Source organism: Cucumis sativus, chromosome 7, assembly GCF_000004075.3.
Source record: "Cucumis sativus cultivar 9930 chromosome 7, Cucumber_9930_V3, whole genome shotgun sequence".
Lineage (NCBI taxonomy): Eukaryota > Viridiplantae > Streptophyta > Magnoliopsida > Cucurbitales > Cucurbitaceae > Cucumis > Cucumis sativus.
The window spans coordinates 16,361,484-16,505,662 of record NC_026661.2 but is presented as its reverse complement, the minus strand read 5'-3'; the positions used below and the strand labels follow the sequence as shown (position 1 = coordinate 16,505,662).

Here is a 144,179-nt window from a genome sequence, read left to right as displayed (position 1 = left end):
TTTATATTTCATCCAATATTTACGAAATTAAGAATATTTATTTTAAATGTTACCAAACATGCCATAATTCCATTGGTGGCTTTTATCGATATATGCGAAAATGTTATCCGACAAAATACTTTCTTTATCAGTGGTTTTATTGGTTGTCGTTATTTTATGATATCGTTCCTTTTCAACGTTGGGTTGTTTTGCAAGCTAGGGTTGATGTTTTTTTTGTTGCTTATGTGCATATTTAAAAGACATTTAGTCCCCCGGCTATGGTTTGCTATTGAATTTGTTTTCATAATAACTTTGTATTACATCATTGTAATTGTTCCATTTGTGTGTTCAAACTAACAAGAGCATTACATCTTGTGGAGATATTTACTTCTATCTACTTACTATTCACTCATTGTGATTCTTCTAAGAAGAGATTCTCTAGGCTTAGAGGGGAGCCTAAGTTGTTCAGGCAAAGGGGACTTTGCATTTAGAGGGAAAGATATAATTCAAGTGAGAAAGAGTCTCACACCTTAAGGGCTCAAGGTTTCTAGAGACATAGCAGAGTCTTTGTCTCAGAGAGAGCCTAAGACAATCTTCACTGGTTTGACAACTTAAAAGGAGTCTAAGTTTCTATGAGAGGGAGTATCACTCTTAGGGTGATTGATTGTGTGATAGAGTTATTTAGAAGTCATGGTAAATGTGTTAACATTACAGATAAGTACTACGTTATAATTGTTTATCATTGATATTTTAGGGAAGTTATCTTTCCTAGGACACACTGTCCCCATACGTAGATGACTTAAACTCAATTAAGTTACCAAGCTTGTGCGTTCACTTTCTTTTCATTTGGAATGTTGTACCTTTGTAGGTAACACAATTATCATGTATCAACCAACTCTGTTCTTATTTTCAATAATCATTGTTCTACGACATCTATCACTTTTTTTTTTTAGTAAAACTTCAAATCACATCTATTGATGATACTTATCTTGATCGTTGTAATGCCTAGGTCTAGGATTTGGAATCTGGATTCAACAACTAACAACCCTAGCATTCTCCCACGTGCTCTGTGACCGGACAACATCATCTTTGCTTGTCTTAAAGATTTATTAAAGTGAAAGTCGTCTCCACAAACCAACATGTACGAATCCTTTCAGCATGTTTTGTCTTCACTCACATACATTTCAGAAAAATTTCCAAGAGGTCACTCAATATAAAATTGATCCAAGCTAAGCACGCTTAAAATTTGAAGTTTCTATGATCGAGCCACCAAAAATAAACATACACACTTTATTGGTATAGTAAGTGACTTTCAATTCTTTTAAGCTTTTCTTAATCGCACTTCCATATCCTTAAGACTTTTTCTTACTTAGATGTGATCGCGATTCATTCACATCCGTTTCTAAACTCAAATATCATAATTGTTTTAAGATATATAATCTATCATAGTTTCCACCAGTTCTCTTAATGAATTTTAAGATGCTTCAATGAAAACATTGGACATTTTGCCTACTTAGCCTACCTTGGAACATGAAATGATTTAATTAGTATTAATTAGTCTCAACACACTTAATACTAATAATAATGGAATGTTGAAAACATGTTTATATGGTGAATGTTAATTAAGTCACAATACATCACATCCCATACATAATTCTAATAATAGAAAACAAATTGAAGCTGTATATATAACTTCAAGTTTACATAATTACAAACTCTTATTACAAATTTCTAAAACTAAATAAATATTAAACTCAAATTTTAAAAATTAAAGGTATAATTTTGTCATGGTTAATATTCATTTATACTTAGTATACTTGACATCAAGCTAATAAAATATGATTAAGCATTTCACCTTTTAAAGTCTTGTAAATGTGAAGTTTAGATTTGAAAAATTTGCACTATATTAATATTTTATTAACATCATCATAATGTCAATATCCAATTTTATATGTCATCCATCAACATTAATCAATATTGTCATTATATACCATAAAATATCATCAAAGTATAAGAAAAAATCTCCAAAAAGCATCACTAACATTGTTTGTGGATTTCTTTAAGTACTAGATCTCATGAATCAATATATCTACTATCTACCATCAAAGTATGTTCATGTTAGAGTTTTGTAGTAATATTTATTTGATATATCTTAAATTCTTTGTATAGATGTAAGACTACATTTTATCTACTTTTAACTATTGGACTACGATCTAATTGACAAAATATTAAATGGTTATGTAGATTAGATTAAAAGAAATGTGATTGAACTAATAAGAAAGAAAAAGAAGAAAAAAAACCAATAATTGTGATGTTAATTAGCTTTGTTTGGTACCATAAGTTTTATGATTATCCTAAGAAGATAAGCAATGTGGTGATGGCCACAGAGCATTTTCAAAGATGCTTATCTGGCATTTTGTTCACATTTTCCACGCGCTTAAATGACGCGTGTCGCATTAATGTTTCTCTCCCTTTAATGACACGTGCCAGTTGCTATCACAGGTGGATTCCAGCTCATTTTTCCCTCTTCCACGCCCCCAAACTCCTTTTCTTTTCTTTCATCTTTTTCTAAATTATTTTCTCACCAAAAATATCCATTTTCCCTACTTTTAAATGTTGTATAAATTTTAAAACTCTATTAATAATTGTATTAATTTAAATTTCAAAATTTTATTTCTCTACAAATTGAAATTATAAAATCAAGATTATTTTTGTTTATTAATTTAGAATTTAAATTGATATAAACATTAATCTTTCTAATTTATTAGCTCATGATTTAACTTAATATAAACAATACCATAGTATAAATTGATATTTGTTTGGTTATTTATCGATTGATTATTAATCAAATTAATATTTAAACATTTTTACACTTTTTTAATTTAAATTCTAAACAAAATAGAATAGTAATTGAATTCTTAAACCAATTCTAGAAACAAAAACAAATTTTTAAAACGTTTGTTTCTTGATCTTTTGATTATTTTCAATTTCTTTTATATATTCTTTTATAAGGATAACAAAAAATTAGATGTGAAAATAGAGTAGTTGAAAATCAACCTTCAAATTTATGAAAATGGGCAGAAATTTCAACTTTTCTTCTCTTCGTGGGCTTATTGTTATTGTTATTATTATTATTTCTAAACTTATTTCAATTCAAGAATACCTTATCATTATTATATAAGTATTCTTTTATTATTATTTTCATGTATATATATATAAACACACACACACCAAAGTGTAAAAAGAAAGTAATATGATTATTTCAAGCAAAAGATTGCATCTTCCATTAATAATTATTGACTTTTTCCATGGGCTAAGACACACATGAATTTGGTCATCTCATTTTATAAAACTATATTATCCATGTGTAAAATTTTATTTCCCAATTGTACAAGAAAGATTAGAAATTAAATAAACTTTAGCAAAAAATCAATAAGTTAACCAACCCTTTATAGTTATAAAATATATAGATTTACAAACATGAAAAAAATTCATTATCTATATCAAATTATTATCTTGAATTACAGTATTTTTTTATAATTGAAGTTTTAATATTTCAATTTCGTAGAATAAATATTATTTTTAATTTTTAAATAAGTATATAAAAAAATTACACCTAGAACAACAACCTACTTTAAAATTGTTCCAATAAAAAAATATTTTAGAATACCTAGTGTTTTCTTATAAGGAGAAAATCAAAATTAAAAAAATAGCATGGTGCATGTGAGATATGATGACTTTTATTTTAGTTTCATTATTTATAATTTTGAGAGTGGGTGTGCTTAGTCTAAATGCATTAATTTTCTTTTTTCTTTTTATATAGAATATACATACATACATATAGTATGTATGTATATATATGTTAAGGAATTTATTAAACGGCATAATTAATATATTTCTTATAATTATGTTGGCACATGTATAATTTCATATAAATAAGTATATTCGGTGATTTCTTAAATATGAAAAGTATGGGTTGTTTCTATTTTCAATTTCTTTATTTTAAAAGTATTTTTTAAATATAAGAAAATTTTAATTTTCTAATATTAAAAGAAAACCAAAAATACATTTTTTCATGTCAAGTAATATATTAAAATGTAATGCAAATTCCTTTCCCCTTTTTAACTTTAATTTCAACAATTTTAACCGTTTAATAAGTTTTTTACTCTATACTTAAAAAGGTCTCTCCTAAAATTGAATTTGAGAGTTGGAATTGAAACACACGAGGATTGTTTGTAAAATTAATATAATGTTGCTTAAGGGTTAAAATTGATACTTTTCTATTTTTTAAAGCAATAATATTTTTTAATCTTTTTTGGAGGAATCTTGTTGATTAAAATAAAATAACTAATGATAATTGACATGATATAGTACAAAAGAGTTGGCCAACTTGTTAAAATATAAATATTTTTTTTAAAAAAATTTGGTTGCACAACAAAGGATATAAAGAATGAATTAACATTTTCATTTTCATAATATTAAAAAATCGGAAATGATTAAATATAATTTTTTAAAAAAAAATCCATGTAGGTCTAAATGGAGAATTTCATAAAATTGAGACTCGACTATATAATAATTAAAAAAAAATATATAATTTTATAAAAAAGAGAAAAAGAAAAAGAAGAAGAAAGAATATTAAAAGGTAGACATATCATGTTAGTTAGATCACAAAAAAATGGTGTACATTTTGGAGTTGTATAGAATATATAATTCATAATTGAAGAATTCTTGTATTTATATGGGCCCTACCTTTCTCTCTCCTCATCTCCAATAATTGATTTCCATCTCCTCCTTCTTCTTCTCCTCCTCCTCCTCCTCCTTCGTCTTCATCCTCTTCTTCTTCTTCTTCTCTACACTCTCTACTCTCTCATATCTCCATTGCTAATTCTAAAACCCTAATTCTTCCATTTCTCCATTTCCCTTTCTTTTCAACTCATCACACCTATGTTTCCCCCTTTCTCCATCCTCTTCCTCTGGTTCTCTTTCCTATATTTCACTTCTTCAATGGCGGATCCTCATTCTCTTAACTCCTACTACTCACGCTCCAACTCATTTTACGATGTTCTATTGTCTCATGGTCTCCCTAAGGGCTTACTTCCTAAGGGTATCACCGATTACCAAATCGATGCCGATACTGGAAGATTTGTCGTGTTTTTGGATCGGGAATGTAATGCCATGTTCGAGAATCAACTGCATTACGAGACTAATGTTTCTGGGACTTTGAGTTATGGTAAGATCGGTGCCTTATCTGGGATTTCAGCGCAGGATCTCTTCTTGTGGTTTCCTGTTAAAGGGATTCGTGTTGACGTTCCTAGCTCTGGCGTTATTTATTTCGATGTTGGTGTTGTTTTCAAGCAATTCTCTCAATCTCTCTTCGAAACCCCACCTGTTTGTGTCCCTAATTCCAAGGTTTTGATCTGAATTTCCTTTTTTTTTTTCTTCTCCCTTCGTTTGATTTGATTGGGAGGAATATATGAATTATATATGTGATTCTATCTTTTTTTATATCTGCAGAGTCAACACAGGAAGATTGGTAATGGGAATCAATTTGTGAAAATGGCTTGAAATGGCCATTGAAACAATAGGTGGGGAAAAAAAGAAAAAAAAGAAAAAAAAAAAAAAAAGGCTCAAAGGGGGAGGAATCTCTATTGGGTGGTAATGAATCTTCATTGTATATGTCATCAAAGCATATATTATTTAGCATCTGCTATATGGTTCTTTACTCTATGTGTGCTTGAAATTTCTTATCATCATCAATGGGAGCAGAGTCCGAATCTGGGAATTTGTTGAGCAACTTCTGGGTTTGTGTGAGGAAAAGAAATATGAAGGGGAAGAAGTAGAAGAAGAAGAAGAGTTTGGTTTCATTCAGAGATTTTTTTTTTTGTTAGTGATGGAGAAGATTTGCAGAAAGGTAGGTGGAGTTTTCAGGTGAAAAATCTACACATTTCTATTCAATAATCTTCAGAAATTTTTGGTGTATTGTGAATATCATCATTATCATTATTACTATAATTATTATTGTTGTTATTATTATTACAGTAGCCATAATTATTTTGTTCTTTTTTGTCTTGAACCCAAATTCTCTGCAATAAACATGTCAACAATAGTGTTCTCTTTGTTTTATATCTATGTCTTATTTTACTTCAAAGTTCTATAAGTTCATACCAGAGTTGCAATGGGGACAGAACAGTGGAAATTGTCAATCTTGTCAGCATTAGCAATTTTCTGTGATGTATATAAGAAGTCTGAAACTTGATTACAACAGTAGTTTTTCTGCTTGTTCTTTGAACTTTTACTTTATTCATTTTTGCATGAAAAGTGATATTCAATGGCTTGACCATGAAAATGGGGTTTTACCTTAGTGTTTCTTTGAATGCTGTTGAATTCTGTTGAGCCTTTTTCTTTGGTGATATTGATTTACACACTGAATCAATTAGAGTTGTTGAAACTTGACATACAATCTTGTTGGGAAGATGAGATATACTAGGAGCATTTACCATTGCTTTTTGAAAAGTTGTTTTGTGTTCTGATTAGGAGATTTTACCATCTGATAGGACACAAGAGGAAGTTTTAAGATAGAGGCTTTACTGCTAGCCAATTGACCAACAATTTGTTCATCAAATTGGAGGTGTGTTATTTAGACTTTAGTATCACTTTTGAAGTAGCAAGTGATTTTAGCAAACTTAGAGTACTTCATATAGACTTTTCAAACACTTCCAAAAAGTGTTTATAGTGATATAACTTTTAACTGGTGCTTCTTTTAAATTGAATGCTGTTTGATTTGGATTAGATTGTCAATTAAAGGTGTGTTTCTAGTCAGCTCAGGGTCTCTTCTTTGTTCTTACATGTTTCTTAGGATACAGTTAAATGCTCTAATATGTGGAAGTCTTACTTTACCTTTACAGTAAAGAATCTGAAGATGTGAAATTTACAAGCACTTTTTTTTTCCAGAATTCTTGGTCCAAATAATCTTTTGGTCTTCATGACATTACTTTTTTCCCCTAATATAGTTTGAAAGGTATGAATAACTTTTTAACCTCTAAAACTTAAGAAAAGGGGAAGTGAAAAAAGTTCTTTATTTTTTTTTTGTTAGTTTGTGAATGAAGAAGGAAAAATGTAAGGTTTTTGGTTTTAATTGATTTTATGTTACGTGTTTAATAAGTAATTACCATGTAAGTGATCGATCAACTTTTAGTCTCTTTTAGAGTCAAAAACTAGAAGTTTAGTTTCGAAATTTGTTAGATTGATCTCTACCCATCGAATCACCACTGTTGCTAAGTATCAATATGTTTGAAAAATAAATCCAATAGATATCAGTGGTTAAGTTTATGAGTTGAACAATGATGTAATCTGTTGTTGATTGTATTATTTAATACATTCATTAGTTGATTTCAGATTAGATCAAAAGCTTTTTTAAAGCAAAGAGATTAAGGGGGGAGTTTGAAAGCTGATGTATGAAAACTTTTAATCTACAACTAAACCTTACTGAACAACAGAAAGCTTAACATGTGGCATCTATAGAAGGAGACTTTTGAAGGATAATAGCTAAATAAAAGTGTATTATATTCATGCCCAAAACCATAGAAGATATTTTCTTTTATTATTATTATTATGTTTCTATTTTGGATTGTGAAGTCTTTATCAAGATTTGTGTGTTGTTCATCTCTAGATGGACAGAAACCTTGACTGTTCAACAACTCCACCAAATTTGCAGTGATGAAATCTCTCTTTATTATTACTATTATTATTACTTTTTAAAATATCAATTTATACTTGGAATTTTAGGAGTACCCTTAGCTCTTTTTAAAGTGTATTAGTTTATATCCTTTTTTTATGATTTGTTTGGAAAAACTTTGTATAAAATTTGTGATCACATCAATTAAACACCCAATAGATTAGACATTTAGTTACAATTTTGTTTTGAGAAATGTTAATGATTTTCAAAGATAATCATAATGTAAGGTTTAATTGATTGTCTTACCAACTTGTCTAGAACTATAAATTTTACATTGAACTTACTATGGTTGGTTTAACAAGTGTTCAAACTGACCTTGATTGTCAATGAGTACTAGTTGGTTGGTTTGGGTTAGTTTTACCTTTTGCAAACTTTTCTTCTTAAATTGTCCAAACCGACGTCAACCGAACTCTTCTTCTATCAATCAACTTTTGTTTGTTGATTCGGTTCTTCAATCTACTATGTTCATCCCTAGATTAACATAATATTGGTTGAACGAAATATGAAGGAGGGTATAAATTGGTACACTTGTAAAAGTTTAGAGTTTTAAGTTGATCCAAGTTGAAGTTGGATGGTATAGATTAATATTTGGACATTATTTTTGGTTTTTTTTTTATTGTGATGTAATGATGTTTAGAGTTGTAATATATGTTAAAAGATGTAGGTCAGGAAATAGGGGAAGTGGATAATTGAGTCATATTATTAAGTGAAAACAGTAATGTGTATGAGTTTTATGGAAGAGACAAATATTAGACAAAATGATGATGTTTGATGCAAATAATGCATAAAGTGGGGATGTAAATATGGATATATCCAGTTGGTGTATCTGATGGCAAAAACCAAACCCTACTTTTTATTTATTTATTTATTTTGAGGGCTTATAAATTTATTAGCATTGATTTGGTTGAATTAATAATGGTTGTGATTAATTGGAACTTTGCTGTCATGGGTAGACAAATAATGATATTGCAATTTCATCTTATGAAATAGTATTTATTTATTTATTTTTCTTTCATTTATTTAAAATTAATTATGGATTATAATTAAGTAGACTATAGTACTAAGATTTGAGAAAGTCAAAAGTTTGATGAACTAACTTCATTAATTCTTCTTTTTCCTTTTTGGAGTAAGTTAATTATTTAAATTAAATAGGAATAATTTATGGTGGAATTTATGTTAGGATATATTAATTAGTTCATTCCAACTAGATTAATCCATGATCCTATTTGTTTGCATAAAGAATTATGAAATCTGAAGAAATGTAATCAAACTAAGATACTACAAAAATGTCAAATTGACACACACATAATATACACAAATTTGTTGAGTTAGATATATGCTTTTAACAAAAATGAAAAAAAAAAAAAAACTTTAGAATGTATTCTTATTATGTACTCTACATAGTTTTAGTTTTACTCTTCAATTAATTTTTTTTTTTTTTTTTTGAAGTGTGAAGTGTCGTTTTTTTATTTATTAAATAAGAGGGAATTTGATAAAAGGAACACATTATTATTTAAGTAAATTGACGTGGTAACCAATATTAAAAATTAATTAGGTAATAATTTATTTTTTTAGATGAAATAAATGATAATAGCATCTTAATAATCAGTTGTACAATTTTTAATACTATTAAATTTATTTTGAATTAAAAAATGACGTATTTTGAAACAAAATTTAAGAACATATCGATCAATTATGTTTCGATTGAACATTTGGAACACATTATATTCATTGGGTGTATGGAAAGAACAATAAAATTATTGTAAAAGGTAAGAAATGCTATACAAAGATGATACTAACCTAAAAAGTCTACACAAAGCAATGATTTGAGTCAATTGAGATGGAATAATATTTGCTAACAAAAACTAATTAAATATTATGAATATGATTGATGGACTAGTTTAACAACTAAGTCATTTATAATTTTAATTCAATGTTATTAATGCTACATTAAATTCAAATATCATAATTGAACTTGTTTGTTACATGGCCAATGTAGTACAAAGTACAACAACAGGTAGAAGACCATCATGCAAATTTATTGCGAGATATTGATATTAAACTCACCTTGGTTATAAGAATTGATTTATGTATGTGTGTGTGTATATATATATAGGAGTATTGATATAGAAATTTTTTATTATATTTAACCAAAACAATTACTTTTTAATTAAATTTTAGACCTAAGCAATCTTAAAAGCTTTTAAAACAAAAATAAATATTTTGGAAGCTTGAAAACTAGGTTAAATTTTACCTAACAATGTATTATTTTCCCTCTCATCTTCCTAGTCTAATAGCACTACATTTATTCTTTTTCTATTTTGGTTTGTTGTTTTTGCTTCAATGTTCAACTACCATTTTACTTCTTAACTATTAGTAATCATTAAAAAAAGTATAAATTACAAATTTAATTCATCAACTTTAACATTTATGTTAAATTTTAAAAGTTTATAGATCTAGTAAATTAAATATGAATTTAAAATTTAGATATGAAAAGGATTTAAATGCTTGGTGTACGATTGTGTGTCTAGTAACCTTGGATAATTTTTTAATATTAACTTTCATGTATTAGAGTTGTAATTTTTAAAGTTTAAGAATCAAATATGATTTGTTTAGAGACTAAATTTATGAATTCAAGTACCGAAAGTTTCAACAAAAATTGTAAAATGATTTTGGTATAATTGAAGTCTACTCTAACGTTGAAGGCCATATGTGAATTCTAAAATAAAATTTAAAAGGAAAAGTAAAATTTAGGACAAAATGTACTTTTGATCATTGAGCTTGACGAAAAATTTTAAGTGTTAAGTATTATGAGAAGTTGAGTGTTTGTTATGCTTTGTTAGGTGGGAATAAGAAAGAAAATTTGGCTAAGTGTTAAGCTTATACTTGACGGCCAAAAGGGAAAGAAGAGAGCTTGATAGTTGAAAATTTGTGTAAGTGTGAGAGGTTATTTCGCAAGGCTTAGGCGGTTGGTGAAGGCCTATGTGAGAAGAAGTTATGGCAAAAATAACCTCTAAGAGGCAAGGAGACAAGGTTGAGCATGGAAGTTGCTTGCCTTTGGGCAATAAGGCTAGACGAGATACCCTCCAAAGAGGTTATCTAGGCATTGAAGGCTAATAGGCGGCAAGCTTTTGTTGTGTGTGGTCTTGAATGTGAGCTTGACGAGGAGACTTTGGCTACGCGAGAAACGACTTGGATGTGAGGAAGCTTTGAACACGCAAGATGATACTTGCATGAGTGAAGACTTTGGGTGAGAAGAGGTTTGCGAACAAGGGTTTAGAGGTTTTGTTTGACAAGAAGGCATGTTTTTAGCAAGGAGAAGTGAATATTAGACGACTAAAAGTGCTTCTAGGCGTTTTGAATAGACGGTGAAGTGGTTTTCAGGTGTCCTAAGCATGCAAGGTAGGATTCCATGCAAGTAGGAGGTGGCAAATTCCACTTTCCAAACAACTCTATAAATAGGTTCACTTCAAAACAAAATTTCTATCAATTATCTCGTGAAAATTGAGTGATTTAAGTTAGAGAAGCTTCATTTGTGAGTCTATTTTTGCGTGTGAGGCTTTCGGACAAAAATGTTGAAGGAAAGGTTGAGTTTGACGTTGATGAGCACTTGAAGGTCAAATTTTGAAGGATTTTGAACAAGGTTAAGTTTATGGAGGCTACATAATGCAATTCTTCGATTTTGAATATGATATTTAACTCATTTTTAAGCAAGTTTGAAGAATGAAGTTTTCATTTTGAATCCTAGTTTAAAAGTTATGAACATTTAAAGTTCATAGTAGTTTTCTTGAAAGGTGCCTTGAAAGTTCATTGTGTTCTATCCATCGATCAACTAGTTGATTGCTTAACCAAGCCTCTAACACACATTCTCAGTTTCACTCTACGAACCAAACTCGGGTCATCAATCCACCTGCATGTTTATAAAGAACATAGAGTTTATAGCTAACATAGAGTTTTCTTTCTTCCTTTTTTTTTTCTTTTGGTTGTGAATTGGAGTGTTTTGGTTTGAGAAAGAAAAGAGACTGTGCTGCCAAACTCTTAATCTCAAACTTACAACTTTCAAATTCCAAGTAAGCTTTTAAGTTTTGGATTTCAAACAACCACTTTAAATTACAAGAACTTTTATATTTTTCAAAAACATAATTTAAAATATTTCTTATTTTTAAATTTCATCATTTTGTTTCACACACGTTATTTTCTTATTGATGCATTCATACATTCTCACATTAACACGTGCCAAACATGCACTCATCACACATGTGTGTATCTATAAAAGTGTATAAAAGTAATTAAAACATGAAAGTTCGATTTATAGAAGCAGTTGAAAAATGAAAATTGAACGTATCTTGCAAAAGTCATCTCCAAATTACCACAACAATTTGAATTGAGATATGAAAAATATATTACGTGTAACTAAAAGCTTTTAGGTTCTAAACATGTAATCATCCAACTTAGAGAATTATGAGTTAACCTTTACATTACTATATATAACTTTTTTTAATTCTCATTATATATATAACTTTATATAAGTAACCAAAATTTAAATGTATTTAAAAGTTCTATTTATAAAAAAAAATAAAAATGGATAATTTTTTAGAAATAACCAAATTCAAAAGACTATACATGTCAATTTTTTAAGATTGTGATAACTTAAATTTCAAACTTTAATAATGATATTAATTAAGACTTTAAACTTCATAATTACATTCATAAAACATCAAACTATGAAATCATATCAATATCAATTTAAACTTGAAACTTGCATACATTCATCATCACTATAAACGTTGAAGTTTTAATAATTGTATTGAAAAGTTGAATAAAATCTAGAAGATTCAGTCTAATTTGATATTATTTTAATATGATAAAACAAACAAAGAAAAATCCAAAATTAATTTCTAGAATTTTTGGGAAACGTGGCAGAGATAGATTTGGGTGTCATCTCAAGTGGACACCTTAAGAACTCAATTAATCACAGCCGTCCATTTTCTTGATGGATCATCCTACCATTTCCACGTCATTCACTACGCAAACATATATATATATATATATATATATATATATATATATGTTTTTTTTTTTAATTTTAGAAGAAAATATTTGTCTTCTTGGAAAATTATATACATATACATATTTTAAGATGTAAATATAAATACACTTGGATACATCTCTCCTATCTTTGTCAATAAACAAAAATATCTAATTGCATTCAAAACGTTCTTTTAACAATAAAAACATTATACTTTCAAAATCATGATGGTAGTACAATATAACAAAATATTTAAAATCTGTGCCAAAATTTTGTAAATATTTTTAGCAATTTTATCATTTATAATTTTTCTTTTTTTACTTTTGAACATAATTCAAGTAATCAAAACATATATGGATACAATTTGATATTTAGATGCGAGAGAGTATAAAATCATCCCGGGTTAGTATAAAGGAAGCTTCATTAAGCACAAACTCGACTACGATTGACCAAGGTTAAGGAGTTGAGTAAACTAGGTACTTTGTTAATGAGTTGTCGAACCTAGGGGTGTTCACGGTTTGGTTTGAAGCTAAAACCGCACAAAATCGAAAAATACAAAAAAAAAATCTCATTTGAAACTACACCGAACTGCTTATATGTGTCAAACCAAATAAAAACAGAACCGCTTATGCATAATTATTATAATCAATTTTTTTTGTGAACATTATGCATAAATAAAAGTCATACAAAGTTACAAACATAGATTGAATTAATTTGTATAGTAATTAAGTATAAGAAATAAAAGTTTCAAACAATGAAGTTAAGTCAAAATAATTCCTATAAAGTTACATTTATACCCTATCCTAGGCTATATCTATACATTTAATAATAGATATATTTAATATCTTTTTTAAAATAAAACAATTTGGTTCAATTGTAGAATTGGTTTAATGTCATAAATCGAACCGAACCGCATAAGAATCGGTTTCAATTTATACATTTGATGTTGCATTTTGATTTGTTAATTGATTCGATTTTCAAGTATTTTTTTAACCTTCCTAATCGAATCGTAGATTGATCATGTTTAGATTATCTAACAATCTTAAAATCAACTAGTCTATTTGGCTTAAGATACATTTAGAGAACCTTTAAATATATATATATAGAAAACATATATTCATAACATTCCAAATACTTTAATTTACTTCAAAAAATTTATGATGGACTATGTACAAGCCAATAGGGTAGATTAATGTCCACTATATTTTAGTATAGCAACATATATTCTAAACGAGTCATTTATTCAAATCTAAACTATTATCTTTGGTACACTCTTAAACTAAAAAAATGATAACAATAAATTAAAGGTTATAATTGTTCTAATATTACTCCTAAAGATGTTTATTTAATTCGCGGGAGTCGAGACTCCACAGGACCCGTCCTGAACGAGGTGGAAAATTCTTGAATATAAAGAGAATGAGGAAGCAAATGAGAATTTTTTTTCCATTGACAACACGGGGTCGGGGTTGGGGAATACACTCCCCTACTCTTGGCCCTGCCCAATCCCCTTTTCATACTCAAACAAAAATATAATTAAATAAAAAATGTAATTAAATATAAATATAAATATTTATTTGTTTACTTGTTTAATAAGGGGTAAAAGACTTAAAAAAACCTATTTTGATATTCTCTTTCACTATTCTATTTCTTTTTTAAAATTCCATTTCTACATTGTGAAATTTTTAAAATTAAGTATACGTATATGTTGTGGTTTGACTTGTTATTTGTAAACTTTTCTTTAAAAAAATAGGCTGTGGTGTCTTAAGAAATAAGATGTAATTGAAGGCTTCTATAGAATACTTATGGATTGATTTTATATGAATTTTTTAATTTTATGAATGAATTTATAAATGTATGTTTGAAGAGTTAATTTTTATTTTTATAAACCATCAAATATATTGATTATTTTAAATAAAAAATTGGTAATATTCTATCGAAAATAAAACAACATTGAAAATGTATATACATTTCGAGTAATTGTGGATTGAAAATCGATAATAAACTTAAAAAAAAAGAATATTTACATGCGAGAAACCTGATCATGAAAACCTCACTCCGTTTTTTGATGAGAAATTGGTGGGAATGAGTAATGAGTAATGAGATAAGGAGCGGATGCTCCCTTGGACATCTCTAATTAATTACGCCCATCCTTAATTGAAAACTTCTTATATCACACAATCCTACATGTATTTGTGGTTGGTTACATCGTATAGGTTAGCATGATCAATCAAACATTTGAATCTAATCACGAAAATGCTCCTAAATTCTAAATTCTAAATACTAATAGGTTTTAATACACTGGAGGACTAAATTGGTATTTTCGAAATATAGGGGAGTGAATTGAAAATAAAGAGAGGGAGTAATTTGCAATTTGCTAAAGTTAAAGGAAACGAAAAGAGAAGGACAAAAGAAAATTGAAAAATACTGAGAGCAGTGTGGGAAACACTTTCATCCCAACACTTGGACGGATTTTTCTCTCTCTTTCTCTTCAACTATTCCCTTTTTCTTCCCCTCCTCGTTATCATCTCACGCACCCACGCTCAATCATTCACTTTCCGGCCAAGATACTCCGGCCACTTCATCCTCTGCACTCCCTTCTCCCTTCCCATGTCCGCCATATCTCTTTGCTCTTCTCCGCTTCCCTTTCTTTCGCACTTGCCCATCAAACCTAGTAGAAAGCCAAAATTATACTCATCAGATTATTGCCACTGCCTTTCCGTTTCTTGTAGTCTCACCAGATTGTGGCCTTCTTCTCACTGTTCGACGTCCAAGAATTGGAAGCCGCTATGTAATGGAGCTTTGTCCACGTTTGCTTGCTCCACTTCGCCCTTCATTGGCAGAGTCGGGTCGCGGATTCGGCTGGGTAATTTCTCGCTGTTGTCCTTTGGATTGAACTCCAATGCAGCGGCCGCAGCGGAGGGTGCCGGTGGCGATTCGTCCCAGCTTTTATCAGCCTTGCTTCCTTTTGTGGTCGCGGCTACAGGAATTTCAGCTTTGTCTTGGCCTTCTACTTTTAATTGGTAAATGGATGTTATTGATTTTCAATGTTAGATAGATACTTAACTCATCCTATTGTGATTTAATGTTTTTAATTCATTTTTAATATATTCTTTCTCTCTCCATTGTTCTTCCTTGAAAGTCAGCCTTCCATTCTTGTCTCTTCTAAAATGGTTTTTTTTATTGCTTTAAATTCATACAAAGTACTCTCAAATTCACCTTTACTTTTCCTTTCATATATACCCCTTGTACTTTCAAAATTACAACACTGTCCCTAGACTTTTATCAACATTACAAAGAAAAATGGGACATAAAATAGTATGGCGATGATCTAGGATGTAAATTTAAATTATTCATCTCTACATTCTTTTAAGTTTTAAATTTGAAAAGAATGCTACTAATTTTTAAACCTATAATTTATCTTTTCTATTATTTTAATTTTATTCATACAAAAATTACTCATAATCTATATATATATATATATGCATGCATGTATGGTGTTGTGTGTATAATCTGCCAGTGTCAGTCAAGTATTTAATATAAAAAAATTGTTTTTTTTTTTTTTTTCATTTTTCAACTTTCTGGATATAACTTTTTTTCTTTCCTAATTTCACTTTAAATTTTGAATGTCATTTTTGGTCTAATATTTCTTTACTTCATGAGTTCAGTTGTGGAACTTTCAATTTGCAGAGTTCACAAAGGACCAATATGAAGACTCATAGCTTTTCAGTTCCACCTTTTATTTTCTATGTTGCTATCTTATTTAGATTATTAAATCCTTTCTATAAAACTAACGGTTACATTGATATGTTGCTGTTTGAGGTACTGCATGTAGTTCATGCAATTACATAAAACCAAATTTGAATTTATCAGGTGTATTTTATGAAGTCTTTGATATTGGATTTTGCAGGGTTCCTAAGGATCTCTATGCCCCAGCTCTTGGTGGGATAATGTTATCTATTGGAATTAAGCTTTCTATTAATGATTTTGCTCTAGCAATGAAGAGGTTAAGCATCTAAATTGTCAATCATATCAACTGCATTTGAAAATCTGAGTCTGTTCTTGAGAATTGTTTTATTTTGTTTGTTATTTGCAGGCCTGTACCGCTTTCTGTTGGGTTTGTTGCTCAGTATGTTTTGAAACCAGCTCTTGGTGTATTGATAGCAAGAGCATTTGGGATATCTCCAATGTTCTATGCAGGATTTCTTCTTACAGCTTGTGTTGGAGGGGCTCAGCTGTCAAGTTATGCCAGTTTCTTGAGTAAAGGAGATATTGCCTTAAGTATTCTCCTTACCAGCTTCACCACCATCTCTTCCGTGCTTCTAACACCTCTATTGACTGGCATTCTGATCGGTTCGGTTGTTCCAGTTGACGCCGTTGCCATGTCAAAGTCAATACTGCAGGTAATGCTACTTCAATGAATGATTGTATAATAGATGTGATCCATGGATATCAAACAAGAAAGTTAAGCACGATTGTAGTACATACTTCTCCTTCCGTTAATTTTGTTTAGTAAGGAATCAAGCTTTCATAGATAAAAACTTTAGTTGATATCTGAAATGATGAACGCAAAAAATTAGTGGAGAAAGATCTTGTTATATTGGGTCTCATTATTTAGGCATCTGGTTGTATGAGGGAGCTGTTTTAGTCGTCATAGAAAGAAACACTTCTTCGCAAATGAGTTATTAAACATAAACTTCTTTTATGGAGGTTTCTTCTGTGTGTTCTTTTCCTTCTCTAATTCTTCAGTTAAGTTTTGTACTGTTATATCGCATACTTTCCTCTTGCTGAGCTATAACTAAATTTTATCTCCTCTTGCTACGATCAAGAAATGGTGTATTTTAAGATTTCAAGGGCATTCTGAATTTTACTGACAGAATCATAAATGTTCGGTTATTAATGTTCTGGCGTTGTTATAGGTTGTTCTTCTTCCGGTCGCTCTTGGACTCGTTCTTAATTCTTATGCAAAGCCAATCGTAGCCATTCTTCAGCCTGTGATGCCATTTGTTGCAATGGTCTGTACTTCATTGTGTATTGGCAGCCCCCTTGCTATAAACAAAAGCCAAATTTTATCGATCGATGGAGCCCGGTTGGTTCTTCCAGTTTTGGTATTTCATACAATGGCATTCACTTTGGGATACTGGGCATCAAAAATCCCAATCGTAAGGTAAAAGTTACGTCTCTTTACTTAATATCCCATCTATTTTGATCAGCTTTGAGGCTCAGTTTCTAAAAAATGATCTTGTGTTAGAATTCACACCCTAAATCACTAATCTAACCTAAAAGTTTAAGTTGGCGAATAATGGTAAATTGAATTATTTCAACACTTTAACCATTCTTCTTGCATTCACGTTCTCTCCCTGAAAATATCATTATCTCGCTATTGATAAAATGGTTTCAAAAGTCTAGCAGGGCAGTTAGGAACCATTGGCTCTTTAGCTTTGATCAATTGCCCTCAATCTTTTTAGAGAACTGTTAAGGCATGTGACTATACAAAGCTTTTCAACTCTTCATTCACATGGAAACTATCTGCTGCCATAATATTGCTTCCCTTTCTGTTCAAGTGGGTCATAGATAATACTTCTTTCTATAGTACATGAATAGTCTTGTTTGGGAGATGTTTATACAAATTGTTTTAAAGCGTAAATATCAAAAGTAGAAGCGTTTATTTGAGAAAACTTTGAAGAATAACTCTGTAGTTTGGAATAAAATTGAGTGAAAATCTGTTTGCTAGAACCTTTGGAAATCGTTTGTTCTTGTTTTTTATTCTTGTTTATTTCCATTGATCTGTTTTTTAGAACAACTGAAGGCATTTTTAATCCCAAAACCATATACCAAAATTCTTATAACTATTTTTATTATTAAGTGCGGTATAACCTTTACAGGCCATCCAAAACCATATACCAAAATTCTTATAACTATTTTTCAAAGCAACAAAATTACATAAAAGTCGTAGAAGTATCTGATGGTGGCTTAAGAATTACATAAAAAAAACTTCTATCGCATTTGCCTAAACAAAGTTTTCGGTTCCTATAGAGAGAATGTTTTGATAACGTTTTTTAATTCCTAGCTTAGGATGAATTTGCATTGATTTCCCACTTGAGGTGGTAGGAAGTCGGAACTCCTAGCTCCTGATTTCGAGTAGAAAGCTTAATAAATGAAAAACATTGATGTGGTTCGACATCAGATGTGCAGTTATCCTTGTAAATGAATGAGGTTGGCTCAAAACTAAGTTTAATGGAAACTAGATTACATCGAACATTTAAATTCAAACAAATACAATTGGGTTTCAAAATATGATGAGCATTGCTTGATACAATGTTGTGGATTTGACAGGCAAGAAGAAGAAGCTAGCCGAACAATTTCACTATGCACAGGGATGCAAAGCTCCACTCTAGCAGGGCTTCTTGCTACTCAGTTCCTCGGGAGCACTCACGCCGTTCCACCCGCGTGTTCCGTCGTTGTCATGGCCATCATGGGTCTTTGTCTAGCTTCTTTCTGGGGAAGTGGCTCTAAAATCAGAGACTTGCCATCTCTTTTGGTACAAAAAACAAGTTCGATTGCCAGTGCTTGAATCTGGTTGAATTAGCAAAGCAACTCTCCCATCTCTTAAAAGTAGTTGAAAAGTCTCAAATTACAACAACAAAAAGTCCATTCGAAGACAAAAAAGAAAAACAAAAGAAAAAGAGTGTTTCAACCAACATATGTGATTCTGAGGAACCACATGGAGAAGATGGCAAGAAAAAATAGATATAGTTTGTGTAAGTTCATATGATACAGGAAATCTCTCATGGGTCCTATCACGAGAATGAGGCAGAATAATATATGAAATATCATTATAGTTTTTCAAATAAAAGCAATAAAAGAAATGATATTTCTCATTATTTCTGTATATTAAAGATGTATTATTTATCTGTACAGAAAATTTAGTAAATACACACTTCTTAATCAATATTGAAGGGAAAAAAAATCATTTATAATGTCTAGTTGGAGAGTGGGAAAATGTGTGAAGTTTTTCTGTTGGTTGAGAGTTTTTGGAGGTTTTGTCCCAACAAATTGGTATCTAAAATCTCTCAATTTGAAGGTAAGAAGTTGTGGAAATGTATTTATAATTGAAATCATAATTTCCTAAGTTCTCCTATTCGAAAACGAATTTTAGTTTTTAGCTTTTGAAAATTGTTGGTGTTTTCTCTCGATTTTGCTATAATATTTTTCATCTATTTAAAGTAAAGTGGGGAATGAACTGCCTAGGGTTCCGAGAGATTATTAGTATATTATTTATTAATTTAATTTTAATTTTATTGTTTGCAACTTTAGCTATTATTATTAATTTTGCAAATATATCAGTTTTTAATCTCTAAAATATGTGGAAGATGTTTTTTATTTTAAATCTTTTATTATTCCCAAACTACCCCACTCTCTATGTTGATCGTCTTCCTTTAATGCTTTCTCTTCTTCTTCTTTGTAAACCTCCGTATCATATTTGTATTCATAATCAAAAGTTAATCTAATAATGAAAAATGAAACTTTTTTTTTTTTACTTTTACACGACACACTTCTCACATTTTAAAATACTTTTCATCTTACATTTATTGTTATTCTCAAACTACTGTTCAATAACTTATTTCTTCTCCCCTTTTTAATGCCCTAATCATCTCATATTTCTTCTTCCACTTTTTAAGGTCCTAATTATATTTGTTCTCACTTTGTATCAATTTTGTATATCAATGTTGCGATATACTTATATTATATATATTAGTTGGTTGATATACTTACTACGTGATTTTTTTTTTCAAACTTTATTCAATTCATTGTAGTATTATTAAGTATACAAATGATATAATTTAGCGTATCAAACATATAATATGTATCAAAGTGTATTGGTGAAGTATTTTAAGTGTATCAGCAGAACCTCAAGCATAACGTTTTACACTCCAAATTCACCTTTGCAGGGCTTTTCAACACCTTGGATCAATTCATTGACTCATTTTTTGGGACCAAAATTCTCTCTTTTTCCTCTGTTTTCTCATATGGGGTTGGAGATTTGCATTGCATAATCATATTTTTAGAAATTTTTGGCACATTGGATACCTTTTTCAGAAACAAAAAACCCTATGTTTTTCTTCTGTTTTCTCATATGGGGTTGTAGTTTTACACTCAGAATTTGAAATTTCTAACTCTGTCAAGTTTTGGGATTAGGATTGCTGTTGTTTGGGCGTCCTCAGAGTCGGAAAGTTGAAGGTGTGGCTGGGTGAGAACCTTCATTGAAATAAGATTTGCTTAAGAAAGAGGAAGAAAAAGAAGAGGAAGTAATGGACGAATTTCAACAACATTCACGGTATTTGTTCTCTTTTCCTTCAAATTACATAAAATTGATATAATATTTGATTTTCTATCACTGATTTCCAGAAGCATCTTGCTAATTATTTTTCTCTTTTCTGTTTCCTTATATTATTTTGGGTTAACCTTAGTGTCAAGAGTATGAATTTTCATCCACAACAACAAACTATACTACTTGGTATGTCCCAATTTGCTTTAAAAGCAATATTAACACCTTTTTGTTTTTATGTTGACTGTACTAGGCTTGTAGATCTTGGATAATTATATAAGAGTGCATATCTCATATTCCTTTCACCGTATTTTTTAATTCAGTTGGAACAAATGTGGGCGATGTCATGATCTGGGAGGTTGGTGGTCATGAAAGGATTGCTATTAGAAATTTTAAAGTCTGGGATCTTTCAGCATGTCCAGTGCCTTTACAGATTTGGCTTCTGTTGCGTTGCATTGGGCTCCCATTAAACATTTCTTGTTAGATTTATAGCTGAAAATGCACATTTAAGTTACTGAACTCTTTGGTTTGCTTCTAGGCATTGTTGGCCAGTGATTATACTGCATCAATTAATCGTGTAATGTGGAGTCCTGATGGAACTCTTTTTTGTGAGTTCAATCTTTGTTTTTTTTTTCTTTTGTTCTTTCCCCCTTTAGTTCTTTATACTAATTATAGACTCTTGAGAAACTGTTGTTTTGTTATAGAAATGTATTTAAAAAAAATTGGTAATTGACTAGTTTAGATTACTTTTCAACATCTAGGTGTTGCATATTCAAAGCATATCATGCACATATATTTCTATCAGGCTGGTGATGAATTAAGAAACCACTTAGAGATTTGTGTTGGGGGGAAATCTTGATCATTTTTTACTTTGAACTTTCAGTATCCAATTGGAACTTCTCAATCCTGATCCTGTTTGCATAATTTTGGTGTTTGACGTTCTTTTCTCGTTTAACTTCTAAATACAGGTTAAGACTCATGTTGGCATGCAAACAATCAGCTATGCTTCGTTACCTGTGGAAAGATAGGGTTATTAAAGTTTGTAACGTTTGTTTCTCAGGGACTTTCAGATGACAAGCACAGGGTGGAAAAAAAGAATCCTCATTCAAATGACGAAGACGTCTCTCCCTTCTTCTTTCTTTTTTTTTTTTTTTTACTTTAATAATCTCTTTTTTATTTTCTCCTATACACTCTATATACGAGGATTAGATCCCAAATATTTCAAACTAGATTTGCTACTGCAATTTGCCTAATTTTGTTGGTTTTTCTTTTTTAATTTTCTTTTTATCTTTTTTGAAGAATAGGTAGACCTTTGGCTACTAACATAGATCTGTTGCACCATATCAAATGTTTTTTTTATGGGTATTGAGCAAAATACTTTTCCCCCACCCCGATATCACAATTTTAGGACTGTGAACTTATTATGACTCCAGTTTTACCTTCTTCAACAATTTAGATTGGATTTAGATTCAGCTGAAAGTTTGAAACCATGCGCTTGTTTTAGTGGTAGAGTTTTACGAGAATCTAGTTTTTGGACCCAACCCTGAAGGAATTAAAGACATGTTTTAGTATCCACAACATTAGAATCTTTGCTTGGACAATGTCATATTTCTTATCCATATGTTCTGTTGTATAACGTAGGATCTTATATTGAAAATAGAAGACAAATGAGTTTTATTTATATGATCATTATCGTGAAAGTCTGTATATACACTTCATATTATTTATGAATAATATCCTATTTCTTGTGTGCCAACATCTTTTAATGTTCAATATTGTCACCTCTCCCATCGTATTACCATTTTCCTTAGACAAATGTATTCTGTGTTTAGATTATGTATTGTTGACACAATTCCTTCTCTATCTTTCTCCATATGTTCCATTCATACCATTGCATGATTATTTAGTGTTTATATGATCCAACATTCAGAAGTTTGATTCAAGGATTTGTTGATTCTTTTCTTTTTTTATCCAAATTTTCCTTTTTTTTCCAATAATAGAATGAGCTTCTCTAAATTTTTCCAGGATGTATTGCAGTTTCTTCAGCTATAAAATCTGTTTATTATTGGGTTTTCTGTTTCCTACACTTATTCATTACTCCCTTACACTGCAGGCCATATCGTTATTTGATGTCGACCAGCAACATGGGGCTTCGTTTTATGTCATAACCACAGAATCTGTTGACGAAGTTCTCGTCCCTGTCCCCAATAACTACATTTGCCAGTATCAAAACTGTTAAAGGAGCTTTCTCTCGTAGTTGTTGTGTTGTTTGTTAATTCAACTTGACTGATTTTAACAGCAAGAAGAGGCATTTGGAAAGAGTTTACTCCACCAATTCAAATGGCAAATTTAGCAATAAGCAGTTTATTAGTGTTGATTCGGAGCTTTATGAGTATATTCTCTCCAACGTTCAAGAGCATGAGGTACATTCTTTCTTGCTTTCTTTATTTGTCCATTTGGATTATCTTCTGGAAAGGCATTGTGAGTTACTAGGCTGTTATTACTTGGATAAAGATAAAACAATAAAAGCTTGAGTTGATAGAATATATGTGATTAACACACTCTTCCACATTTGTTGGTTAGAAATTTAGTGTGAGAATTAAAACTACAATCAATATTAATTGAGATGAAACAACATTACATGATTCAATCATAGGATATTCTAGGCTAATATCATGTTAAATCACCACGAAACTCAAACTGTGAGTTGATAGTTAAGTTAGGTTTAATCTTTTTAGCATACAAGCCCACTCATCTATATCTTAGGTACATTTTTATCTGTCTGATTGTAATCGAACTCGTTCATTTAGATCCTGGGACAACTTCGTGAAGAGACTGCCTCAATGCGTGCTAGCAAAATGCAGGTGACCGTTTCCAACTCCATCAATATACTATTCCTATGTTTTATGTTTAAATGTTTTTTGTGAGCTTTCTGCAGTTCTTGTCAAGCTTCTTTTCCTTGCCCATACCCAGTCTGTTTTCCTTTCTTTTGATGCAATAACTTCCTCACAAAAAAAAGCAGAAAAGTGAACACGTGAAATGCCACTCATCTCATTTCAAAATAATACCTATATGATTATTGTCATAATTGACAGTTTTCTGAAAGTTCTTGCACATATCAAAGGTAGTTTGTTTAAAAAGATGCTATAAATTTTTTTTTTTATGATAAGGTATTTTGCTGGAATTTTTTTGTGAGAACATAGTTCGTTTTAGAAAACTTGATGTTCTTCATAGTTCTAGAATTTAGTCTATTAATCATTAATGAACTTCTGATAAAATATATAATATACTTTCAGCACCTTAATCTTATCAATTGATATTCTATCATCAGTTCAAGGAAAATCTTGTTGTCCTTCATCTATAAAGTGACCAAACCGAACTGCTGACATAAATTCATTCTTTATTGTTGCCTTTCTCCATCTTCTTATATATTCGTACTTTTCTTTTACCCAAAAAGGTGAAATAGTTTGATTTTATCCCCTATTTTAATATATTATATTAACTATAATTTGATATAAGCTATGCCAATTGCGAACCTGCTTATTGGAATGATCCAAAAAAATTTCCTTTTTATTTTATAAGGGCTCTTTCTTCCTTTTAATTCATAAAACATATGATATGACCTTTTATTTTCTTTTATATTCTTTCAGTTAGGTACCTTTGCAAAAGTCGTCATTCGAGTTGGATGAAGTGCGCATGGAGCTTGCTGATTTTTTGGGTGGCCATATTTGATTTATGATGATTATATTTTGGGTTAGATAGACAAGTTTTGTTGATACTGAATATAGGTGTGATATTTTGTTGATATACTTGATAAAGATAGGTCAATTAGTTTAGTTGATATTTTATTGATACACCTATAGTTAGGCTACACATAGATGGAAAATTTAGGTTGTTGTTAGAAAGGTTAGAGTTAGTATGTATATGGTTCATTAATATATATGTTAAAATAAATATTTTATTGATACACCTATAGTTAGGCTACACATTAATATATATGTAACCATGCTTTAAATAAATAGAAACAATCTCAACTAAATGATTGGTGACAAATGTCACGTTTGAGATTGTGGCCCCTATTTTAAATCGTAAGCATAACCATACATTGTTAAGTTTCGTCCATTAGGTTTTTATTAGCATATTAATCTTTAGTTTTTCAAATTCGACATTTTAATTCCTATTTCTTCATTTATTTTAGTAGCATTTTGGTATTGATGTCAACATTTTAAAGAAAATGTTAATGTGATATATCGATGTTTTAAAAATATATCTACTTATTTGAAGTTAGAGGAGAGGAAAGAAAAAGAAAGAAAAAGAGGAGTGAGAATTATAATTTGTAGATTACATTGTCACGTGTTTAATTTAGAAAATAAATAATTTTAAAAAGTTTAAAGTGTTCGAAAACCTATTCAAAATAAATTTTTAAGTGTATCTTAAACAATTTTTAGAAAAATAAATTTAAACATTTTTTCTTTTAAGTAAATTCAAACAAACTCTTTCAACTCGTAGAAAAGTTATGCAAACTAAGTACTTCATTTTGGTAGAAAAATACTTAATTGCATTAGAACTTTTTAAAATATAAAAGATAAATTAAAATATTTATTTGCATACAATATTTTAAAAAGTTTTCATTTAAAATAATTTTTGTTTGTATTATCTATAATACTCTTCTTACATCATTTTAAGATATTTTAAAAGTTTTTTTTGTGCAAATGCACAAAATAAGTGCAATCATGAGATCTACTACTTAATTCACAATTTACAATTTAGATAAACAAAATATGTCATATATATCAACAAACTAACTACTAAAAATGGTTTCTCTCAAACCTTAAAGATAAATCAAATCAAACATAATATTTTTCCGCTTAAATTTCATTCCATGTTGGCATGAAATGTATTCCCCAACTAATTTGACCCTAGCTTAAAATCCTCTCATTATAAGAGTGATATTAAAATCCTCACCATCCCATTGCAATGTAATATACAAATAAGCAAGAATAAAAAGGAGTAAAGAAAAGAAAGAGTAAAGATATAAGTACAATAAAATGCAAACTAATAGATATATACTATATGACGGAAAATCCCAAAAATTAGGAGAAAAGAAAAAGAATCAAATTCATAATACAAATATTTGTTGAAAAGAACTGAACTATTCACAGATCGCAGCTGCTTCTGCAGAAAGCAAAAAAAAAAAAAAAAAAAAATTCCTTTTTTTAAAAAAGCACTTTTGAGTTTGTTCTTCCTCTTCTTCTTCCTATAATAATGCACCATTTAGCCAATACGCATTCTTTTGAAATTCACAAATTCCAATTGAAAATTAAACAACTAAAAAAATGTAATCATCATTGGAATTTCTGTATGATGTTTTAATTTTGGATTTACATGTTACCATTTTCATCTGCTGATGACTCGGAGGCTGAGTCATCGGTCGTTGAGTTCGAAATGGCCTCTGATTGGCTGCTGTTTTCGCTGTCTGAACTAACCGAAGCTTTGTCATCCCCACCTTGTTTCAAGAACCAATACATTATGCTTGCAGTTAAGGTCAGGATCATCTTTTGGTTCACCTAATTGAACACAAACAACAACATAAACCTGTTAATATCTTTTATCATACAACCAAATATGTTTATGTTAATATAAGCCATCTTAATATTCTTTTAATTCCTTACTGTTTTCAACTCAATTTTAATTTTGTCTTTTGGGCAAAAATTTAGATGTGAAATGTGTGGCATGAAAATTTTAATTACCAGATCATTGATTTCTATTTGAAATTCTAGAAGATTCCTATTCTAAAATACTTTCCAAACACTTATCAATTCATTCTTTTAACAATTTAACCTACAATTTATCCTAATTATAGTCAACATATTCTTATAACTTTTGATTTGCTGTTATTGAATTTCATCCTATCAATTCATTCTTTAACAATTTATAAATGCAAATATTGTTAGAAGATGGAGTTAAAAGTTCAGGAAATAACCTCAGTGATGTCTTCAGGAAGCAAAAATATGGAACAACCAAGCTTCCTTGCAATGCTAATGATGTAGGTTGCATTCATCTTTTTCTCCTCCTCTATGTTGGTCATCATTAAAGAAAAAGACAATAGAATTAGAAAATTTGTAGACACGTGGGGATGTCTTTTTCTTGGTCCCTTAATGTATTAAACAATGTTTCGACTTTAAAAGACATTTACAAAACCTTTTCAAATTTTCTTCTATAAATTTGAAAAGTGTATGATCGAATCTTTTCTTGATAAAGAAAGTTTATATGACCTGTTTTGTTTATCATCATTTAATGTATATTTCTTTTCCTTTGAACCTAAACTTCTTTTTAACAGATTAGTTGTTTTGAAATTTACATTTTTGGTTTTTTTAAGTACAACAAAAAAATTAACCAAAATATTTTTAAATGTAGCAAAATTTTACTTTACTATAAGAAACTACCATCTATGTGACAATAGACCACCACAACTTATTGTTGATAGGCTGTCATATTTTGCTATATTGTAAATATTTTCAGCAGTTCTATCGACAATTTTCCAAACATATACAAACCTAATCATAACTTAAAAACTTGACATACAGTTTCAAACACCTAAAATTTTGAAGATCTAAGAAATAGAAACAGATAAAAAGATTACTTAGAGAAAAAAAATAGATAGATTATAGTCTACGAACTGACATTTGAGTACGTTTAATATCAAAGGCGAAATGATTTGCTATGCAAAAATGCCTAGTAAAAAAGAAAACCATACCGGTGATTCCTTTGGTAACAAGACTCCAATTGACAACTCTAGGCTGCACTGAACTGAGAAGCTCCAGGAAAAATGTTCCATTCGACAAACTCTTGTCCTGTAGATTGGATATTATGATAATATTAAGTTATTAGCAAGTCCCATAAATAACAACATTAAATATTAATCAACACGTAAGTCCTTGTTTTTTTGTTATATATTACTTATTTCAATATAGTTAGATGTTGTTCGATCAAACACAATTAAGATATGCTGTTATCAAGGAGATTCAAACCTCTAACCTCTTAGTTGAAGATATATGTCTTAACTAGTTGAGTTATGCTCAAGTTAAAAGAATATTTTTATGCTAAGTTTCTATTCAATAATTCATCAAATGAACGTCAAAATGAGCTTAGTTTAGTGGTTATTGACATAAACACGCTGGAGGTTCAAATCTCCTTACCCCATTTGGTGTAATAAAAAAGTTATTATAAAAAGAGCGGCTGAAAACACAAAAATAAATGGTTGAAAGTTTAAGGAATTGTAATATAGTAATAAGGAAATGTTCTAAAAAGTATATGTGGGAGTGTGTGAATAAGGGAAGCAGAAAGGCCGACCAAAATTTTTTTTTGTTCATATTTCAAAACTCAATGATCGTGTAAACTTATAAAGCAACAGTTAGAACTTTCAAAGTTCTAACACCAGCCTGACTACCTGAGATAATTCAAATATCCCAATCTTACGTCAGTTTTGGAAAAAACAAAGTATAAAAAATCAATACCTTGAAACTATCCATGCGACACTGGCTCCCAGAACTTCTGACTTTACCATTTGCCCATTGCAAAATATCAGCATCAATGATTTCCTTTCCAAATGAGTGGAATCTTAAGTTCTTTAGAAGTTGAAGGATGTTGTATCTCATCAGTTGCCACAAGTAAGCTGACAAGAAATCCATAAAACTTCATCTGAGCAATATACCAAGGGGAATACTTCCAAATATAACATTTACTATGCAACTAAAATTCTGGAACTATTTTCGTGATATGGTGAGAATCATGTATAATAATTAAGTTTGCTTAACGGATGACAAACTTGGCTGGCTTACCCAGTATCAATTTTTTATTCCCTTGCACAATATCATTTCCAGCAATATTGACCAAAGAGAACTTCAATTGCTTCCCTATTTTGACAACTTGGTTGCAGTTTTCTACTTTTCTAAATGGCATTTTAATCGGAGGCTTATTTGCAATCTTCCAATTAACAATTCCTGGGGACACCTTGTCTAGCGTCTCAAGAAGAATCCACCTGAAAAGTGAAGGGAAAATTATATTTCTTTCATTGTTAATATAATCTATTAGTTTGCAAACATAGACATTAGAATGATCCTATTTGATAACCTACATTTCACTGGAAAAAGTTGCAAATTTTATTAAAGTGAAATTTCTTCATAGTTAAAAAGAACCAATGGTTTTTAGTGATTTACTCTGATCTGGTACAATTACTTAAAAGAACGATCGAATAAATAAATTGTATCCAATTAGCCTATTTTAGGTCCACAAAATAATGTAGGAAGAGATGAATAATTTTTACCCATTTCTAAGATCTTCAAAGACATTATTGATATAAGTTGAAAGCCCCATGCTATTTATCCATAAACGGAACGCTCTCTCTTCCCTAGAAATTTGGGCGTCATCTGGCATTGTCTCTAGAAAAGATATCTGCTTTGTCTGAGTAGACAGCCCATTCCTACAAAGTATGGTAAATGTCATAAACAACTTGATAATTGGCAGGAACAAAAAGGTATATGACAGAAAAAAGAAAAAAAAATGACCAAAGAACAAAAAGACAAACAAACATAGAAGTCAGCAGTTCACAGGACAGTTAACGGAACCAAATAATTAAAGATCCTCTGAAATCCAAGTCACAGGTCATTTTATATAATTTGGTTACTCATCCTCCACTTGTCCCAAAGGCTTTCAATCCACAAATTTGTATGTACCAACAAACTGCGTGCACATTTAATTGTAAATCCATGATAAACAGTAACAATACATTACATGTGCCTTTTATTGGTATATATGCATGTCAGAACGTAATTTTATATTCATGTCATGAAATATGTCTACATTGAAGAACAAGCACAGCACAAACTTTCTTAGGCTTGCATAGCTTTAGTATCATACAAAATAGAATATAGACATTACGAGCTTTCACTAGAGAAAAAAATCCATAGAACTGAATTGAACAAAATAAGAACCAAATGCAGCTCTGCCCAAGGAGAAGATTATTTTCTCACCTATGCTGAAAGATATGAGCGACGAAAGCAAGATTCAAATTTGGTGAACCTTCCACAATATCTCTAGCTGTGAGATATCTTTTACAACCCATCTTATCTGCATGTTCAAGAACCAACTTTGCTCGTTCTAAAGCATCTTTCACTGTCAATATTGATGGATTACTGTGCTCAGGCGCAAGGACTTTTAAAAGGTAAGCATATGCTTCTGCATCCTGTAGAACAGATATCTCAATTGTTCAAAAATGAAAAGAAATCCATAGAAGGAAAATAACAATATACACTTTCGAGAACAAAACTTGTATGCAGTACACTATCAAACAATAAATTTCCACGTCAACTGCTTCACCTTCGATCAGGAAAAAGTAGGAGGTTCAGCATGAATAAGAAATAATAGCAGATGTGGAATGAATTCTTGGATACACTTCAGTTCTTAAATGTGAACATAATCGATTGCATTTGTCAAACACTAGCAGATATAGAATGAATTCACAGTTTCATGTTGTCGTATGGATCTTTGAATATCCTAACAGAGTACAGAAATATAAAATGCGAACTTCTTTATCAGCATCAAGTACAAGTTATCAAACATAGCTACAGATTTAAAATGTCCTACAAGTTGATATGGATCTTTTGTCAAAACCTTCCTATTGAGATTGGAAAGATAACTGTACGAGTTATGCACAAGATATACAAATTAGCAATGTCAACTCAGACATTTCAAGTGTAGATCTAACCAAGTTAGACCGGTATTATAGGAAAGGAAAACATACGAACAAGCGCTGAAATGAAATATTTCCAAATAAAAAACTTCATCATCATTTATACCTTTATGTCAGAAGAGAAGTTTGTAACTGTCTTATTGTATCCTCCTTTCTTGAGTTGAAAATTCATCCACCTCAGTAAGATCTTTTCTGGAGGTAGGCTCATCAACTCCTCCACATCCTGGCAGTTAGAGAATTACATAAAGTCTTCCAAATTATTTGCTGCTAAGAGTTTGTAAAAGTAAAACTTTCTGTAAAAAGTATATCATATAATTCAAAGGCCATCATTACCTTACTATCACCAACCAACTCCACCAACTGAGGGGTCTTTTTGAGGTTGAGGTCTGCCAATAATTGTATCTGGTACAATAACCATTAGGACAGATGAATTAATCTAAATATAAACCTTTTGGAACGTGTTTAACATAGAAAGGTAACGATAATTATTTTATAGTGAAAGTCAGTGTAATGGTTAAATTCTTTATATACTTCTATACATATATAAAACGTAATGTTAAAATCTCATCACAGTATTTTACCTTAATAATCTGAGATATAAGTCCGAGTACAAGATGCCGCTGCAAATAAAAACAGATGATTTAGAACTCAGTCTGATCAGTAAAGTTGTAAAGATTACTTAGTATACTATTTCACAATAACTTGGTCTCTAGGGCTCTTCTGTTCATTCTTCAACATTTTGATTCTTTCAGAATATGATGAATAAGTTGGATAATTAATTATTTAGTTTTAAATCATGTAACTCGATGTTGCAGCACCATTTTGGGAAGTGGAACTTCAGCAAAGAAGACTGACAATGACTTCTTTTTAGTGTCTAATATTGCAAAGGAAAAGTTACGGGAAATAAAGCACTGATAAGGCTCGGGAGCGGGGAATAAACTAGTCCCGGTAGAAGTCGAATGAAAGAGAAAAACAGGAGAAAAAGGGTGGCGACCTATGGGAGGTAAGCATTCAGGTAACTGCTACATCTAAAACTAGCAGGGAAAATCCTTAACTAAATAAGCAAACAGAAAGAAAATTCTAAACCTTTAAACTATAAATTAATCAGAAAAGGGAAACTAAAAATCAGAAAATTGAAAAGAATTTTCCCCATAATTACATCTGCTTCCCATTTGTTCCTAAATATTAATAACATTCACTTGCTTGCCATGCCTTAGGCTTAATGGTATTTTTTCTTTTCTTTTAGTTAAAAAGTTTAAGCACACTCAAAGTTGAATGGCATTGAAAACTTGGTAGATGCAAGAAACTAATATTTCAAATGGAAGGTATAAGAAATAACTTCTTGACTCTGTTCATTCTGATAGCGAAGAGGAATATGCATACCCTTCCTTCAATAAAATCCTGTGTTCCAATGTTTACGACAGTGCATCCAATCGCCTTTGCAGAGTTGAGGCAAAGCGTATGGTTTTCATTTCTTTCCCAAGGATTTAGCACAGCCTTTGTATTGATTGCACGATCATCAATAGTTCCAGGAACCGCCACATTGATAAGTTTACTGTATCCACCAATAACAGAATTCATCATTGTAATCGAAACCGGTCAAATTAAGAACAAAGGTAATTAAAAATAAGGATAATAATGATTTGATGATTACCAGAGAAGAACGCCATCCTTTGCAATCTCAAATAGATTGTTGGTGGAAGGGTCTATAGGGAGGTATCTCTTAAGAAATTTATCTTGTGAAAGGTAATTATTGATATGTGCGACATAAGATGCCTTCTCGGATTCACTAATTGTATGAAGCAAAGTAGTGGTGGCGGCCTTAAGAAATGCCGATGAATTTTTCGCACCAGTACTTCCGGTTCTAGCACTTGCATGAGCTTGCAATTTCAAATAAATCTGTAAGTAATACATTAGAATTTCCGTTAAAATGGAGATAGATTGGAGATGAACATCATCTAACAGTCACTGTATCTCTCAAAGCTGAAGAAAGAAAAGTAATAAAATAAAAAAGATAACAAAAACACGAACGTACTTTAAGGAAGAATTCATAATCAACTTCATCATCCTGATTCTGATATAAATCTTGTAAAAAAGAAGCTCTCTCTTGTTCCGTTAGATTCTCTCCGACAACTTTAAGTCTGGACATCTTAGAAGGCAAGTCTCCAAGGTTAAGCCTACCGTTCTCTCTCTTCATACTCATATACTGCCAAAAGCCAATCAGATCGAAACCAAAAACACTAAGTAACCAACGGTTCAAAGAGCAAAAACATATACAAAGAAAAAAATCAAGAATAATGCGCGCGCGAGAGAGAGAGAGAGAAGTTGAAAAAAGATTGAAGCAAAAGAAGAAAGAGATGAGGTACATACATGAGACTTGAGACTCCGGAGCTCGACTTGAGTGAACTGATTCTGGAGCCATGGATCTGAGACGAGAATGCCTACATAACCAGACATGGCTCCCGCGGTTGATGATGGTGATGATTTGTATGGCTTTAGGTTCAGAAATGAGGGGAAGGAAAGAGAGGAGAAGGATGAGGAGGAAGAAGAGAAGAAGAAGAAGAAGAAGAAGAAGAAGAAGAAGAAGGAATGGTGAATGGTGAATGGCGATGGTAGGCCAAAGCTTGGAAGCTGTCAGAATTTCAAAGTTTGTTGAGAGAGAGGGAGGAGAGAGAGAGAATTCAAATAATGACTTCACTATCCCCATTTTATTTATTTATTTAAATTTAAAAAATTTCACTTTTATGTTTTTCTCTCTCTATTTGAAAAAGAAGGAAAGAAAGAAGCAACAGAGAAGTGAGCGTTGTACTCAACATGGGGCCTCCTCTTGTCGTTTTGATCATTTTTATTTTCCTTCTTATTATCTTTACTAAAATACCCCCTCTAAACGCCTTTAACCGTCCAATTTCGACCTTCTTCATTCTTCACCTTTTTTTTTATTAATATATACCACATCTCAAATATATCGAAATAAATCAACATATTTTTAAACTATAATAAAATATCATAGTCCATCTGTTACCGTAATAGACATAGACTGTTATATCATATATTATGTGATCTATCTTGGGTAGATTATAATAATTTTCTTAGATGTGTATAGGTTACAAATATAGTAATCAGACTCAAAGTATTAGAAAACATAGCAAAGTTTACATAAGCTCTCGAGGTCTATTTGTGATAAGTTAATGTAAGTTTATTATATACTCTCAAATATTGTCTCTAAACCGTTGACAGTAAAAGAAATAATTCATTTACATATTCTCATTTCTCAATATATGCACCCTCAAAATGATGACTTCGATCGTAATTTCTTTTAATTGAATCAAATACTAGTTTGAACTTTATGAGCTATGATAACATATTAAATAAATGGGATTTTACCTCAAAACCAATTAACAACTAGAAGAGTTTAATCTATCTATCTTATCAAAAGTGTAAAGAGTAAGAATAACACATTTATCTCATTCAATTATTCTTTATGGTTGTGACTAATTGTATACCGATTACCATACAAAAGTTGATGGATCAATCTCCATCTTTATACTTATTGAATGTTGTACACATACATCATTAAATACATTTGTAAAAAATATCAAGTTTTAACAAACGTTTTTCTATAATGTCATTTTCTATAAAAATATCTTAACAATTTTGTCATATACGAATACGATGAAATTATATATGAAAATATCTTTTTAACATTCTTTCAAATAAATATCTAGAAAGATTTATAATACTTTGTTAAGTTTGAAATGTAGTTTGATGAAGCGGAAATTTAATAATAATTATTATATATAATTTAACGAGATAATTTTATAAAAAATAATCAAGTGTATAATATTTTCTAAAAAGTATAAATATAGTGGTTAATAGATTTTTAAAACTTTGACAGATTTTTTTATATTTATATATTTTTTTAAAAAGTATTGTTATATAGATTAATAATTTGAATGTAAATTGCTGTTTGTATTTAATTTAATAAATTTAGATTTTTTTAAAAAGAAATGTAATTTTTTTTCTTTTTTTATATATTGGGTGGTTTGAAATTTCTAACATTAGTTTTGTTTTCATTTCGTGGTAAAACTTTCTTTTTCCTGTTTTTAAAAGATCAAAATATTAGTTTGGTTAATTAAATGAAGTTTCATTGTTTGATTTTTTTTTTAGTTTTTTTTTATTATTTTTTTTCATTATTTTGAGTTGGTTTTTAGTTGTTAAAATTGGAAATGTTTGGATTAAATTTCTCTTAGATTACAATTTAACTAAAATAATAATATATTTTATCTCTTGACCATATTTGAAAGCAACTTATACTCTTTTTAGAGAACAACACATCAATTCCCTTTTGTAAACCATATCACAATTTTCATCCAATCATTTCCTTCATTTCTTTCATCATTAAGTGAATTTCGCGTATCTTTACCGTGTAAAGTTGAAAGATCAAGTTGTTCATCTTTTAAATGAGAATAAATATCTTATCTATCGAGAACTGTACTGAGATTACTCACTGAACTATATAGTTATTAGAATTTGTGACATGTTAAATCATTCCTCTAACTAATGATAGAAATAATATAAAATTATCACAATCCACACTTAATTTAAAAAAATCATTTCATTTTTAAGGATTTTAAACACATATTGTGCTCTAATCATTCGTAGTTCGAAACTCAAGTTCAAAATGAATGATATCCCTTAAATCAATATTTGAAAGGACATACCGAGAGGAATATTTATTGGTGAATATATTTTAATGGAAAAAACTTGAGTTGTAACCTAGGTTTTACACCCCATTTATTATTCAAGTGATTGGAAGAATTAATACCAGCTCTAAGAAAAGTTATGCTCAATCTATCAAACACTTGAGTTTGAATGGTAGGTTCATATAGCTATTGCTTGAATATGAATCAAATTATATAAAAAGCAACATATAGTACAATAAACACAAAAGATGCATATAAGCAAAAAGATTTGAATACTTAAAGGACTTGCTCAATATCAAAATAAAAGTTCATTAGAGGTTATTGTTAGAGAAGGTTGAGAGATTATTATTATTATCATTATTGGCTACAATAGAGAACATTTAGCTTTAGCCAACTACAAATAGAGACAAAACAAGAAAAGCTTAAAGGGAAAAAATAGTTAAACAAGGTTAACTTCACAAACAAAAAATTAGAATCTTAGATGACTTAAAATATAAGTTATAATTAAGGAAATAACATGAAGTTTTAGGGCATATTTGATGTAGACCCTTTCAAAACAATAATGTATTAATTACACTTATTTTAATTTTATAAGAATGAATTGAGTTTAGGATATGAAGAATATTTTTGTACTGATTTTATATATTTTTTCCCAAATTTATGATATATATACCTTCCAAAAATAATATAATTTTTTATTAACTTAAATCGACACGTTCTTAAAAATTTAATATTTAAATATATTTTTACGTATGATAACTAGTTTAGAAGACTCTCTAACATGTTTAAAATATAGAGCTAAAATATAAAAAACTTAAGGTCAATCAAAGCATTAGGGCTCAAGAACCAACAATATATCGTTTTGTCCTTGAGGCACAACGTTGTGGTACGGATCACAATATGCTTAGCGTTGTAAGGTAGAGACTCTAACCCTATTGTGTCACCGTAGCACAACATTGAGCAAATTTATGGTGTGCGAAACTTTTTCCTCAAGATGTTGTGACTAATCTCTTGCCATTTTCTATATATGTAGGATTTCTTTTCTCAGCTCTAGGGTTTAAGCTTTGAAGTGTCGTGTCTTTTTCTTTATTTTTTAGTTTTTCTTTGTATTTCAACTCTTTTAGTTTAATTTATTTGTTGTATTTTTCGGATGAGTGTGGGGGGTTAGTTTTCTTATTTAAGAGTAGAAAATTTGATATACATTCATGAGAACTATTGTTGAATGAAACATATTCTAATTTCTTACATATTTGAACTTTGATTTCGTTTAAGCTTGTTTTTCTAAATGGATTAACACTGTAGTCATCAATGTGCGTCTTATCGCGATAGATTTAAGCATGAACGTAATATCCGTGCATGTTCTATCTCACTTTAAATTGCTAAAGTAGCAAAAATTGAATTCTTATGTTTGTATATGCTATTTTACTATATCGTACATCCATGCCTTATTTAATTAAAAAAAATCAATTTGACAAACTTATACTGTCTAATATCTAAGGTTATTGAACCTCACAGTAAAACTAGAAAAGTGGTTCTTGATAGCTTGAATAAACAATATAATTTATTTCACCACATAGTTAAAACAAATTATATTTCATAGTTTCATTTTACAACTCCAATTAAATTTTCTTAAAAAAGCCTATTTAAAAGAAAGAGATCACAATTAAATTAAATAATGTATAAATTTCTGAAAAATCCTGTCATAATCAATTATTATGGAAATAGTTCAAAAATGTTATTAACATTATTAATTGTCTCTCAGACAAGAATTATTATTGTGAAAGGGTGGCATAAACACTATGAATGTTCAAGAAGTCTTTTATAAAGAAATTAATAATTGAAGAATGTATTTAAATTATATTATTAACAACAAAAAAAAAAGTAAATAATTTTGGATTACAATTAGAGGGGAGAAAAAAAAGGCACACTGGTCTATTTTCTTAATGAAACTCTATCACTCCTAATCATAGTGCAAAGTACAATTTATACTAAAAATCTAGAGGGGTCTTCCAAAGCAAAGAGAGTAATTATTGAAACCCCTTTGCCAAAACATGATTTCCCATACAATTTATAAATACCCTATTTCTTAATTAAAATTTTGAGCTAGCAAATATTTGTTATTATTTTATTGAAAACTTACATTATCACGTTTCTTAGATAGCAATAATGTGGAAGTCTTGTTTATAAACTCATACATTCATTTATTGGTTTAGATCCTAAGGGCACCCGAATTTTGGAAGAGGTGAAGAGATAGGCAAAAGTAGGTTTGTCGATATCTCCACATTCGCGTGCCGTCAAGTGGTGAGGAATAATAATATAATATATTTTTGCTAAAACTATCTTTAGTTTTCAAAACCGTTTCTTGTATTATAAACATTTTTGTAAATTAAACTTTCAAAATCTGAAACCGTTTCAAATTAAATGGTAATTATCAATTAATGATTTTTCTTTTTGTCATTAATCATTTGACTGTTGGAGTCTCTCTCCCCGCTTACTATATATGAGTCTCATTCTTCTCTTTTTAAGTACACAACAAAACGATCAACGTTTTTTTTTCTCTTAAGTTCTCTCGTCCTTAATTAATATTTCCAGCATTAGAGTGTCTATTTGAGTGTTGAGATTTCAATTAGTTTGATCAGTGCAAAACTAATTGAAAAACATGTCTGTTTTATCATAGGGACGACGGGACAACACAAATTTGTTTGCACAAAAAGATCAAAGTCGTGAAATGTCTTAAAGAAATCGAGATATGTGACTCAACCCTTTTCTTCTAACTTTTTATGTTTTGCAATACGCGTTTTGACTAGGCGACATGCGAGGTGATCAGTAGGCGTTTTTACTGGTAGGCGATATGATCACTTGGCAACTTAACCATAATGTGAGCTTACTGAAGAAGGCGTTCTGACCAGGCGAGATACCAACACATTACTAGATACAAAGCAAGGAAACACGTGTTCTATCTAGGCGTTAAGGCCTCTCAACGCATCACTCCTTCTAGGTGATTTGCAACAACAATATTTTATATATTTATAAGGTTGTTTACAAATAAAACAAAAATAATTGAAATATTTATAAATATAATAAAATAACATAACAACGGACTATAATAAACTACTATTTGTGTTTATATAGATACATACGGTCGTTGATCATATTTGTAAATATTTTAAATTTAAAATAATTTTGGTTATGATTAGATGGTATTTTTGTCATTCCCTTCTCATTTGACTTGTATGCCACAAAATTACAGTAAGTTATTGCAAAAAATAAAAAAGGGAAGAAAGGGTGAAATAGTCTATTTCAAAAAATGTATGCATATGTTTATGTTTATTTGTTTGATAAATAATAAAATTTGACAATTGGTTCTATTTATTAAATGATTAATTAAATTATAACGTACAATAGCTTTCCAATTACGCTTCTAAAACTTAAAAGCTCATTTATGCTTTCAATGAAACTTTAATTTTGTTTCAAAAGAAGCCATTCTCTATCTATTTTATTTTTAATGAAGTAATGGAGACTTGTAAGTGTAATGATATTTGTGGCACAAGTGATTAGTTTTAATTATTTTGTTAAATTTTAGGTATGTTTCAATCAATTTTTTAGTACAACCATGAGTATTTAAACCTAAGATTGAGTTATGTTTACTTTGTTAATTGAAAAACACATCATTTTTTTTTCTTTTCGTTATTTAGGAAATTTTTTACTAGAGATTTCTAGCCAATTACCAAGAAAATAAAAATTGAAAGTCAAAAGATCAATTTCTCAAGAAAATTGAAGGACTCAACCCCAAATTAATATTGATATAATGAATTTTGTATTGCAATATCTAGATTGAACATTTTCGAACAATTTTTACTGTTTGATTTTGTTAGATCTTTTGATGGCTCAGTTAGTTCTACACTCTTCTGATTTAAAGAAATCTTTATTAGCTATCAAAATACACCTAAACGTAAATTAGACCAAAATGAAGAGTTATTATTATTGTTTATATTATATAATGAAATTACAGAAATAATTCTGACGTGGAACGTTCAAAGTTAAACAAGTGGAGCAAGAAAAGATATCTGGAAAGTGATTGGTTGGAGTTCGAGAAGTTTGGAAGAAAGAAAAACAAAGAACCGACACGTGTCCGTGGCAAAAAAGAAAATTCAAAATTCAAAATTCAAAATTCAAAATTCGAAGTTTGATGGGAAGAGAAAAGGGAAAGGGTAGTTTCGTCAGTTACGAAGGCGGCAAAGTTTGTATTGTTCCCACCGAAAGGGAGGAATTTGAGTTGATCATAAATTTGTTTACAAGAATTTTCTTTTTCATGCATAAAATAATGAAATTATGTTCAAATTAAACATCCCTAGAGGCCAATTCCAAGTTTAATCTATATACAATTTCACTGTCAATATACATTTGAAAAGAATGATGTGGATATCATCGTTCTAATAATAGAGGCTTAACTCAGTGGAGGACTGGAGGACGGATATAGTTTAGGGTTAAAATAAGAGGGAAGCGTTAGAAGGAAAAAGAAGTGGGCAAGTGACACAAGACCTACTACTACTAATTATTTTGATATCATGTGCAATTGTGCTGTTGTAAGGCCACTGTTCTTTAAAAGTAATCTCACGTGCCCACACCTACTTTTCCCCCTCCTAATTTCTTCTCTTTTTAGTAAAGCTTTACTTTGAGAGAGAGAAAAAAAAAAAAAAAGTATGAGAGAGAGAATGAATTCGATGGGATATATATCGAACCTCCCCCATAGCTACTTGATTTGTTTAAGAAGATCTTAAGTTGACAATATGGTCTTTGTTTCCAAGTAAATCATAGATTTTAAATCTTTATAAGATATGACCACATCTAATGTTTTTGTTTCCATTCATGGTATTTGGCTAAACTTTTTAAACTCTCCTTAACCATATAGAATCGATTTCATTTTCTAACTTATATTTGGATTAAACTTGCAATTTAATTTAAAATAAGGGCATCACGTTTAAAAATACAAAGGGACCGAGATCACAAATTTTGGAATTGATCAAGTTAGTAGTCGTCTACTTGGAATGCGGGCATATGAATGTTTAAGAAAACAATTCAAAACTTGATTTAGTTTCGGTTCATTGAAATCTCTACTATCAATTCTTTAGGTTTATTAGTTTTGTGAGTATGTATTAGGGTTGAAATTGTACGCCCAATCTCAATTTCTTCCGTCTATTTCGAAAAGAATTAAGTTCTAAACCGCTTTTAACATACAACTTGTTACTTTTAAATGCAATCTTTGTTTTAAATGATAAAACTTCTAAAAATGTTTATTAATATAATAAAATATTACAATCTATTTATGATAAACCTAGATAGAATATTATTTATGTTCATAAAGATATTATATACATATATTAGTCTATCTTAATCTATAGCTCATCAATGATAGACGGTAATATTTTTTACTATATTTTGTAAAGATTTTAATTTATTTTGCTATATTTAAAAACAATTCCTAATAAATCCTATTAAAAAAGTCGAGGAAAAGAGAGAATGGGATGTAGAGTTAGTTTTTAAACTAAAATTAAAACTTCTAAATTCAATTACTTTCGTTTTTAGTGTTATGCTAAAGCTCAGGTGTAGTTTATAAATATTTTAGTTTATTTTGTTTTTGAAAAAACAAACTAACTTTCTATTAAAAACGGAACAAACAATTTTGATATTAAATTATGTAAGTAAAGAGATTTCTTTTAGCTTTTAAATAAATTATGAATTTTAGTCCATTCAAATGTAACTTATTAAATAGAATACTAATCAAACTCATTAAAAAGTTATAATTCAATCTTCCATCCCATAATTACAATTAAAAGAATTTACCTTTTTTAGGTTGTAATTTATTTAAAATATATAAAATTGAACAAAAGATGTAAGAGTGAAAATCTTCCTATCTTAGTTCTCAAATTTATATTTAACATATGTTGAAAGATAAAATTTAGTTCCTATGATCTATACTTAAAATATATTAAATTTAATATCTACAAAATTATAATATAGTTAAATTTGTAATTTCACCAATTTGAAATTAGAGTACATCTTCTATCAATTTTCAAAGTGAAATTAGAAAAACTAATTCAATTTATGTATAACGCTGTAGAGATCAAAACTTTGTAATCCAAATCCTTCCAAAAACAAAAAAGAAAGAAAAAACATCCTCATTTTATTTGAACAAGTCCTCATATAGATTTGTCATATTCCGAATAAAATATGATTTTGTGTTTGTTCAAATCAATGAAAATTTTCAAATTAAAACCACCAATATTGAATTTAATTAAATTGATTTATAGTTGGAGAAATTGACTCTTTCATAGGAGACAAATGTTGTATAATAGTAAAGCAAGTTGAAGTTGTAAAAGTAGAAGTAAAAATTAAACTAAACAGAATTGTTGCCTAATTAATTTCAAAAGATTTCAAGAATTTTTAAGGATTTTTATCAAGTGATAGCAGCTTGGAGAAAATTTATTTCTAACATTAGTTTTTATGTGAAGGATATAGATTTCTTAAATTTGTTTGTCGATTTTAGTATTTTAGAAATTGAGTCAAATCAATTACATTGTTTTAAATTTCACTTTAAAACAAGTTTAAATGTTTGTTTATTATATTATAATGTGATTAGTGAATTGAAATCTGTTACCTTCTACGAATCATTTTACAATATAATAAAAATGTCGATTCAACTTTTATGTTTTCGTTGAGCTTATGGAAATGTAAAGACATTGACAAAAATGACAAAAATTGAATGGTCTGCTTCAAAATAGCAATAGTTTAAAATGATGTTATAGGAAGGAATACCCTCTAGTTTATATGTATATTAATTGCATATTTTCTAGCAAAAATGTGTTCATATCTTATATTTCTTTTTCAAAATTCAATTAATCTATCTCTAAATATTTATTTTTTTAAAAGATCAGTTAATTCATTTTTTTTCAATTACTTATCTATTTATTGAGATTTTTTTCAAAAAAAAAAAGCTATTTAACATGTAAACTCTCACTAAGTTGCACTTAAAGACAGTTTAAATTATTAAAAATATTACAAATATTTACAAATATAACAAATTTTGATGGGTGAGACAACAAACTACAAATAGAAAAGTTGAGCAAACAAGCCAATACTAAAAATAAAAATGTGTAAATATATATATATATAGAGAGAGAGGGATTTGGGAAATGGGCCCTTATATTTGTTTTTATACAATGTACTAAAGGCAAACACAAAAGAAGAAAAATAGGTAGTGATTAAGAAGAGAAAAGGGCTTCTTCTTTGCATAAAACAGAAACCATCTTTGCTTTGCTGTGTTTGCTTCAACTTTCTCTTAGCATAGAAGATGATTACAAAGGCCCCCACTTTTGTGTTTATTAAAGCAAAATTTATTACATTTAGACTTATTAAGTGGGGCCTTTGTTCACATGCTACTTCACTGGCAGCTTGATATTTCCATCATGTTGGCTGATTTGGGAGATTCAAAAGCTTGATTTGGGCTATATTTGCTCCTGATTCCTGTTATGATTATGGCATCAATGGAAATTTGATTCAACATACAAAGTTTTACATAACAAAGAAGCGTGCTGGTTTCCCTTGACCCCCTCCCTTGACTCGCCTCAAGGAAAAACATACGAAGTTCTTCAGATCTCTCCTTGTACTTTTCAATATGATATTGTGTTATTTGTAATGGGAAGTGTGTGCAACAGAGGATCGTAGTATTTTCCTAAGTGATCATGTGGTTTGATTTCTAATTCAGGTATATGTTTACTTGTAAAGAAGAACATCCCCCACCAAATAAGTCTTTTACAAGGGGACCCTCCGTGAGGAAGAGCAGGATGGGACTACATTAAAAGCCAATCTATCAGTCAATTGAGGGAAAAGAATGTGAGAGCGAGAGATGGATATCCGTTTTAGATTGTACTAGGAGATGCAGTCAATCCGATTCTCTTGCACGCAAACAACTTCGAGGACCTTGGACTTCAAACTGCAATTTGTTTAAACAGTAAAAAGAAAGCGTACCAGAAAGGAATGGAGATTACTGCCTAAAGCTATAAGATTCAGATTCAGATTTGACTTCCTTGACTGGGGTTTCAAAATGGTCTTAATCATTAGTTTTTGTTTGGGATTGTAACTATATGAACATCAAAATCCATTATGTAAAGTTGTCTGAATTAGGAGTATTCAAAGGTGGAGTCGTGCAACATTTTTGTTTTAGATATTCATGAGCATTCAAGCTAGTTTGTGCACACCTCTGCAATACTTAGACAAATATCCCACCCAACAACATTTAATTGTCAATAAAACTCAAAAAAGATAGAAAGCTACCATAACTAGATATCCTATTCTCTAAAGGCCCTTTACTATTTTTATATTGGGCCTTACTAACTACCAGGGTAGCCCAGGATGGCTTGAACCTTTTTTTTCTTTTTGGTATGAGTTTAACGGTACTTCTCGAAAACTGGCTTGAACTAGTTTTATAGAATACTCTTAAATATATTTCATATTTGTAATCTTAAACGTTTTATATACATTTGTAATCTAAGACAAAGGCGGAGAACCATGACGTCACTGATGTACTGATAAAACTCTGATCTTTTCTGGATGCACATATTAACATCTGAAGGATAATAAAGCCTTACCTTGATGATAGCGCACAGACTAGAATGCTATTTCCTCAAGAATGTGAAGTGTCTTCTGATGTACCTGTACTTGGGATTAAAAAAATGGGGGGGTCAAAAGACACACACTAACAATTGGCAAAGGAAGTAATAGATTAAAAAGGAGAAACCAAAGGGGTTTTAGGTGAGGCTTGAGGAATGTAAATCATCCGCACAATAATATCATTTGTTGGCTGTCTTCCAAGAGCCAAACAAAAATTAAATGGTCAAGCTTAGGTACTATCCACTACGTGAAAAGATGTTCTAAATGGAACCAGAGTTAAACAACCAGGTGAAACTTCGAAGAAGCTAGAACATGGTTTCTTATTTTAGCAAAAAAGTGAAACAAAATTTTGATTTTGGAGTTCATGCCTGTAAGTATGGGTACAAAACTAGAATTCAGGAAGAGAGAGATCGCATACCCATTCTAAATGTTGTGCAGTGACACCTGATTCGCTTCCAGCATATATTCCACCTAAGACCTAACGAGTGCAAAAACATGTTTTGATGCTCAAGGTCTTATTGATGAAATTAGTAATATGATAATAATCATGCCATGGTTAACACTAACAAAGCAAGAAAAACTAATGAGCAACAAGCATTGGATGGATATTCCAATTTCATGGTACAAAATTAGAAATGTGGTCAAGTAAACATATATTGGATCCATTAACATGCATCAAATTCTCATTGGAAAGACTTGCTATAAAAGTTCCTAGGCATCTTAAAAATAGATGATAATGCAAGCCCGGACTATAAGGGGTAATAATTATAGATCTCAAAGTAAACCACAGTAGATAAGACGGTTTAGCAGTCTAATAAACTAGCAATCCATTAATAGACTACACAATTGGTTAAACTTGGCGACTTCCACAATTGATAAAGAGAAGCATAAAAACATACTTCCCTCCTATAATACCACGTAATGAACTCTGAAAATCCAAATGATTTTTTAGTATTTAGTATATGATACAATATTTTGTCCCTCTTCTATTCAAGGCCAAATTTAAGGAATCATTAAAATAAATTAGAGCAAATGTGAAGTTTGCATTGGCTTTTTAAAACTTAAGTTTTAATCTCATTTAGTTAGTTGTAATTAGTCATTTTTTTTAATAAGAACCAACATGATCATCAACTGGTCAAAGCATATACTCACGACAAGAGATTAAAGGTTTGAATGACCTATTCCACATGTTATTAAACTAAAAAAATAAATATTTTAGAAAAATTAAGAGAATTTACTTAGTTAATGTTCTTATGACACTAAATACACCAAGAACAAACAAATTTTAGTATTTAAGTGTTGTGATTGTAAAGTTTAGAGAATGAGCACAACTCTTTTATTTTTCATCCTAATCGAAGTTTATGAGGAAAATAAGTCTTGACCTTATCAGAACCATACCATGTATATATTATTTCTGTTTTAAGTTTCAAGGGTCCTCTTTTATCAACTGGACCAGATTTTATCATGAAGTGGCTGAGATCTTAGTAAAGATTTCAGGCAAACAACCCAGAACATACCTACCCCATAAACTATTTAGATCAGGTCACATAACAATCAACCAGAATCCATTAAACAACTACAAACAGGCAAGAATCTTACCTTAGATACGGTTTCTAGAAACATGCCTGGACGAACTGGAAGTGGCTTACGCCCTGATACACTTTCCTAGTAACCAAGGCAAAGAAAGCATAAAGCAAGTCAGACAATCCCACAACACATGCAAACATTATGTTCAAGCATCCAAGGAGTGGATTTAAAACCCACCCTTCCTCCAATTCCCTTCGAAGCCCTTCGTCCACCTGCAGTATCTTCCTCATTATCACCTGAGTTATCGGCCCCTTCGTCTTTACCTAACATTACATTTCGTATCATCTCCTGGACAACATTTCCTGGTTTCAAAGCAACCAGTTTGGTCAAGAAGTTCACCTGCACCAAAAAGATTATATGAGTGCACTAAGTGGCATTAGGAATGAGTTTGACAAATACTGAACAAGTTGTTGCCTGTTACTAGATATAATATTAAATTTTCCTTCACACACAAGCTTAAGACTTTGAATCAGTTGATGATTTAAGATAGTATCAAAGCAAGTTGCTTCAAGATGTCCTTGGTTCAGACCCTTGCATTGATGTTTCCTCCCCATTTTAAAGGAAAAATACAGATATGGAAAATATTAATTAAGAATAAACCGACTAAACCCTAATTTCCTTTAACACCCTCCCTCAAACTCAAGGTGATAGGATTGCAAACAACTTGGTTTTGCAAAGTAAACTTCCAAATCAAATCAGCACACCTGGGATAGAACCAAAAATCCACTAAGAATGAAAACAAGAACTTCTAGGCTAGAAACATAAACCCACGAAGAACGAAACCAAGAACTTCTGAGAGATAAACATAGGTCCTTGTATAGAGATCTATAACAAAAACTACGAAGAACGAAAAAAGAACTTCTAGACCGAAAATAGAGATCCTCATAAAGAGATCTATAACAAAACCCACAGATGCTGAGTTGAACATGGAACGAAGACTAAACTCAAACTAACTTGACTAAAGTGAACCAGCTTGATATAACCAAGTTGAAAAAGAACCAAAGCGAGGAACCAGTCCTAAACCGAATAGGAGAAAAATCATGCCTTCACGAACTTATTTGCCCAACCTTCACAGAATGGTTTTAGGTGGTGGATCTGAAACTGGCTTGAGGAACATTGAATAGAATGGTTTGGGCAGTTGGACCAGTGGTTTCGGGTGGCGCAGGTTTGGTCGAATAGGGGCAGTGACTAGCAACTGGAAATCCACAGAGCAAGATAGAAAGAACAGAAGTAGCAGAGGTGATCAGATCTGAGGATAAAGGCGCGACGACAATGTGACAGACTTGGGAGTGTTTGCGTGGCAGTAAGGTGAGATTCAATTGAGACCCACGAACTTGGAACGGTACCAACAAGCTAAGATTGACAGAGAAGTTAAGGGCTGCGACAAATATGAGATCGATAGAGTTGCATGTACCGAATCTGAGGTCAATGGGACTATGCACGTAGATCTGTGGTCGTTGGGGCTGATTGTGGGAGACGACAGATCTACAGTTAGGTCTGTCTCCGTCAATGGCTGGTCAAATCTACGAAAGCAGAGGTCTAACAAGGCTCAGCCAGTGGTGACTAATTTCAACAAAGATAAAACCCTAGAGTTCTGATACCATGATAATTTTACTTAATATACTTGGAGGGCTTGTACAATTATACTTACCATAGCCATGTACATATTCCCAGGCCCATGGCCATAAATTACTTTTGGGGTGTTCGATCACTACCATCAAGTCAGTTTCTTACTAGTTAGAAGAGACAGAAAACTACCAGTTAGGTCAAGAACATACAAGAAGAGTGAAAAGATTGGGGGTAATTACTCACTAACCAAAATTAAGTTTTTCCTTAATAAACCCAAGCATGTAGACAGTTGTAGTTGTAGTTGTACTCTAGAAATGGTAGTGAATATGTAGCCATAATCAGGTAATCAAATTCAACAAATTATCGAGTAACGGTCCTAAATGATCTGGGTCATATATACATCAGCCGTATACAACTAACCACCACAAGGATGTTGATGGATTTTATAGTACATGTAGAGTCTTGCCAAAAAGGTAATAAGAAAACCTTTAATGTGATTAAAAGAATGACTTTGTAGAACTTGACATTGTCCCACCAATTGGGGCTCACTATATTAGAATATTTGTATTGATTTATTCTTTTTATCAATGTTAGTTGCAGGGTGTTTTTGTAATCTCCTATGAGGTTGGAAACCTGTTTATCCTCCCTCCTGATTCTTGTGACTTCCTCTTCTCAAAATAACAATAGAAATAGCAATACCAACCAAAACATAACAGAATCAAACTACGCTGATAGAATAAGGATACATGGAACCATCAGATCAAATGATGTGATGTGAAGTTTCATGAAAGCAAGCAAATTGCATACCTCTGATTCAGGAAGAGTATTCAGACCACGATCATTTCTTTCATCCAGAATTCCACCTCCCATCATATTCCGAGCCTCTTCTCTAATCAAAACAAGCCTTGCTAGCAGTTTTCGATCAGGAACTATTGGCCGAGTTTCCATCGTCTTTAAATAAATGTGAACAAGAATAGTTTCATCAGAAAACTATTATTCAATATTTATGATCCATAAATTACTACTTCTAATCAGTAATAGTGTAGTTCAATAATCAAGAAGTGGTAAAGACCGAAAAACAAGTAGGCAAGGTATGTAACACAAAGTGAGAAGGGCTAGAGAGAATAAACAGACTATATCCATTCACTAAAGTTACACACTAAGAAGCATAGACACGAAATCGGACATGGATAAATATTTCATACATTCAAAAGATTGTTTTCAACAATTAACTCTACCCCAATGGAGGTGTTTATTGTGACTATTCTCTATGGGGACGTTTGAGGTCATGTATGGAGTTGTGAACTTCAAGGAATTATGAAGTTTGGAAAGTTATGAATTTCTGGAACCCATGGTGTAAGGAGTTAATGAAATATAAAATTGATATTCTTTTAGTAGTGGAACCCACAAACTGTTTGGGCCAAACACCCCCTACAATACTACATTCCCTTTTGTATTCTACTTCATAAATCAATGAAATGGTTTTTGTTTCCTATAATACTAATACTACTACTAATAATAATAATTACCTCTATTAAATCATCAGCTTGGTTAGCTATGTCGTTAAGATTTGCGCTTGGAATATGAACCTTGGTGCCATTCTTACTTTTAAAGACACCACCCCCAGCAGCAACTCTACGAAGTAGTTCATGTCTGCTATCTTTCAATGGAGTTCTACAAAGTAATCCAACTACTTGAACCTATAATCAGAGAGCACTCAGTTTAGCTCATAATGTTGGTCAAGACAACATATCAATGAAGCACGAAGTGAACATAACACCATTTTTCTTTCCATTGGCGTTCATACATGTGGTGGGCATTTTTTTGTGAGATGAGATAGAACTGTCTCCTTCACCACCTCCAGTATTGCCTTGCGCTGAATAGAATAAAATGCATTTACATCAATGGATGAAAAATAAATTAATAAATAAAACTTATTCAGAGAGTTAAAAGAACTTAATTATTAATTTTAATGATATGAAATAAATTATTTAATTTTCATAAATATCTGTTGATATTGATCTTTAGCCGGTATATCCGTAGAATTGAAACCTCAATATCGATATCAGCATCGATATTTTAATCCTTGTTGTAATTAGGTAATTTAAACCAAGCTCAATTAGTTATCATTTCACTACCTGCATTTTTGTTCCTTATTTTCATTTTAACAGAAAATTCTAAGTTCAGATATACCAGAAAAGAAACAATAATAAAAGTAAAGCTTCATATCAAAGCTAAATGTATAGAATTTAAGATGGAGATGGACCTTATCATCTTGGTCCTTTTCAGCAATCTGGATCATGTAGTCTAAGGCCATCATAAAGCCCGACTCCATCTCATCAACCCTTTTACCTATGACACCTTGTGCAGCCAACTGCAAAGCTATCTCTTCAGATGTTTCGTCAATGTTCGTATCTTCCAACTGAGACAACAAAAACAAACCGAGACAGTGAATAGAATGTTAGTTGTTAGAAGTACAAATATTTTAATAGTTTGAATATAATAATGCACATTTATATCTCAAAGAAATTTTAATTGATGATATTTTCCTTTTTTTATTGAATTTTTCTCTAGGTTACTTCATGTTCAAATGACATCACCTTCTCACCATGAAATTGGCAATCATGGCAAGAACACCTTTGAATGTGCATGCTACGTGTCTGCTACAAGGCAGTGTAAGCAAAAGACAAGCCCAAGTTCTTCAAAACACTATTATGCATATGAATCATAAAAAAAAAGAAAGAACAGAAGATGCAAGGCCATTCACAACATCAAAGACACCTGACATGTCACTTGTTCAACTGAATACAAATCTATTTTCTAATCCAACATTATAACATTGCAGTATTTTAAGAGATCTTCAAAACTTAACCATTACCAAACCTCACTCTCTGTTTTAGTTAACAAATTCAAACTGAGTCAATACACGTCCTCCCCTATTGAGTAATGTTGTGGGAGAATTTCATTTAGTAGGTACGGCCCAAGACTCAAGACCCAATAATGAAAGAATCAAGGCCCATGAGGATGACCCATATATGGGTCACCAAATAGGTGGCCGACCAATGAATGGATAGGCCAAGGCCTAAGGTGTTCAACCTATACATAGTCAGCAAAGGCCTTGAGTGGCCAACCAGTAGATGGATAGGCCAAGCCTAGGTGGCTGACATACATGGGAAGGCCAGGACATTGAGTGGCCAAACCATGTAGGAGTCAGCCAAGGTCCAATCTGGGTGACCCACGTATGAGTTGGCCAAAGTTGTTTAACAAAGCTAGAAGTCAAGGTTGCCTTCCTAAGTTGATCCTCCAAGTAGTTAGGTGGAGATCCTGAACAACTAGTCCAAAATGGGCTTAGCTAATTCAGGATGGTCCAAGGTGAGGATGGTTGGAGCTTACGCATTAATCTCTTTCAAAATATGAAGAGGGTGCCATTAGGAACAGTGCAAGTAAGTAATAATCACAAAAGTGTGTTGAGGCCATATTAGTAGGGTGCTTCGTAATATGAGGGGGCAATCAATTTAGTGAAAGACAAGGAATCTCAAAAGATAATGGAATAGTTCCTTAAAAGCTTAGTTAAGTCCCAGGTTTGTAGAGGCCATAATTATGTGATGTGACCACTTCAATCATGGCGCAACCTGTAACAACTCTAGAGTTTCTGAAATGTTTTCGTTATGAGAGAATGAGTTTATACTTCGGTTATGAAAGAGGGTTTTATATAAGCAGAGTATGAACCGTGAAAGGTATGTTGGACTCTACCTACCTGTTTAAGCCATTTTAGAAATCCAACTATAACTTGAGTTGATGTAAACTCTTCTGTTATATTTCACTGTTAAGCTACAAGTATTGTTATGCTTTAATTCATTGTTAGGCTTTAATACATTGTTAGTTAACTACCTAGTTAGTTACTATGTAACCAGCTATTTTCCCTATAAATAAAGTACCTCCTCTCACTTTGAGAGGCAGAACATAACATTCAAATTAAAGACTCTTTGGTTTCACACCATGGGTGTAGGAGCATATGTGACTTCACACCATGCGAGATTTAGTGTTCTTTGTCAGCAGGTCAGTGATACTATTTTTCTCCAAAAAATACAAATTCACCCTTGAACCATTTTTAAAGGAATACTCAGTACATCAAAGGAACTCTCTCACAGGACACCAAAACCAAGTTTCACACGTTTTCCTCTCCATTTAGTCTATTGTCACATGTTGATTGAAATTGGGCCAGAAGCCCAGTCGTCCGTAATGGGAATTTGGTATCATGGAGCTCCAAAAAAAAAAAAAGTCCTCCTTCTCTTCTGGAAAGTATCAAGACCGAATATCAAGCCCTAACTGTTGGGTGAGCTGAAGTTGTTTGGCTGCATCCTCTATTTTTAGAGCTACACATTTCTCTCAATCAAACTGCTGTAGAATGGTGTGAAAACTTGGGAGCCGCCTCCCTTTACCTGAACTTCTCAGTTCCACTCAAAATTCAAGCATATCCAAATTGATGTACAGTTTACTAAAAGAATACATCACCCATCATTAGCTGAGTTCCAAATCTAGCTGACCATTCTTGATATCCCATCCAGCCAACTTGATAATACATTTTGATTAATCTGTTACTCATCACCTGGACACTACTTAAACAGTTAACACATGTAATTTGTATACTGGCTAAGCAATCCTCTCCTCTCATATTAACCCATCAGTAAGGTGGGTTTCAGCTCTACACTACCATACAACCTTTCGGTTCCTAGTTCGAAAGCCTATTGTTTGTTCAATTAAAACCATAAAGAGAATATGTGAACAAAGGAAATTAGAAAAAACTTACGAGGACAATCATCTCTTCGAGAACAGAGGTGACTTGGTCGCCTCCTTTGAGAAGAGCTTCATACTCGGAAGTGTCCATTTTCGGCTTCACTTCTTTAATGGGTCGTCTTCTATCTTGCATATCAAACTCCTCGTCTGGATAACCTCCACCAACTTCGTAACTGGTACAGGATGCTAATAGTTGCTTCCTGTTGGGTCGCTTCAAATGCAGAAAGTGGGTAGGATTGTTAATGAAATACAGCGTAGTTGGTTTTGGATTTGTGGGTAATTGGTATGAGCACGAACAAGACGGGAACAGACGGAGGCTGCTGTTCATCTTCTTGAATTGGTTGCTCAATTGAGAATCTGGGTGGGGGGGTTTTTCTTTGGGATTTTTGGGTTTAAGCCAAGGTTTATCCGGTTTTAGTTGGCTCAAGTTATAGCTTTTTTTAAGAGTGGATTTTAAATTGTTTTTAGGGTCTTTACTATTTGAATTCAATAGATAATCTTTGAAGTTAGTTACTTTGCCATCTCTTCATGTAGTTACTCATGGCATGAGGTCTAATGTTTTTGTTGTTCTTTGATGTGCCTTCTCCTCTAACACCTATTTATTGAGTTGTGTTCTTTTTTTACTTTTCATAATAAGTGTGTTTGAGTGTTGTTTTTGTGTTTACTTTTATGGTTTTCACTTTGAGTTTGTATTCGTTATATGTAAAAATTTATATTGTGAATATTTCGAAGTTGTCAACTTCAAATGAGACACCAATTTTACTTGATGATTTTTTCAACTACTCCTACAAATACGTTCTTTTTAGTAACTATTATATTCTATAATTAACTATAATATTGATATTTCAAATCTCTCATTGTTCATCTTCTTTGTTTACTAAAATAGTAATAATTCATACAAAAATATGTATTAAAAGATTGATATTATGGAAAGTATAAAAGTCTTCATTTACTAAAATTTCAATAGTAATATTAACATATCGATATTGAATTGGACGTGACATAAACCAAGAATAGTTTAAATGTAAGTAGAGTGTAATAATGAACCTATTTGGCCAAAATCAAAACCTGGATGTAAAAGTTGACCTACACGAAATTTCTTGTGAATTAGAACACAAAACCCCAATATAAAAAGTTGACCATATTTTTCTTTGGAAATGGCACTGTTTGAGAATTAAAGCTTGGATTGCGATTAATATCCATTTTGATATTCCATTTCCAACGATTATTGAAGGATTGGAAAGCAACAAAACTTTTCTATGTTTGTTTGATCCAATCCAGCATCATTATCATCCTTTGCACATTATTGTCTCTCCCTCTCGTACATAACTAAGAGGAAGTCTACCCAGTCTTTGAAATTTTCCCTCTTTCCTCTTCCACCTCCACCCCTCTTCAGAAATTCGTTTAAATTCATCTGGGTTTTGCTCAGCATCGCTATTTGGGACGCCATGAATATCTTCTCGAAGAAACCCACAGCCAAAGGTCGTCCCCAATTGCTGTCATTTGTTTTTGCTTCATCGATTTCCTTCTTGTGTTTTATTCTTGAAATTCAACGGGGTTTTGTTTGTTTCCTTTATGTGATTGGGTTTCTTTTGATTTCAGAAGCTCTTCGGGAGAGTAAAAGGGAAATGACACGCTCTACGAGAGGTATCTTATTGATGTTTCTTAATTAGGAAGTATGGTGATTGTCCTTTTGTCTCGAGTAATCAAATATGTTAATGCTTCTCATATTACAATGTGTTTGTATGGTCATGATGATGCTTCTTTCGGACTGAATGGAGCAAAGAAGCATGGAATTTATGATTGTATGTGGAATTTGTGTGAAACCAATTATCCCCAACCCCTTCCCTCAAAGAGAAAATGGGAAGAAAATTTGGGCTTGAACTTGGTGTCTACTCTACATGCTACGATAATGTCGTGGCTTTGAGTTGGAATAAGATGGTACTAGTGTTTTGGGGTTACTATTCGCATTGGTTTTCAGAATAGAATGATATTGTTGGTTTATGTTTCTTGACACCTTTTTGGATTAAGAATGTCTTTTTCTTAAATAATTCATAGCTTTTGAACTTAGAGCTGAATTATATAGTTGTACAACCTTTAGAACAGGTATTGTTCCACTAAGTTCATCATAACTCTTTTTTCTTTTTACTGTTATTTTTAAAAGCAGGTCATCCTAACGCTTGAACTTATTTGTTTTGGCTGTATCCATATGTTATTAAGCCAGAAAGGGTGATTCTTGATAGTTTCAGGTTGCAATTAGGAAATTTGATATTGCAAGAATCACATTCAGATTATATAAAAAAAAACATTCGAACTATAAAGTGAGATAGTTAAAAAGGGACAATATCCTTGAGTTAGAGATGTTTTCTTGTTATTAAGCCAAGAACGGTGACTCCTTTGGATTGTAGTCCTCTGTTGGACTCTTTTTTAAGCTTGTTTTTTTCTTGTATACCTTTGTATGTTTTTTCATCTTTTTAAGAGAAGTGCAATTTCTTATATAATTTGGAAATGACACAACACCGACACGGCGACATTGCCAATTTTTGTAAATGTAGGACACAGACATGTTAATGTCACGCCATTTTTTTTATATTTAATATATATAATATATATTATATTAGAAGATCAAACCTAGTATCTGCATGTAGAACTAACGAGAAAGAACAATATTGGGATAGATTTTTGGGCGTTCCACTACTTCCTTCTGATTTGGTTGTCTTCTAAAAGAGCAAGTTCCAGCTTCTATTCTCCTTCTATGAATTGATATTCCTCTGCTAGTAACAAAGTTGTTTAACCTTGAAAAAAAGATAAAATGTATTATGTATCCCAAAAAACAAAACAGAGAGTAAAGGACGGTAGTTCTTCATCTAAAATTATTGCTCGTACCTTTTTGAGCCATAAACATCCAGAAACAGAAAGATCTTGCAAGAGGAAGAAATATGAACTATTTCTATGCTACCCTTTTCTGTTTAATTCTTTTTACTAATTTTCTAAAATGTCAAATTTTAGATGTTTTTATTTTATATTCATGCTATAATAATTATCTTTTCTTCTATTGAGATATCACTTAGTGGTCTCATCTTTTTGCCTCTTTTCCTTACCTCTCTTTTCTCAGGTATAGAGAAGGAAATTGGGGCACTGCAATTAGAAGTACGTGAAGAGCTTCTAAAGATTATTTCTATCTAAATTATCTGTGTTTTAACTCTGATTTGATTTGTTATCTTATCAGGAAAAGAAGCTTGTCGCAGAGATAAAAAGAACTGCCAAAACAGGAAATGAGGTATGTTTCATATTTTGGACCAGATTGTATCAATCCTTAGCCTTTGCAACGCTTGATTTTTTTTGAAAATTTCTACTTCTGGATCCAGAGCATTAATTATTTTTATCATCATCTGTTCAATTCTTCAGGCCGCAACAAAGATTCTTGCTCGGCAGTTAGTTAGGCTCAGACAACAAATAGCAAACTTACAAGGAAGTCGAGCTCAAATGAGAGGCATTGCAACTCATACACAGGTGAAGCCAAGTGCCTAGTTCCTTTCTTCTTACTTGGTTGAGCATTTTTGCAATCAGATGTGTGGTTCTCTCTAGTGTTCATACATAATATATTATTAATAGCACCTAACCACATTTTACAGGCAATGCATGCTCAGACTTCCGTTGCTGCTGGCATGAAGAGTGCCAGTAAAGCAATGTCAGCTATGAACAAGGTAAGTAAATATGGATATTGATCAACTCTTACATATCCTTGAATTGCTATGATTAACAGGCAGAATAGTAGCCATGTTTTCGAAGCATATAACCTTGAGGCTAGAGGCAATAAGAAGGTGTTGTTTGGGTGGAGCAAGTCTAACATCAATAAGTACATAAAAATAAATTATATATAGCAGTAATTTGAAAAATAAAATATGGTTGTATGATGTCGAAATCAAATGGTTTCACAAATTATTTTCTTGGATGACTTGTACTCGAAAAATTTAGCAGGGCTGTCTATTATGTCTAATCTAAATTCCGCTGGAATACCAAATATATATATATAAAGTTGAAGTGCCTTTACTATGGCATCATCATATACCTAGAAGAGGATGTCTGACGGTGAGGCTAACTTAGAGAAACTTACCCCCGAAGGGTCTCTTCTGTTGGTTTTAACTTTTTTGTACTCTCAATCATGTGTCTGCTCTACTTTTTGAGAAAAACAATCTGTAATAGTATTTATCTACCTATTGACCTTAAAGTTCTATTTTATTTTAAGGATCTTTTTTATATAAATTTTACAATGATCATCTGTAGCAAATGAATCCCGTGAAGCAAGCAAAGGTTATTAGAGAATTTCAGAAGCAGTCTGCACAGATGGATATGACTGTAAGATCCTGCTCTTGTTAACTATATTTTTCCTTATAAACATACAGAAAGCAAAGCTCTTGAATTTGCTAGCTTTGTTTGTTTGTACTTTCTAGCATAATAACCTACTGCATCTTTTCCTCCCTGTTATACCTTTTTTTTCCTCTTCTTTTATTTCTTTCGTTGTTGGCTGAAATGAGCATAGCTGATGATATTTGGTGCTTCAGAATTCCAAGGATATTAGTAAAAGAAAGATAAAATACTAGCATGTATGACAATCTCACTTTCTGACTTCTGTGAAGGGGATAAATTTTGACTCGCAGTCATAGTTCACAAGAAACAATCTCATAGTCCTCAAAACCCATGTTATCAATGTTTTGGATTGTTGTGACTAGCCGGCTCTCTTTTTTCCTACTATTATCCCACATTTTATCATTACTAATTTTCTATGCATTAGAAAATTTAGAGAGCTAATTGTTGATGAATTGATGTTAATGGAGATGTCAAACTCTTAAGTTCATAGAAGTGTCAATAAAAATATTGATCAAATGTAGAAATAGACTGAGAGGATAGAATAAATTATAAAATCTACAAACACTTATTGAATTATTTTAATTAATAAATAAAAAATGAACACTTTTTTAGTTAGTTGTAAATTGACTCTTGGTTTTTGTATTCATGTGGTTGACTATTTTGCTGATGTTGAAAATAAAGAAAGATTTTGTCAATTCAGAATTGATATGAAAACATATAAAATTTATAGAAATATCAACTAAAATGCAATAGAAATTTTACTTTGTAACCGTAATATTTTATAAAAGTAAATTGTATTAATTGTATTGCTGTTTCATGTTTCATTATTTCTGGATCTTTATGGTCTCACATTGGTGGCAGACGGAGATGATTTCAGATGCTATAGATGATGCCCTGGACGATGATGAGGCAGAAGAAGAAACCGAAGATCTAACAAATCAAGTAAGTTTCTCTAGCTGCCATCATATTTATCCTCCAACTGTGGTGGAGCTCGAGATGTAAGAAGTTTGCTTAAATTTGTTTGTTGTAAAGTAATGCTGAAGTGCATAATTTTGAAACCTTGGCCTTTACCCACTGCTTTGTGATTGTCTGAATTGAGTTTGAAGTCATAAGCCTGAGTTTAAGAGGTCAAAATGTTTACTATTAATAACATTTCTCCATGAAATTAATGTGGTACTAGCTGTGCTAAATATTAGGACTCTTAACTTCATCTGGATATCAGACTTGGTATGACTTATGATTTGCACAGTTAACACCTGAATGCGTAAGTGGCCTTAATGAGGTTTGGTCCTTTATAAGGTTCCATATTTCTCTTTGGGCTTCAGTTTTGAAGGCTTTCTGTAATTATTCTCAAGTCAATATTTTACTTAGTTGGAGACTCCTTTTCTAGTGGGTTTTTACCTTTGAGATTGGTTTTTTCTTAATGCTCTTGTATTCTTTCATATTTTTCCCTCAATGAAACCAGTTGTATTTTCAAAATAGAAAACCAAACCCAACATTGGTTCTTGTACGACCTTACTTGAACAAATTCTCTTCTATAGATTGTATTACTATGTCCTTTGAGTTCCAAATATAACCCTTCTTCCCCCTTCTTAAACAGGTACTCGATGAAATTGGCGTTGATGTTGCCTCACAGGTATGTTAAAATTAGTTTTACATCTTTTTGAAGTCTTCTAGTCAGCTAGATTTTGCATATATTAAAACTGATTGGATCATATATGTATTTGCTTCAGCTATCAACAGCTCCAAAAGGAAGAATTGCATCAAAGAATACTGAGGGTGTCGGTAGGTATGTAGCATTTCCCATCAATATTCATCTTCTTACTTAAATCAAAAGAAAATTTATTGGTTACCTTGAAATAGTACAAGATTTAGATCCTCATTTAAGCTACTTATGAGATTTTCACACTATTAAAATAAAATGTCACATCCCATGCCTGCTTTGTTGCATCTACAAGCTAGTTGCTATGTTGGACTTCTTTTTTTCTTAACATTTGAAACAAAGATATCTAGCAGGCTTTAGGCAAATAACTTTTAAAAGACTGGACCCAATTGGATTAATTTTGAAAGGCAATGATTTTAATTGTGAGTTAACATAATTATTTCAATGGAAAAGATGGTATTGTTTCTTTGATGGCTGCCATTATTATGTCTGTTTACTCATAATTTCCTTTTTTTTCTCCCTCAAATAATGAACTATTTTTTGTTAACGTTTTGCAGTTCAGGTATCGACGAGCTCGAAAAGCGATTGGCTGCTCTTCGAAATCCTTGAGTATCATGATAAATTCTCTTGATTTTCAATTGAGATATACTTGATTTCAATCAAGGTCATCTACTGTATATGAAGCTCACTCTTACTCTTACTCTCACTCTCTCATCTTCACAATTGAGCATGAATGTTTCTTGCCTTAATCTTGAGATAATGAAATTAACCATCATGCTTGAAGCCTTCTAATAATTCAAATCATAATTCAAATCGAAGGTAAAGGGAGATTGCAAATTGGGTTTAGGATTATGTCAAATAACCTTGTATGAAATACCTCGTGTACTCGATCTCTCTCTCTCTCTCTCTCTCTCTCTCTCTCTCTTCTGCACAGTGAAGCACTAATGTTTATCACTTTCTTCTTGATATTATTATTCAAATTGAATCCTTAAACTTATTGAAATCATTATTCAAATTGATGGAAAGGGAAGACTATACCCTTTTTAATGGAATGCAGTTAAACTATATATTTAGTTTTTACGCTTTTGGTGTTGGATTATCTAACTTTCTACTTAAGAGAGTGTCTTAACTGACTTGCATATATTACTCAAATTTTAAAAGGTTTGTTCAAATTGTTGCTTAATTGACACAATATGACAGAATTTTGCTGACAATTGCTTTTTGTTGATAATATTATAACAAAAACTTGATAGAAATACAAATCCTAATCGTACCCAAAACTAAAGCTTGTTTAAATTTAAGGATTAAATTTCTAATTTAGGGCAACTGTCCCATTGGAACAAGTCCATGAAGAAGCAGTATAAAGACTTGTATCTTTCCATCTAAGCTTTAGTGTCCCACCTTCCCCTTGAACAAGGCTAAACCCTTGGTTATTAGAATGCATATTCAACATCAACCAAGCTTGAGCCATGGAGTTTGCACTCATTGGAACTTCAATTAAACACTTTCTTAGTTCACTTCTCCATTCCCTAAACTTCTCCTCTCCACTTCTTGAAGACCCTCCAATTGCCAATATGTTATTGATCTCCCTGTACAAAATGCTGTGCTCCACTTGATTTCTATTACTATCATCACTTCTTAGACAAGCTCCAAGAGAGTCAAAAATGGCAGAGTAGTAATGTAGAGAGCTAACAAAACGATCTAGAAATGCTCCTCCATAGCACATATCTTGTTCCACAAATGCAAAAACTTTAGGTCCCACTTGTTGAATTAGCCCAATGGTTTTCCAGTCAGCTCCGATAGCATCGTAAAGACAATGTCGAACCCAGTTCACGACTACTGTCTCATTGCGTCGGAGTTTCAACATCGATACATCGATCTTTCCTACCTTTCCTGCAATGGGGTTGTACTCAAAAGATAATCCAAGGTGTCGAGCAACGTTGGAGAGTTGCTTCCCTGTGTCAAGTAGGAGCTCCATGGTGGTGCCCACGGCAGTGATCCTCACGTGACGAGAGCAACCATTATCCATCCTCATGGAAAGCGCTTGTAGAAGTGGAGGCCATTGCAAGCCTTGCATGATGTCAAGGTCAATGATATGAACTATGTCACATTGCGAAAGAGATTCAAGTATGGTTTGGTTTGAGGCCAAGTGAGCAAACTTGATGAATGGTGAAACGTTGTAGAAAAGTTGGAAGGAATTGTTTATGCTTTTATAGTTAAGTAAAGGAGAGCAAATCCCCAATATAGAGTTTATGACTCTACTAGCCATGGCAGCTGCAAAGTATGTGACCACACGCTCCGCACTCGACTGACCGTAAGGCGACGCCATCTGAGTGAGCTCGAGAAGCATCCGGTGTGCCTCCACAAGATTGTCAACAGAAATCGCAACTCCGCATTCAAAGAGGAGGCTGATCAAAGTTAATCCATGATCATCAACATCTTTACTTCTTCCATTTCCTACATAAACTTCATCGCCACTCACCGTGTCATCGGTGCTAGATTCTTGTAAGTCACTGACATGGTCGACCGAGTACGCATAGTCGTTGCATTGCAAGTTGAAGGGTTGGTTATGGAGGATGGGAGTGGTGGAGGTTGAAGAAGTAGGGAGCTCATAGTCCCAAGGTTCATGAGAATGAGGTGGTTGAAGAAGACAACCGTTAACGACCTCTGGGCGGCCGAGCTTCATCGAAGAAGAGAAAGACAAAGAGGGAGGAAAGAAGGACTGAGAAGAAGAAAATATATGGTGGGAAGTTGATGAGGGAAGAGCATGGGAGGTGTTTTAATGGGGGACATAAGAGCTTGGTTTTCTGTTTTTTAATATTGTGATCTGAAGTATTAAGAAAATGGCCGGCAGAAACCAAGCCATTGAGAAAAGTTCAAAGTGCTAAAAGCCAAAATCTATGACAAATACATACATATATATATATTTATATACTTGGTGTGGAGATTTAATTTAAATACCACAATTATTTCATTTTATGCTTTTAAGATACAATATTACTCTTACTCCTTTCTCATCTTTCATCATTCTGTCAAAACTACTCCTGAATTGTGAAAATATTTAAAGTAGATTAGAAATTGGAACAGTATATAGTACTTGTGTAGAACAGAAAACAATGATTTCACACCGTCATTTCGTATTCTAACGGATTTCTATTTCAAAGATAGTTTTGAAACATTTATGGAAGACTAGAGTTAGTAATATTGTAACTTTTGAAAGCATATTAAATAAAGTCGAAAGGATTGATGTTAACCTTAATAGATTGAAGAATATTATCATCTAATATGTAACGCATCAAAACGTTGTAATTAGGTTTATTTAAAATTATAGAAAGAACTGTTCTAACATTGGTTGAATAGAGAGAAAAAACAATGAATATTAAATCAAATGAAAAATTTAACAATGGTGGTTTGAAAGATTAATCTACTTACATATAACTTAATTGATTAAAATATATATTCATTAACCAAGCTCTTAAACCTTTTAAGTTTCATCCTCACAATCATAAGAATAATAATAATGACTATAGATTCTTTTTTGTTTTGTTTTATAGTTCATGATTTTGAGCCAAGAACACTGGTAGAGAAACCAGAAATTGAATCATTAACCTTTAAGATATTAGTTATTATTTAATTGTAAATTTTGATTAACTTACCAACAATGATTATAGTATTAAAGAATTTGATTAATAGTTTAAGCATATTTTAGTTCCTAAATTTTAGCTTAGTTCTTTCATTTGGCAAGGATTTAGTCCTATATTAAAGATGCATTAAATCACTAATTAAGTCTCGAGTTTTAAAAAAATAATAATGATGAAATAGGACGTGTAATTTATAAATGGATAAGGAATGGAAAAAATAAGTGAGATGATAAATAATATCTTTCAGCTATGACTAACATGATTAACACAAGCTTTAGTAACCCAGTTCGACAAGTTTGGCCTAGATCTAGGGAACTTCTTTGCTCCTTCAAGATCACCAGTAGATCTTCAATAATTTATCATCACAAAGAAGGTAATTGATGTACCTTGGAACTCTTTCTCACAAAAGAATGCTTTCGAATTGATTGTCTAATAAGTGTCTACCGAACGTGGCCACGAGCTTCAATATTTAAAGACTTTATCAAATCTTCAAGATCTTTAAATCTCTTATCCCATATACATTGAAACCACTAATGAAGATACTAAGAATTCTTCATAAAATAAAGAAGGTAATCGGTTTACCTTCCTACAAATTCTTCACAAAAAATATAAACTTCTGAATAACATTTATGAAGAGTAGATTTTACGTTCAGAGAACTTCTACCTTTTAAAGAGTCAAGAAAGAAGAACGATAAAATATTCTTAAATATGAGGAATATCTTAGAAAATATTTAAGGAGAATTTTTAACATATTTATAAATAATGAATCCTAACTATAAAAAAAAAATATATATCTTTTCTTTAAATAAAAATAAAATTAATTTTAAGTTTGTAAAAAGAAATCTCACACAGTTCAACAAAAAAATAAAATAAAATAAAAGATCCACATTCAATAAGTTTCATATTTTATTATTTTAATTACAATAACCAAATAGAAATTTGAAAAATAAAATAAAAACAATAACATCAATAAACAAAACTCTTCTTAGAAACACTTTGAGATGAGATAATGAATATCTAAATAGTGATGGCCGGTAAAGTAATTTGACCAAATTTCTTTTTAAAGTATTCAACAAACAACAATTATATGATCGTTCCATAATAATAAAAAAAAACTTATAAATATCACAATTTAACAATGGATCAAAATAAACTATTACACGTGTCTATCACGATACATATAAACATAAATATTGGTTTATCATAATTCATCATAGATAGATTATGATATTTTATTTTACTTTGTAAATATTTTTGTTGGGTTTGCTATATTTTGTAAATTTTATCAAAAGTTGAATTATTATTCAATGAATTCAATTGTAAAAGTTATTGCTCAAATTTGTTAGAAGAGTTAATATATTATTAAATTAATTAAAACATTCGTCAAACATCTACGGAGATTGTGTATATCAATTTAAATCTTAAACTAATAATTATATCAATTTAAACATTGAAACTTTTATATAAGTGTATCAATTTGAATGTACATATATAATTGATAGTTTATGGTTTAAATTGACACAAACCTAAAATTGAAGGTTTAAATTGATACAGAAATATTAGTTTAAGGTTTAAATTAGAAAATTTATTTTAAAAGACAAAATTTCTAAAAATATTTACATGTATAACAAAATATCATAATCAATTTGTGATAGACTATTTTATGTGTCTTTATGCATGATAGATAAACTACGATATATTTTGTTACATTTTATAAATGTTTTGATTCATTTTGCTATATTTAAAAATGAAGACTCCTTGAATTTATACAACTTCTAAAGTTTAAGAATATAAATTGATATTTGTTGTAAAACAAGAATTAATTTAATGGCAGGGTATGTTTTCTTCTTCTTCTTTTCTTTTCATTGAGTCAACATTTTCTTTTTTTATCCATTTCTTTTAATTTCTGAGGAACTAATTAAAAAATTTGAAGGCACTAAAGTTAAGATCAAGAGTTTTAAAATATGATGAAACAAATTAAGAATTATACTATTATTATAGTTAAAAGGAGAAAGGATGTTTAATATATTTAGCTAACAAAAGCTATACCTATATCCACAAGTAGAAAAATTATTTTATATATGAACTGCCATTAATATTTAATCATATGATATGAAAATAGATGTATAGTTTTTTTTTTTATATATAGTAAGTCTTATTATTTTAAATTTTGGTGATGTGGCTTGAAATCATCACTAATAATAAGAATTGGAACTTTATATTAAAGTCATCAAGAAATTAAAATTAAAACTATAATGAATAAATAAGAGAAGGATTGATTAAGCAAAATGATACCTACTCCAGACTAAGGGATATCATGCCAAATGGCTTTACATGACATTGTTTCCTAATTATTTAACCCACCTAAGTATGTTTTATTATTGTAGACTAAAAAATAACTTTGAGAAAACTTCAGCTTAGAGTCCTATCAATTTTTTTGTTTCTCAAACTTTGATCAATTGGAGTGAGTGAATAACTATGAAGCATAGATACTTAAAACATGCAAGGAATTAGTTTCAAATACGTATCCATGGTAGATGTACAAAATAGAGTATCCAACTTTAAAAAAAAAAAAATTAAATACGCAAAGGATACACCAATAAATTTTTTATTTATATATTTATTGAGGATAAATTTTAAATTTCATAAAAATATTATAAGTACTAACAAACCAAATGAAAATAAATATATAAAAAAGTTAATAAGATTGTGACACAAAATTGATAAGATTTTAAAGAAAAACAAGAATGGAGTTCAGGTTTTGTTAAAATTTGTGGATCTTGACGTTTATAATGGTTGATTTGTGAATCAAAAACTTAAAATTTTGTGGAAAACTTGTTATTGTTGATGAAATTAGTTTACAATCTAAATTCGAGGTTCAATTTGATGAATCAAAATACTCATCACAAAAATTAATACAACTTTGACTAATTTAAAGGTAAAATGTTCTTTTTATACTAAAAATAAACACATAAACCAAAATATGTTTGTAATAGAAATTGTTCCAAGATCTATATCTAAAGATATTTTATTTGCTATAGCAACACCATCATGTTTCCACTTAATCTAACATGTAGAGGGTTAAAAGAGCACCAAAAATCGAAAACTACTCTTAAAACACATCCCAACTTGAAGCTTTTGTTAACTACTAAACAAATATATGTTTTGGGTAAACTTCAAACTCAATACACTAAAAAGGAAGCATGGGAGTTCGCCTCCATGATGAGAATATTTACAAAAACTGATGAGATGAAGCATATTCTAAGTTACAAGAAACATTTCTTTTCGAGTATTTTCTACTTCTAAGGTATCATTTCCAAGCATCAGTTCTTATACATGGGATTGAAGAAGCTCTACAACAGTGTAGTGTACATTTGTTGCCATTCTACAGATTTCAACCAATCAAACTATGTTTCTATGATTCCCGATATTTAGTAAGGTCAAATGTCAATGTTCTCGAGCAGCTGTCAAAAACAAGTGCATTATTTGTTAATACATTTTGGCAATCCTACCAGGAAACAAAATATTTAGGCTAGACAACAAATGCAACAGATGATGGACAAAATTTTGCATATTTGATCATTCATATACATATATGCATGGAATGTGCTTTTATAAGCTTACCTTCTTTCGCAATCCCGGTAAACCCCTACTAAAGCTTCGGCTTTGTCATAAAAACTATCCTTTAGTGATATAACAATACTTTGAAAACCGCTGCTTCCATCCAAGTCCTGACTCATTCTAGCACCTTCACATGACTTCGAACGAATAAAACCAGCGACCTTTGCCACATTCAAGTTGTCTAAAGCAGCATCAACTTCATCCAATATGAAAAAGGGCGAAGGCCTAAAACTGAAATACAATGAACAATGTGAACAGCCATCAGTTGACAGTAATTTGTGGCTCTTAGATAAGTTCATTCACTTTCGCTGGAAATATAAAAAGTGGCAAAAGGAATAATGTATATAACAGAAGGAAATTGACAGGAATGATGTAGTTTAATGAATACTAACCACCACCTTATCCTATTGGCTCAACCCGAGAACATTGGGTAGGGAGTTTAGTAAATAATGCATAGTCAATTAGAGTAATAAACTAACAAGTCATAAGCAATCAAATCGTCCACAAAGAAGACTCATGTATGTAAGACAAAGCATCCATATCAGCATACCTATGAATGGAAAAAAGTAATGCTAATGCCGCGACAGTCTTTTCTCCACCAGACAACTGTTCCATGTCACGAAACCGCTTTGTTGGTGGCATGGCAGTATACTTTATACCATGTAAAAATGGTTCATCCTCATTTTCCAAGTTCAAATAAGATGTTCCACCCAAGGGATGTGTGCTACTTTTTGTCAATTGCTTATAAATCCTGTCGATATTTCCAGAAATGTGGTTGAATGCATCCATAAACAACTCATACCTGCAGTTGTCAAGACAAATTTAGCAATAATACAAACTGCAAACTAATGCAGCAATTGAAGCATCAGAAAAGTTAAAAGAATCAAGATTTCTCCAAGACTTATAACCCGTCATTTGGGTAGGACCATATAGTCAACTAAATAACCAGCATTCTATTGGGGTACAAAATCCAAGTATAATAACAAAATTCAGAATAAATAAATTGGAAAGATATAAAAATAATAATAAAGCAAAGACGCCCTTATAGACTGTGCTGCAACACACAGCTTCTTGGTGGAGTACGAATTACACCAAACACTTTTGTAATTATAGCCTTTCAATGATTTTCAACAATTGGAAGGCTATCATTTCTTAGCAACTTAGCTTCTTCTGGAAAGGGCCCTCTTGTCCCTTGCCCTTAGGTTGTTCTGTTTTGTTATATGAATATACTTGTTTCTTATCAGAAAAAAAAAGAAGCAAAGATGCCCTTATGTACAGAACAAAATAATATGACCAAAAATAATCCAGATGTGTTCTTGAACTGGACTGGTTTGAAAGATGACACAACACAATTTTTTATTTAAGTTGGGTGAATAAAATCACATCAACCCAACCCTAATAATGGATTAGTTTGAGTAATAAGAGTGATAGTGTTGAACATCCCTAAGTCAACAACTTTACATAAATGCAGACAGCATTTTGCAGTTATAGACAGACACCTTCGGGAAAAACTAAAAGTTCATTAAAGAAATGGATCATTCTATAAGTCGGTAGAGTCAAAAATATACTTCACGATATTAACTAAACAAAAAAGATCCAATTAATAAAGATCACCTTTTTTGCTTAATAGAATTGAATTTGTCAGCCACCTCTTTCTCCTGTTTCCTAGCGGCTTCAAACTCCTCAGATATTACTCTCTCCTTTTCTTTCAAAGCTTCATATTGATCTAGTGCTTTCAAATTTGGTGCAGTTCTATCAATGTCTGATACCAGAGCATCTATCTCACGTTTAAACTTTGTCTCAAGTTTATCTCTATCAGATGATTTCTTCTCCAGTTCATAGGATTTAATCAGTTGGCCAAAATCAAAAACTGGGCCAGGAGTCAAGGATTCAATCTCCATGGGGTCTGAGATAGTGGGAAGGGCTATGTTCTCTAATTCACATTTTTCCACTATTTCCTGCTTTTGTGTGATCAGTTGTTCAATATTTGACTCCTGGAAGGAAAATATGGTGGATACCCATCATGATTTATTCAAATTATATACTCATATAAAGAATCGAGAGCAAAAAGCACAAAAGATTTGAATAAAAGAGCAACGACACATTTATTTATTTATTACTATTATTACAATTATTATTATTTAAAATATTTCAGCAATTTTCACGAGAAAAATTTGTTAATTTATGATGTTTTCAAAGGAAAAAAAATGTGTGATGAAAACGCAAAACATCACGTGGTTGAAGAAACTATCAATCTTGACCTAATATAAATAACGCATTACCTTATATCAAAATATAAAAAGAACATGTAGTTTCAGAACATATAAAAAGGGACATTCACAAAAGTTGTGGGTTAATGTTGTTAAAGTCATTCTTTCACAAATATGGTTTGAAAGGAATCGGTGCATTTTTCAAGACGAGTCACCTCATTAGTTAGATCGTTTTGAGACTGCTCGAGTCAAAGCTTCCTCATGGTTCTCTCTTTCCAAGCTTTTTGTTGACCATTCAATTTAAGACAAAAATTTAAATTGGAATGCTTTTATTTCTTATTCTTCTTCTACTAGTTAGCAATTAGTCACTTGCAAAGTGTTTCAGTTGTCCTTGTTTTCATATCTAATATTTTGTAGGTTCTTTTGTTTTGTCTCCTACTTGGTATTGTGTGCATTAGTTTCATTTCATTACTTCAACGAAGAGGCTTATTTCCGTTTCAATGTGTGTATGTATATATAAAGAAAGGGAGTCAGCTCTGTTTATGCACTTGAGTTAAGCATCTAAAACTAACATAATATTTTTCTTAATAGTTTCATATCTTACAGAAAAGGAGTTTGTCCTTTTTTGCTTTGTTTTTTAGCACGAAAAGAAGTTAGAGCACTTATACGTGTAAATAGCACACTTAATACCTTTAAACGTATTCCAACATGTTTAACCACAGATTGACCCAAAAACTTAAGCCAATGGATGAAGGTAAATTTAACATTATATCATCTAACACAACAATGCACCTGCAAAGTTGTGTCAGTAATTATTTGTAATTTTAATTTCAGTTCTCAGTTTTTAATTGGTTACAAGTTAGAAATTTGTTGTTGAACTACTTCACATTTGGTTTTCTTAGTTGGTTAATCTCTTGTATGCCAAGCAAGGACTTAAGTATTAAGACCTTTGGTCATTAGAATCCTCAGACCATTTTTCAGTTAAGTCCCTTTCAAAGCACCTTTCTCCCTCTTCACCTTTGGAAAAAGTTTACTTTAAAGCACTTCAGAAAACCAGCAGTCCAAGGAGAATAAATGTCCTGGTTTGGATTATGGCGGTGGGTTCTTTAAACTGTTCCGAGACTATGGAAAGGAAGCTTCCCAATACGTGTTTGCTGCCTTCAGTGTGCCCCTTTTGCTTGGAAAACAATGAGCTATTAATTCACCTATTCATTTTCTGTCCCTTCTCATCAAATTGTTGGTTTAGCATATTTTCTATGCTCAAATCAGTTTGGGTCTTTGATGGTTCGTTTAGCGCCAATGTGCGCCAATTACTGAGGGGGCCTTATTTATCAAAAAAAAGCCTTTTCTAATTTGGGTTAATTTGATAAAAGCGATTCTAGCTGAGATTTGGTTTGAACGTAACCAACGCATCTTCCATGATAAAAAAAGGAATTGGGCCGACATCGTAGAGATTTCTAAAAGAAATACAGCAACTTGGTGTTCTTCAACAAAGATTACTCCATTCAAGACATATGCCTCAATTGGACCGCCTTCATCGGATGAGTTACAAAGTAGTTTCCCTCGATTGCCAGTTCAAAAATAGTGCTTTTGTAGTTTGGACGGGTTTTATATGTATTTGTGCCGTTTTTTTTTTCCTTTCAGCCTTGCTTTAGTCTACCATACGTAGCTTTTGTAGTTATTTTGGTGGTTACTTTGGTCTTTTCATGACCTTAGTATTGTTCTTGTATTTTGGTCTTTTCTTTGTATTTTGGATATGATGAGAGTGCTATGGGGTGTCAACCTAGTTGAGATGTCCGGGTGCACCTACCGATCCTTTCTCTCTTTCTCTCCCTCATTTCTTGGCTTCCCTATCATTCTCACTGTATAGCTCTCTTGTACATTGAGTTTATTAATAATAAAGAAGCTTGTCTCCTTTTCAAAAAAAATATTAAGACCTTTTGTTGAGTGTTATCATGCCAATTTGACACATTGGCTATTGTTCTTAACAAGGATTTGATACAAGTTTAATAGGTGATAAAATGATTACGAGTTTGATATGCATCAGGCACATAGATCTTACATGTGTCGGTGTTAATACTTCATAACACAACACATCAAAATCTAGTTAAAAGAAAACAAAACCTTAGAATTAATCTGACGATTCAGTTTTGATATGCTAGTTGTAGCAGCAGATGTTTTCTTCTTCCATTCCTGCATGTCCTTCTCACACTCTTCCAACCTGGATTTCCATTCTGCAAAGTACAAAGAGAATGAATTGTTTAACTAAGTAACAACGAAAACAATAAATTATGTTCATATAGGCAATCGTTTCTTCGGACGAACTTCAACAGAACCTTCTGCACTGGAATATTTGGCAAGAAAGGAATAGAAGTATGTTCCAAGAAAAGGAATGCTCATGTAGTAAGTCTTTTTATGTAGTTTTTTTGGTTGTTTCTGGTGTAAATGCTCCCCCCTTATCCAAAGGTGTCTTCTTTTCTTTTCCTTTTTTTTTTTTTTTTTGTAAATCTCTTCTGTTGTGGTCTCTCGTGTCTTACCATCAATAATTTTTTTTCTTATCCAAAAAACTGACAATATTTTCACATAAGAGCACTACACCCAAAAATCAAAATTCCCTTGTCTCCTTAGAAGTCAAGGACATGGATGTACAACCTATAGAACAAATCTTGTTCAAGTAAGGTTGTAGTTACCCTAAATTCACTCTAAATTAGAGTTAAGAGTTGTTAACTAGAGGAACAATACAATACAATAGAGCATGTTAATGAAGTTCACCCTGCTAATGCAACATGAGGGAAAATTCCATCCGAGGTAGACATGAAATGCTCTAATTTAAAAATTGAAACAATTGTTGCTTAAAATGACAAACGTGCCTTTACCAAATTTACAACTGTCAAAATCTGAATGTTTCACAAAACAACTGTCAAAATCTCTTATCGTTTGCATCTGCTACCATATATTTTCTTCTTTTTGATCAAAGCCACACTTTCCTTGAGAATGAATCACAAAAGTGTTGCAGTATAAATTTATAATACACCATATTGTCACAATAATATGAGCATTGAACTTCTTAACAAACTAGAATGATATTCAAGTTTCTTACCAAAATTACCAAATCTTCAACTATAAATGAAAGACTAAATTGTAAAAACCATCACGATTACTTGGCATGATCAGTATTCTGATGGAAACCAGTAGACTTATTGAATAGTGAATATTATTGATATTAGATTCAATGAAGAATCTAGGTTACAATCTCTAATCCAATCGCAAGAAGTAAGAACTCTCTTCTGCTAACCTATCTCTCAAGGTAGAACAGAAACTTTTCTTTCAACAAACTCTAACTAACTTCCCCGCCCTCTCCTTTCCACTACTAATACTTCCTAATCACTCTCCTTTCACGTGCATCCTCTCCCTCATTCGCACGTGTCAAACCTTTTTTCTTCTCCTACGGTGTATGATAGGGGGGTCTATCATATTCCTGCAACTTTCATGTCAAACTTGAAAGATCAGATTTCAAGGATCTAAGCCTTAATGAAAGTTTCAGTGCCCACATAGACAGCTAGTGCATGTCACTGCACATATGTTTTTTTCAAAAAAAAAATTCTCTTTACATTATGAAACAGAATAAACTCTCTAAAACCACTATTCTCTATTACTCTTATAGAAGAAAAAGAGGAATTCAACTGTAGAGCCATACAAAAAGAAAAGAGAACAAATAAAAATTAGAACTCCTACAATATATGCAAGAACTGTTCTACTCCAGAGTTTAAACAGAGAAAATTTGATACGGTATGCCCATGCTGCGAATATAATCAAAATTTTCAAAAAGTAGGTTTTGTTTGCAGTGGGCTTCATTATTTTATTTTTTATTTAATTTTTTGTAAAACAATGAATGAAAGAAAATTTTAAAATTGACGATCATAATGAAAGATTATTGCCCAACAAGCCCTTACCAGCCAGTTCCTCCTTCAAGCGATCAATATCATTACTGGCATTTTCTGCAGTTGATTTGACATCAGCCTCTTTGTTTTGAATCTTTCTTAAATCATTCTCCAACGAACTCAAAGAAGACTCTAATTCTTTAATTTGTGATTCCATGTCTCGATTCTGTTCATACTCCAACCTGAGTTACATATCACAAACAGAATATCAGTGACTTGTTTCTTTTTAATAAAAGAGAGAACTTTTCATAGAAATAATTGGAAGTTAACGAACTATTCCATTATATATAATAGGAGAACTGACGTTCAGTTGAAAGTTTAGCCCAGTTGACCCATATACTGCTTGATCAAATATACACAAAATAACTTAACTCGATTTAAGAAATTCTCTTGCAAAAACTACATTTACAAAAAGTGCAACACCCTATCTTTCTAAGGAGAGAACATAAACCATGTGATATTGAAGTGCAACACACTATTTTACTTAACAGTCAAAGCTTCTCCGTGAAAGACCCGGTTGGAGTTAGCAAAACTTTAGCCTCCTCGCTGTGCTCCCTCTCCAAGGATTTTGAGATTTACTTAGTGCAAGATAAAACCTATTTGGTCGTCTTTTCTTCAAATGGATGTTTAGTCTTTTTATTTGTATTTCTTTGTACTCATTTTGGGTTGTTAGATTTTGCTTTTGCTTTTTGACATTTCATATTTGTTTTTTTTTTTTTTGTTTCTTTTAGCTTGTCTGGATATGAAGAGGGTGCCTGGGGAGTCAACCTAGTTGAGATGTCCAAGTGCACCTCCCGATCCTTGGTTTATATGCTCATTCTATAATCCCTTTGTACTATGAGCTTTTGTCTCATTATTAATTTATTGATAAAGTGGTTATTTCCTTTTCGAACAAAAAATCATTTGTTGGGTTTCTACTGTATTTGAAGCTACTAAGATTTATTTTGCAGGAACTCGTCCCATTGTCTTAAACCTCGGTGGTTTTAGGGGATTTTAAATTTTTCTTGGTGTGTGTAGGTTCACAACCTTGGGAGTTCAACAATAGATTTGCTTAATTTAATATTATCACCTAAGCTGCATGCCTTTTGGATGTTACTAGAATGTTGCAAGCCTTGTGGTATTCTTTTTCAGGCAATTTGTTTGGAAAACGTTGCTCCATTCCCCTGCTTCTAAGCATTGGTATTTGGATTTTTCTGGCAAATTCTCTCACAAGCTTCAATGGATGGATCTTTTGGGTTTAGCTCTACTTAGCAGTCTTCATCGAAGCTTAATCTACTCAAGGCATTTTCTTGTATTTGAACATTTTTATTTTCTCCATTTAAATTTTGTATTGTCTCTATTATCTTATTACCCTTCTATGCTTTATGGGATCATGTATTTATTTTTTCAGAGCTTTAGTTTGAAAGAAATCAGAGATTTTTTCATGACAAGCCCTCGAATTGGACAGACTGCTTTGCTTCTGCTCATTTACTAGCATCTTCTTGGAGTTCCCAATCAAAGTCCTTTGCTAGTTACATTTTTTTTAAAGGAAAATAAATCTCTTTTAATTAAAAAAAAGAGATAAAACTCACAGTACAAGAGCACTATACAATGAGCGAAAGAAAAATTAGGATCAGCAGACGCACCCGGACATCTCAACTAGGTTGACACTCCCTTAGCTTCCTCGTCATATCCAAATGGAACTAAGAAAAGACTTGTCGATTAAGGGTACAATACTGCCTTTACAACATATGATAGTGATACATGTAGCGCGCCCAAATACAAAAGTACCGTCCTTTAGATAGTAAAACTAAGACCAAGAAAAAGAAACCATTTGTGATAAAGTACACTATGACTCCAAATCCGGAAAAAGAGCAGAAAAACGTAAAATCTGCTGCTTCTATTCTTGAGGGAGGATGAACGTATACCAATTCAAATTAAACTCCTGAATTGAGTAGTCTTCAAAACCCTCTAATGGTGTGCACCATAGGGAAGCGTTCAAACGAGCAAACTCAAAACTGTCTATCCAATTGGATGATTTATTGTGGAAAACTTGCTGGTTCCTTTCAAACTATAGTTCAGACCATAAAGGTTTTACCGAGTTGTTCCAAATCAAAGAAGGTCTTGTCTTAAGGGCTGGACTAACCAAAATCTGACAAACGTTACTCCTGCATTCAAAGCCAAAAGCCCAAATCGTGTTCTGAAGATATTTTAGAGGATTTCATTTGTACAGAGATGTGGATTTCATTTGAGATATCCAGGAGCACCTACTTATCCCAAAATTCTATGTTGATGTACTTTTGCTCTTTTTGTTTAATTGTACTTTGAGCATTAGTCTCTCTCCATTAATAAAGAAAACCTCGTTAATACTACGGTGCAATGCAGTCAAGGCTTTATTGGTAGAAATTTGGTTTAAAACGAATCAACGTGTTTTCCACAATACAACTTCAGTATGGTCCTATTGTTTTGAGTATGCCCCTTTAAATGCTTCATCATGGTGCTCCATAGTCAAAGGATTCCAGGATTATTCCAAACTAGCAAGCCTTCATTGTTTAGTCATTTTGAGTCCAGCAAAGGAGAGTTAGGAAAGGGCCCTGTTTTTGCCCATTTTAGATTTGTTTGTTAGTCTTTTGTTCATGAAAGGATGCTGATGTAAAGGTCTAATGTTTTCAACCGCTTTATTAGCTCTATGTCATTTCATTATCTTTATTTTTGTTTTTGGATATGATGAAGACGCTAAGGGGGTGTCAACCTAGTCGAGATATTCGGGTGCGTCTACTGATTCTCAGTTCTTTATTGTTCATTGCATAACCCTCTTGTACTTTGAGCTCTGACTCATTATTTAATATATGAGTTCTGTTTCCTTTTCAAAAGAAAAAAGCATTAGCCTCTTCATTTCATCAATGAAAAGTTCTATTTCTGTTTTAGGAAAAAATAATAAATAAATAAAAAGTTCATGTACTTTTTAGAATTAGTCTCTTTTCATTTTATCAAAGAAAATCGTTTTTCCTTTTAAAAAATAATTGTGTATTCTAAGCATGGTAGGACAAGTAGAAAAGAGGAGAACCTACTGGCATTTCAATTTTGATAGCTGACTGCTCAAGCTAACACGTTCATCAGCCATATGCTGTACCGCTTGGAGTTGGTTTTCTTCATATTCTCGTATGTTTGCTACTCCAACAGATTTGCTGAAGTCTCGATATATCCGGTCAACAATTTCATTAATCCTCCTTTCCAACTTGCTAATTTCTGCATTTCTCTTATCAATCCCATTCTTTAACTACAATAAAGATAAAATAACATTACAACTTGAATTTCCTCAAAAAAAAAAAAAAAAAAAAAAATTACAGCTTGAATTACAAAATAACTGCATAAAGAAAAACAAAATAGGTTGACAAGTGATCATAATATTACCTTCTGAAGTTCAGGACTTATTCGATCAATTTCTTCTTTTATAATTTCTTTCTCTTGCCTCAAGCTTGCAAGTTTGTCTTCAATACTTCGCTGCAATAACATAATCAATATTGCATCCCATTATCTCCATTATGATCACCGAATTTCTCTTTCTTTTTTTCTTTTAATAAGAATTTGATTTTTCTATACAAGGAATCCGATGGAAGAAGTAGGAAAAGAAAACTTGAACATAAACATAGTTTTACAGATGTCTGGAACAATATATTATTGGAACTTCTCTATTATTGTCGAACGCTAAGGAAGTGCTCATTTCAGAAAAATACTGCCACTCCTAGATTATTCCAACAACCTGACAGCATTTATATGTATGGTGATCGAGTAAAGAAGAACATTATCTAATCTATCACACTTGCAATGCTTTGCAGAAATTATTTTTTAAGATTCTCACCAACTTACAAATCTCAATGTTAACTTTCTAAGTCAAATAATAGAATATTTTAATTTTATCTTAGCAAAAATGGTTTTGAAGTAAAATACTTTTCTTCGTAACAGTGTAGGAAACCACTTCAAGATTTCTCTTTTTTTTTTTTTTCTATAAGAAACAAATTTCATTGACGAATGAAATTACAGAAGAACGGCCAAAGCCGGAACCAAAGAAGTTACATGATTTTCCTCCAATTGGTTTTAAGGGAAGAAAGGGTGTAGGAATTGAAGAAAGATGAAAATTTACACCAATTCATAGCATGAAGGATAATAATGTCAAAATAGCTATCAAAAGGGTTTCCTCAGTCTTGGAAGAGTTGCTTGTTTCTCTCCTTTCATGTGATCCATAAAAAAGCACGAATCAAATGCTTCCATATAAGCTGTTTTTGTTTATTAAATGGATAACCGGAGGTGTATGTGAGGGTCTTCATGGTATCATTGGGGAGAGCGATGTACCATCCAAAGGTAAGGAGGATGCCCTTCCAAAATCTCTCAGCAAAGGGGAAGTGCAGAAAAAGATGATTTAAAGAGTCTGGTCCGGCTAAACAGATGGGGCAGCAATGTGGAGTAACTTTGTAGGGGTGTCACATTTGTAGCTTTTCCAATGTGTAGGTGGCGGAATGACTGGTCTTCCATATGAAGAACTTAATCTTTTTTGGATAGAAATCACTCCAAATGACATTGTTGAGCAGGTGGTTGGGAATATTCTAGATTAATCCCATATTGAAGGTTAGGGATATGGTAGAGAATTAAACTTCGGTATCAAGCTCCCAAATCCATCTATCTTTGGACTAAGAGAGATGAGTGTCTTGAAGGTTGTTCATGAGATTAAGCCAGTCAAATATCTCATCATCTTTTAAATTTCTTCAAAAGATGGGTGACCACCCTGAATAGGATGCCAAAATTCACAAACTGGAGATCCTTTTTATGTGGGTAAGTGATATAGTCTGGCATATAGCTCCTTTAGAGATGAAGAGTTGATCCATCTATCATCCCAAAAAAAATATGTTTCTTCCATTGCCAATGGTGATTTTGGTTTTTTCTTTGACAAGAGATATAAAGTTCAGAATGTTTTTCCATGGACCTCTAGTGTAGATCAGGAAGGATAGATTGGGCCATGAATCAAGAGGAGATGCCTCATATCTGGCGTCAATCACCTGTTTCCATAGAGCCTCATCCTCATGATAGTACCACCAAATCTATTGGGCCAATAGAGTCTAATTCTTGTCTGAGAGTCTCTGCAGACCAAGGCCACCCTGAGCTTGGGATTTGAGAATCTTTTCCCATCTAACAAGGCAGGAACCATGTTAAGATGTACTGCTTTTCTTTAAGATGATGGTGCTAGTACGAATACGCCTCCTGATCTCCTCCTCCCACCCCCCACCCCCCCTTTTTAGATTTCTCTCTTATTCTCACCGTATAATTCTCTTGTACTTTAGAGGTTTACATTAATAAAGAAATACTTCTCTAGGCTTTCACATCTTTAATGAAACCACCGTCTTCCTCTCTCCAAATGCAGTAATGTGACCAATCGATTTTTGCAACTGACAACCTCCATGTTGAGCTTTGAGACTCGCTGGGAAAGTTTGTTGAAGAAACCGGCTACCAGCAAAGGGGAGAGAGGAGAGAGGAGAGAGGGGAGAGAACTTATGGCTTTTTGTTTTTCCATTTCTGGTTTTTTGTTTTCTTAGTGGAGTTTCTGTTTTTTCACATATGGATGTATTTATTTATTAATGAACTCCTTGGGATACTAGTTTCTTGATTGGAAATGATGAGAATGTTCAGGGGCCATCAACCTAGTTGAGATGTCCAGGTGCGTCTCATGATCCCTAGGCCTCTATTTCTGTACTCTTAGTATATATCTCTTATACTTTGAGTATCAATAAAGAAACGGTCTTGTTTAAAAAAGAAAAGAAAGGAAATGGGTTTATGGTTTCTTCAGATTTCAAGTTGCCCAGAAGAAGTCTCATTTCTTGTAAAGCTGTTATCTTCTCTTTTATTAGTCATATTTGTCCAGTTTTGATTTTTTCTTATTGTTCTGGCAGGCTGTTGATAGCTTTATGCTTAGTATCCTCTTTCCTAATTTGAACATTTGACTCACTTCATTATTTCAATGAACAGTTTTGTTTCTGATTTTTTTAAAAAAATAAAGGTAAACTAAACAAATGTAACAAAGGGGGTAACCGATAAATAAATCCATGCTAATTAAGACAAACGTCCTATAAAGAAAATCAAGAAAAAGACTTTGAGAGAGATCACCAAGAAGATGACTTTAGACATGCTGACTCAATTTTGTCAAACCAAGAAAGACGCTGGTTTATTCCTATCCTAAAAAATTCTTCGTCTAAATATTCCTAGAAAACCAAATGTTCTAATGATTTTGTAAAATAATTTTAATTTCAAAATAAATACGTAGAAACCCTTCTGAATTCATATGATTAACAACCACAATCAGCTGAAAGTTGAACATTTGTGATCTAGAATTTTAGGGAATATGAAGATATCTGGAAGTTCATTTGGAGTTCCGTTAAAGAACAAATTCCTAGCTGGATTTAACTTTGATAGCACCTACATATCTCATGCAATTCATATACTTGGGATATTTCAATTCCTTGTCAGTTTCTGTTTCATTGTTAAGCATCGACAAACGAGCTATACAGAAAGCAAAGAGAGACATAAAATGAAAGGATATCCAAACCCAAAGGGGAGAGAAATTTTTACACTGTGAGGGAGCCAAGTATGTTAGAGAAAAAGGGCATATTACTATCCACATGGAAGCGCAATAAAAAATATAAATATTTTTCAGGTAATGACCTTCTCAATCTCGGCATACTGAATCTTTTTCTCGAGTCCACTAATCCTCCCAGATGCTTCAGACTCCTTAAGGTGCATCTCTCTAATTGATCCAAGTTCATCTAGCTCTGATTCATACTGCTCTTTCTTTTTCTTAAGACCTACAATACGGCAGCAGTAAATGGCAAAATTTCAAAAACACTTTTTTTAAACGATATCAAAACTTTTCATTGGATGACTGAAAAGAGGCTAAGGCTCGAAATACAAAGTTCCAAAAAATGTTAATAGATGAATGGATTGAGTACCTTCAATCTTTTTGTCGTCCCATTTGTTTGACCTTGCTTCCATGCCACCACTGATACCTCCAGTCATCGTGCCAGATTTCGTAAGAAGGATACCATCAACAGTTACAACTAGTTCAAGGATAAACAAAGCAGCCATAAGATAAACCTGATGGAGCTATATAAAAATAAGTTAAAACTGACTAAGTGTACCTTTATGTCTTTCTCCACTCCAGCTTAGAGCCTTGGCTTCATCAAGGTTGTCACAAACTAGAGTATTCCCCACAGCAAATATAATTGCCTTCTCTAATGTCGGATCAAAAGTGTGATAGTTAAGCATACAAATTGCCTTCTCCAATTTCAAACCACAGAATGTGATTCTTAAACATAAACATCCATAGATCTTCTCGCCTATTACCCACTAGCATTATAAAATCACATGTGCACAATAAAAAGCAAAAATCAAACATCAGATAATGGATACCCATTTCTTTTAGAGAAATATTGTATTTTCTCTCTTATTACTGAAAAGTACCCAATAATGGGTAAATATAATAAACTCTATATTATTATGCCCTTTTTAATTCTCCTTTAACTCTCACATGTAATAAACTCTAAAAATAGGAGTTTTTCCCTCTTGTATGAAACACAATATTGATTCTAGGAGGATTACCCTTTGAGGCTACTTAGCCTACGTCAATTTGGTATCAAAGCAACGATCTAGGCCAACATTAACTGTTGTTGATGGAAGATCGGAAAACTCTTGGTGATGCCGATCACAAGATGTTGGGTGGTCCTACGATGAAGCCTCAAGCTAATTGACTATGGACTAATTTATTTAAAGTCTTCAAAATAAATTGCTCATGGCATAGTTTCTCCAACTCAAAGAAATCCAACCAAACTAATTGTCAATAGAGCACTCCATATAACTGAGGAAGTCTCTGGCTAAGGGTTGAAGTATCCAACCATGTTTCATTCCAAAGTGAGATTGGAAAGCCAAAACCAAGCTTGAAAGAAGCAAAGTATTCACTTGCCACCAAATTTTTAGATACTAAAAGACCGGCTTTGAGAATTTATTTATTTTTATATGAAACTGGCATGGATCAAAAGAAAACAACCTAAGGGCAAGGTGTAGAGAAAACCCATCCCCAAAGAACTAGTGTAGAAAAGCCTTCCAATTGTTAAAAATCATGGATAGGCTGTATTACAAAAGAATTTGGTGTAATTTGTAAACCACCAAGAGGTTGTGTGTTAAACAACCGTCCAAAAAGAGTCAAAATGAGCATACTTATCTTCAAAGATTCTTCTATTTCTTTTCTTCCATATGCACCATAAGAACGAGTGAGTAGCACATTTCCATATAATTTTCCCTTTGCCACCAAAGGCAAAGCTATCCAGCCCATCAACCATCCAATTGTCAACGCTGTTAGGGGCAGCATTCCAGCCCAAAAGTTTTTAACAGAAGAGCCCAGCCCTTAGTTGTAAACTCACAACGAAGACTCAGATCACTATGGTTTTACTTTCTAGTTTCTCATGCAGGACCAACTAGGCAAAGAACTTTACCTTATTGGAAATCTTAACGTACAAAGCAAGGAAAATGGGGTAATAGGAAGAGCGAGGGAATATATAGAAGATAGAAAAAATGGTTAAAAGAAAGACCATGGGGAGGGTAAGGAATCAAGATACAAAGGTCACTCCTCTAATCAGCATGGAAGTTTTTAAAGCAAAACTAAAGAACTCCAAAATTATATAAGACTTGCCCAAAAGTGGTAAGCCGAGACCATAGATTACAACATATCTTAACTGTGGTACAAATGAAGAGTCAAAAAGGGCGGAGGGGTTTAAAGTTAAAATTTCATGAAATGAGAGTTTGAAGTTAGAATAATTCTCCCCAGCTGGTTAAATTAAACTACGTAACAAGGTAAAGATTATTTTCTCATTTAATAATTATATGTAACATCATATATCTTTAACTGAATACATAGCTATGTACCAAGGTAAAGATCATTTTCTCATTAAATTATTATACGGATCATATATGTTTAACTGAATATATGGCTATGTACCCTTCACGTTTGTGAAAAAGATTCTCAAACATAAACCAGAGAGAACATGGAAGATAAAATAAGAAAGTAAAAGGTGTTTCTCCTCTAGTGTCCAAGTAATAGAATCATAGAAGGATATCGGATAACATCATACACCAGCTTCACACTACTACTTGAATCACGTCGTAGTCTCTCATCGATGGACTTTACGCGAACAGACTGAAGAGGTATGAATGTCTGAGGAGGAAGCCTTTGTTCTTTCAAATACTGCATGACAGCCAGGAAAAGCATTGCATTTACATATAAAGTACCTCAAACCACTAGTATCAAAACTGAAAAAATTACATCAAATTTGATAACAGTGCCAGGCCTGTTGAGTACAAAAAATTCAAAAGCATTGAAATCAAGGATAAACTATCATCTAAGGTAAAAAAAATACAAAATAAGAGAAAGAAGGGGAATCCCACATATTTTCAAGAACATGTTGAAGATTTTCATTCTATTTTTGAAACTTCTCAATCAGAAGTTTTCTATATCCTTCCTGCTATTGCATGATCCGCACTTTGTATTTAACCTTTTTTTTTTTTTTTTGCTATGAACAACCTAACTTTATTAAATAAAATAAAAAAAATAAAAGGACATAAAAAAATAAATTCCACAAAAAATCCAAACTAAAAAACAGAGGGAAAGAGAGGGAAAGTGACTCAAATCAAGTAAATAAGACTCGTGTATAAAAAAAAGTAATAAATAAAACTGGATAATTAAAAAAGAACTTTGGCACCCAGGCTCAATGAGAAACATGGAATATTACCTAGATGAAATATTAATTCTAAATGGATGTCATATGTTTGTTTGGAAAAACAAAGAAGAATTCCCCTTTCACCAAAAGTTCCTTTAAAAGTTAGGAATAGGGCATTAGCAAAAGTCTTTACGTCTTCCACAGCAACTACAGTTATCAATAATGGTAGATCTATGCAAATAAGGGAGTACTCAAGATTTTAAAGACTAAAATGAGGGAGTAAATGATTTTAAGGACTAAACGGCATGGAAGAGGAAGGAGCAGAAATGGTAAGATAGATTCTTGAAAACCCAAAACTGATGTAAAGGAAGCTTGAATAAAGAGGAGAAGAGAGCATTATTGCACTTGTTTGCCTACTCTTCTACTTGGACCCTCTTTTGGATCTAAGCAACCTAATCCCCCCAATAAGAAACTATTTCTAAAATAACAAATTTGTTAAAACTTACCACACCATTATTAGAGAATATTAGTTAAACTAGTCTTTTACCTAATTGTCCATACAGTTGTTAATAAGTTTCTACAACCTCCAACTGGTTTGTGTTTAAATATAGAACCTGTACACTAAAATAAAATATCAGTGAATAAGTTCACTTTATCATACATTTCTGGAATCCTGGACCAGTGCACACCAGCAGGAAACCGATGCCCCCTACTCACCCCTGAAGCAATATCGAGTTATTGGTCTTTATTAAACAAATAGTATCTAAAAAAAATAACTACAATTTATTAATATTTAAAGAAAATCGATAGCATATAACATCACCATTCTGGCCCCTTCACAGATCCGCCACTATCTATGGGAAAATGCATCAACTCTACCAGACTATCCTCAAGCCAACGAAGAGAAGAGAAAGAAAGGGTTACGTTTTTCGCTTTTGAGATAAATTTTTCAAGAAGATACCACTCTCATCACACCAAATACAATAGTATGAATTTCCAAATGCAACAACTTTTGATTTCCATTCTACCAAGAGAAAATGAGATAAAATGGAGAAGAAGATGAATGAATCTAAACTTAGAAAGAAAAGTAGTTGAATCTGATCGGAGAAGATGGTACAACCGACAGAGCAATGGTCAATAAAGAGAGAGGAGAAAGCATCCTTGCCATCTACCGTTTAGTAGCTCTCACTTCAATTATTGTCAGAGAAAAAGTGGAATCTATGGATGACTCTTGCATTTGGGCTTTGGATCCTTCAGAAAGATAATATGTCAAATCTTTGGCAAAATTCTTGGCTGCTTCAGAGTCAAATGAGTAAATTTCATGGGCATGTGGAAGTCTAAACCCTATTTATCTCCTTCATTTTGTCCACTTTGACAAGCTGCAAGTGAAGACCTACAGCATCTCTTTTTTTGTGTTACTCTATGGCATGTTGGATGAAACTATTTGGTACCTCACATATTCAGTGGTGGATCTTTCTCTTAAATCACCGATTGACCAAAAAACTTAAGTTGATGGATGAAGGCGAATTTAATTATATATCATTCAACACTCCCCCACTTGTCGACTCGATTGCCCTCTCTGTTTTAATCCTCTGGAAGACCTTCAGCACATCTTCTTTGACTGCCCTCATACTGCAACTTGTTGGAACCAGCCGCTGCAGACTCTTAATCTCTGTTGGGCTTTTGATGACAACATAAGGGGCAACGTGTTGCAAACTTTGACGAGTCCAGCCATGAAGAAAAGTACTCTATTTATGGTGCAACGTAGTCAAGGCTCTACTAGTAGACTTATGGTTCGAAATAAATCAGCGAGTAGTCCATGACAAGGCCTCAAGCTGGAATGACCTTTTTGAGATTGCTCGATTAAACACTTCGTCATGGTGCTCCGTAGCCAAGAGTTTCCAGGATTATTCCTTACAAGAGATTCAATTAAATTGGCAGGGTTTCATTTTCTAAGTGTCCTAAAGAGTTTGTATTATGTAATATGGTTTCTACTTTCTGCTTTTATTAGTGCTGGACTTTTGTGTTGTCTCAGCTTGTTTTGGACTACGTTTCTTGGTGTAACTTGTTCAACAAGTTTGTAGTTTCTTGGACATGATAAGGGTGCTAGGGAGGTGTCAACCTAGTTGAGATGTTCCAGTGAGCTTACTGATCCTTAGTTTTACAGTTTATTGCTCTTTGTATATCCCTCATGTATATAGAGCTTTGTCTTTTTATTGTTTTATATCTAATAAAGAGATTTGTTTCCTTTTCAAAATATTAATTGGGGGAGGAAACAACAATGCAAGGACTTGACACAGAACCTCCCTAGACCATTTGCTTTGATACTATCTTAAATCACCAACCGACCCAAAAGCTTAAGTTAGTAGGTGAAAGTAAATTTTATATTATATCATAACACTCTTGTCACTTGTGGGCTTGAAATATGTGAAAGACCCAACAAGTGAAAATTAATTTCAATTAAGGAGGAAACAACATTGCAAGGTTTGAACATAGGACATCATGAACCACACTGCTCCGATATCATCTTAAATCACCAATTGACCCAAAAGCTTAAGTTGATGGGTGAAAACGAATTTAATTATATATCATTCAACACTTTCAAGAAGAATGCTATACAAATTTAGGGAAGTCTTGTGATAAACGCCCATTGGCTTATTGTGGTCAAAGATTTGCTTGCTGAAATTTGGTTTGAAAGGAACCAAAGAATCTTTCATGAAAAATCACTCACGTAGCTCGATTGTTATGGTGTTGCAAGATTAGTACATCCATTTGGTGTTCTCTTCTAACCTATGTTCTAGTTTTTTAGCGGAAGATATTTGTTTGAATTAGAGGCTTTTATCTTCTTTGAATAAGTTAACATTTTCTATCTATTCAAATTGCCATTGACCATTGCCTGTATTCTTCTAGTTCAAGTTTATATTATCGTTCCTTTATGTTTTATTGTAACTTGAGCATAAACCTCTTTTCATCCTATCAATGAAAAGTAGTTGCTTCCTTTGAAAAAGAAATAAAAAAGAAGAAAGACTTCGCTGACCAAGACAAATAAAAGGGTGACCACGTTATGTTTAGGGGCAACAAAAGAGGAGAGGGACTGAAATATGTACCTTTATACATTCTTTTCCAGTATGTTCATCCTGAACCACCACGGCATCCATAAATTTACCCATTGCAACAGTAACAGCCAGATTGTACTTCTTTTGTAGTGGACGACAAAGATCAGTCATGCGACCGTGAACTCCTTGAAATAGCCGTTTCAAAGTTTCAACAGCTTGAGATAATTTAGCATCTCTTTCATTTTCATATCTATCAGCCTTCAATTCACGCAGTTGGTTTTCAATTTCTCCAATTCTTGACTTCAGGTTTTCATATTTACTCCTGGTTCAAGTTAAAAACTAATTATAAGATTTTTTTTGTGTGACATTCAGTTACACTCTGCTACCTAAATATGTATGTAATAAATGACAACCTTAAAAGCATGCAATAGAAGCAATATAACCAACCAGTGACCAGAGCTTGAGAATATTTTATTAGACTTCATTGTCAGTATAAAAGAAACAGTTAAAATACTTAACCTGACATCTCGATGTTTATCTTTCATGGTATGCAATTCCTTTTTCAGATCTGCAAGATCATCCTTATGCCTAGCTGAACTATCAAGAATCTTCCTCAGTCTTGTTCGCATCTGCTCCTCTTGTGACTCCAATTCATTTTCCCTGTTATGCAATTGTTGAAGGTTTTCTTCCAAATTCTTCTGAGCTTCAATATCAGCATGTTGTTGCCTATCTAAGACTTCCTTTTCATCTCTTAGTTTTGCAGTTTTCATCCCAGCCTCCTCCTTGCTGCAACATCAAGAGACTAGTTACAAACTACAATAAAAGCCAAGCGGAAGGCAAATGTACAATATAAGGAAAACCAAAGGTCACTTCAAAGAAGATATGCCAAACATCAGTTACGTCTCAAACTTTTTTAATATATATATGTGTGTGAAAAAAATTAACAAGATATAAAAAAATTCAATGAAGAAATGAAAAGAGATCAATGCTCAAAGTTAGAAACTCCAAGAGGAAGTGAAAAAGAGAACAAAAAAATAAAGGAATAATATAAACAATCAATCACTCAAAATAAATTAGCAAGGATACATAAAAGCATTCCTTACTAAAAAATAAAGCAATAATATAAACAATCAATCACTCAAAATAAATTAGTAAGGATACATAAAAGCATTCCAACAAAAGTCTTTAGAACACACTGGGATGACTTTGAACCCATTTGAATTTGTCAAGCCCAAATAGATGCTTGCTTTGAAAAATTCTCCAATTTCTTTCCATTCACAATTTGGATACTGAATAAGGAGAGCAACTGGCTTTCTGGATAGCAGTCTGTATGTTATAATCAGTCAAGTCCTCACATAGTTCCACTCTTTTGTTTTGAGAATCTGTTTAAAACCCATGTGTTCTCCAACAATAAAACTCATTCTTTAGGGAGCATCGGGCACACAGGTTTGGAATCAAAAGTCTGGAAATCAAATGTTTTAGGTGAAAGCTTATTCGAGGGGATTTTGAAGCTTGTGAATCACACATGTCTATGTTTAGAGCGCAAGATTTGAAAGCCTAAGCTTTCAAAAGGAGGAATAGAAACCCTTGTGAGGTTTCGCTTTCTAAATGAAAGTTTTTATTTTATCAAAAAAAATATATAATAAATTAGCTTTTGTTAACAAAATAGCAAAGTTTGAGTTTTAGTTATATAAAAAAAATTAGTTTTGCTATAAATTTTAATTCTTCTCTTCTTTTAGGCTGAATTGAGGGGAGAGGGAGGGAGGGAAAAAAACTTGAACTTCGTATTTTGTGCTTTGTCACAGATAACCCTAAACCAAAAGTTTCGAAAATACCCTTAAACTTTCAAAAAGAGTTCAATTACTAGCAAATTTGGTTTTGCTCTAAATTCCTAATTTTTCTTTTCTTTTCTTTTTTGCCATTAGATGGATTATTCTTTTTTGAAAATGAAACAAACACTTCTCATCTTATTTATAGAAAACACAATTTTCATAAAATGAAAGAATACAATGGCATACAAAAAGTCAAGCTTTCCAAAAAAACCTCAACGAAACAGGGTCCAACTAACTAAGATGTTGCATAAGGAATAGTTACAAAAGGTCTTTGAAATCGAAACTCAAAGGGAGACATAAAACTTCACCAAGTGAAGGGGGAGGAAAAAAGGGAAACAAACGAGGAATGAGGATAAAAAGTTAGACATGTATAACTAAGAACTCTCATGTAATGAACCCATGCATAAGAAACTACATTCCCAAACAAGTATCAAGGACATCAAGTACAATCTATAGAAGCACAATTAAAGGATAGTCAAAAGTGAAGGCTTGATTCTACTGAGTGACAAAAATCATTAAAGTAAGGAAATGGTATCAACACAGACGCATTTCTATCAAAACAATAAAATATAAATGATTGAAGACTCACATTCGACAATATTCCCTCAGCGCTTGGTCATCTAACTGCAGTTTTTCACCACTGTCTCGGCCTTTTTCATGTAAATCATTAAGCTTTGCATTGAGATCCTGTATGCCCTTTTGTAACTCCTTTATATACTGAGCATGTTTTCTTCTTTGTTCTATTTTCTTATCAAGTTCTTTTCGAGTTCTCTTGATTTTTGAATTTATTCGAGATGTTTCTTCTTTCAATTTCAGAAGCTCAGGTTGCTGCCAAGCATTGCAATAAAAGAAAAAAGTACAAATAAAATAAAGTAACATAAAATCAAAAAAGATTTTAAAAAAATGTTTGTTGAATAACCCTAGCACACAAGTTATGTAAAAAATTAATGACCACAACACTCAACACAAAAGTAATTCTTAGCCATATTAGGCATTAAGCAACAAAAGGGGCCCACGACTACAACAGAAATGCAATTTATACTATCCTACTGCTAGGCCTCCAATCACCCAAGTTTACCAAAGGAGGGGTAAAAAGGGAAATTACACCTAGACAACATGGTTGTTAGGATGACCAGTGGTCCTAACAACACGTGGCAGCAGCAGAAAGGGAATATATATTTAGGCGTTTTGTTCTAGGGTTGATCATCTTGGTTATTATGCACTTTGAATGAACATTGTTCATTGGGGAGAGAGCAGCACTCTTACTTGGCTGATACTTGTTTGGAACTCTTTTGTGAAGCTTATGATTCCATATTGAATATAGATATATATATACACATATATCATCTTCTCTCCATTGTACTGTGTTTGTGAGTGTGCTGGAAATATTCTGTGTTATTTGTGTGTGTCGGTTTGAATCTTTCGCAGGTGAAACAAGAACCTACCACCTACACACCAATTCCTCAAAAGCAAAGCTCTAAGCATCAAACTTACATTTTCGAAATGGTTCATTTCTAAATGTCTTGAAATGAATTCAACAAAAGAAAACTGGAAAACTTACATTCTTATCAAGCTTATTACTTCTCTCTGCGACTCTCCTCTCACAGTTACCAATTTCCTTCAAATATTTTGCTTGTTCTTTCCTTTTTTTCAAAGCTTCATGTTCAAAACCATCAATTTGTTGCATGACATCATCACGATTTCTCCTTTCAGCTTCAAGTTCCTCATTGAGTTTTACAATGTCCTTTTCTATTACATATAATTGCCACAAGAAGTAATCCTTCTTCAAAGACCTCTGCAGACAGAAAAATAGAAAGGAAGAAACATGGAATAATCTAATTATTTAAAGGAAGATCCACAAACTCCTAAAACTTTATAAAGATACTATAAATGAATCATCTCGAAAGACACCATCTCAATGCAAGGGGGGAAAAAGTATTTAGCTGGACACACATTAAGTATTTGAACACTCGACACTTGTTCAATGTATGAATTAAGCATGCTCAATGTATAGAGAACCCCAGGTTGCCTACCAGTTGATCTTGCAAACGGAGGTGTTTTTCTGCTTCTTCCTTTTGCTCTTTCTTTTGCTTTCTTTCCATCACAATCGTCTTCTTCTTCTGATATACAAGTGCTGAATTTTCTTCAGCTTTGGCTTTCTGCTCTTCATACTCCTCATATTCTCTCTTCAGATCATCAGATCCAGAGATCTGCTCAAGAAGTCCAGTAAGTTCTTTGGGATTCTTGGATGCAATGGATTCTACATCGCCCTACATAAAAAAGTTTGTTAACAAGGAATACAACAAATGTAAGGCTCAAGATTGAATCATCAATAAAAAATGCACACATAAATGAATCAGACTCAAAAGGTTGAACCTGTGAACCGAACAGAAGCTTGTGGGCTTTTTTTTTATATATATATAGGAAACAAATACAGTCAACCAAAACACAGGAGGGAACAAACTAAAGGTGAGGGGTTGAGAAACCCCACCCTCCACCCCAAAAAAAAAAATAGAGAATGAGATCCTTCCAATTGTTAAAAATCATGGAAATGCCATAATTACAAAAAGAATTTGGTGTAATTTGGACACCACCAAGAAGTTGTGTGCTGCACAACCGTCCAAAAACAATCAAAGCACAATTATCTTCAAAAACTGCTATTTCTTTCATTCCATAAGAACCAAAGGAAGGGGCGAGAAGCATACCTTCATAAACTGTACCTCTGTCACCCATAGACAGGGCAGTCTGAGCCTTCTATCATCCAGTCGGCAATCTTTTTAAGAAGGCAACAAGTCCAACCAAAAGGGACCAACCCTCACTGGCTAACTCATATTGGAGAAAGAGATGATCAAGAGTTTCATCATTTTTCCCACACTAGCAGCAGATAGAAGGGGAGAGGCCATCAACTTAAGCTCCCTCTGAAGTTTATCATGAGTATTTAAACTCCTATAGTATAGGCAAGGGACCACAAGAAGAGCTTCACCTTTTTAGGGATTTTGGAGCTTCCAGACGAGACTAACCAGAGGAAGGGCAGAAGTAGAAGACCTTTTAACACTATTCAGAAAAGTCGATTTAGTATTAAACAGGAGCTTGTGAGGTGGGCTTTCTTATATGCAACATTTTTTGCCTCTGGATGGGCATGGACTTTTTTTAAGGATGACACATTTCATTCCATGTGCTACACAAAACAAGGCTGGCCAATAAACTTGTAATATCAATTTCTCACAGGAGATGTATGAAAAGTATTTCCGACCTTCGGCATTAGTATGGGTGAGCATAGATTTTTCGGTTCTTTGTATGAGGAGTTGTTGCATTAGCCCTTTGAGAAAATGGTCTTTTGTGCAGGTTTTTGGATTTTGTGCTTCCCTTTGGGGTCTTTAGGGATAGAAGAACAATAGAGTATTTTGAGGTTTGGAGCAATCTAGTAGGAAGTTTGGTCCCTTGTCAGGTCTCGTGCCTGTCCTTAGGACTTACATGAAAACATCAAATGGTTTCCTTATGAGAGAGATATTTTGTTATGCTTTGAATTTAGATCTCTTCATTTTGGTTCTGTTTAGCTTAAATTTTTCTGTTGGATTTCACTTTATTAGCTTGTTCTTTGTGATTGTTTGTTGGTCGTTTTCCCTTTTGTATTGTCCGAGTTCATCTTTGTTTAGTTTGTTTGGATGATTTTGTCTTTTTTTTATTTTGCTCTTAGTATAATACTCTTGTACTTTGAGCATTAGTCTCATTTATTATTATAAAGAGGCTTGTCTCTGTTTCAAATATATATATATATAAGAAACAGAAAAATGTATTCAACAAAAGAGAAAAAAGCACATCCTAAAACCGGGGTAGAGAAAAACCACTCCCAACAGAAAACTAGACCAGAAGAGTCTCCAAATTGTTAATAATCATAAGAAGGCTGTAATTACAGAAGTGTTTGGTGTTATGTGTAACTTTTGTAATTATCGATTAGGTCTCATTTTGCTTAATTGGAACCATTTCCTTTAGGTTGGTTAGCTCCTTCTGGGGTTCACTTCTTTTGTGTGGCCTTCCTTCATATTTTCTCCATCAAAATGGATTATATCCACACAAAAAGATAATTAGAAGTAAATTAATCTTGGTAAGGGGGTTGTTTTGTTGGGCTGACTTTTTTGCATGTTCTTGTATTCTTTCATTTTTTTCTCAATGAAAGGTGTTGATTTCATCAAACAATTAATCTTGGTCTTCTTTTCAAATTGTCATCTTCAGATTTGCAAAAAGAAAAATTGTTTGCTAGCTCATTTTCCCTAACTCTTATATTTAATATTCCAAGCCAATACTAAATTTGTACTAGATTGTACTATTTTCATAATTCTTTTATATTTGTGAACGTATGGACCAACTTGTACGCATTTCAACTAATCTCATATAGTGTTCTAGTCCACTAGAGTTGGTTGTCAAGGTAACTCATAGCCCGTAGGATATTAAATTTTAGTTAGGTGGTTATCATGACTTGAACATATTCCCTCTAAGTCCTTTACCATTTACATGGTCTTTATTGACTCCAATCAACTATAGGCTAACCCATGGTTGTTATTTTCATAATTAAATTATGCCCAAAATTATTGTTTCCATGATCGTGTAGAGAACCGTATTCCTGCCGGCATCTTAAAAATCTGCCCTTATCTAATAGGCTGTAGCTGATGATCTCAGATTTTCTCACTGGCTAAATTCAATATTTTCAGTTGCCGATATGGAAAAGACTAAAAGAATAAAACAATGAACTTTCAACCTTGTTGAGATTACTCGACAAACTGATTCATCTATAAATTTTGCTCCACGGAGTAACAAATTTTTCCAAAATTAAAAATATCCTTACATTATTTGAATTAAGCTATTTTTTTTTTTCATACATAAAATTGTTGGACGAAAAGCAATTAACTAAAATTACCACGATTTCCCGCGATTATAAAGGAAATATATTACACAAGCATGTCAAGGCTTGGAGTAAACCTTTTATTAAGAAAAAAAAAATGAGAACTGAAGTTTCGGAGTAAACCTGGAAAACGAGGAAATTCCGAGCCTTGACAAGTATACCAAGTGACCTCAGCTTCGAATTATACTCATCCCATGAGACACTCTTTCCATCAACTCGATACTCGCTACCGCCTGCGCTTGTGATTGTTCTTGTAAATTGAAGCTCCGACCCATTTCCCATCTGATAAACAAGCCGAACAAACGCCCTCCGTCCCTTCTGATCCTTCTCCCTGTCATCGAAAGCGTAGATTAAGTCCTTCAATTGTGCCCCACGTAGTTGCCCACTCCGTACACCAAGTACGAAGCTTATGGCATCCATGAGATTCGACTTCCCAGCTCCATTAGGGCCAATTATAGCAGTGAAATCATAAAAAGGACCGATTGTCTGATGACCCTTGTAAGATTTGAAATTTTCCAGCTCCAATCGGAGGATCTTGCCGGACGAAATCAGGGAAGGCATAATGTCCAAAACCTTACATGAAGAAGGGGAAGAAACTCAGAAGAAAAAAATAATTATGGGGAAGTAGAAGCAATATTCAGAGAAACTGAGAGAACTACGAGTCGGTAAAAAATCGAGAAAGAAGAATCTTCAAAGAGGTAAAAGAAGAGTCACCTGAAGAAGAGAACTAGGGCTTCAATTCAATTAAGGGAGTAGAAGTACGAAGTAGTCCAAGAAAAATTGGAAATGGAAGAAGAAACTTCAAAGAAGACAGGATTGGTACCATGGGAGTGAGGAATTGAGAAAGTGGGGAAGAAAGATTGGGAATGGAGTGGAAAAAAATCCGCGGAAATTGGCGGGAGAAGGTGTTTGGTAGAAATTTTATTTAGGCGTTGAGATAGAAAAAGATATCTTTCTTCCACTCCGCTTGTCGTTCCTCAATGATTTTGACAATTAAGTGTAAGAGACATCCAAATTATTTGTTTAATTATTTTTATCCATTTTAAAATAAATAAACTACCAATCGTATATCATGATATAGATGATCGTGCATCGTGATCTACACTATTATGATCATTATCCCGTTTAGAGAAAGATTAATGAAAAATTGCATTAAATGACAAAAAAAATTAGAAAAAAACCGTTCATAATACTTTTTTTTTTTTTTGCATATTGCACATTTGACAAATATGACTAATAATTAATGCTATCATATGGTCATCTGCTTTTAAATTTGCTATTTTTGCAATTTAAAAAATATAGGTGATATAGGGTCTATTATCATAAATTTTTTTGTTGTTCTTGTAAATTTTCAAAGATTAATCATGCGTGTGTGGCCCTGGGCCGGTGAACTTTTTCAACTTTCAAAATTGTTAAAAATGTTGTATAAGGTATAAATATTTTAGTGTTTTGAAGTCTCTTAACAAATATTCATGAAAATAACCGTCTTTAAAATATCAAAATTGACTTTCTATGCTTAAAATATCCTAAGATATACGAACATTCAATAATAAACTGAACGCGTTGGATCATTGTGTTTGTATCAAATACAAAGTGAGTTGTATCTATAATGTTATCAGGATAAGGTATTCAACCCTATTCTTATACTATAGACCCCTTTAAACTGACCTCGAACATTGATCCATGTATGTCTCAGTTGGAATTTATGTCATAAAACTCGTAGATTGTAAATATAATTCATTTATCTTTATTAATAAAGTGTTATTATTGTAATAATTGTTATTGATTATAATATTAGTTTTGTCTTAATAACCCAAATCCAATAAACTAACATCCTAAGTTGTTTAATGAGTCTTGAACATTATGTATAGACATATAGGGATCAATGTTTAAGATCAGTTTAAAGGATTTATAGTATAAGGATAAAGTTAGGTACTTTATTATGGTAACACTATGGATACAACTCACTTTGTATTTGATACAAACGCAATGATCCAACGCATTCGTGTAGTTGACATGTGAGTGAAGGTATTACATGCAATAATATTGCATAAGATCCGACCGTGAAATAGTAACCATTAGATGTAACTCCGTTAGCTAGTTAGATTTCTATTTCATTATGATGAATTAGGTAACTTCAACTTAATCTTGAGTGTACTATGAATTATTGTTCATGAGAGATTGTCCTTTGATTTGTACGGGTGGGAGTGACCATCATCGACTCAATAAGCTTATCATTTTGGGGATAAAATCGAGTGGAGAGCTGGAAACATAATTATACAATATGGAATTCACTTATTCCTTACTTTAGGGTAAGTATATGAGTGTTCACTTAAATGTTGTCTCCAATATTTGAACAAATGGTCCTACCCTCTCTATTGCACGATGGGGGATTTTTGTTTATTGGTTAGACCATAAACAAGTTATTCGTTAGAATAACACTAGTATTTAAGGATCAAAGGTATCATAGGGGTAAAATGGTAATTTGACCCAACTAGTATTACGAACACTCGTGAACAACTAACTTACTGTTATTGGTCTATATTCATGAACACATAAATACATCTATAGTGAGAAAAGTTTAGTTATGAGTTTTTAGTGGAGTGTATACACAACTAACAAATATTGATTAACATGGTTAATGAGTTTAGCCAATTAATCTTAGATCGTTGTAGCTTATGATATGTAGGTCCATTAAGTCTTCTTCGTAGTTCGTAAAGGGTAATGAGATTTATTCATATTGGTTGTAAATTGAAGTGTTCAAATTTACTTTGAAAATTAGTTTAATGTATAGTAATACATTATAATATAAAGTTTATTGAACTTTATTATATAAATTTAATTTTGGATATGATTCAAAATTAATTTATGAAAGATAAAATATTTGAATGAGTTCAAATATTAATTTAATGTAATTTGGATTCATATTAAAGTTATTGGTTATGAGATAAACTTGTATTTGAATATGATTCAAATTTAATTTAAGTTAAATATAAGATATTTAATTTAACTATTAATTAGTTGAATAATTACTTAATAATTTAGTTTTATTTAATTAAATTTATAAGATATTGCACATATATTCATTCAAATAAGATTGAATAAAATATTAATTAAATATGATTTAATTAATTATTAACTAATTGATTAATTGTTAATTAATTAGTAGATTTGATAATAGAATCTTATGATTTTCTTCTACTCTTTTTTCTATTAAATAAAGATATAAATATCTATAAGAAAACAATTTTCTTTAATGGATTCAAGAAGAGAAAGTCAAGGCTTTTGGTGTGGAAAAAAAAGAGTTTCTCTCAACTACCTCACAAACCAATCTCATCCTAAAGGATAGGAAGGTCTCCAACGGGTGGTGTACCAATTCGGTGGTTTGCAGATTTAGAAACGTCAAGAAAAGTAAATTTTGATATCTTTTATTTAGAATTTTGATTCTAATTTTTTGTCAATGTATTGGTATTTTAAGATTCTCAAATTAATTTGAGAAAAAGTTCTGTAAAACCTTATGCAGCCATAGGGCTTTTATCCTTTTATTCTACATACTATTCAAAACTCATTAAACTACTTAGAATGTTAGTTTATTGGATTTAGGTTATTAAGACAAAACTAATAATATAATTAATAACAATTATTACGATAATAACACTTTATTAACAACGATCAATTGATTATATTTACAATCTACAAGTTTTAGGACATAAATTCCAACAAGAACAGCCGAGGTATAACACACTACAAGCTTCATTCAATAATTCCTGAAATATGTTTGTTGTTTATTCTTCTATAATCTACCCCAATATTGAAGGGCGTCCAATTCTCCAAGCAATCATCTGTTTCTTGTTTGTGTTCAATAATTCAGCATGTCAAACATTTCATCTTCTTCATAAAAAAGATTACTACTAGTTCGTTCATCAAAATGATTACTACTATTTCATTTATCAAACTTTTCAATACCTCTATGGAAGTTCAGTGCTTCTCCATGATACATCCATTATGTATAGAAAGAATATATTTTTATAGTTAATAGATGTCGCTTCATACCCTTTAATGAGTCTCAATGTGAGTTTATTCATTTATTACATGGACACCTTATTTGTCCGTAAGCATCGACGTGGAATTTGATAATCTCTAAAAATTAGAATACACTCTTTCTATACTCAACAGGGAACTTATTCCTAACTTTGATTCAACCCTTGTTCATCGTTAAAGACCTCAAACATAAATATGCTTGATCATAGTCCTACATTCCTCCTATCAAACCCTAAAATTAATTAGTCAATGAATATGCTATGCCCGATCCTCCTAATCTTTTAACCGAAGCTATGTTTAAACTACAAATGATACCACAACCGCAGAATAGCCATAACAAACTATTATCTAACAAATTCAAAACTAAGTTTGCATTAAAGAGAAGAGGCTACCATAACTGCATGATAGCCCTAAGAAATCAATAACAAATTTATAATAGTTTTAACAAACGAAACTATTAAAAAATAAACAACAATCAAGTTTGAACTAAAGACGATCATAACTTCAGGATAGCCAAAACAAAATTTCAATTCAATAGAATCTCCTTCCCTTCAACCCCCCTCTTACAAACCATCTCTCCCCAAGTTTCAATCCATCAACCCCTCCCCCTCTTTAATTTTCAATTCAACCCCATCCATTACAATTTCAATTCAACTCCCTTCCAATTTGAATTAATTCAATCCCCACTCCTGCCCTCAAAATTTGAATTCAACCCGCTCAAATTTACATTAATTAATGAATCCCAAAAACAATTCAAATTTAAATTGAATACCAAAAACTAATTCAAAAACCAAACTCAAAATCTTATTCCTAAAATAAAATTTATAATCTAAAGAAAAATAAACTAAATCTAAACTAACATGAAACTAAATATAAAACAAAAGTACTTAACAGAATTAGTAGGACCGACGATAGACGATGACGACGAGCGATAGCACAGGACGACCAGAGGATCTATTCTTCTCAGTCTCTCTTTATCTTGTTTTCCTTTTTCTTTTTTGATCCTGTAATTTAGAGAATGAGAACGAGTTTATTAAAAGGGGCACTCTCGACGTATCCCAAAAATGTTGGAAAATCCACCACATTTTCGACGTATAACTAATTGCGTCGGGAATGAGGATCCTTTTTCTTGAGGTCTATCACGTCACGTCGAAGGAAAGTCAATTATACATTTAATTCGTCACGTCGAAGGAAAGTCAATTATACATTTAATTCTTTCGCCTCTTCCGACGCTACACTGTAAACATCGACAGTACAGAAGGCAATCTCGACATGTACAGTAGACACGTCAGGGCTATGCTAGATTTTCTCGATGTTCATTTGGTAGCGTAAGGAGAAATACCCTATTTCGACACTAATACTTGTTACGTTGGAAGAAATCCCATTTTTTGACATTCCTTTTCCCGACACATTTTGGTACGTTGGGAAAACTTCGATTTCTTGTAGTGCCTCCCAATCTCTCTCTCACTTTCCAATCTCTCTCTCTCTGTTTATTCATTCTTTCTTTCTGCATTGTTTTTCATATATTCCACATAATTTAATAATATTTATATATATATTTATTATATTTCATCAAATTTGCATTGATTTTCATATAATATAAGTTAATTTGTAAACTGTTACTGTGACTAAACTATTCGATTTATATAGATTATTATATACCCCGGTATATTTAACATAATATTAAATAATAATGTGTGTGTGCATATTTTACATTGTATTTTAATTTTATAATAAATTTTACGTTATGTAAAAGTACAAATTTAATTATATCAATACAATTAGGAAAAGGCATTGGTAATGATCATATTTTATATATACTATATAATATACAACATATTATGTGTCTGCTGCTTAAAGATATATTATGTGTGTGATGCTTAATGATATTTAATTTATACTGTAACGTATATGAAAGATTATGTGTCTGTTGCTTAATTATTTATTATGTGTCTGATTCTTAATGTTTTTTATAATGCTTAATCATATATGATATATACTATAAACTATATGATATTTTTTTTGTTATACATTCACGGGGTGCACCATTGATCCTAAAAAGGAAAAAATGGTCTATAGTCCATATACTTAAAAAATAAGTTCATTATATATTGTATACTATATTACATAACATAAGAAAGAAAATTAATAACATGAAACAATTAATCGAATGAGATAACCATCATAATATTCAACAATTTTGGTCATACTTGACAAGAAATAACAGGGGTATATATCAATATAACAGTCTAACTTAGATCTAAGGATATTGTATAAATCTTTAAAAGACATAAATTCATTCACTAATATTTCAGAAAAACTATAACTAATGTAATTGTTGGAATCATTGAAAAAACCATAAAAATATATAGAAATTTTGGCCATACCTGATATAAAACAATAGAACTATGTGAGTCACTAAATACGTATTATGGTATATATACATATGTATATACTGAAGAATATCATATTTGTATGCAGTGATAAATAATGAAATCATATGTGGCAGAAATCATGTATTATTGAGAATATGCACTTGTATATATCTAATAAATCACAAAATATAAATATATTATTCATGATATATAATAGGATACACTCTTGATGGCACATTTAAGAAAAAAAAAAGTTTAATGAAACGAATATGCACTAATGCTAATAATATAACTATATGTGTCACGACTTATGTATTATTAAAAATATGCAAATGTATATATATAATAAATCACATAAGAGAATTAGATTACATAGTGGCATATGAATATATATATTGTTTACAGAACTTTTACTAAACAAAAAAAAAGAATAAGATGATCGAAATATACCATAATAAAACAAAATACTGTGGGCATTAGTGTGTAATCTAACAGACTGGAAGATATGATGAACAAAAAAGTTAAGAACATGACCCGATAGACTCGAAGGAGATAGAAAGGGGAAGAACATAATCGGAAAACTAAATGGAAAAAGTGATTGATTATGAAATTGAAAAGTAGAAATAATTCAATATACTATTACCATATCAGCTAATAATTTATACCATATTAAAAGTATATCTACATTACCTTATATCCTAATAATAAATACAAATATAAATGTGGATTATTTATTATGAAAGTTATAAATTATATAATAAATTTGGTATAATATAGTTAAGGTAATATTTCTGCATATTTTCAAAAAACAATTATATTAAATATTAACATAAAAGTTTAAATAGTTCTAAAAAAACACCATTTATTTAAGATAACAAATGAAATTTTAAGACAGAAATTTTATGTCTAAACTAGATAATTTTTCTAAATTATTTTAAAAAGTTGATCAACCAATTTTTTTGGTTTAATTGGATTAACTCTTAAATATTGAATCGATATATTCAAATTTTGCGAAGGTCTATTTTTCTTTCAATCCGAGTGGATTGGATCGATCCCTAATTGGAAACCTCCCATTGTCAATTTGTACTAAAAAGGATTATTTTTATTTTTATATTTTATTTTTTTGAACGTGGCGTGGGAATGTAAGAAAATGGATGTGTTCATCGGTTTGCTTCTTCCCGCCTTTTGCGTTTCTTCACGTCCAGAACTTTCCGTTCAGGCTGAGCTGAGCACCTTCTCCAAGGCAAGGCTTCCGCCATAGCCACCCCAACAGTCAAAGCTTCTCAACTCCACTCTTCCTTTCCCGTAAAATACTAAAAAGACTGTAGCAAAGCATATTAGAGACGGATGTGCGGAAGAGCCCGTTGTACTCTTCGAGCTGATGACATCACCAGGGCCTGCCACCGCACCGGCGGCCCCGTACGCTCCCTCAACATGGACCGGTAACATCATTCACTTTTTTTTTTCTCATTTCGTTCTGCTTAACTGTATTTCAGTGTTCTGTCTCTATTTCATGTCTCGTGCTAGTGGGAATGTTCTGAACTTACTGGCTTCGATTCTTTGTTAATTTATTTAGTTTTCGTCCGCTGTTCAATGCCTCCCCGGGCTCCGATTTACCGGTTGTTCGTCGAGACGATGAATCTAGTGATGGAGGAGTCGTCCTTCAGTGCATGAAATGGGGGCTTATTCCTAGTTTTACTGAGAAATTCGAGAAACCTAATTACTTCAAGATGGTGATTTTTCCACTTTTGTCTTTTGGCCTTTACCTGGTTGTGTTGTGTAGAGTCTTATTTTGAAATTACAGTTACTATTTTTTGTTACCTATGATTAGTAAGCATTGTAGGCCGTGTGATTTTCGACTAGAGAATGGGTACTATTGTTCAAAATATCAATGACCTTACTCGAAAGAGATCTATTCTATAGGTGGTTTTACAATTGTTTTTTGTTCTAAAATCTTGTACTCTGTGTATATATATCTTTAGGCAAGCAATGATTTAATATGTATAAAAAATTCACAAGACCATGGATTAGAAAGGGCCAATGGAGTTACATACACTGCGAGCTTACCTTGTCTTGATGTGTTTTGTTACAATTCTAGTACTATTTGTTCTTGCAAGTCCTATTCACACGTTGCTTTGTAGATTTGATGTAGTTGATTTAGTAGAACTTTTGTATTTTTTCTTGTTAAAATAAATCTTGGTTTTTGCTTTAGAAAAAAGTAGGTAATGGATATTCTTGGTTTTTTGCACAACACAGGGGAGCCTTTTTGTATCAAAAGTATCGAAAGGGCTCTCCTGTGTTGCGGAAATATTTTTTAGGCCAACTGGAAATCCTTATAATCCTTTGGCTTGGACCTCTTTCCCCTTTTGTTGTTTTATTCATTAATGAAAATCGTTTCTTCTTTTTTGAGAAAAAAAATGTCTTGTTCTTTGATGTCACTGTAGCTTTGTCATGTCTGTTTTACTATCCTACTCTTGTCCCTTGAGAAACAAACTTTTCATTAATATAATAAAATGAGACTATTACTGAAGATACAAAGTTCAAAATGCATCCGTACTAATTGAACATATAAATGTAGAGATGTCGGGATCAACAAGTGGACCTGGACATTTCAGCTAGGTTGATACACCAATGCTCCATTTTTTCAAAATTCTTTTGAAAAATTTCAAATTTCAGTCAAGGCTCGGAAAATCTTGAATAGGCTTGAAATCATAAAATGGGATATCTTAAAAGGCATTTTAAAAGTTTTATGAAAATATTAGCCTTGCTTCTTAGACTCCTACGCAAATGATCAGATCTTGACTTGATTGTAAAGAAAAGTAAAGCTTTTTTTTGTGATTACAACCTTACTTTTCTTATTGCACAAACGAATACCTTCATGCAATCTCATTGATTTTGTGCCCTTTTGTAATTTCACAATATCAATGAAATTATGATTGTCTGTTTCTCATATAAAAAAGTAGATCTCCAAAGGTTTTTGTTTAGGTGAAAGTTTGGATTCAAGGGTCTCAAAGGTTTACCCTCCTCCAAGCCACCTTGTCTAGCCTTCCCACATATTACCTATCACTTTACAAAATGCCATTGAAGGTGATTTCTAAAATTGAAAAATTATACAGGTCATTTTTGTGGAAAGGTGGCACTTAGAACATTAAATGGAATAAGGTTATCAAACCTAATTCCTAAGGGGGTTTGGGAAGACAAAGCATTGGACACAAAAACAAGTCTCTCCTTGCAAAATGGATTTGGTGATACCACCATGAAGAAAATGCACTTTGGAAACAAATCATTATAGCAGAATACGGTGAGACTTCTCCCTCCCATTGGCCCAACACATCTTTCACTTATACAATCAAAGCACCATGGAGATCCATCCTTCAACACCTTGATCTCATAAAGAATAGAATCACACCTCCTTTTGGAATGATTGTTGGATTGGTAATGCCCTTTATCCTCTTTCGCCGCCAGTACAACTTGGCCACAAAGAAATTGTCTATTATGAGCAACTTTTCGAAAGATAATCATGGATGGAGATCTCTTATAGGAGAAACTTGGAAGAGAAAGAACCTGAAGATTGTTTGGCTTTAATGAATCTCGTATTCATTGTCAATCCTACTACATCTAGAGACAAATGGACTTGGAAACTTGACAAAAATGGGAACCTCTCCTTCAAATGTACAATGGATTTGGACACAAAGGATGTGGAAACAAACTCTTCCCTTTTCAATGCAATTTGGACTGACTTCTACCCAAAAAAAAAAAAAATCAAATTCTTCTCGTGGGAAATTGGACACAATGCTATCAACACAAATGATCAAATGTAGAGGTGCCACCGTTGTCTTGAGCATGCTTGTCCAGGGCAAAGTTTGCCTATGATCAAATGCCCAAACCATCCTCAACCACCTTATGGTTATGTTTTGACCTTAGTCTAACATGTTGATAACATGTGAAGAGAGGCTACATCATATAGCGGGATATTCGCAACTTTCGAATTTCATATGTCTGACTTGCTCACCGTGTTAGAGCAAGTGCCACACAATCGCCTGCCTCGTATTCTTGTGATTGTGACAACCGGCACCCACACATAGCCCTTTTGCCCCAGTGCTGCTACCTTTGCTTATCGGATGGTGAGACCTCAGCCATCTCTTCTTTCATTGCTATTTTGCTAAACGATTTTGGAAGGAAATCACCATCTCAACCGGCTGGTCAACCCTTCTCTCATTGGCATTCAAAGCATTCTCACATAGCCCATGGAGTACCTTTTTATCAAACACAAAAAAATCATATGGTCTCATCTCATCCGTGCTTTACTATGGACTATTTGGAAAGAAAGAAATAACCATACTTTCAAAGAAAAAGAAAGCTCCTACGACACAATATGGGAACTTTCTATCTACGTAGCCATGACTTGGTGTAAATGTACTTTTTTTAATGCATTTAATCTCACTTCTCTTATAATCAGTCGGAGCAATCTGCTGTAACTTTTTTGGTTTGGGCTCTTGCCCCCCTTTATACTTTCATACATCAATGAAAGATATTTCTTATATAAAACAAAATCTAGCTTTTGTTCTTTTGTGAATTTAAAGTAATGATTTAATGCTTTTGCCTTTTGCCTACACTACAAGGACTTTTGGAACTTAGAGAAATTTAATTATTTGATAGTTGATACTTAATGATTTTGGTAAGATACTCTAATTTAGTAGGGTGTATGGTTATAGTAGTATTTTGTCTTTAGTTTATGTCCAAGAACATACACCTTAGTTTGGCTAGTGTATTAGTGTCCAACATGTGTGGGGCAGTTGGACTTTCACCTAAACCTTATTGAGCATGTATTCGATACTTGTTAGCATGATAGACATGTGTTAGACACTAGTTGTACAGAACCCATATAGATTCAACATCTGTTAGGCACGTATGAACTCTTGGTAAGTATGCTAGATAGATGCATAGTAATATAAGACAAAGAAAGTATGAAATCAAAATTCATCAAACTCAGTTTTAGCCTCATGAATGCATACGCCTGTTGACTTCCAATTGTCTTGTATGAAAATGATATATATTTTAATAAAAGTGTCGTTTATGAATCTTAGATTTTAAAAAATTGATGTGTGATCGGGTTCGTATCGTATTACTTTTGTGTCTCACATCCATAACCATGGTTATTAGGTTTGTGATAGAAATTTGTATATTTAAGATGAATGTTTTATGATAAATAAACTATGAACACCAGCCAATATATGTTTGCCTTATTATCTGGTATCTACAATGTGTAGTTCAATGCTCGCTCAGAGTCCATACATGAAAAGGCCTCTTTTCACCGTCTAGTTCCTAAAAGAAGGTGCCTTGTGGCAGTGGAAGGGTATGCTTTTCGAGAACCTATTTATATGAACGTGTGTTTGTGTGCATCTGTCTTTACTCTTGCACAAACACCCTTATAACCTCAGTTCTATGGTAGGTTCTACGAGTGGAAAAAGGACGGATCAAAAAAGCAGCCGTATTATATTCATTTTAAGGATGGGCAGCCACTTGCTCTTGCTGCTTTATATGATTGTTGGGAAAACCTTGAAGGCATGTTTCTTTTTTATCGAGCAAAAGATAACTTTGCCCTAATACTTTGTTTTCACTGTATCAATGTTTTGATCTGTTTCCTAAAAGAAAAAGGTTTAAATTTCTTGTTCTAGATTCAGTTGGCCCATCCATTTGTTTTAAACTTCGTTACTGGATACTGACACTGATTTATTTTAGTTTTCTTCAATATCTGGTAACCAAGATATCTGGATTTGATATGTGATATATTGACCAGATATTGAATGTACTTCTTAGGAAAACCTATAATGTTTTTTATTAATCAATGGATTGATTTATTGCTGTTTTTGCAGGTGAATTACTTTACACTTTCACCATTCTAACAACTTCATCATCTCCAGCTTTGAAGTGGTTGCACGGTCAGTCCTATCTTTTCTTAGTGTTGTCTTAGATCACGTTTACAACTGAATTTGAATATTGATAGGGACATGATGGTAGTTATTAGTGGTTGCAATGCAATTATTTCTAACTTGAAATTGTTGAGATGTTGAGAATCTCACAATGGAAAAAAGAAAATACCATTTTCTTGTTTGAGTTCTTTCCAGGACTCACATTCTTTATAAGGTAGATGAACTACTCCTCTCATTGCCAATTGATTTTGAGATGGAACTTCATACTATCAAATATGGTATCAGAGTCCATTAAGTCTAAACGGGTAGTTGGTCCAAAATTGGTGAACTCAAAGAGGCATCATCTTGTGAAGGCATGTTGAGATGTTTAGAATTCTATCTTGGAAAAACCAAGGGGGACTCACACTGTTTATAAGATAGATGAGCTACTCATCTCATTACCAATTGATTTTGAGATAGAGCCCCATGCTATCAAATAAACTGTGGGGTGGTTTGAGGATTATAAGGAATTCTTACCAGCCTTGATAAAAAAACGTAAGAGTGTTAGGACATAGGTGATAGATTTAAGTATCCTCTGGGAAACAATTAGTAGAAGCACATTTATTTCTAGACTTCCAAACATCCCATAAAATAGTAGTCATTTTTTTTCTCTTGCAAACTTTTCACTCAAAACATATGCAAGGAAGAAGAATTTGCAAAGGAAAGACTAGGAGCTGCCTACTTGAAGTTACTTTCAAATGATATACCAAAAACTCTCCCAAATTCTTGGTTTAAGGGGCAGTAATGAATAAATATTCTACTTTCTCTCCTTTTTGAAAATGTAACATATATAGGTTAGGCTAACCCACACGTCTTTGGAGCATATAATTTGTTTAGGCAAGAAATGGATGTCCATTAATATTAAAAGAAGTGAATGTGATATCCACCATATCTAGTCACCAAGCCTTGTAAAAATTATTGCCGATTGGCACTAAATTGATTGAATAATAAATTTTAGATGTGGGAGAATTTGATTGTTCAGTGGCTGATGGGTGATCTGTTTAGATAGGATGCCTGTAATATTGGGTGACAAAGAACGTATGGATATGTGGTTGAATGATTCTTCATCGTCCAAGTATGATTCCGTCCTTAAACCATACGAGGCTCCTGATTTGGTAAGAACTTTTTGAAAAGAGAACAATGACTTATGTTAATAATTCATTAATGTTTAAAATGTAATTGTTAGGTATGGTACCCTGTAACTCCTTCCATGGGAAAGCCTTCATTTGATGGGCCAGACTGCATCAAGGAGGTATCTCATCTCACTCGTTCTTTTTGAATTGGTTGATAGCTTTTTCATCCTCGTTGAAGTTTAAAATTTATAGCATGTTACTGGAGAAAATTTGAGTTACGTTACTCTTGTAGATTAAGTGATGATTTAGTTTCTTTATGAACAATGTATCTGAGGTCACATATTTGTTTATTCACGTTTCTCGCCTCCAGTGGAGCACTTCAGCTAGTTTGTTTGTTTGTTCCTTCTAAGCTTTATTTTGTTTTCTGGTTTATCATGAGTAATGAAGGTATATATTTATCTGTACAGAAATGTACTGCTGTGGTTATTGAAGTAGTGGATATAATAAGTAGATAAATCTCATTTTAATGCCTCTCTTTGGGCTTTTGCCAGAAATTACTCGTGCATTGATGTGATTTCTTCTTGTTCTCGATATTTAGATAAAATGCTTGCGCGCCAAAATGACATTAAGTTTGTTGGTAGCAATAAAAGATTACTTAAATATCTCTCACTATTCTTCTTAAATATTAACTTCTTACAATTTTAAGTTCTGAATTAAAATAAAGAAATTAAAGCTTGAACGTGGCACAATATGCTTGTGCCATGTGGAGGTCTGTAGATACAAGTCTGGAAAGTTTTGCTCGAATGGAAATAACTAGGATTTATGTTCACATTGAATTTCTCTGTGTAGGTTTAACACATTCACAATGATGATGTGGGATGGGTATTAAAATTTGACCTTGAGGAAGGTTATAAATGTCGTTTGCTATTATGAGACGAAAATAGGGAAGAATCATACTCATTCTTTCCATATATATATAGGCATGTCTGCATATATGTGTCTTGAATTAAAAATAATAGCAAACGTGAACATAACTTAATTGACGTTAATTGACGTATTGAAACGTTAGCATAAGAGAGTTTGTAGTCCGATTCTCCCACCCTTTTTGTACTGAAAAGAAAAGATTAAAATTACAGTGGACAAATGATTAATAAGCATATTTCTCATACCGTAACATCTTTATCTACTAATTTATCCCAAATTGGCCCTTCTGTCATTTATTAGAAAGGAGCTGACATTTTTTCTAATGGCCTTTTGTATCAGTCAAATGAACACGAAACTCTCTAACGTCATCTGTTTTTCATCTTTTGTTGAATACTGACCTTATTTTATAAAATATTTGACATGTATTCTGCAGAAGTTACTTTGATTTTAGTGTTCTTTGGAAATGATCGTGAATGTAGCATTAAGCAATATGCTTTTATTTCAAATGATAGTCACAGTCCTTGTTGATTGATTTACATTAACAATTATATAGATCCAAAAAGTAACATTATTATGTCTTCTTTGTAGATACAGCTAAAGAATGATGGAAGCAATCTCATCTCCAAATTTTTCTCTGCAAAAGAAACAAAAAAGGAATATTCGGTCTCACAAGAGAAAACTTGCTCTAACACATCTGTGAAGCCCGAGGCATCTCCAAGTCTAGAAGAGCACAAAAGAGAAGTAAATCGTGGAGCTTCATCTGAAGAATCAAAGGATTGTCTTGCAAAGTGTTCATCTGATACTTCACTAACATATCAAATAAAACGAGATCGTGAAGACATCTCATCCGACTTGAAAAGTGGCATGGACGACTACAGCAAGGTAGGCAGCAGTCCAAAGATAAGGAAGAAGGGAAACCTGAAGACTGGTAATGACAACCAATTAACCCTCTTTTCATACTTCGGAAAGAAATAGATAGGCCTGCTTTGTTTCAAAACAGACAGGTGTGCGCTGCATCTCATATGTTTATATATGCCATTTATTTTGTTTATCTTGGTGTGTTAGTTGCTGCTGACTGCCGAGGTACGTGGAAGGTTTTTATATTTTCTTAATGAACATTTCGATTGGGTTAAATCTTAAATGCAGTGCATTTTTGTTGTATAAAGGGCAGTCTTCTGTAGCTTAGAAGGGCAAGTTTGATTTTGGTTGATCCTTCCGCTGTACACTAAACTGAACTATTGTTTTTTGTTTTTTTTTTGATACGTTTGTAACAAAATTCGTAGCAAAAAATGCATTATGTTTTGGTTCGCTTTTTGCTGGTTTTGCATATTGTTATATAGGGAAATTACCTTTTTCGTCTCTATATGGTTGGTGGTTTGTTTCAGTTTCTTTCCGTTGCTTAAAAGTTTCAATTTCGTCTATTTAGTTATCATTATTAGATGGAAAGAGCTTTTCTACCTGTCATATTTGGACACTTACCATGTTAGAAAGAAAGGAATCATGTCGAGTACATCTTGAGAAACTTGATCAAAAAGTTAAAAATGACTTGATTCATTTTAGTCTGAACTTTCTAGGGTGAGTATCAAGCATGGAAGAATCGCTCCATCAACTTAAACCGATTGAACTAAAGTAGTTTATTTTGCACAACAAAATTGCTCATCGATTGGATTGGGAACTTAGTGAGAGCTCAAGTAGAATGAACAGACTGATGGTAACTCCTAAAAGATCAGGTTGACATCGTCATTATTTTTTAATTTTCATCTTAAAACTAGTAATGATAATAGTTTTTAAGACTAATTTCAAATATAGAAAAATATTCTCATTTATTTTGATCACAAGCTAAGATAGACTTTTTATTTTGCTATATTTGTAAATATTTTTAAAATTTTTAACATTTAGGGGCCGTTTGGGGGAAGAAAAGAAAGAAGGGGGAAAAGGAATAAGAAAAATAGAGGATTAAGTGGAGGAAATGATTATTATAATATTTGTTTAAGGAAACGATTAAGAAAAATAGAGGATTAAGTGGATGAAATGATTATTATAATCTTTGTTTGAGGAAACGATTAAGTGAAAAAAGTATGGAGGATTATTTTTAATCCTTGCTTGGGAAAATGATTAAGTGAAATGATTATGAGAGATTATTATAATCCTTGTATGAAAGAAGAATTATTTGAGGGAAGATTATGACAAAAAAATTATATATATTTTTTATTTGTACGTTAATCCCAATATGAGAAAAGATACATAATTTTTTTTTCTGGAAATGAATTTATTGTTTTTTTTCCGTGAACCTAATACAAAATGAAAAATGTGATAATATTTTTTGTATTTGTGTAAATTGTTCGTACCATAAAACCTTTTCAACCAAAAATTGTATTCAAATTCATTTTTTTAGTTAGGTTGTACAGTAATCCAACCGTTTACAAAAAAATTGTAATGATTTTCTTTTGTTGATTTTGTATAAATATTTTTTTTACTTGTAACGTACACCTAATATATTTTCAAAAGTAGAGTATTTTTTCTTATTTGTACAACAATTTTTTCTTTATTTTTTAACATTAAATCAAGTGCACAAAATAAAATGTTAATTTTTTTTGGTTGTGTAAAATATATTTATGAAATTTATACAGTAAATTCAATTCTTATAGAAATTGTATTATTTATTTTTCATTTGTGTTCAATTTGTAGTTCAATTTGATCCATAAATCCAATACATTAAAAAATATGCTATTTTTTTAAAATTTATGGCAAATATTTGTTTTTCTACCGCAACCCCATAAGAGAAAGAAATTGAATTATATTTTTTTTCAATGTATAAGAAATGCTTATGGAATGTTTTCAGTAAACCAAATACAAACAAAAATTGTATTATTTTTTTGCGTTTGTCTAAACTTATTTATTTTGTTCGTATTATTTTTCAAAACGACGAAAAATTGTATTAAAATAATGTTTATACTATAACCCCAACACACAGAAAATATGTATTAATTTTTAAATTTATTTTGTATAAAAAAAATTTAGATCGTACACACAATACATAATACAAACAAATTGTATTTTTTTCATTTATGTAAAATATGTTTATTCAAATTATACCGTAAATAGAATACAAAAATAAATTTTGTATTTTAAATTTGAATCATCAATCTTATACAATAAAAAATTGTATTATGTTGTTTTTATTTCTTCTTTCATTTTTAATATTTTTTCTTCATGAGAATGATAAGCAACATACGAGAAGATGACTAATTTGTTTGGCATAAAGAGAATGAAGAATAAGAGAGGTGAATTAATTTGTTAATTTGTTTGGGAAAGAGAAAATAAATAAATGAGAAAAGAGAAGAAGAAATAAATGAGGAAAGAGAAGAAGGAGAAGAAAGAGAATGATTATATTCAAAAATGAAATGATTATATTGAAAAATGAAAGAATTAAGAGGAAAAAGTGGATTAAAAGTATTCATTTCCACAAGGAAATGCCTATCTTAGTTATTTCCTTTCATTAGCGGGCCGTTTGGGGGAAGGAAAGGAATAAGAGGAAAAAGAAATACGAAAAATGGGGATTAACTGAAGGAAATGATTATTATAATCCTTGGGGAAAGGATTAAGTGAAAGGATTGTGAAGAATTATTTATAATCTTGTTTGGGAGAAGAATTATTTTGAAGAAAGAATATGACAAAAAAAAATTGTATTTTTTTTTTCATTTGTGTAATTTTTATTTATTTATATGTTAACTCCAATATAATAAAAAATACATAATTATTTTTTTCCTAAAAAAATGAAATTATTGTTTTTTTTTTCCACGAACCTAATACAAAATGAAAAATGTGCTAATATTTTTTGCATTTGTGTAAATTGTTCGTACCGTAAATTGTATTCAAATTCATTTTTTTAGTTAGGTTGTACCATAATCTAAGCGTTCACAAAAAAAATTGTATTGATTTTTTTTTTGTATAAATATTTTTTACTTGCAACGTACACCTAATATACTTTGAAAAGTAAAGTTTTTTTTTCTTTCATTTGTACCATAGTTTTTTCTTTCTTTTTTAACATTAAATCAAGTACACAAAATAAGCGTATTAATTTTTTTTTTGTGTAAAATATGTTTATGAAATTTATATCGTAAATTCAATTCACACAAAAATTGTATTATTTAATTTTTCATTTGTCTTCAATTTGTCCTTCAATTTGATCCGTAAATCCAATACATTAATTAAAATATGTTCTTTTTTTTTTTTTACATTTATGACAAATATTTTTTTTTTCTACCGCAACCCCATGTGAGAAAGAAATTGAATTATATATGTTTTCAATGTGTAAGAAATGTTTATGAAATATTTTTCGTAAACCAAATACAACCAAAAATTGTATTAACTTTTTTTTTTTGCGTTTGTCTAAACTTATTTATTTTGTTCGTACTATTTTTCAAAGCGACGAAAAATTGTATTAAAATAATATTTATACTTAATTTCTGCTGTAACCCCAACACACAACAAATATGTATTAATTTTTAAATCGATTTTGTATATAAAAAAAAATCAAATCGTACACACAATACACAATACAAACAAATTGTATTATTTTTTTTTTCATTTATGTACAATATGTTTATTCAAATTGCACCGTAAATAGAATATAAAAAGAAATTTTTATTTTAAGTTTGTATCATCAATACTTAGAATAAAAAATGGTATTATGTTGTTTTTATTTTTTCTTTCATTTATTAAGTTTTTTCTTCGTGAAGATAAACAATGACTAATTCATTTGGCACAAAGAAAAAGAAGAATAAGAGAAGGTGATTGATTTGTTTGGGAAAGAAAATAAATAAAAAGATTAATTTGGAGAGAAGAAGAAATAAATGAGGAAAGAGAAGAAATAAATGTGGAAATAGAAGAAGAAGAAAGAGAATGATTATATTGGAAAATGAAAGGTTAGTCCTTTCCTTGTTTGGCCCAAATTTTCGCGTATCCATGCCATTTTCCTAACTTCTTTATTCTTTATTAGTGTTTACTTTGAATATTTTTCTAAGGTTTAGTTATGTATTTTTTTTGGTATAAATCTAAATATAACAATTAGATTAAAAAATTGTAAATATACAAAATTTAAAATATGTCAATAGACTATGTTGCAAATATTTGTCTATCATCTATAGACGATAAGAGTATTTTATAATTTTTTAAAAGAGTTTTTTTTAAAAAAAATATAATAAACCGAAAAAATATTTATACTGTATACAATAATTTTGAAAAAGAAAAAAGTCCACAGGCCCATAATGTAAAATACCAAAATTATCCTAGTAAATACACGATAAATCGGTTACACGCGCACGATTCACGATCGTGTAAATTTTGATACATGAACTCGAGCATACAATGCACCGAGATGGCCCGAGATGAAAGACGAAAGTCTAGATCTACATGATCTCGTACTTCATTTTAAGCGATACTTTCAAATTTAAACGATCGTGTAGATTATGATACATGATTTCGAGCCTTAGTTGCAACGAGATACTCCACGATGAAAGGATTCTGCCTTTAATGCATTCGATCTCGAGTATACAATGCCCCCAAAATGCCCTAACATGAAAGCATTCTTACTTTAGTTATTGGATCTCAGGCCTTAGTGGCATTAAGATGACCCATAATGAAAGATTTTTTAAAATTATTTTATTCGATCTTAGGATCAATAAATCGCAAAGAAGATATAAATCGCAAGGGCATATGTGGAATTTATGAAGAAAACGATCACACGTTAATGGGTTTTAATTTATGAAGAAAACGATCACGCGTTAATGGGTTTTTCTTATTTTATTATACGAACCATATATATTTTTGGGTTTTGTTATATGTATGTAAATTACTCATTTTAAAAGTGTTGCTATATAATTAATTATTATTTTTAAATTTGCTACCTACTATAATTATTCTATTTTTTCTTCAAAAGCATAGGCTAAAAAAAAAGTTGGTACTAATTAGATGAACTTATTATTAAACTAAAGTAAATTCATATTGAAAATCATTGTGATTCACTTCAGAACAAGAAATTGTACAAAGTATACATGAAAATATTGAAAGAGGGATAAGATCATTACCCAAATGAAAAAAATAAAAATAAAAATGCTTTCATTCATTAAAGAGTTGAGCATATTCATCAACTAAGAGGGAACAAAGTTGGACGTAAAAATGGCAAAAGTGAGTAATAAGCTTCTATCAACTTCTCATTTGGAGCCAACTCCATAATCAACCTCTTCAACATTCGAAAAGGGCCGACCACGACTCGAGATCCAAGACAGAACCCTCTTCGTCGATTCCCAAGCCGTATTGTGCTACTTCGTCGACGTCTTGACCGTCGTCGTGGGCGACACCATCCCACTAATCCTCCTGAGTTCGAGCACATGGATATGGCCAAAGCTTCTCTCTTCAACATACCCTAAAAAGAGAGTTAAGTCTTGATTTAGCTTCAAATAATAATGTGATTTTCTTGTGAATTTGAAATTGAATTGGAGTATCTTCACAATGTGATATAGTATATATATATATAGATTGCATAAAGGTCATTGAAGTTAATAATGATAATCATAATGGCTGAAATGATAATAATCATTACCATTGAAGGCATGATACTTTGATTCAAATTAGGACTAATTTTATATTGTGATTTCTTTTCTTAGGCTTGTGGTAGTCATGATTAACTTTAGTAGATCATGAGAGTTAAGAATTGAAACTTTAGAATATGAGTTATGATGAAATCCCATTATTAAATTCTGCCTCATTACTTTGAGTAAACCACTTTTGTAATGTGAGCATCATATGTACCTAATTACCTTTTGAGTAAGGAAGATTCCAGCTTATAAAAATGATCTCCTTTAAACAAATCATTGGTCTAGTGAAGAGATGTTAAAAGAAAAAAAAAAAAAGCGAAGAGAAAAGTGAATTGGGGTATAGGGTATAAACATTTCAAAATTAGGACGAATATATAATTAGTAGCTCTTTATGGTGGAATAACAATAATGAAGCTTTCAATTATTGTCTTTATTTCTTGGTGAAAAGAGTGACCAAGAATGGAGTTTAATGAACAAACTTACCTCTAAAAATATTGTAAATATTAAAATTTTGGATTATGTGTTGTTTGATCTTCACACCATATTGTAAAACCGTAAATGTATGGATATTGTCGAGTAGTAATTTTAGTAAAGTAAATTTAGGTGTTAAGTGTCGTCCTCAGAATTGAGTTCCAAATTAGACTAAGCATACATGTTTTGATTTATTTGCTCTCATTATCAAATATATGTAACTTTGTTTGCTTGAGAACAAAAAATGATAAGTGTTTGGGGGTGTGATAAATGTTGCAGAATGCAACGATTCTATCCATATTTTAGTACATTTAGTCGGGAGAGAAGTAGGATTTTATGTTACATTTTGACTTTAAAATTTTATGCGATAGATATTTCGACTTTGAGATGGACTGAATGGACTAAAATGAACAAACACGTTTTATAATAGTAAAGTAAGTTTGGAAATTGTCAAAAATAGGCCAAAATTGAAGGGATAAAAGTTTTTTAGGATTGATTTTAAAATGTTTGAGTTTTAGGATACATCCCGAGTGAAATGTCTAAAGTGCACTTCACTAATTTTTACCTTCCCTATGCTTCTGTTCAACATAAAACAAAATGTAAAGAAAATAAAATCATTCAAAACCAACCTCTCGATCTCTAGCCTTTCAATCTCTCCAACCTCTTTCAAACTCCTCTTCTTTCGATCTCTTTTATGATTCCATAGATTATTTAGCTAATTTTGATCAAGTTCTCTCATGTTGTTCGGTGGGTTTTTAGGTTGAACTATGGTGTGTTATATAGTTTTTTTTGTCCTCTTCTCTTGGTGGAACATTTGAATCTTAAATGTATAAACCTAATATAATTTTTAATTGTTTCAAGTTGAGTTAGAGTTATTTCAAAGTTGTTTGAAAGTATGTCAGCAAGTTGATTTAGCAGACATCTCGTAGCGCATGTTCTTAAGTTTAAATGCTTAATCTCAAATGAATTATATACTTGTGCTTATATGATTTGTGGTGCTTTTAGCTACTGTTTTTTGCATCTCACAATCTCGTAAACATCTCGTAGCTTCTAAACTTTAAATGCCCAAGGCTGAATTAGTCATATACTTTTTAAGGTGCGACTATACATGTTTTATTTAGTTTTTAACTACTGTTTTTTAATCTCACAAATAAGTCATATATCTAACTTCAAATCAATTTTTGCATGAACTAATGTTTAAGATGGTTTAAGGATGTTACATGTTCGAATTTTAGTGAGTTTCAGTGGTGCATGGGATGAGAGATGAAGAAAATATGAAGGAGGCATGTTAGAAGACATTGTTGTTAGTAAAGAAATAACACATAAAGATTTACAAGCCGAATTATATGACCTTGCAAAAATTGGCCCTACAGAGTTCGATATAAAAATAAGATGCATACATGAGATAAAAGTAGAAAATGAAGCTCCTCCATTTGAGTTTAGCAATGACCGTGATTTGAAGTTTTATATTCTTGGTGAAAATCCATTGGAGGTCCCCCTATATGTCTCATTTGAGCATAGAAGCAATCAAAGCAAGAAAGTATTAAACAAATATTACAATTCAATATCTGGGAGCAACTATGTTTATAACTTAAACCCCCGTCCTCCAATTGCAATGGATACATTAGATGAGAATGGAGTTCATGTTGGTGAAGTCATATTAGTAAAGTTCAGATTGGCTTGTGTGATAACATCATATGATTCAAAAGATGATACTTTTACATGGGAGCTAGTTTAGATGAACAATGAATTGTTTGACATCCCACAAAAAAGAGATGCTCCTAGAAAAGATTGCAAAGGAAAAACAAAAGTTCACTATAACCCCTCTAGCTGAAAGTTGAAGGTAAAAAGAACTGATTGGTTCGAAGAAAGCTCTACAAGTGAGAAGTTGGATGTTGAATAAATATATTGTAGTAAAAAAGTCTACAAAAAAGGTTCATTTTGTTAGATGCATTGATAACAAGTGTGGTTGGAGATTGCAAGCAGAGTATGTCAAAGTTCATTCGTGTTTTTTTGAGTTTTTGAATCATGACCATAGACAAGCAAAATATTGGGTTGTTGGATAATTAATAAAGTCCAAATTCAAGGGCACCGTTCGCCTATACAAACCACGTAATATCATAGAAGACATGAGACAATTTCAAGACTATGACATAAATATGAGTTATGAAAAAGCATGACGTTTCAAAGAAAATGCATATGAACAAGTGCAAGGGTCTTCTGTAGAGTCATATAAATCTATTGCATGGATATGGTGAAACACTCAAACTTACAAATCCTGGTACAATATTTCACATGGAACTTGAAGATGATCGTTTCTTCAAGTATCTTTTTATTGCTGTTGGTCCATGTGTCCGAGGATTCTTAAATTGCATTAGACTGGTCATAGTCATGGATGAAACATTTCTAAGAACAAATAGCAGGGACAGTTAAGTTTCGTTTGCTTAGATGGAAACAATTAGATTTATCCTCTTACCTTTGGAGTGTAGTTGATAGAGAAACAGACGCCTCAATACAACATTCTTAGAAAAATTGAAAGGTGCAATAAGGGAGGTGTCTAATCTAGGCTTCATGACAGATCGAAAAACATGCTTCTCCAAGGGTATTTCATCGGTTTTTTCCTCCACATTCCACCACCTTTGTGCCCAACATTTGACTCAAAATTTGAATGATAAATATAAGAATGACACGTTAGCTACTTTGTTTTACAATGCATCGAGAACATATATCGTGAATCAACGTTCCAAGAAGCGTAGATAAGGATTATTGCATTTCCTAATGATTCAAAAAAATATTTAAACGAAGTTGGAATAACACGATGGTCTCGTGTTCAGTGTCCAGGAAGACGTTATAACATGATGACAACAAATATAGCATAGTCCATGAATTTTATACTGAAAGAATCTAGAGGTTTGCCTATTGCTTCATTCCTTGAACATGTTCAATCTTTGCTACAATGACTAAATAGACAAAGTTAGTTCTACAAAAGAAACAAGAACGAACTTTGACAATGAAGGTCAACCCAATTGCTTGTTACCAATTACATGTCAAAGATTTAGATAAGGAGAATGTCGTAAATCTTCATACTCAAGAGTGCACTTGTAAGGAGTTTCAAGTTGAGCAACTACCATGCTCATATGTCATTACTGCAACACATGATCGCAATATAAATGTTTATAGTTTATGTGCTAATTATTAAACTAATGAATGTTGTTGGTAGCATATCCAAAAATCAGAGGCCGTCTACTCAGTTGGAAATCATACCTCTGAAAGTAGTCGAAAGAGTTGGTCGACCAAAGAAAAGAGAATTCTAAGTGTTGGTGAAGCACTAAAATTGCATAAATGTGGTTGATGTAAAGAAATAAGGCACAACAGATTAACGTGTACCAATCCAATTTCATACATCAAGAAGTCGGGCATACAAGATTAGAAATTTCCCTGCCAACGTTGGTATCTTCTTTATTTTCTCTGCCCAATGTGTGAATTTGAAGACTAGAAATTTCTGTCTTTTTCGACTGTGATATGCTTTAGTTTGTTATTTCATATAGTTATTAACATTCAACTTTAGAGTAAAGTTCAAAATTGATGTAAATTTTTCTAGTTGTTTAGCAACTACTGCATTCAAGTACTTTTCCATAACAGTGCATAGTTCAATGCGTTGTTAATATCATCATATTTAGTATCCAACTTAGTTAATATCATTTTATGTGGATTCCTCAGTAGAACTCCGACCTAGGTACTTGATTTTGAACTTCTTGGAAATTATTACACGTTTTTTGCCACTCTCTTCAAGCTCTGTGTTTGAGACATTGTGTTGTGAGTTTCAGTTTGATTTTCTTTTCATTCATTGTCTGTCAAGTGCTAGAAGAGCCACATTGCATTCAATCTGTTCGTGAAATTGAATGAATTAGTATATGCGTTTAAGCTCTTAAAATGATTTGAAAATTTGTGGTAAGCTTGTTAGATATGGCATTCCAAAAACATTATGACATCAGTTATATTGAATTGAATTAAGTTTATTACAAATGACTTTCATGTGCTCCTACTCTGATCTTATTTCAATACATCATTGTCAGTGGTGTTTGAGTTCTGGTTTATTCATTGTTTTGTTGACTTTTGCTACACTTTCTTCATGATGGATTGAACCATTAGAGAGGAAGAAGAGATAAAAATAATAATTTCAAAGCTTTCTATTTTTTATTGTGAGATAATCTACAATAATATGCGCTTTATATGTAATCTAATGATTTGATAATTGATATGTTGATTTTTAATTGGCACTCCAAATGGCATAGGAGGAGTAGCAATTTGATTTCAAAACACATTGTGAAATATTGAAATATGTAAGATGCGTGCGAGATGTGTACGAGATAAAACATAAGTGCATAAGAGGCTTACTAAACCAAATTGCTTGCATTTCTAAGCATATATTTTAACACTTTGAACGATTCCTAGGCATATATTAACGTTACATTTTTCTTTAAAGTATGTAATACTTGGAAGGTAATAGATGCTTTGAGGTTTTCTTTATAAAGCATGTCAGAGAGTGCTGATTTCATAGCTATTTTCTTCTGAAAATCTATATGAATGATCATATATCCTCTTCAAACCTAGTAATAATAGTGAACCCAAGAGAATCTTTCTCACTCAAACAAATACTAAGAACTTGTAACAAAGTTTTTCTACCAACAGGTTGCCCAACATCTCCTTAGCTCTAAAATGATGCAACAACTTATAGGATAAATTGGTATTGAACTTTCTAAGCAGTGCAAAACTACTTACACATGAATGCTACTTAGTTTCAATTTTCAAATAGGCTAAGAAACATCTAACAACTACCACAGATTTATATAAATTTATAATATATATATATGTATACACACACAAGAGGAGATCACCTATCGAGATTTGGCAAAGAAAAAGCCACGAGAAAAGGTTTCGACTGCCACAAGAAAGCTCCGACGTCCCAACGAAATATGAAAACTAAAAACTGCAATGGTGAACGTTCACGTGGAGAAACAATGTTCAACGAATCAACGAAAACTAAACGTTCACCATGGGATGTTCGGATCCCAACAAAAATTGCAATGGAGAGGCGACATTCATCATGGGACGTTCACTGGAGAAGATGATGAACGACACCAAAGGAGACGATGAACAAGACCAGAGTAGAAGTGATAAATATATATAAAAAAAATTCACGAGGAGAAGAGCGAATGTGTTTCTTTTTTTTCTTTTTTCCTTTACGTTTTATTTTGCGTTAAAAAAGAAGGGAAGTGAAAATTAGTGAAGAGTAATTTAGACATTTCACTCTTAATTTGTTCTAAAACTCAATTTTTCAAAATCGATCCCAAAAATCTTTTATTCACCTAAATTTGGTCTATTTTTGACAATTTTCCGAGTTAGTTTTCATTGTTTTGGACTAATTTTATAAGTTTTTACCAAGAATTTTAACTATTTCGCAAATAGAACAATACTTCTCCATAAAATACTCATTTCATCAAAGTCATTTAATTCTTTTTTTGTTAATTTTCATAAATATAACAAAACACCAAAGTATTTACAGCCCGCGTAACAAAAATAAAAAGTTCTGTTTTTTTTTTTAATATTTCAGATTTGCGCTTCTTTTTCATCTTCTTTGTTTTCTTCTTTTATATATTTTTTTTGAAATCATGATCTTTGTTTTTAATCAATCGTAAATCTTGTATTATTTTTTTTCAAAGTGTTGTTTGACTAAGATTTTGTACCAAATATAAAAGATCTCGGTACACAATCTTTAACAAAAATGATTGGGATATTGGTACGTTTAGATTTGGCTACACCAAATCTAACAAATATAAAATATCCTGAAAAAAAATGATATCGGTACAATCGTCTAGATTTGGCTACGTGTACCAAAGAATCTTAAAAAAAATAGTTGGATATTGCTACACAATCGTTTGGGTTTAGGTAGCCAAACATAAAGGATCATGTATCAAAATATAAAAAAATCTTTCGTGTACCAAATATAAATAATTTATGTTAGATATTGGAACAAAATCGTTTAGATTTAAATATGAGTTAAGGATTACGTAGCCAAATCTAAATGATCTTGTAAATGAATCTTGAATTTTTTTTTTGGAATATTGGTATACGATCGAATAGATTTGGGATAGCCAAATCTACTAAATATAATGCGCGCGAGTGAGCAATTAATCGCTTAATCGAGTGTTGACTGAGACATTTTTTATATCTTTTATTGTGGGTCTCTGAATTTTTTTCATTTTCGAAATTGTTTTTTATAGGATAAATATTTTGTTCAACATGTTATATTTTTTTCCTCAGTTTGGAATTATTTTAATTTTTAGTACTGAAATTAATTACCTGATAGTAAGACTTAGACCATAACATTATTTGTATCATCTGAAATATATTCTGAAACTGAAGTAAATGGTTCACTTTAATGTTAAGTTTTAACTATATATTATCATGAAAATTTATATGAACTTAGTAGATTCTTTTAAATACTTTTACCTTCTTTTGACCTAGAAGCAGTGTTAATCAAATAACCCATATTTAAAGTTTAATTCTCTTGATAAAATAAGTTGTCATTATTGATCAAATCCAGTGGAAAATACTACAATCATCATTAATAATTGAAATTAAAACTTGACACCATATACTTGCAATTTTGCATGATATAAAATCGTGTGACAATTTGCCAGTGGTACACCTATTATGATTCCTATTATGATTCCTTAGTGATAGAAATTATCGATAGACTATTGAATGATATATCCAAAAATAATTCTAAAAAACTTTCAAATAGTTGATCATCTCATAGGTAAAATGAATAGAAAATTGAAAATATTGAATCTAAACTAAAATATTAGTTGAATATATATATAACTCTATCATAATTTTCTACGTAAATAGTTCCAATCATGAGTAAAATGTTTGAAATTTGACATGCAAAAATAAAATAATAACTTAATTTTTCATAACAAAGCTTAAGAACATCTATAAGTTTTCTTCTTTCTTTTTTTAAATTTATAAATTATCACAATTCAAACAAAGAGTATTAATTAAATATAGTCCAAATAAAAGAATATAAAAGCATGGAAAAACTAAACCTATCATTATGATGTTAATCACTAGATTAAAAAAGCAAACATGCCTATGATGCTGACAAAACATGGTTTACCAACAAATTAGATAGGCTCTAATATATAATATTGTTACTCTATTATTATTATTCTTCTTCTTCTTGGTCCCCATGCCTAAATTCAAATTAAAATTACAAAAATAAACCTAACTTCAATTATTTATTATTAAGAGTAAATTTGGACAATCATTGACTTTGGTACTCTATCTCTATCCCATAGTTGAAGAGGTCTATAGTGTTTCTTTAAAATTTAAAAATAAAAATAAAAATGTTATTATATTCAAATATTATTTTAAATTTACAATAGAATTGTCCTCTACTCAAACTTAGCTTCTATTCTAAAAAGTTCACACCTTAGATAGAAATGAAAAAGGAAGCTAAGTTACATAGAATTTAACAATTTAATCCTATCAAAATTAAATGCCATTTATTATCATTTTGATGGTGTTGAAAGTTTACATTCCTGGAAAGAAGAAGAACATGAGAAGACGAGAGTTGGTTTATTTTTATGCAAAACAAAGTGTAATTACTTTGTAATTTATACTTTTACAAGGACTAAGTTAAATACAAGAAGGAGTTGAAGTTATTTTGTGTTAATTTTTAGGTTGTTTTTGTTGTAAAGGATGTGAAGATCTCTTAGGCTCAAGTGGAAGAGTTTCATGAAGAGACAAGAGAAAGAGTTGTTCCGCTTACTAGGTGTTTAATACGTTGAATGTCTAGGCAACACACCCTCCATTTGGACGGGTGGTGTGACATTTGGAGTGGGGCTTGACATCATGAATCTGCCATTTATTTATTGTTGCTTTTACTTTTAACATTACCGTTACCCTCGTGGTTATTTTTTATTACCGAACATATTATTCCTATTTCTACTTCTTAAAAACAAGAAACATGTAAAAGAAAAAATATATATAGAAATAGTAACCAAATATATTTATGGTAATCTCCCTCAAACTAATTAAATTTATTATTTGTTGCGTTATCAAACGAGACCTAAGTTTACACATATCAATCAATCTCCGGATAGAAAATGATAAAAAGAAGAGAGAAATAGTGTAAAATTAGGTGACCAAGGGAGAGTGATATTAATTATTATTATTAGTGGATTTGTGAAGAGGGTACTTAATAGCATTGAGCTCCAATTTCCTGAGGGCAGCTTTAGAAAGATCAATGCCACAAATATCAGATAGTCTAACCAAATACAAAAGCACATCAGAAAGCTCTTCTCCCAAGTGCTTCTTCTCATCTTCTTCCCATTCTGGCAGCCCTTTTGGTACTTCTCCTTTCCATTGAAATATTTCTGATAATTCTCCCACTTCTCCCACCTGCCACCATTTTTCTTTTTTCTTTATTACTTTCAAACACTTTGTTAAATCATCAGGTAATTCATTTTTAACATTTTCTTGATATTTATATGTGTATTTTTAAATGTAGCAAAATGGATCAAAATATTTTAAAAAAATATAACAAAATTTTAGATTTTATTAAAGATAGACATTGATAGACTTGTATTTGTTTCTATTTTGATAAATCTTTTATAAGTATTTAGAAATAATATTATCAAAATTCTCATACACTAATATAAGTAGCAGTATACATTGAGAAGTAAATAAAAAGTAATTTAATAAGTTAGGAACAAAATAGAAAAAATTAAAAGTTAGAAATTCGATCTCGAATCTCTACCATTATTATTTTTTTTTTATATTTTTAAAAAGTAAACAGAGTTCTCAAAAAAATGTATTTTTCTTCTTCTTAGAAAGTCCACAATTAAATTACTATAGATAACAGTGTTAATTATCTTATATATTCTTAAAAGTAGAGTTCTCAAGAACTCTTTTGTTTACCTTTCTATTTAGATAAATTATTGAAACAATAAAATTTTGAAACAAATATTTTTAAATATACTAAAATAAAAAAGTGAAATTAACTTTTTTTAAAAATATTTTTCTATATTTATAAATTTTTTAATATTTTGCACTATATGAAAAACCTTATGTTTGTTCTTTTTTTTAACAAATAAATTAATTTTCAAATTGGTTTCTAAAATTTACAAATATTCGTAAACATGAAGTTCGAACATGTTTTTCGATATAACAAAATAAATAACTAAAATATTTATGAAATATAACAAAGTTTTAGAATCTATTACATATCTATTAATCTCCATCAATGTCACGTATCATTTATATTTTCTGAAATTTTGTTATATTTTATAACTTTTTTACTTCTTTTTTGTTTACAATAATTTTTCGAAATTGTACTGTAATTCTTAATTAAAATTTCCAATTTTACTATAATATACTAAAATTCACCCAGACTTTTTCACATAGAGGAAGTTAGAAATTAGAAATTAGTAGGATAGATTATTAAATCATTGTATTTATCAATACATATTTAGTGATGTAGACAGTACATGTTACTTTGACAACCTTTTAACATAAAAGTTATTGGACATTTTTTAGATTAGATAAAAAGTTACAAGGTTAAAGGACAAATTTGTAATTTAATCCATTAATAAATCCACGAATTAATGATTTTTCAATGATTAATAACAATTTTATAAATGGTCCTCCTACCCATATAGTTTTAAAGTTAAAATTTTGACAGAAACTTTTTATAAAATTGAGCAAAAAAGTAAATTCAAACTTTTTATAAAATTCAAATTTATAACTTAATCTTAATCGATCATAAAATTCCTCCACAACAATCGTTACCATGAACATAGCTAACTTCAAATTTACAAGTAAGATTGTCTTACTGTTCAAATACAAAAGTTGGATATGATAGATCGAAAATCGAACTAACCAAACTGAAGAATATCAATTGTTATCATTGGTTTGGAAAAAATTTAACCGACAATTATTTTAGCAAAAAATTTAAAGAAGGAAACCAACCAAAACCGATTTTTATTCTTCTCAAGAGTTAGGGTTAGTTTGAAGATTTCTTAAATTGACTATAGTTGATACCGTGTAGTTTTGACCCTTCGACATATCACTACATGCCCCTATATGTGTATATATATATATGTAGTATTAAGAAAGAGATGAGGTAAAAGAGAGTGGATAAATAGAATGAAAGAGAAAAAGGAGGAGGAGAAGAAGGAAAACTAAAGTTGAGGATAAGAGAAGAATATATACCAAAGCAAGAAGGAGATTTCTAGGGCTATGAAAGCGTTCCCAATTCCTTTGCTTAGAAAACTCTGCCATTTTCATCCTTAAAGCCTCCAAGCTCACACTCCCATCTCCTTCCTCTTCCACCTTTCTTCCACTACTCATTTTTATTATATTAATTCTCTCCAAAACCACTTTCTACAAAATCAATGCTTTAATTGCCTTCCAATTCCATCTCTCCTCTTAATATAGAATGAAATTCAGCTGTCTTGGGTAGCTACCGGCTATTTCCCTTACATTCCACTGCCACCTGCCGGTTCTCTTGATTCCCGCCAGGATCTTTGCTTTTCCTCGTGTTCTTGTGGGCCCTCCACTTCTCTCTCTCTCTCTCCCTATTACCTTAAAAATAATATATAATTAACTTATATATATAACCTTTCAAATTTACACTTATATCCATTAATACCTCATTTTTCAACTCATTCCTAATTAGTATTATGTCATATTTAAATACGTTCAAACAACTCTAGTTGTTGTAGTAAAAAATATTCTTTAAAAAGTAGACATCTGTTGCAAACACTTATTTATACTTGAAAAAATGTGTTATATATTCAAGATTTGAACCAATTCTTGATGAAAAATAAAATATTTGTATTCATATATATTTAGATGTAAAAGAAAGTGGACTTATTATTTAATAATTAAGAAAATGGAAAGAAAAAAAGAAGAAGAAGAAGAAGAAGAGGGAGGTGGTTCTCCACCTTGTTCAAAGATACTGCTATTGCGGCCGTGACTCAAGAGGGAAAGTGAAGGAAAGTATTATGTAATATCATATTAATAAATAGATATGAAAATTAATTTCTATTAAAATTAACTATTATATATATATTAAATAAACTATTAATACATATATTTTTTCTTTCTATTTTTTACTCAATTTTTTGTTTTTTCTTGGAATGGGTAGTAAGGGATGTGAGGAGAGTTCCTAAAATTTGACTAAACTATTAAGCCCTATAGTCCCCTTCAATGTTTTTTTCCTCTTAAATAAAAAGAATGTGTGGTTTTAATAAATTAAAATATATCGACGTGTGTGAATATATAAATGTAAAAATAAGTATTAACTTAATTAACAATTAGAGTAGGGAAATTTGAACAATAGACTTTGGTGGAGGGTTAATAATAGATCAGGGTTTAATCTTTTCTTTTTATTGTTTAAAGAAATAAAAAAGTAGATTTAAATTTATCTTAGTTTTTCTTTTATTTAAAATTTGATAAAATTTTAATGATTTTTTTAATTATAATTATTAATTTTATTGAGGTTAAAAAATATGAATAGTAATGCTATAGTTGTATTATTAAATATATATTTAAAGAAAAATTCTCGTATTTTGATACATATTATATCGATCATTGCCTTTTTCCTCTCTCTCTTTACTTTTTATTAACATTTTTATTTGAATAACAACTGTTTTAAATCTCCAATTATTTTAGAAAGGTCAGATTACGTGTATTATAATTGCAATTTTACAATAATTTACAATGAAATATAATTTAAACAAAATTAGAATGCTAAAAACAGGCTAATTTTAAATCATGCTTTTTTTTCAAAAATAGAAAAATTGGTATATTTACCTTCTATAGAACAAAACAAAATTAATTAAACTTTGAATCAAAATTACGGGTTAGTTAAAGGAATTTTCAAATATAAAATTTTGTAATCGATCAAATTCAAAGTCTATAAATGAGAAACAAACCAAACGTTGTATTTTCAAATGATTTTTTTTTTTATCCTAAAAACCCACTAAGCAAAACTTTCTGAATTTAGGAGTTTTAAATTTATTAAATAACACATTATTTATTAATTTAAAACCTCTTACATAATATATATAACTACGTAGTGTACTAAAATTTTTTATTTTTTCATTTTGCTATATTTAAAAATAGTTTATCTATTTAAAATAATTTCTCTTAATAATATATCAAAATTAGAATTAATTTAAATGAAATAGTTAAGTTTGAGAGAACGATACATATTTATCAACCGATTTTGAATTTGGTTTCAATTTCATTTTAAGTTTCAAAATATTACATTTTCTATATTTTGTATCAATATTTATTAATTAATATCATTTAAGAATTAATTGGTTAAGTTTACTATCATTTTATTGTTAAAATTTCACTTCATAGTTATTTTAAATTTATTAATAGATTTAACACTGCAGACTTATGTTATTAGGTAAAAAATCAAATTAAAAATCTAAAATTTAAAATTTTAAAATAAAATTAAAACAAAACTCAAATCTTGCTTCTAAATGAAATAGTAAAGTTAGAGATAGACAAAGTGGAAAATCAAACTTAAAACTTGAAAATTAATCAAGTAAGTTTTTGAAATCTAAAAGTCATACATAAACTAAACTAAATCTTAGGACGAAAAAGATACTTTCCCAACAAAAAAAAAATATTATAATTCTAATCGAGATTTTAAAAATTATAGAAAAAAAATAGAATATGCAAATAATATATAGAATTGAAAAGCTATTTGGACTCACGTTTTAAATTTGTGTAAAAACAATTTTTAATTTTAATGGAATTGTTGGGAATAATTTTGCTATTTTTTCAAATGGCAACTTTAGAATGGTCATCTAAAAATAAAACTATTTGAAAAAAATAAAAATTCTATTAGGAAGAGTTATATGAATTTTACTATGCTAGGTAAACATCTTCCATATTTTGCTATTTTTGAAAATACTCACTTCTTTTTTTACATATTTAAATAGAATCTAAAAATGGTTACTAAACCAACTTAAATAACTGATAAATTAATTCTTCAATGAAAATATTTATTTAAATTTAAGTTGGAATAAAGCTAGGCATGACCTAGCCATGGGGCATGAAGCTAGCTAATTTGGGAAATAAGTGTGACATGACATTAGAGCCATTGTATAATATTCATGGTCAAATACTAAAACTAGATATGAACCTTAATACAACCTCCATCCACTCCTACTTAGATGGACAAACAAACACATCCTAACTTTGTAGATTGTAGTAACTTTTTCAATAATATATTGTCATGCTTGAGATACTCGCAATTTGAAAATATGTTAGTGGGAGTATTTTCAAATATAGCAAAATGAACCAAAATATTTACAAAACATAGCAAAATTTCATATGTATTACTGAGTTTATCAGTTATATTACTGATAGACTTTAATAAAAGTTTATCAATGTCTATCATATCTGTTCTTGATAAGATTATGTAAATATTTTCAACCGTTTTACCATTTACAATCATTTTTACACAAATTTTATATTAAATATTTTATACTAAGTAACACATGAATAATATACACACACTTCTTTTTTTTTCTCTAAAACTAAAAATCATGTGTGTGGATCAAATTTGATGATTCATGTGTATATATGTTTTGTATATTTCTTAATTCATGAATGTTCTCAACTACTCTTAGTTACTACTTCATTAATTTTAGATGCTAATTAAATCACTCTCCCTCTTATAACTATTTTTTTTATGTAATTTAAATTCAACCTTTTATTTTATTTTATTGATTTATTTTTACGGTTTTTAGAAATAAAACTCGGTTATAGTAATGATAGATACTAATAAACATTAATATAGTTATATCAATGCCTATCAACATCAATAATGAACACTTCTATCAGTGTCTATCGTTAATATAATCTAAATTTTTACTATATTTGATAAATAGTTCGATTTATTTCGCTACATTCGAAAATCTTTAATTTAAATATAAAATTTTAAAATATAATTTTTCCTATAATGATTTTGAATAAATTAAGTCGTGTTTTACATACTAGTGATTCTAACCATTTCAACGATGATATTTGAAGTAACTCAATTAGTTGAATTCAATTCATTTAATAAATTTGTAGTCAAAATCTAAACTGAATACATTTTTTTTTTTTTGAAAAATGTAAGGTACGTTTGAACCATTCGAGCGTGTCATGTGTGTTAATAACTAAGGTAAAGGGACTCACAAAAATCAAGTAGCTCAAATGTAAGACACACCTTTAAAAGTATTTATGGAACAACAAGAATATATGCATGCCACAACGCTATAGATTATAGATAAGAGTCGAATTATATGGTCATCAAAGTGTTGAAATGATGTATATATTAATAAACAACATAAAAACATACTTTTAGAATAGGTATGAGAGCATATCTATAGATATATAGAGTTCAACCCTATATATTAGGTATAGAATATATAAAAGAATAGAGAATTTTTTTTCTTTAAACTTAGTTCAACAATAAGAAATTTGATTTAGAAGAAAGTTAGAATCTTAAAACTTCTAGAATAAAATAAAAACATGACTAACTTTCATTTAACCATTATTACACCATCTTTATAAAAAAAAAAAAATCCAAAAATAATGATTTCTTAAAATCTAAATGAATTTAAGTAAGTATTCCTCCTTATTTAGAGCTTATAAATTTATGATCAATAAATCACCTCTCAACTAAGAAGGGATGAATTTCATAAATATCTTTGGCCACTAATTCTTCTAAGATGTTAACTATATACCATTAAAGGCCTCTTTTATTTATTTTATGATTTTGATCACTTAACATATATAATTTCATGGTATATATAAATAGGGCTAGGAGTATATTTTTTTTTCTATGCCAATTAGTCTAGCCCTAGGGATCGATTGGGCAAAGAGGTCCATTCAATGTTGGCTGCTACTTAATTTATATTCATATTTAACATTATCTAGTTTTACTAGACCTTACCCATTTTCATATGCTAATTAGCTAGTATTAGGTTTAAATCATAGCTCAATGTATGCACACACATTTTCTTATGCCAAAGCATTTACCTTTATAATCATATACCTAAGAATTTTAGGTTGATAGAAATTATTCTCGCTTGTTCCTCATTAATTGTGTGATGAGCAAGAAGGCTCAATATTTGATGCCTTTGACATCAATGTATTAAATGTCGATTTCTCAATTTTGTTAATATGTTGAAGAGAAATTTGATGTGACGTTGATGACGATGATTTGTATATGAAAAAAACAATTAAATTGTAAACATGAAAAACTACCCAAATATTTTTCAATTATTAATCAATTAGCACTTCACAAATCTTATGCTTGGGTGGGTAAGTATTTGATTTTTTGTTTTTGATTTTTAAAAATTAAACCTCTTTACTCACTCTTTCCTACCATTATTTACATTTAATTATTAATTTTTAGCTAAATTTTAAAAGCAAAATCTAAATTTTAAATTTTAAAATAATTTTTAGTTATAAAAATTGGCTTGGTTTCTTAACAACAAATTGGTAAAAAGTGACTAACAAATAAAAAACAAAGGGGTTATTAAACATGATTTAATAAGTAAAAGTTTGTTCTTATATTAGAAATTGCATTGAGTTACTAAACTTAATTCACTAAAAGTTCATTGTTTATTCATTCAATTTTGATTTGTAATAATTTAATTTTTGTAATTTTAAATTTGTAATAATTTAATCATTCACCTTTTGTATTTTGTTTGTAAGAACTAGGTCCTTATAGTATCAAATCTTTAACAATTTATTACATATAATTTTAAATTTGTATTAATTTAATCTCTATAGTTGAAAATATCATCAAATTTAATTTCTTTATGATAAGATTAAATTATTACAAGTTTTAAAGTAAGAACTAAATTGATATTTTCTAAAATTGAATAACTAAATTGTTATAGATTAAAGATTTAGAAACTAAACTCTTAAATACTAAAATTCACATCCATCTTCTAGGAACTCTAAATCCATATTAAGGGGTCAATACTAAGTTGTAACTAAAAGAATGTAAAGCTTAATGACTAAATTTTCAATTCCATAAATGTTTGGAGACCAACATTTATTTTTAACATTAATTATTAGTATTGGGTTGATTTTTCATTAGTATAATTATCTAATAATTAATTAGCTCGTTGAGTAATATCTATGATAAACTGTACAATAGATTTACATAGTCATCTATCAATGTTTTTGATTAGACACTATAGTAATAGATGTTGATAGATCTATCACCGAAAAAAAAAGCATAGATGCATTGTTTTTAGTAGGTCAGACTCTAAACAAACCCTTTTTGCTTTCCTTTTTAAAGTTAAACATATGGAGCCTAACTTTGTTTCTTTCCTTTGAAAATAAATGCTCCTCCAAATATCATCTCTCTTAAATATAACAAGAAAATGAGATATATACAAACAAAAATAGTACTAAAGAACTTAAAACAAAAAAAATAAAGAGGAAAAGAATAGAGAAATTATAACAGTGATGCACTTTTTCCTTCCTTTTTTTAAAGAAAAAAATAAAAATAAATATAGCTCAACCTAGTAACGTAATAAAAGTATTTAGGTCAAACTAAAACGAAAAAAATTTAACTGACATTATATATGTATTATCAATGTTGTGAAATATTTAATTTTTTCTATCGATATATTAAAGAAAGAAAACCTCCATGTACAAAATGTTTGTGGTTTGAAATTTTGGTTTAGGGTTTAGATGAAATTCCGTCTATGATTTCCCTTAATTTGATGGAAAGGAGAGAGATAAAAGTCATGCTTTTCGTTGGAAAATCACACTCATCAATGGTCCATTTCTCTTTCGTTCTTTACAATAAATGAGAGTTTGAATTTAGGACACTTTTCTTCCCAACCGACATATATAAATCTTAATTAAACTTATAATTATATCATGAACTTTTTTTTCTTTTGAAAAAAATATAAATCTTAAACTTTTAAAATTGTATAAATTTTTTTAAATTTTTTTAACCAATATAGTTGTATTAACGTTACGAGTGAACCAACTTTTTACTCGTATTAATAATACTCCATTCACTTTAAACGAGTCAAATTCACTTAACAATATAATATTTTCTATATAAATCGAGAAAATCAGTGAAAGATTAGAAGATGAAAAGTCATCAAATTTAGACATAAAATTCTAACGAAGGTTAGAGCATGAAATATTAAACTCAGTACAGTTTAATTAGGAGAAATAGTTCTATAACATTCACGCTTACCATAATTATGCTTATCTCATTACAAATAACTTTTTCTAGTATAATAATAGTGAAGATAAACGATCAAATTTCTAAGTTATACATAGACGTATATAAATTATTAGTAAACTTATAAGCTTATTTTTACTTGTTTTGTATATTTGATTATTGAAATGTCCCCCTCAAACATCTTACACCAATAATATTTCTTAATATATATGTATTGAATTAAAGAAGAATATATAACTATTATTTTGTGGAATCCATCGATTTATAGGCTCATTAGTTTGTCTCCCATCTTGAAAGAGAATGATATGTTTCATGGTAAATGACGTAGGATTGATCCAAAAATTTTCATTCAACCATAATATAAAATACATCTAGACATAATTAATTAAAACCATACCCATTTAAGTTTTGTAATTATAATTTGAACAAAATGTTAAGCTAATTGTCTATGTCTAAGCACAAAAGCATAATTGTTTATTGTTGCAAACTTTTGATCTCTTCATTTATTACTTGTGGGGTTCTTCCCCTAATTCTCTCCTTTCCAAATAATTAAGACTAACAACAATTTTAAGTCTCTGGCCTACATTGTTTTGTTATTGTTAAGTAGAATGAAAATGAGTGTTGTTTATTAAACAATATGTAATAGTACCTATCATCATCAGAAGAGAGAGAACTCGAGAGAGAATGAGAGAGGTTGTGCTTTCGGTAAATATAGAAATGAGAAGGGAAGGCAACTTCGAAGATGCCTATCTATTCTCCCTCTCCAAAAAATGGGTATCCCGTGGGTATTTGAAGAGGCTTTCTACGTTGCTAAAGGGAATGTCATCTTAGATAACATAATATATTTTGCTTTTAAACAATTTTTCATTAACAGTCCCCCATTTGAAAATATTTTAAAACCATTTTCATCGAGAAGTATCTATCTGTGTAATATTGTGCTTAAGCAAAGGTGTCTTACAACGTGAGCTTTTATGTAGTGACAATGATTTAGAATTTTTTAAAGTAATCATTGATTTTGAACTTTACCTCTAATCACATTGCATATATACACTATTATTCGAGTGAAGTTCTAAATGGTCGCACTTTAAGGCCTTACATTTTAGTGGATACTTTAGAGAATTTGCCTAAAGTTCCATTGGAAGCGACCCTCACTTCCACATCCACAAAGGTGAATCTATCAAGAGGAGCTGTTGTTTGAAAATCCAAGAAACAGACAATTTTAGCCTAGTCAACGATGGAGTTAGAAATTATAGCACTAGTTATTGCTAGTGAAGAAGCAAACTGACTTTGAAGCTTGCTATCAAGATTCTCACATGGGAAAGACTGGTACCAGTCATACTAATCTATTACAACGGTAAGAGATGATAGATATGTCGTAAGCACAATACCATTAGAGAATTTCTCACTACTGCTGCAATGATATTGGATTTTGTACAGTCTAATGACAACTTGGCTGATTCTTTGACGAAAGGCAATTAGGAAGAGAGAAGGTTTTTAAAACATTAGAAAGAATGACACTTAAGCCTATTGAAAACTGAATCACTTGCGAGGTAAACTCAACTTCGAAGATTGGAAATCCAAAGAAATAAGTTCAATGGATAATAACTTATCACAAGTGATACGATGAGAATCATGATTAATACGTAGAAGTTCCATTCTTATGATTGAGAAATTAGCATGACAACCTGAAGCGTATAAAAAGGTTGAACATAGTTCTTAATGAATTCTTTACTTAATATCAAGTAGGGTATTTAGCTACAGAAGTACTCTTGACAGATTCACCTTCGTGGATGTGGAAGTGAGGGCCACTTTCTATGGAATCTTAGGAAAATTCCTAGGGCATTCATTAATTTGGGATATACGTGCAAGGCCTTAAAACACGGGCAAGTTTAGAACATTACTTGAATAATGTTGTGTGTGCAATTTTATTAGAAGTAAAGTTCAAAACTACGAGTTACTTTACAATACTCTAAACTATTGTCATTACTTAAAGGTTCAAGTCATTATACACCTTTACTTAAGCACAAAATTATAAAGCTAGATAGACACTGCTTGATGAAAATGTTTTAAAATTTTCAAGGGGGGGATTGATAGTAAAAATATTTCAAGTGGGGATTGTTGATGAAAAATTTGTCATTATTACAAAATATTAATCCAAATGAGAGTTTGGAGAGGAAAGAAGGTAAGCAAATAAGTTGTGTGATGTCATCCTAGGCGAAATGGCTAGGTGATTAGAACTACTAATCTCCACAAGAAAATTGCCATCCTACACAAGATGGCTAAGAGTTTTTTGCTATAATCTTCACCCACTTGCCACCATCCTAGCTAGGCGAGATGGCTAGGAAAGATGAAATGTAATAATGATATTAAATTCATTTCTTTAATACAAAATAATTACGACCATTTCGCAACATAAAAGAATTTAATGTTTTAATTTAGTTTTTCACTAATTTCTAATGTTTACAAAACTAAAATTTTCTATTTAATTACTAAACATTTTGATTCTCATAATTAAGTTCCAACGTCCTCATTCTCCTCCACTATATAAAGATATTTCATTCTTTATTTTGAGAAATGAGAAAAAGTAGAAAAGCTCTCTTTAAAAACTTTCTTTGAAAGATTATGACCAAAAAATGTCTATTTGAGTGTTAAGTTTCCAATTAGTTTCCAGTGCAAAAATGATTGAAGAATACGACTGTTTTATTCTGAATACGACAAGGCTTTAGAATTCTATTTGTACAAAGGAGCAGAGCCGCGAAATGTTTTAAAGAGAGAGAGATCCACGACTCAACCTTTTTTCTTAACTACTTTCTATTTTGCCGTAGGTTTATTGGCAAGAGTCATTTTGATTAGGAAAGTTAATCATTTCGACAAACTGATTAGTAGGTAACAAGTTCCTGTGAGATGATTCTTAGGCGTTCTAATCACTACACAAGGTAAGACATCAAGACAAAGTGAATACACATATTTACCGGGCGACATACAAGACAAGATACTCCTTTTAGGAAAATTTCAACAACACACCGTAAGACATATTATATGTTCTAATTGCAACAAATTGTAGAAAATTCTTGATTGACAAAGTTGGTCAATGTTACATTGTGGATTAATTTTAATTTTCTTCACTTTATTGAATCAAGCTTGAGTTAACCCTTGGATTGAAACAATAATTCCAAGATATTTTGTCCAAATGTAGGATATATATGCATTCAACAATGGTTAATTTTCATAAATATTATTTTCATTTCTTTTTTCACTTCTTCAAATTTCCACTTGGTAAACAATCTTCGTCATCTCTCATAGAGCTAAAACTATTGTGTACCAAGATCTAAACGATATTGGTACACGATCTTGTACTAAATATAAATGATCTTGGTAAAACGATTGTATACCAAATATAAATATATCATTTTCTACACGATCGCGTATCATGATCGTTCAGAAGAAGAGCGGCCGGTGTTGATACTACCTACAGAATCGTGTACCATTTTTTACATGATCGTGTATCATGATTGTTTTAAAGAAGAATTACATGCATGCGTGTGACTGATTAGTTTGACCTTGAACACTTTTGCTATTTTCCATTGTGAACCTATGAGTTTTTTCTATTTTCAAAATTGTTCTGTACAGTGTAAATATTTTGTCGGTTTGTTATATATTTTAAAAAACTGCTAAAACAATTGTATTTTCGAGAATGCTAAAAAGTAAACCTAGTTGATCAAATTGGTATTAAGTATGAACTAGAGGTTAGATGTTTAATCAGGTCGCATATATTGTAAAACAATATGTATATATTAAATATATATTTATTTATTTATTATATTTTGGAAATAAAACTAGAAGTGTTAGAAGTTTATTTAATAGTCTTCAAAGTTAAATTCTAGAGTTGTGCTTTGAGTAACTTATAAAAGGTGGATGGGTTTACTGTTTCTTAGGACACATTAATCAACATTTTTCATTGCATAATAATAATAATAATTTATTATAATTACTTACCATCTTACTTTCTATAATTTAAAGTTATACAATTTAAGTTCACATACTTTTACTAACGATCAAATTTAGTTTCTAAAAGTTAATTAATTAACAAAATTTGCTAAATGAAATAATAATCTTCAAGGAAGAAAAAATATGTTATATTAAAAAAAATATGATGAAAAATGCTCATAACTAGTTAACAATTTTTTTTTTTCTTAAATTAACAATAAACAAGACTTTTTTTTTTTTTTTTGAAATTAGCTAGATAGACTAAAATTGAATTTGGGAACAACACAAATCAAATTCATACTCTTCTAACTTTAGAAAAATGATTATTAACAATAATCAAATGCAATATTTGTTGATATACATTATTTTATAGTTGGTGGTAGAGAGTGTGAAAGAGCCAAAGTCACCAAAGAACAAAAAATCTTTAATCATATATTAATACATATCAATATAATGAATACCCCTTGATTCTAGGGGTGTCTTTCTCCAATAATAAGGCTTTAGGAAGGGATAGAGGAATTTATTTTCTCTAAGATATAAATAATATGAATCATATGATCACTATTTTATTCTTTAAATTACATTAAAGTATTCATTGATCATTAATCTTCTAATTTATGTTTCTCAATAATGTTTGGTAAGATCATTTTGTTCCAAAGAAAGAAAAAAAAAACATCATTTAGTACATATCCTAATATTATTTTTTAAAAATATTCCAATCATGTGGGTGATCTTCTTTTTAATTTAAAAAAGGAAAGTAAAATCTTTAGGCTTTTGAAGTCTTAGATCATATTCTAAAATTATTTCCAAACTAATATAATTTTAAAAAGAGACTTTATATATATAAATGCATTAGAGAATAAAATTTTCAAAAGAAAAAAACAAAATGGGGTGTTATTCATTCTAAGACCAAAATTTTTTCTAAACTAATTTTAGTACGTACAAATAATATTTTCACTAAAATCATATAGTATTCTTTTGAGAGCAGTAATCAATTTATATTTGTGAATTACTTATAAATACTCTTTGAATTAAAATTGTTGTTAAAAATATTTACAAAATATATCAAAATTTTAGATTTCATCACTATATTGGTGGATACTCTAACAATAGACTATCAGTCATATATCTAAAATATATTTTAGTACAATTGAAACAAAGAAAAGCGATGTACATATAACTCCAAATTACTACGTTTTGTTTAAGAAAGCTCCATTATTAATCCCTTCACATTTTTGTTGTAATAATGTATTCATAATGAAATTGTCAAGGATTTTAGGTCGCTTTTATTTATTTATTTTTATCTATATTATTGCTTTCCCACGTGAGATGAACACACAGTATATAATATAGAAACTTATATAAAATTAATTAGTCATTTTTATTAATATTCTCTTATATCAATAATCATTTCAAAATAAATAATTAGACAGAAAGATTATATGCAAATTGATGACTGCATGGTAGGTTGTGTGCATTATTATTTTTTAAAATTAAGTGTCGTCTTGTTTATCACTACCAACTCACAAATTAGCTCACAAAATCAAGAAAAGAATATTAAAAGTTCAACTGTAGTTTAAAAATTAAGTGTCGTCTTGTTTAAAAATTAGCTCACAAATTGTCCAAATGTAGGATAAATACAAACAAATTTAGACATTTAGTGATGATTTAAAAGTTCATAACAAAATATTAGTTTTACCTAATTTCAAAAATCAATTTAGACAAGATTGATGGGTTATTATTCTTTCTGGGTGGAATGAAATTTTCTTAAAAGAAGATTACTCTCATCACAATAGTCAAGCTTTTTGATTTAACTTAGTTTAAATCTAAATCAAGATTACTATAGATATATCTTTTGATCTACATTAATTATTTAGGTATAAAAGATTTACATTAAAACTAAATAGTGGGAATCATATAAAATTATTTTGGTATAAAACAAAATGTTCATATCCTAATCCTATAATTTTATATCATTTCTAATATTAATATAATTCAAGGGTTGAATCTAAATATAATAAATTAGTTTTCTTATTTGGTGATGACACCCACCTCAATTATATATGTCAATATAAACATAATGCAATTAGAAGTAGCTCTATAAATTTGAGATTCACTAATTAGCTTATTCACAATCCAAATAAGTTGATATATTTTTATGATACATATGGGTTTAGTTATGTACTTTGGATTATAAATAACAATTAATACAAAATCATGTAGCCCAATTTGTTACATGACAGTGTGATGATAGTGATACCTAGCTAATGCAATCCATGATGTCAAACCAAATCGTAATCGACGATATCATGATATAATCTTGAAATATTCAATCAATTACATCACTTTAAAAATGTATCACAACTTTGTTCTTTAAATAATCATCAACATCCCCTTAATTTGCTCATAATATCAATTTATACAAACACTTTGTTGAGGTTAGAAGGTCAACCTTTAATTATACCATCTTTCATCAATTAGATTGAATTTAAAACACTAATCAAAATCTAATTCAGTTATATATGCTTGTGATACTCAAAGAATATTGAGATATTAGATCAATTTTATATCCAATGAAAAATTAAAACCCTAATTAGTACTATGAGATATCATGATATTGATACCAATATGACCAATTAAATTATATCAAATTAATTAAAATGATATAATCACACACTGGATTAGTAACATCAATGTGTTAACATAATTGACCAAATTTAGTTGTATATATTCATACATTTTCTAATGCCCCAATAATTGCATTTATAACATAAGAAATAGGAAGAGATTAAAAAAATCCACGTGCAATAATCACTATTTTAAGACACTTTTTTCAAAATTTTCAAATTAAAAACCAATCATTTATAATTGTGCTATCATCCATAGTTGTTAATCGACTATTAGTTGTTATATATCATCGATAGCTGTTATCACTAATATTATAATATAGTACATTTAGAGATAACTTTCTGTTTTCCACAAATCTTATTTTCAATTTTCTCGAACTAAAAGACATTATTGATAACAACTAACGGTGGTAATAATTGATAACTAGTATAAGTTGCTATCACTAATAGATAATATTATCAGTGGTAACTTCCAATTTGAGATAAAGTGCTATCAATTGCTATTATTGATAGTAGTTATGTCGATGCTATATAACTTCTATTATAATAGTTTATTAAGCAACAAATTTTACTATTTTTGTAAATATTTTATGATTGTGTTAGCATCTTTTAGTTTATTTTATCTAAATTGTGTTATTGGTTGTAGTTTTTCTTTCTTTTTAAATATATAATAAAGCTTAATGTACTAGAGAGAGTAAAGGTTAAATTTTAATAAATGAATGTTAGCATAGTGATATTATCAAACTAAGGATGCACACAAATAATTAATGAATGATTTAATATAATGTGTTAAGTAGTGAGATAAATACTCTACAATTTAAAACAAAAATTGTTAGTTGAACTCAACCTAGCGATAATTGACATGACCTTCTTTTTTTAGAGATTGAAGATTTGATTCTTCCATCTTATAGTTATGGATTTATTTATTAGGTTCAAAATCACCCCTGACACAAATGATCATATTCTATTTTACATATAAAGCATGATGATCACAATAATACACGTTATATGGTTTGTCATTGAATAAGAAATTTCGTGACTAATCACAAATTGTCACGTTATTTATCAAATTAATGATAAAAATACAAATAATTGAATTTGAAACTAATTAAAAATTGACATTTGTTCCAAATTAAAATTGAAAAAGACATAAATTGGTCAATTCTGATGATACCACATGTTTTCATTATGGATCAGGTTAATTATTTTGGTTCAATTAAATATTATTTACTTGGACTAAAAATTCAATCAAGCAAAAAAGAAAAAAAAACTTAATTTTGCTTAGAGGCTAATGTGATTGAGCATATAAGTCTGGTCTATGGAATAACTAGGTTCAAGCTCATAAAACTTACCAGATAATTCTATAAAGGAGAAGAACTCTTTTCATTTGTGGGGTTGATAATTTTTTACTTCACAATGTCTAGAGAGAATTCTCCCAATAGGCAGAAGACTCGATCTAACTTTGAAAGCCGACTATCCCCTCCAACTTCAAAAACATCATGTGCTCCATTTCTTTCAAATCAAGCGTAGGTATTCAATCGAGAGAGAATAAAATGATTAAATTCTAAAGAACGAGTCACATCGTATCAAATCAAGATAAGCACAACATCAACATAAGTTCAATTACATGTATCAACATCAACAATCCATAATAATTAAAAACATAAACAACTACATGCAACAAAAATATATTCCAAAATTGCAACATTAAACTTAACTCAATTGAGTCATCCACCTCAAACATTAGAAGATTTTGGATTAAAACCAATCACACATTTAAATCCAACCATTTTGTGGACCCATATATAGAACAAAAAGATAGAAATTTGAAGAGAAAAAGAAAGAAAAGAAAGTTCATTGTATACACAGAAAGAGGAACCTAAAGGTTTCTGTTTTTTCTTTTCACATGCATTGAAACTTTCTCACAAATTCAAAAGTTTGGTTTGTCTTTAAAGACACAATGCCGTTTAAGACCAAAATTGAAAGACAAAACGTTATCAGCAGACAAAAAGTAGAGAGTTTCTTTAATCGAATTTCTGTGTATCTTTCAACCAAATATATGCAAAAGTTTCAAAGATCCTTATGTTTGTGTTTTGTGCATATCATAAGATATATGCTTTTCTTTTTCTTCTTCTTCTTTCTTTTGGGTTTAGAAACAAAATATGTTCTTCAAACTAAACAGAAAGAGTTCTTACAATATAATCTAAACACATCATAAACAATACCCATAAACTATCGAAAATGTTGCATAAATACTATTGAACTTAAAAAATTAAAAAAAAATTCTTCTCGGTCCAATTTTTACATTAATTTTCTCTCCAAAAGTTAAAATCATAATTTTAAATTTATTTGGCTATTAACATAGAAGGATAGATCACAAATATAACCAATCTCAATAGTTGTTATTGAAAGTAATATATAGTTAATCGTCAAATAAAAAAATGTATTTGACTATTAACTTGCAACAGTCTGTAGATCTATCGGTGTGAGAATTTTTTATGAGATCGACCAGTGTTAAGTTTTGTGAAATTTTATGTTTTAACCAAAGTTTAAAATATCGATGTTGAAGTCTTAATTTTACAGAAATTTCGATTTCGATAGGTATTATTTTCGAAGAAATTATAAAAATAGAAAATTTAAAGTAGTAAATAAATAATTTATTATTTTAAATAAGTAAACATGTATATTATTTACGTTATGTTTATATTAATGTCATTTTGATGTTTGTAGTTCGTGAATTTTTCAATCATGTAATGGAATTATTGATTCGCTCCTTTTATTATATCAAACCCGTGAAAATGTGAAAATATTGATAGAAATATCAATATATCGATATAAATTTAAACTATGGTTTTAACTTAAAATTTTAGTTTTTATTTTGGAGCTAAGGATTTTTGTGTAAAAGTTGGATTAATAGCGTAATTCTTTAACTTTTTAAAAATTTGATGTAAAAATTGGATTAATAAGAGTAATATAATTTTAAACTTCTTTTTACATATTTATGAAACTTTTCAAAACATGTTTTAGTTTTCATATTTTTGAATTTCTCCTCAAAAGTTTAAGGGTATTTTTTAAAGTTTTGAAATTTATGGGTATTTTTATCCAAACCATAAAGTTGGAGATAATTTTTAGCGGCCGTTTGGGGAAGAGTTATCACTATTGGGTTAGGGTTATGGTAACTCAACCCTTGTTTGAGGGAAGGGTTATCATAACCCTTGTTTTAGGTTTATCATAACCCATCTTTCCTCTCTCTCTTCCTTCACAATCCCTCCTCAACCCTCCATAATCCTACTTTTTCAATTCTCCATGATCCTACATTTTCAATTTTCATAGTTTTACCATTTCATTTTTTTTAAAAAAATTACTCTTTTATTTATCGAATGCCATTTTTTTTAATTAATTTAATAATCTTAAAAGAATTTTGATTTTAATTTATTTTATTTACAAAATAAATTTTAAATAAATATTAATTGTGATTAGTTTATGCATCCAATTTCATAAGGATATATAGTCTCTTAATTTGACATAAATGTTTTGGAAGAAAAAGATGGTGAGATTTGACACATCGCTCTTCTACTTGTCGCTTTTGATGTGCATGTCTTCTTGTGGTTAAACACTTTTTAAAATCCTATTTTGTTTATCTTCTTCTATTCTATAGTTCATGTATGTAGATTTCGTTACTAGCCATTAAGAAAGAGTTTTCAATGGCATGTTTTGATCGTTTTGTTGATGAGCTTTTCAGTTTTTTTATTGAGGAAGACATATCAAAGTCCTCTTTCTTTCTTTGTGATCAATAAAATCAAGAAAAAGTTTTTGATGACATATTTTGACTATAAAAAAAAAAAGTTGGTTGGGCTTTCTTGTTGTTTGCCTATTTGATGGGCAAAGACTATCAATGTAGACATTTTCTGTATGCTTTGCATATAAAAAAGGGTCAAATTTGTCCTAGTGTAAAATGATGTTTTATTGAAGAACTCAAGAAGTCAATTTTGTATATATGAAAGATTTTGATCGTTACCATTTTGTATTAACATTCTAGTTCACTTTCTCAACTCGTATCATAGATGTAATTTCATCCACATTCAATTTTCTTATTTTCTCATGTTCGGAATGTATTATGATTTATTGAGATGCTTTTTTTTTCCTTCCTCCCTTTGTTTATTGTTTTGCGATTTCATTGTGGAAATATTCATTTGCAATTTTGTAGGGTTTATGTTATACGTTTGCTGTACTTATTTTATTTTTCTCTAGTTTATTTTACCTTACCATTGAGGGTAACACTAATGTGTCAGTTCTATTTTATTTGTTCTTATACTAATTGTTGTTTTGATTATCTCTAAGAATTCAATTTTAAAAATCAATCCATAAATAAATGATGGGGTTTATTTGATTTAGGTGTGTTGACTATATTTCTATTTTGCATCAAAGATTTATAGAATAAATTAGCAATATTTCTTGGTTATTTATTAATTTAATTAATATTGCAAAATTAGAAGTCATCTTATCATTCTACTCAAAAGTTATTTAACAAAATCCTAACAACAGAGATCAAGGTAGACTATTTTTCAAAACTTAGAGACTGAAATAAACATTTTTAAAAGTATAAGGAACCAAAATAAAATTTAAATTTTATTTTTTTATCCAAAGCTTTAAATTTTATTTAGAAAAGTTAGAATAAGATGTCAATATTAGTGTGATATCGATAGTTGATAAGTAGAAATAAAAATACAACACAATACTACATGCATGTTGTCAATATACTACATCATTTCAAAAGTAAATTGACGTGACAATTGATGAAAGAAATAAATGATTTTACCAATGTTTTTAAGATGCAAAAACTATTGGGTGATGACGATCTACACCAATTTAATTATCTTTTTTAAAAAAAATGTTTTTTAAATACAACATAGAGTGGAGAGATTCGAATCCAGAACCTTTTGTCCTCGAGAACATAGAAATGTCAATTAAGTTAAGTTTATTTTGATCAGTTTAATTATTTTAGTCCAACTAGGATGATGATACAAGTTTCCTATCCTGGATAAGATAGGTTTATTTTTAAGCTAAGGTATAGTATATGACATGACTTCAAATTTCGAGGCTCAACTTCGGCCAAGGATGAGGCATAGAGGTTAATTTACACTTTTGACCCATTGTTTCGAGTCCAAATTTGTAAGCTTTGTTTATCAAATAGAGAAGGTTGGTTCCAACTTCATCTCCAATCATCCTTTACCGAGGAGGCGGCTCAAACTATTATCTTCCGCTAAGGTCCAAATAAACCAAATAGTACACTCCAATCATCAAACACAGAAGGTTAGTCGAGGTCGAGGCTGGTTGGGCTATTTTGATTCAAAGTCCAATTAGTTCTTTTTCTTAAGTCCATTTTATCCTCTCAACCCAATTGCTTGTCTATTTGTTGTAGCTCTCGATCTCTTGACGTAGTGATCTGTTTATTTTCTTATTATGACGCTTTTACTCTTGATTTTAGAACTCATCCCTAACATCATCGCACACAAACAATGCGCCCAATTTTTATTATTTATATTAATGGAAAAGATATTTATTTATTTTTGAAGCAATAATAATGTGAATTACTAAACTAGAGCTAGTTAAGTTAAACATTTTAAGATAAGGAAATAAATAAATATTTGTTTGTGTAGAAACTAAGACTTTTAGCATTCACTATTTTTAAACATAAAATTTACAGCACTTTATATATTAATCCCCTCTATTTACACCACAATAGAACTCATGCATTCAATTCTCCAAAATAATAATGGCTGGTTTGAATTATCTTTGCTAATTTCTTTCCTAACCCTCAAATATTTTCCAAAGTTCAAATATTTTTACTTATAGCCTATATTTTCCCCCCAAAATAAATACACTTTATCCTTAAAATTTCAAACTAATAATTTTATAAATTTTATGTACTACAACATTATAAAGGGCCAAATGTGTCTTTTGTTGCTCTACAACTTCTCTTTTCCAAAGCTTAATTGTTTACACATACTGCCCTCGGTAGATTAGAGGTTCATAATCTCTTCATTTTTTTTTCTTTTTGATAAAAACAAGTTTTTTTTTAAAAGTAAAAAGCGAAATACAGAATCACAGTAAAACAAAAGGCGTTTATGAAAAGGTTGGAAAGAAACATAGAACAATGTAACCTATCAAACTTGAATTCCTCCCCACTCTAAAAGCTGTGTTATCTGGCCTCCAGAACCTGAGTTATATTCATATTTATCATATTTATGTTATTTAATTACGATTTTAACTCTAATGTGTTTAGAGATATGTATTATACATAAATTCTCTAACCCTAGAGACACCATTTGATTTGTAATAAGAATATAATTACTCTCTTTCTAATAATAAAATTGATCTTTCTCTGCTTGTGGATGTAGCTAACATATATACATCATGATTGAATTAACTACGTAAGTTTGTGTATTGATTTCAATTGCTTTGTGTTTTTTGTTTGTATTTAATTGTCGATTTCTTAACCTTCGTTTCTCTCCAACAAACTTACAAGCACGCCACCGTTAATTCAACAACAAAAAAAAAAAAAATAATAAAAAAAAAAAGAAAAAGATCTCTCTAGTTTTGGATGGGGTTGAGTAATATTAGAGGCATATGATATGGATGCAAGCAATAAAAATGGAATTACTAAAATGAAAGATATTTGGAAATGAAAGATACATAAATATAGGGGGAAAGAATGAGAAAGACACAATTCGATGGAATTAAAATTCTCAAATGCTATTATACATTGAATCTTCTTCATTTCTTTCAAATTGTAAAGCTATATATAATGTAAAGTAAACTAAATATAGCATTATTGTATTCTTGAAAGAGAAAGAAAGTAGTCTCACTTTTCATATCTATTTCATAGGAATACTATAGCCATCTCTTTTTAAGAACTTTTTCTAGCAGCTAATTTGTAGTAAGGGGAGAAAAATGACACTAGTGGTCTCATAAATATCAAAATGGAAGAAGTTGCTTTTAACCAAAGTAGTTTTGGAATTAGATAGGGTAACACTCTCATCACCATAATCGAAGACATTTTTTTCTTGTAAAGTTTTGTACATATCCATAAGTTTATCTGACTTTGTGCACATTCCATATCTCAATATTATCATTTTAATAACTTGAATATTTCAAAATTTCTAAGTAGAGCTATTACTATCATGCAAGACTAAATTAGTATTTTACTTCAAAATTGTTAAATGAATAAAGTACTCTTGCTGAGTCATGCAAAACTCCTCAATGAAAATTAACAAACAAACAAAATTAAAAACATTAAATTATGTAGAAGCGATAAACTCTGGTTCTATGGCATTGCCAACAGTTTCCTCATCACACAGCATTCTTTCCCTTTAATGAAAAATATCTCTAGAAAAGGTTTAACTAAAAGACTCGGTAAGTAATTCCATTACACAGATCAAGCTATGCAATCATATGCAACATGCACCGATTGTTTTTAACTCGTGGGACCTAATATGAAGTACTGAAGTTGAATACGGATGACCACTTGAATAAACAATTTAACAACTAATGGACTTGAAGGCACATATAAACTACTCAATTCTCAAAGGAATACAGTCTGGAGTACTGTATATAGCTAGCTACTTATAAATAAATGTCCCAAATTTCATTTTCCAAACATCATATTTTCACTGTATACCTACATATCAAC

At 30.8% G+C, this 144,179-nt stretch overlaps 9 protein-coding genes across 10 annotated transcripts; 4 read left to right on the top strand and 5 right to left on the bottom strand.

Moving 5' to 3' along the window:
- Positions 1-4,792: 4,792 nt before the first annotated feature.
- Positions 4,793-6,102, top strand: LOC101205852 (uncharacterized protein At5g01610). The gene is made up of 2 exons (XM_004150316.3): positions 4,793-5,388; positions 5,494-6,102. Exons 1-2 carry the CDS (start codon positions 4,924-4,926, stop codon positions 5,542-5,544), a joined length of 516 nt encoding a protein of 171 aa, XP_004150364.1. The 5' UTR covers positions 4,793-4,923; the 3' UTR covers positions 5,545-6,102.
- A 9,062-nt stretch (positions 6,103-15,164) lies between these two features.
- LOC101205617 (probable sodium/metabolite cotransporter BASS3, chloroplastic) lies at positions 15,165-19,692 on the top strand. The gene is made up of 5 exons (XM_004150315.3): positions 15,165-15,763; positions 16,651-16,746; positions 16,837-17,143; positions 17,660-17,907; positions 19,077-19,692. Exons 1-5 carry the CDS (start codon positions 15,351-15,353, stop codon positions 19,312-19,314), a joined length of 1,302 nt encoding a protein of 433 aa, XP_004150363.1. The 5' UTR covers positions 15,165-15,350; the 3' UTR covers positions 19,315-19,692.
- Positions 19,693-26,104: 6,412 nt separating this feature from the next.
- LOC101205381 (fimbrin-2) lies at positions 26,105-33,500 on the bottom strand. Its single transcript, XM_004150314.3, has 14 exons — positions 33,191-33,500; positions 32,856-33,026; positions 32,475-32,719; positions 32,204-32,375; positions 31,402-31,440; positions 31,154-31,222; positions 30,927-31,043; positions 30,102-30,313; positions 29,396-29,551; positions 28,911-29,110; positions 28,587-28,744; positions 27,827-27,923; positions 27,053-27,144; positions 26,105-26,636 (listed from the first exon to the last, which is right to left on the bottom strand). Exons 1-14 carry the CDS (start codon positions 33,275-33,277, stop codon positions 26,451-26,453), a joined length of 2,001 nt encoding a protein of 666 aa, XP_004150362.1. The 5' UTR covers positions 33,278-33,500; the 3' UTR covers positions 26,105-26,450.
- A 9,086-nt stretch (positions 33,501-42,586) lies between these two features.
- Positions 42,587-52,587, bottom strand: LOC101205139 (protein PEP-RELATED DEVELOPMENT ARRESTED 1, chloroplastic). The gene is made up of 10 exons (XM_004150313.3): positions 52,160-52,587; positions 49,616-49,771; positions 49,157-49,225; positions 48,879-49,049; positions 48,157-48,300; positions 45,958-46,119; positions 45,793-45,858; positions 44,612-44,671; positions 44,172-44,235; positions 42,587-43,047 (listed from the first exon to the last, which is right to left on the bottom strand). Exons 1-9 carry the CDS (start codon positions 52,472-52,474, stop codon positions 44,191-44,193), a joined length of 1,188 nt encoding a protein of 395 aa, XP_004150361.1. The 5' UTR covers positions 52,475-52,587; the 3' UTR covers positions 42,587-43,047; positions 44,172-44,190.
- Positions 52,588-53,269: 682 nt separating this feature from the next.
- LOC101204890 (vacuolar protein sorting-associated protein 2 homolog 3) lies at positions 53,270-59,183 on the top strand. Its single transcript, XM_004150312.3, has 11 exons — positions 53,270-53,628; positions 53,749-53,793; positions 55,262-55,296; positions 55,376-55,426; positions 55,555-55,659; positions 55,782-55,853; positions 56,434-56,505; positions 57,379-57,459; positions 58,118-58,153; positions 58,251-58,306; positions 58,738-59,183. Exons 1-11 carry the CDS (start codon positions 53,595-53,597, stop codon positions 58,787-58,789), a joined length of 639 nt encoding a protein of 212 aa, XP_004150360.1. The 5' UTR covers positions 53,270-53,594; the 3' UTR covers positions 58,790-59,183.
- Positions 59,184-59,382: 199 nt separating this feature from the next.
- LOC101206324 (protein SCARECROW) lies at positions 59,383-61,024 on the bottom strand. The gene has a single exon (XM_004150318.3). The coding sequence runs from the start codon at positions 60,864-60,866 to the stop codon at positions 59,493-59,495; it is 1,374 nt and encodes a 457-aa protein (XP_004150366.1). The 5' UTR covers positions 60,867-61,024; the 3' UTR covers positions 59,383-59,492.
- A 3,904-nt stretch (positions 61,025-64,928) lies between these two features.
- On the bottom strand, positions 64,929-92,066 carry LOC101204651 (structural maintenance of chromosomes protein 1). The gene is made up of 19 exons (XM_011660920.2): positions 91,830-92,066; positions 91,239-91,688; positions 88,249-88,485; positions 87,777-88,010; positions 86,805-87,043; positions 84,903-85,169; positions 84,435-84,705; positions 80,728-80,855; positions 78,757-78,866; positions 78,568-78,675; positions 78,284-78,423; positions 74,987-75,076; positions 74,644-74,852; positions 71,606-71,775; positions 69,777-69,886; positions 67,057-67,436; positions 65,993-66,244; positions 65,446-65,673; positions 64,929-65,285 (listed from the first exon to the last, which is right to left on the bottom strand). Exons 2-19 carry the CDS (start codon positions 91,674-91,676, stop codon positions 65,237-65,239), a joined length of 3,660 nt encoding a protein of 1,219 aa, XP_011659222.1. The 5' UTR covers positions 91,677-91,688; positions 91,830-92,066; the 3' UTR covers positions 64,929-65,236.
- Positions 92,067-98,596: 6,530 nt separating this feature from the next.
- On the top strand, positions 98,597-106,815 carry LOC101206083 (SOS response-associated protein YobE). 2 transcript variants are annotated; one of them, XM_011660919.2, is made up of 8 exons: positions 98,597-98,973; positions 99,108-99,264; positions 102,802-102,887; positions 102,984-103,096; positions 103,408-103,473; positions 104,509-104,618; positions 104,690-104,755; positions 106,095-106,815. In XM_011660919.2, the coding sequence occupies exons 1-8, from the start codon at positions 98,879-98,881 to the stop codon at positions 106,473-106,475; spliced, it is 1,074 nt and encodes a 357-aa protein (XP_011659221.1). In that variant the 5' UTR covers positions 98,597-98,878; the 3' UTR covers positions 106,476-106,815. The 2 variants fall into 2 exon arrangements, with proteins under 2 accessions (XP_011659221.1, XP_011659220.1); XM_011660918.2 differs by having other exon boundaries at positions 98,602-98,973; positions 106,089-106,815.
- A 13,809-nt stretch (positions 106,816-120,624) lies between these two features.
- Positions 120,625-123,066, bottom strand: LOC105436154 (dCTP pyrophosphatase 1). The gene is made up of 2 exons (XM_011660917.2): positions 122,852-123,066; positions 120,625-121,039 (listed from the first exon to the last, which is right to left on the bottom strand). The coding sequence occupies exons 1-2, from the start codon at positions 122,987-122,989 to the stop codon at positions 120,800-120,802; spliced, it is 378 nt and encodes a 125-aa protein (XP_011659219.1). The 5' UTR covers positions 122,990-123,066; the 3' UTR covers positions 120,625-120,799.
- Positions 123,067-144,179: the final 21,113 nt, after the last annotated feature.

What these genes read in the sequence shown, in the direction of transcription:
- LOC101205852 (XM_004150316.3), top strand. Translation starts at nt 4,924, where the DNA reads ATGTTTCCCCCTTTCTCCATCCTCTTCCTCTGGTTCTCTTTCCTATAT. An exon ending in TTTGTGTCCCTAATTCCAAG is followed by an intron (nt 5,389 to 5,493) that starts GTTTTGATCTGA and finishes TTATATCTGCAG; the next exon opens with AGTCAACACAGGAAGATTGG.
- LOC101205617 (XM_004150315.3), top strand. Translation starts at nt 15,351, where the DNA reads ATGTCCGCCATATCTCTTTGCTCTTCTCCGCTTCCCTTTCTTTCGCAC. An exon ending in TTTGCTCTAGCAATGAAGAG is followed by an intron (nt 16,747 to 16,836) that starts GTTAAGCATCTA and finishes TGTTATTTGCAG; the next exon opens with GCCTGTACCGCTTTCTGTTG. An exon ending in TGTCAAAGTCAATACTGCAG is followed by an intron (nt 17,144 to 17,659) that starts GTAATGCTACTT and finishes GCGTTGTTATAG; the next exon opens with GTTGTTCTTCTTCCGGTCGC.
- LOC101205381 (XM_004150314.3), bottom strand. Translation starts at nt 33,277, where the DNA reads ATGTCTGGTTATGTAGGCATTCTCGTCTCAGATCCATGGCTCCAGAAT. An exon ending in GTCGCATGGATAGTTTCAAG is followed by an intron (nt 27,924 to 28,586) that starts GTATTGATTTTT and finishes TCCAATCTACAG; the next exon opens with GACAAGAGTTTGTCGAATGG. An exon ending in TTCCTGAAGACATCACTGAG is followed by an intron (nt 26,637 to 27,052) that starts GTTATTTCCTGA and finishes GTGTTCAATTAG; the next exon opens with GTGAACCAAAAGATGATCCT.
- LOC101205139 (XM_004150313.3), bottom strand. Translation starts at nt 52,474, where the DNA reads ATGAACAGCAGCCTCCGTCTGTTCCCGTCTTGTTCGTGCTCATACCAA. An exon ending in ATACTCTTCCTGAATCAGAG is followed by an intron (nt 46,120 to 48,156) that starts GTATGCAATTTG and finishes TTTTTGGTGCAG; the next exon opens with GTGAACTTCTTGACCAAACT. An exon ending in CGAAGGGAATTGGAGGAAGG is followed by an intron (nt 45,859 to 45,957) that starts GTGGGTTTTAAA and finishes CTTGGTTACTAG; the next exon opens with GAAAGTGTATCAGGGCGTAA.
- LOC101204890 (XM_004150312.3), top strand. Translation starts at nt 53,595, where the DNA reads ATGAATATCTTCTCGAAGAAACCCACAGCCAAAG. An exon ending in AATGACACGCTCTACGAGAG is followed by an intron (nt 53,794 to 55,261) that starts GTATCTTATTGA and finishes CTCTTTTCTCAG; the next exon opens with GTATAGAGAAGGAAATTGGG. An exon ending in GCGTTGATGTTGCCTCACAG is followed by an intron (nt 58,154 to 58,250) that starts GTATGTTAAAAT and finishes TATTTGCTTCAG; the next exon opens with CTATCAACAGCTCCAAAAGG.
- LOC101206324 (XM_004150318.3), bottom strand. Translation starts at nt 60,866, where the DNA reads ATGAAGCTCGGCCGCCCAGAGGTCGTTAACGGTTGTCTTCTTCAACCA.
- LOC101204651 (XM_011660920.2), bottom strand. Translation starts at nt 91,676, where the DNA reads ATGCCTTCCCTGATTTCGTCCGGCAAGATCCTCCGATTGGAGCTGGAA. An exon ending in GAGTGGAGAAAGACATAAAG is followed by an intron (nt 78,676 to 78,756) that starts GTACACTTAGTC and finishes TCCTTGAACTAG; the next exon opens with TTGTAACTGTTGATGGTATC. An exon ending in TTACTTTTTTCCATTCATAG is followed by an intron (nt 65,674 to 65,992) that starts GTATGCTGATAT and finishes ATTGTATTTCAG; the next exon opens with TTTTAGGCCTTCGCCCTTTT.
- LOC101206083 (XM_011660918.2), top strand. Translation starts at nt 98,879, where the DNA reads ATGTGCGGAAGAGCCCGTTGTACTCTTCGAGCTGATGACATCACCAGG. An exon ending in TGCCTTGTGGCAGTGGAAGG is followed by an intron (nt 102,888 to 102,983) that starts GTATGCTTTTCG and finishes GTTCTATGGTAG; the next exon opens with GTTCTACGAGTGGAAAAAGG. An exon ending in CATACGAGGCTCCTGATTTG is followed by an intron (nt 104,619 to 104,689) that starts GTAAGAACTTTT and finishes TGTAATTGTTAG; the next exon opens with GTATGGTACCCTGTAACTCC.
- LOC105436154 (XM_011660917.2), bottom strand. Translation starts at nt 122,989, where the DNA reads ATGAGTAGTGGAAGAAAGGTGGAAGAGGAAGGAGATGGGAGTGTGAGC. An exon ending in GAAATCTCCTTCTTGCTTTG is followed by an intron (nt 121,040 to 122,851) that starts GTATATATTCTT and finishes AAATGGTGGCAG; the next exon opens with GTGGGAGAAGTGGGAGAATT.